This window comes from Athene noctua, chromosome 16 (assembly GCF_965140245.1).
Source record: "Athene noctua chromosome 16, bAthNoc1.hap1.1, whole genome shotgun sequence".
Lineage (NCBI taxonomy): Eukaryota > Metazoa > Chordata > Aves > Strigiformes > Strigidae > Athene > Athene noctua.
Genome location: NC_134052.1, coordinates 8464626 through 8608804, shown reverse-complemented (window position 1 = coordinate 8608804; position 144179 = coordinate 8464626). Strand labels below are relative to the sequence as shown.

At 39.9% G+C, this 144179-nt stretch overlaps 4 protein-coding genes across 13 annotated transcripts in view; 1 reads left to right on the top strand and 3 right to left on the bottom strand.

Moving 5' to 3' along the window:
• BCAS4 (breast carcinoma amplified sequence 4) overlaps window positions 1-9593 on the bottom strand; it is a 42613-nt gene extending 33020 nt beyond the window's left edge. For both annotated transcript variants that reach the window (XM_074920302.1, XM_074920303.1), the window contains exons 1-2: window positions 9388-9593; window positions 2204-2275 (exon numbers count right to left, since the gene is read on the bottom strand). In XM_074920302.1, coding sequence (XP_074776403.1) covers window positions 2204-2275; window positions 9388-9534 — 219 coding nt within the window. In that variant the 5' untranslated portion in view covers window positions 9535-9593. The remainder of the gene's footprint in view (window positions 1-2203; window positions 2276-9387) is intronic.
• Window positions 9594-15311: 5718 nt separating this feature from the next.
• Window positions 15312-33704, bottom strand: PARD6B (par-6 family cell polarity regulator beta). The gene is made up of 3 exons (XM_074920456.1): window positions 33419-33704; window positions 28392-28614; window positions 15312-19830 (listed from the first exon to the last, which is right to left on the bottom strand). The coding sequence occupies exons 1-3, from the start codon at window positions 33482-33484 to the stop codon at window positions 19001-19003; spliced, it is 1119 nt and encodes a 372-aa protein (XP_074776557.1). The 5' UTR covers window positions 33485-33704; the 3' UTR covers window positions 15312-19000.
• Window positions 33705-44383: 10679 nt separating this feature from the next.
• RIPOR3 (RIPOR family member 3) lies at window positions 44384-97547 on the top strand. Of its 8 annotated transcripts, none has more exons than XM_074920056.1 (22): window positions 44384-44425; window positions 66252-66380; window positions 70325-70471; window positions 73705-73783; window positions 74527-74550; window positions 74677-74730; window positions 75456-75605; window positions 76120-76183; window positions 76568-76611; window positions 77295-77420; window positions 79449-79594; window positions 86421-86550; window positions 87213-87797; window positions 88961-89100; window positions 89959-90091; window positions 90857-90965; window positions 92152-92313; window positions 92495-92653; window positions 93768-93970; window positions 94242-94325; window positions 95252-95342; window positions 96466-97547. In XM_074920056.1, the coding sequence occupies exons 2-22, from the start codon at window positions 66280-66282 to the stop codon at window positions 96564-96566; spliced, it is 2832 nt and encodes a 943-aa protein (XP_074776157.1). In that variant the 5' UTR covers window positions 44384-44425; window positions 66252-66279; the 3' UTR covers window positions 96567-97547. The 8 variants fall into 8 exon arrangements, with proteins under 8 accessions (XP_074776157.1, XP_074776156.1, XP_074776152.1 ...); XM_074920055.1 differs by lacking the exon at window positions 44384-44425 and adding an exon at window positions 44689-44730; XM_074920051.1 differs by lacking the exon at window positions 44384-44425 and adding an exon at window positions 45171-45240.
• Window positions 97548-98537: 990 nt separating this feature from the next.
• On the bottom strand, window positions 98538-143821 carry PTPN1 (protein tyrosine phosphatase non-receptor type 1). Of its 2 annotated transcripts, none has more exons than XM_074920255.1 (9): window positions 143659-143821; window positions 115151-115241; window positions 113408-113508; window positions 111334-111432; window positions 108472-108609; window positions 106558-106767; window positions 105701-105862; window positions 104811-105046; window positions 98538-102084 (listed from the first exon to the last, which is right to left on the bottom strand). In XM_074920255.1, the coding sequence occupies exons 1-9, from the start codon at window positions 143818-143820 to the stop codon at window positions 101877-101879; spliced, it is 1407 nt and encodes a 468-aa protein (XP_074776356.1). In that variant the 5' UTR covers window position 143821; the 3' UTR covers window positions 98538-101876. The 2 variants fall into 2 exon arrangements, with proteins under 2 accessions (XP_074776356.1, XP_074776357.1); XM_074920256.1 differs by having other exon boundaries at window positions 104811-105040.
• Between the last annotated feature and the right edge of the window lie 358 nt (window positions 143822-144179).

Below are 144179 nucleotides of genomic sequence, written 5' to 3'. Positions count from 1 at the left end.
TGTAGGTGCTGGATGGAAAGCCACAGATTCAGCACAGACTGCAGTGCTTTGATGTTCTCAGATAAGGTCAATAATCTGCATACTAGGGAATTATTCACAGCCTCAGGTTGTGGAAAAATGTTTTCAGGGGCAATGCAAAGATAGTGTATTGAAACTAGAGTAGTGTTTTTTGTAGAAAAGGTTGGCAAGAGAAGTTGTCTCACAGGAGGTTTAAAAGCTCACTGGATCCATCTGAACAAGCTAACCATCTTCCCTATATTGGAGCCAAAAATGTAAGGTGCATGCCTGACTGATGGGAAAAAGCATAAGGTACATAGAAAATCTTAGCGTATGCTCCCAAACAGAAGAATTGAATGAATGAACTTAATAGTAAATCAGACAGAATACAATCAGCAGTGAAGAGCTATTGATTCAAAGCACTTGCTTTGAGCAGGTGATGTCGTATCACTGAAGCAATCATCACCTTTCAGGAATGAACTCAAAGGATTTTTTTGGCCCAAGAAACTGATCTCTTGTATTCTACATTTTACACAGACTCGAAGTGCCATACTAGAGAATCTAAAGCTGACAAATGTAAGTCAGGATGTATCAAAAAATAGACTGCATGCTCTGAGGTTCACATGCTCCTTTACAGCTATTTTTGTCAAAAGCTGAATGGAAAAAGAACTGCTTAAACAGCTACTAATACTGAACCATTCTTACAAGGCAGCTAGTTCTCCTTTTAAGTCCCCTACTAACGATGTGAGATTCTGATAAGCCAAGCTTTTGTTTGTTTCTACTCTACATCACTTCCTTCTAGAAGCAATGATGCCTCCTTTCCATAAGCAAGGCATGCCAAAGACAAAACCAGAAACCTCTGACAGAAGTTGAAAAAGGATGAATAACTGGCTATACTGCTGACTGGTTTGTGTAGAACAAAGATGATGGCCTCACTTCTCACAAGCAGAATTCACATCCAAGGTGCAAGAAACATGTGTCCCATAACCAAATAATAATAAACATTAGATTATGATATTTGGCATAAACTGTATCAAACATGTTGAGTTTTCAATGTGTTCTTGCAGCCCACACCAGACTGCTTTGGGGCCACCTATGGCTTCTGTCCTTGAGAGTAAGCACATTTCTCCAAACATCATTGGGATACCTGAACAAAAAAGTGGATGCAATTCCTAAGAATCATCCAACAAAATAGCTCATAGGCACCATTTACCATTGGAAGTGCATTCAGTACAATTACCAACCACTGTCATTGCTAATGACACGTGTTATACAAGATGTTTGAAGATGGAAGAAAAACGCTGTGGTAAGTGCTAACTGAAGGTGGGATGGTCTGTGCATCAGTGATTATAAGAGGAAGTCCCTCTAGGTAAACATGGTCCGTGCTATCTGAACTAGCACCCTGCGAAATAATTGGAAAGGGTTAAATGCAATACCAGTTCCTCTACCTAATTTTACATTTTTTAGCCTAAGGAAGGAAAGAAAAGTTGACTGCAAAAATCATGTTCATTATTTTTACATGAACACCATGACCCGCATAGTCTTCAGACAGCACTACTTTATGCAGAAAGCCTGGGGTAAGCTAAACAGCAACATATATCTTTTGCTCTAAATGGTTTATCCCAATTAGGCAGTGACAACGGCAAAGATAATTGGTGTGCTACAAATGTTGCACTGCGCATCAGTCTCAACGCCATCATTAATTAGTGCTCCCCACTCTGTTATTCCACCCGTACGAACTTCTCTCCCCCATCCTGCCTGCAGGCTCTTAGTAGACCCAACTTGTACAGCACCGGGCACAGGCGGCCTCAGTCCGGGGCCGGTGCCCGTACGCGCCCGCCGGCCCACTGCCGCTGTGGCGGGGCGGCCCGGCTCTTGCAGCCCCGGAGCGCTCTTCTCGGAAGGCTTCGCACCACAGCCAGGGTACCGGCCAGGCCCATGGCGAACGCGGACTATTCCGTTACGCCGGCGGCGCGCACCGGGCCGTGCCCCGGGGCTGGGCCCCGCACCCGGGGCTGGCTGGAGGCGGGGGGGTGGCGGGGCCCCCCCACCTGCGCTCGCCCTGGCGCCACCTGGCGGGCGCGGCCCCGCTGCGCGCGCAGCGCCGCAGCCCTTCCCGCGGCGGCCGCGCTATCAAGATGGCCGCCCGGCGCGCGCCGCCCGCCCGCCCTCGGGGCCGAGGCCGACGGGGCCTCGGGGCACGTACCGCGTCCGTTATCCCGCAGAACTCGTCCAGCCGCCCCAACAAGTCTTCAATCGTCTCTTCCATTTCTTTCACCTGAGGGGAGAAAAATGGTCACAGAGGCCAGGGCTGGGGCCCCGGCGGGTGCCTGCCAGCGGCCGGGCACCACACCGCCCCCCCGCCGCCTCGCCTCTCTGCCGACCCCAGCTGCCGAACCCAAGCCGAGCTGGAGAATATTTAGGCAACCACCGTATCATCAAACCCCAAAAGTTCAAAACCCAAATGCACAGAATTCATTATACTGAGAAACGCAAAACTTGGGAGGCTCCAGGAGGCGACCCATACGGCGGTGAGGGGTGTCCCCAACAACTGCCTCCACACGGATTTCAAGTTCTAGATCTCACGACGAGTTTTCTGCCAGCAGGCTTCTAAACCTGTAATGTCAATGCGTATTTCAGCAAAACTTCCTTGCCAAGCATCTCGCTCAAGTTCTGAGGCAGAAAAAGTTTATTCTAACACTTGCACTTGGATGTAACAACAAAGTGGGATTTATGGAAGTCAATTTGAAGTTACAGCCCACATTATTCACTGACAGTAAAATGGTTAACTCCTCAAAAAAACCCTAACCCATTAGCAAATACCTAAAAGGAAAAAAAAAAATAAAAATCCCAGCCAACCACTTTGACTATTCTGAATCAGAGAGAACACTACAAACGGAAACCAAGAGCTGCTCAGGAGGGCAGTTTTGGACAGCCATTGAAATGGTTTTCCCATATCACAAAAGGAGCCCATATTTAAAACTCCAGGAAAAACCCTCAACAGCTACTATTAAAACAATGAACCTGAGGAAAACTTTTTTTTTTTTTTTTTAATAAAGCCAAAGGGAAATTGTCCCATTTGTTGGGGCTACTTCACTTAAATGGTCATCATAAAATCAGAACAAGAGCAAAAAGTTGCCTTAGCAGACCTCTTTATATCATTTTTCATCTGGGCTGTAATGAATTATCTTGTTCCTAAATACAGTTTATTATCCTTTCACCTAAAATGAGGGAAACCTGAGTCACCTCTGAAATTCAAATTGTAGTTATCAATCCCACAGTTGGGCTAACTCTAGGATTTTTTTTGCCATTCTTAAAAGTGCCCAAGGACTTCCCAAAACAGGTACAATCGCTCGTCTGGAACAACATAGCAATGGGAGTTGCTCTCACACAAAGGCATTAGACAGAAGAAAGGGTGCTGGAAGAGGAAGAATAGGTAAGACAAATGCACTGTCAGCAAGGGGTAGAATGGAAAATACTAGCCTCTTGATTTAGTAAATTTAGTTGATTTAGACTGAAGCAAATGTTAAGAGCAGCATACAACATAAGTTCACCCCAGAGGTTGTGCTTTGCATGGACTGAAGATGGTTACTGGCATGTAACTCCTCCTTTATGAAACCTATTCCACATAAATGGAGCAAACAACATTCTCTACAGAGCCTCAGTCAATTTTCCAGCTCAAAGGAGGTGGTGTTAGGCCTCTGGAGACTCATTTGCAGCCAACTTCTGCAACAGAACAGATTTGAGAGTATGATTTCAGCTATGGAGGTATTCCTGGAGGTAGCTTCTGCACCAACACTAAGGCGGCAATAGGGAAGGCCTTTTGCCAGAGAACCCGAGAGAACAAAAGAGAAACACTAGTGGGGCAACAAAATGCTCAGAATATACTTTCAGAATACCTAGAAAGGGTGTTCTGAAAAGGCTGCTAGAAGTCATCCAGGGAGCAATCACATGAACCCAGGAGACCAAATCCACATGTAAAGTGAGGGTGCTACTCTAGGCCAGCAAGCTGGGAAAGACTCAACTCCTATTCACTTCCAGTACAGTGATTCAAAAACTGGAAATAACAGATTATGCTATCATAAAGATGAAAGGAAGAACAACAAAAAAGCCTTAAGCACATAGAAGAAATTGCAGCTGTTTTCACATAGGCAAACATGTACGTGTATATATATATGACATAATGTGGGCTGAAGATAAATACCTGTTCAGTAGACTGCAGAGAAGAGCTCAGGCCCAAAAGCTCTGCAACACTGCTGGAGCAGCACTGAGGTAAGACTGGTATGTATTGTCTCAGGGAAATTGTTACCAGCTGGCATCTTCATCAGTTTAGTGACCACACCTCTCAGCCTATTCAGGTTATTTCCTAAAATGCTTATGTCTCACGAACCCTGTGTGAAGTCTTCATGGTAGCATAAACTATAACACTATATTCACATTGTAACTTCACTTATACAGGATTTAAAACCTACCCACAGTAGTTTTACTGCCTCTTTTTTGTGTACATATCTGGACAGAAGAAACCTCAAGACACATTATAAACCACAGGTTGATCAGAAGAGATCCATAGATGCTGTAAATCAATGCGTGGATTTTAGTGGTGCTAACATGAGTTTACATCTCCTAACAATCTGTTCCATGTCTATCTGAAGTAAAGATTTCTGTGTGGAAAAGCTGTTTTCCTTCTGCTGCTCCTTTGCATGCTTCAGTAAGGAACAGAATGTCCACATCTAATTTTTCCTCAGAAAGAGGGAGCACTCTTCCTCCCCCACTTCATATAGACTAACTCTGGAAAGAGCACTGCTAAAGAACTGAAAGATGCATTCTTTTAAAATAAGAAAGAGGTCTCAGTGATTTCACATTCCTGTAATACATTTAATTTGTGAAGAACTTGTAAGTATTGAGTCTAATTTCTTGAAGTCTTCATAAGGCAGAGAAACAATTGCTAGCTTTTTAAAGTGTTATTTTACAGCAGAGCAATCTCAGTGGGTGGTACATCAGATGGCCTGTAGAACAATTCTATCAAACTCCAGACATCTCTTGGCAAGCCTGTGCAGTCAGCTTCACAGGCCTGGAGCCACTAATGTAGCCACATGTTCAGGACAAGCACAGTTGGCTTAAGGAGACAGTCCAAAACTGATACCAAACTTACAGCTTTGAAAAGGCTGTTTAATGGCAGCAATCATTAAATTCGTGACTGTAAAGCAGGTGTAAATTCCACCCATTTGACAGATGAAGCATTAAGGAAACATCCACTTAAAAGAAGTTGCATTAGGTGTAACCGGCTCTGACGAAGCCTGCAGACATGCTTCGGGCAGGCAGCTTCCTGACATTATTAGCCCTTCTAGTATCTACCATGAGCGTCCTGCATTCATCACGTTCATAAAGATTGAAACATTGGAGTAGAATGTTAGAGGACAGAACCAAAGTTTATTGACACCACCAAGAATAAGTTAATTCAAAACAGATTCACAGTCCTTAATCTTTACTCTGAAGTTACATAGCCTGAAACATAACAGAAGACAACAGTAAGAAACAATAGAAAATAGATGCAAACAAGCCACTTAACACTATTTCTTCAAGGCATACTACTATAAAAGAACACTAGACATAAAAAAAAGCCAAAATGTTTAAAAAGGACTCAACTGCAAATACTTAGCAGATCCATATGAATTGCAAAAGAGAAAACTAACATTCTAAGGGCTCAATGTATTTAAGACACCTTTGGAAATGGTGAAGAGGATCCTGTTGCAACTTGCAGTATCAACAATATATTTACCATCATCTGTAATTAAGTACTTACTAAATACACCATACAAGCTCCTTCCAGGTGACTACAGAACTCACTGTATATTTATCATAAAGATATGAACTAAAACCCACCGAACACGCTTCAAAGTTATGATGTAAACACGGGGTGACAAGTGGTTCTTAGTTAAGACTGTAATTTCACAACCACTTTAAAATTATATAAGCTGGCACTGTCATTGAAAGTAGTCTACCTTTTCCACCAATCACTTATGCCCCTAAAGCCAACCCCTTTGCATGCGAGAGGACAGACATTCACAGTGGAATGAATCAGAAAATTGTTCTGGGTTGAAAACTGTTAATTTCTTTGCCATATCTTTCTAGCTCAGATCAATTTTTGGACTCAATTTATCACACAGCCATGTTAAAGCTAGCACTGACAAAGAAAACTGGTAGCAAGAGAAAGACACACGTTGGATCTTTCAATAGCAGTGTTATCATGAAACTTTAGCCAAAGGCACAACAGCACCACTTCCAGATGGCATTTTAATGTTCCCATATATCCACTGTTGATTCTCCTGTTTATTTATGGAAAGAAAACAAAACAGAACAAAATTAAAACCATTACTTCATTTTTTAACTTGAAGGGAAAAATACACAAGCTAGCTTTGAGGTTAGCTTTCCTTTCAGACTTTCTTTTATGTAGTATATATCGTACCCATAGTAATGTCCTTTTCTCACCACTTCCCTTTAAACGTCTTTGTTTCTCGACAGCAATCTCCTCCCCCTTTACTCCAAGCCTGAGATAAGATAAACTTCTGTAACTACTCCTACCACTACTCCTTTCATTTTGCCTCAGCATTATGCTCCCATTCAACCTTGTAACAATTTACACCCTTTTCCCAAGATTTTTTTTTTTTTTTAATACCAAACTCACTCCTTGATAAAAAGATTTGGGTCAGGTATTTTATATCAACTGTCCAGGCTCACAATATGAATACTGTGTTCTAACTTATCACACTTCATTAAGGAACATGAAAAAAGAAAATTCAGCATGAATCTCTTATGCAAAGTTTTCCAAAAAGCCTTCTACTTTCACACAGAAAGTTAAGCTGCCTTTGTTGGGATTTGAAGTGCTCTCCTACCTAGCATGTCATTAAAATGAAAAGGTAGGCACAGAAAACTTCAAAAATATCGAAACCAGAAAACCACACAACTCTTTATAACATGAGACTCCAGAAGGAACATTTCAATATTGCTGAAAATTAACAGGTTCTTCAGTATGATGTCCTCCTATGCCAGCTTCAGAATACTGAAAAAAAGCCCTACAAAGGGAAAACAATCAGCGTATAAAGGGAAACAAAAATAACAGTGGCAAATGTATTTTAATAGTCAAACTAAAGTATTTCAGAGCTATTTTGAGGATACATTCAAATCAGCCAGAATAATAAAATGTCATGCAGCATAGGCTTGAAAGCTTTCACTTACCAAAATCTTCTACTGGACTATACAAATATCTTATGTTGCATTCCTCATTATCATAGTCTCATGTGCTACAACTGCTACATGAAATTTAAAATCATAATGAAAATTAGGAGTTATAAGCTACAGGAAATTGTTACTGCTAATTACAAAACTTGAAAAATCCAGAACAAAGGCAACTGTTTGTGAAGAGGAACTGAAGGCTCTCTTTCTGATTTCCACAACACTGTGGCAGACCTGAGCTAGCAGTGCAAGGCCCACAGGAAGAGAGACTTAAGAAGATGCTTCCACAAAAGCTGTGATTAATACCCAAGCAGGAAAAGACATAAATTATATTGCTGCTTTGAGCAAGCTACCAATATGTGCAAGAATCAAGAGAGATCAGTAATAAAAATGTTCCTTTAGCTGAAGATGCCTGAAGGAAACAGAATGACTTGCAAGTAGCAAAGAACACAAGTTGTTTCTGTATTCCTTATAAGAACTGGCTTGGCACTCGGTTACAAAAATACATAGCCTACCACACAACGCCATACAGGAAACTTGTTTTATCAATTGGCAGGTCTTTATTTCTTATTTAACACCAGCATGAGTGGCACTTGATAAAACAACGGAATCCAGCTGACATGAACTTTAATCAAATTTATTCCCTACCAAGTAGTTCACTTTGAAAAGTCATCTTAATCAAGCTTGAAAATGCATTTTTGTAATCGTTAATAGCATTAACAATACTTGTTTCTGGCCCAATATAGATGTGTAGATGACTAATAAAGTAGCTCTTAATCCAGAAGGAAGGCAAAAGCTGTCAGCGGTTTAACCACATGAAAATTATGTGGGTATCATGGACTAAGCATTATATCATCTCCTGGAAAATGCTGAACAGAAAAACAAATCAAAGATCCCAAGATCTGGATGTGTGTAGGTGGCCTGACTTACTGCAAATCATAGATAACCACATATGGAGAGATTAAATTGATGGAGTGATGATGTCAAGGGAGAGGCATAGGAAAAAAATTTCTCTGAATAGCGAAACTGAGTAAGTTTCCCATTCTTTTTTTTTCTTGGAGACAAAAATAAATCACATCAACATTTTACTGACAACATGAAGGATGGGGGTGAGGGAAAGCTGTTTTAAAGACTGATTTAGGAGTGTCTTTTATCTTGACAAGAGAAAATTTTCAATAATCTACCCAAAGAGAATGTTGTTCACTTTACATCACCACCAGGCTCAAATGGGATAGGAATTACCTACAGGTCAGAAGGGGGGATACTCCCAAATGCTCTCTACTTCGGTGTTTTAAGTCTTCCTTTTTTTTTTTTTTTTTTTTTTTTTTTTTTTTTAAGGGGGGTGGGGTGTATCTCAGCCTACAAAGTGCAACTTCAAACCCTCCCTCTTTACCTTCTGGGGTCTCAAGTGTCCCTGGTCCATCACCAGGGCAGCGACAGTGCTATGCAGGATCACCGCTGTCACCATCCTGATTGAGCTGAGCAGCTAGACTCTGGTAACTAACCGCACCGAAGAGCCTCGCTCAAATTAAGCATCCTTCCACTTAGTCACATCAGTGCTCTGAGCCTGACTTTACAGTCACCAGCAGACTTGGTTTCCACAAAAAACAAGTAACAGAGCAGCAGCACATAGTCATGGAACACTTATTCAGCTGTTCAGGAGCTCAGCAGTAGCTCAACTTTATCCAACACTGCATCCCAGCCCGGGGAGACCTGAAGAGCAGGCCCTGCTCAGCCGGAGGGAACGCGAACACCCCGCTCTCTCCAAAAATAAGTCACGCATCGCGAGCAGGGGCGAGCCGGAGCCGGGCAGGAGGGGAGCGCCTCGCACGTCCCCGCCCAGGCAGGCGCCGGGACAGGAGGCGCGGGAACCTCCGCGGCTCCCGGGCAGGGCGACCCCGAGGGCAGCCAAGGGGAACCGGGGCCAGGCAGCCTCTGCCCCCACGGCGCGGGGCGGAGCCGCCCCCTTCCCCAGGGACCCCCCGGCCCCTGCCCGGCCGCACCTGCAGCCTCCCCGCCCCTCAACCGTCCCGTCGGGCCGTTACAGCCGGTTCCCCTCGAGGGGCGCCGCCGAGCCCGCCCCTCGCTCCCCAGCTGACGGACCGCCCCCGGGCCGGGGCAGACCCTGCTGGCCCCCCACAACTTCCCCGCGCTTACCTCTTCCCCGGGCGGCGGGGTCAGGCAGCGGCCGAGCCGCCGCGCCCCGCTCTCCTCAGCCGCCGCCGCCGTCCGGGGCTCCGGCGACTCCTCCGGCCGCAGCATCCCGTCGGCGGCAGCTCGCCGCCGGTCCCCGGCTGAGCTCATGGCAGCGGCCGCTCCGCCCCCGCCGCCGCTCCTCCTCCTCCTCCCGGCCCAGCCGGGGCTTCCCGGGGCCGCGACGCCTCAGCGCTCCCCGCCCGCCGCCGCGGGCCGCGCGCGCCACCTAGCGGGGCGGGGCCGGCACCGGGGCGCGGCAACGGCCCCGCCCCCCTGCGGAGGGCCGCCGGCACCCCGCACCCGCGGGAACGCCGGCACCGCGGGAACGCCGGCACCGCGGGAACGCCCGCCCGTCAAGCCTTCCTCAGAGCGTTGTGCTGCGGCCTGGGGGACAGAGGCCGGGGCACGACGTCGAGTTTTTAATCACTAGGAAAGTAAAGACTGCGGGTGAAAATGCAGCTTTAAAGGTGCTCAGAATTTCTCTGTGCCCTCAGCGCAAGGTATTCAAATGACTTGAGGTTCCAGACATCCAATCTCGTATTAAGCAGAGCAGAACTTCTGACACAAGTGCCCTGGTCACAACATCCTGACCTTCTCCCTGAGGGTGGAACTGCCAGACACGGGGGGGAAGCCCACAGTTAGGGACTCCTCTGGGATGCCTCTTCACCACAAAAGATGCTGCTCTTTGCATTGGGCTTCTTCAAAACATACCCTTAAACCAAAGCAATCTTTTAGAGAAGGACAGATGATCAAGACAGCAGCTAGATTTGAGACAAAAATAACCATCTGTTCTCAGCTTGGTAGTTGTTGTTCCTCCTCTAAGCAGGAAACAGGACCCACTTAGTAACTAATGATCAGTCAAGGATTGGTAGACAGAACAGGGGGAGGATTTCTCGAAAAGTGTTCCTTCTCAATAACAGTGCTACTCTGGGTTGGAAGAGGTCAGAAGCAGCCTGCCCTCAGGCACGGCCCATGCATCTTGTATGGAAGATTCATCTAGGGTCGAGCGGACTCTGTAGGAGCAGGGACATCAAGCAATATGCAGTATTTACCACTGATCAGTTTGAGACATTATCTAATTCTAGAATTTTATACTATATAAAACTACTTTTGAGTGCTTGCAAAACAGGCCATAAGAGGTCTGCACTGTCATCCAGAGCTTTTCTTGGCTTTGGATAAGACCAAATTATTGCTGAATAATGGGAGAAATTTAAATTCAGTTTAGCATTCATAGGAAAATACCAAATTTATAGTCTGTAGTTTGCTGAGAAGATCAAAGCAGCCAGGCTTGAAGAGGTACTTGAAGCAACAGAAGAGCGAGCTAATAGGCTGCAGGGTTTCCCCAAATCTTTTCTCAAGAGCAGGGACAGACACAGCGAGCTGAATCTAGTCTACATCACCCTGACAACAGCATCAGAGAGACCCTTTCCTGCTACACTTGTGACCAAAAACCTCTTACCTGAAAAATTGTAAGGTATTTGCAAAACCTGATCCTTCCACTGACTAGCATTGCATAGAGGACAAACACATTGCATCTCTGGGCACTTTATTTCTCATTTCAGTTGAAGCTCTCCTGGTCTGAGCAGCTTTCTTGCTATGTATTTGCAGCGTTAACACTCAGGTACCATTTATGCTGTAGACCCTGAGGGTTTCTTATTCTGTATCTCAGTGTTTCTATCAGGGAAAGATGCACCAGATAAAACTTAGCAAGTAGGTTTTTTGCATTAAACTTTAGCTGATTTGTTCATAAATTTGCAAAATATATTTCCTTTTCTCATTTTATAGCACAGGATAGAAAGAGTATGAAGAACAGACTTAATAACAAAGTTAAGGGATTTAAGCTATTATGATTTTAGATTTCTGAATTAAACGTCCAAGCGTTTTATGTAAACTTATGTAACATTCAGAAAGTTAGAGAAATCTATGTATTCAATACTTTCTCCTCAGCATTTTAAGAATTCCAGATCCTTTGCATCCTCCAACAAAGAGATGAGAACCTCACTTTTTTTACTGAGTCCTCAATAGCAAAGCAGCAAAGAAAAAAAAAGGCCTTGTAGGAATCTGTGTCTCACAACAGAAATACCCCTTTTGTGCCTAGAGGTTATTGTTACAGCTATGAGGGTCTAAGTGAGGCCTGGCTTGCAGATAGAGTATCTTTTAGTTCACCAGCTTACTCAGCTTAATAGACAAACTTTTGGCTATCGCAAAATTAAGTATTCTTTCTGCAATATGCTGGGACTCTTACCTCCTTCATTAGCACATCTATTTGCTTCCTACTTTTCTACTCTTACCTCCATTTTGTCTTGCAGGTGTGAATAACTTAGGCCACTTCATTTCAGAACTGATTTAGACATGCTGGATTATGGTACACATCAGCTTTGTCTGTTGTAATCACACCATTATAAAATGATTTTTATAGCGGCATGGACCCCTGCACAGGATGATGTCCCTACTTTCTCTCTCTCCTTTCACATAATCTGCCATTCTCATCTTGTCCCTCAGACTGTTCCTTGTTTCTGAGCATTGCCATCACATCTGTGACTACAAAAAAAAAAAGCACCGTATCACTAACTAGGTATTATCAAGTGCTCAAAAGAAAGTATTCTTAAGAAGTCATTGCACCACAGAGAAAAAGAACCATGTTCTCCTGTGGAAAGGAAACATGGGGGCAATAAATATGCTCTTATATAATTTTTTAAACATAATAACACAGAGCCCAATACAAGCCTTTCACACTGATGAAATGCAAGGCATTTCCTTATACTCAGGTAATAAAATGGTAGTTCATGCAGAAAGGAATGTTAATTGGAAGGACAGGAAATGATATCTTATTAGCAACACTTCTGAATTGCTGTAATAAGAAACGCCAGTTAAATAGCAGAGCACTTCTTCAAATTGCTTTGTGCTTCATATTTCTAAAGCACTTTTAAAATCAAGCATACTACATTAAGTCTGTAGACACAAATTTATCTCCTATTTGAGAGGGAAAGTACACAAGTGATCTATCATAGCTGCACGAGGAATCTGAATTCTCAGATCTTGGCTACAATCTCACCTCTCCAAGAACCAGCTGTAACATTTCTTGCATACTTCTACACCATCCAAGAAAAATGTTCTTGCTGTCCAACACATTCTTTCCTCATGTTAGTATTTGAAGCCATTGATGAAGCTACCTTGAAGCTGATTATTCCTGTTTAGTGTTACCACATGTAACTATATGTATATTCGTATTGCAAGGAACACATGTTCATCAGAAGTAATTAAAACTAGAATGTCACAGCTAGCTTTAAGATAACAAGAAAACTTCAAAGGGGTATTTAGCACTAGTCTAAATGTTTATCCTGTTGGTATACCAAGAAGAGTAGTTTCAATTGGTTACTTATGAAAATCCCAGAAAGTCTTTGTATCTGCCACCATACCTGAATTTTCAATTTAATAGAATAACTGAAGTCCTAACACCTTGTTAAGAGCTCATCACTCTGAGAAATTAAGTACTGCTGGCATTTAAAGGACAGACGTTACTGTGTGGTACTGAACAGTTACATTCCTTCCTCAAGGAGGCAGCAGTAGGGAAAGTTACAATCTTCCTTTACAATTAATTTATTAGTTTAGGGAAACGACCAGTTTTCCTAATGGGATTACAGGGATTTGTAGAAATAGTGCATCTGACCTGCACGAGTATGCACTTTAGTTTGAGTCCTTTAAAGTGTCCCAGATGAGCTTCTGTACTGTGTCTTCACTGCAGATTCAGTCCAGGTCAATATTAGCATTAGCCTACTCTTTCAGTTCTTGTCCAACCTAAAGCATCAAGCTTATGTTATCCTCAGACACGTGCATTTCTGAGGACAAGTTCCTTAAGTCTTCGGTCCTCCAATAACCCACTCCCTTGATTCTTAAGGGATTTTACTTAGGACAAATTATCTTAAGTAGAAGCTTGCTGGAAGACACAAACATTAATGGATACTAATGGTCCAGCAAAATTGTTTGTGCTCTTGCTGTCAGGAACATGTCCTGCCCCAGTGAGAGTACTCCCCGTGCTCAGCATCAGTCCCCAGCCAAGGAACACTGGAGCAGGAGCAGATGCATCTGCAGAGAGTCTGGGTCAACACCAGACTGATTCTGTAGCAGTATACCTTACATGAAAGCGTCCTCTAGATTCAGTGTGGTTTTGACCTCCTTAAAAATGACTTCTTAGGGAGATAAAGTTGACTGTGAATCAAATAACTCAGGAGTTGGTAAGTGGAAATTATATTCAATTGCACTTTTTCAATCCATCTGTTGATATTTAATTTCCTCATACATAACTGTTTACACACAGCTTTATTGCTTTTTAGAGTCTTCAGGCTGATCAGTCCTCTACTACTCAGTTTTGTTATGCTAAAAATATCCCATAATGCAGATAACATTACTTTTTTCAGTCTTTTTGAAAATAAGTGATTAGAACTGCACATTATATTAAAAACCATTGCTGAACTATGGTTTTATACAGTAACACGTTATAAGTTTTGTCCTTTATTCCTTCCCTAACATAGTTTGTTTTTCATACTAGCAAGTATGGGGCTGATGTTTTCACTGAACTACCATCACCCAGGATGAGAGGCAAGCCTGCCTGGATTCACTGTTATATATGCAGAATTAAGACAAACTCTTTCCCCCCACAGGTACACACTTAACCTACATTGGATTGTTTGCCATTTGGTTGCCTAATCTTGCAGTCCGTCTGCAATCCTTCGAGATTTTGATCCTCCTATTTCTTCATATCTGATTTGTTCAGAGTCCAGTACTTGAGAAACTTCAGCTACAATACTAGAAAGTTACATGCTCCCACAATTCATATGTTAAAGAAGGGTTGGTAACTTGGAAGTCTCTCCCAGTTTCAGAGCTTTATGCATTTGGATAAAAGTTCTGAAGTTGGAAAAATACTACACCTGAATTTTAGTACAGGCAGGATGAATTTTTAAAGCTCACACCATTCCAAGAATACCACACCAATTGCAGCATTCCTTCAGGAAAGGTATGAGCTGTTAGGTTCTGTGCAAAGCAAATAAATTTCTTCCAGCTTCAAGACACACAGACCTGAGTACACAGATGGAGTAGATGTGGCTCTTTCAGTCACATACCAACATGAAGATACTGGAATGCTGTTCTCAGTCTTTTTGTCACCTCCTCATAGCTACACAGGCAAGTATGAAGAGTACTGATCCATACAAATGGAACTAGTCATGCATATGTGAAGTACAGCACAGAAGTCATATGATTGGCCTCAAGACCAGAAGTTACAAAAGCCCTACACAAAAGGGCTAAACAAAACTCAAGTCTTTTGTCACTAGGTAAATGTTTACAAGGGCTGCCAAGGCATCAGATATGGAAGAAAACATTTTCAAGTGGAATGGGTTCAGGTTAAAACTTCAATACAGAGAGTTATACCACACTTAGAGGAATGGTGAAAACCTCCACATCACCAGCACCACTTGACAAAGGTGACGGAGGATGAGGAACCATCTCCCAGGACTCATGACCTAAACGTTACTATGAGTCGTCCCCAAGCAAGCCATACAATGTAAGATTCATTATTTGCAGCTACTGTAGGAATAAGTACATCACAAGTTAGTCAACAGGACTGAAGGACAAATGTTTTGACCCCTTGCATACTTTCCACATGTAGAGATTTGCTACGGAGAAGGGAGCAGAAGCAGCAAGACTGCTATGAAAACAGAGCCCACTTAGCTATCCAAGAGAGGGGAAAAAGAAACAAAGCCCATCTACTTTTACACTTGAGACTAAGAAGATATTTTTTTCCTCATTTTTCCTTATCTGACAAAGTAATTGAGAAAAAAGCATTTTATTTCTATATCCATTTATTATTCCAGTCTGTAAAAATATAAGACTAATATACAACTACATCTAGCTTGATTTTGTAAAATCATTCTTCATTCAGTGAGATACCAATGTACATTATACATTAAAGTTGTAAGAAAAATACTGATATTTGACATTTTAAACAAGTTCATTCATGTAAAAATCACATTGCAAGTAAAATTTAATTAGAAAATACATAATATTCACAAAAATACACATGTTAAAGACAGCTTGTGAGAACATTGTCCTAAATTTAATTCAGCTGTGGAAAACAAAAAGTGATTCACAGTTAGGCTTGACTTATCCAGTACCATAGCAGAACTTCAAAGTAAATGCATCTTAATTCTATTAAGAAATTTTTTTTTTTTCCTATTAAGGTGCACTTAAATCTCCCAGTCACAAGTAAGGAATGAATTGTCCCCCCACTGTGCATGTACACAACATATAACACTAGTCAAAGGAATTTTAGTTCTCCATTCTGAAACAATTTGGATATTTATAAATTAATTTATAAAATCTGGATTGAAAATACAATTTACATATACAGGATACTTAATACACAAAGATTACATTAATAGCAGCGTAATATTGTCAATCATGCATAGCATCCTCACTATGACTTCTGGATTTTTTTCTCTTTTTTTAAACTAAAGATAAAATCTATATAAAACAGTCAAGCCTGTAAGTATTTTCTTCCAGGGAGGAAATTGTAAAGATGTTAAAAATTTAGGAGGTAGTAAATGAAAGGCTAACAATATCAGCATATTTTAGAAAACCTTATACTGAGCCCCAGCATCATTCATATATAAAATTCAGTTTAGCCACTCATAATCAACCATTGATCATCCTGAAGTAACAGTTTTAAAATATTCTGTAATTAACAGTGTATGCATTAGTAAGATACGGAAGAACTTTAGAAACTTTATGGTAACTGCAGGATTAAGCAATTACATGCTGTGCAGTCTGTCATTGTAACTGTAAATACACGCTTTTAAAAACCCATTTTTAGGTTTATTCTTTAATGATTTTATCAAGTCCTAAATGCTTAGTTTACTACATTGTTACCAGATTCCTGTAAAACAGAACATGATGTGTGTCAAAAAGAATATTATCTCACATTTATATTAAGCAATTTGCAGGAAAGGTCCCAAGAAATGAATTCTCATGCAATTTAGAGTAGGACTTTAGTTATATTTCTGTTAAGTCCTTAATACTGGCATATATGGTCAAACTATTCATGCATCTGTTATAAGTACAGATTAGGTAACACAGAGTTTGGCAGCACACTAACCTTGGGTGTTTGTACCTAAGCAGTAAGTTACCTTACAACACTAACATTCTCAGACTCAACTCTCCGGTGTAAATTAATAGCTCAAAGCTATTACCCAAGCTGCAAAACACTAACGTACCACATTAGACCCATAATGCATTTCCACTGAATGAAGACATCACACCTGTATTAAGTGCACTACCAGTTCATTTTCTGTGTCTGTGGACTTCATTTCTCTTCTCATCCAAGTGCCTTTATTCCTTGGATTATTCACAATACATTCAAGTAAACAAAAGGCACAGAAGTGCAAGCTAGCATAATAAATGAGAGTCACCCTCCACTGATTATTTCATACAGGAAGGAAAGTCTTTTGATAAAGGAAAAAAAAAAGACATTTTAAAGTAAACAATCTTCCTTAAATAAAGGAAGTGTAGAGCAGCACTGACAGAAAACATGTATATTTAAAGTCTACACATTGCAAAACAAACATTTTCCTAATTTCACACTAAGTGGATGTAGTTACTTCATTTTTAATAATTAGTAAAATAAGTAACACGCTTCAAAAGTCTTGCTCATGTTGGAAAAGATTCCAGTGCCTCTCCATATGCACACTGAAGAAATCATAAATAAATCCGATGCAGCAGAACTCTAACATGTATTTGCAGAGTACCATTGTCTGATAATGCCGACTCTCCACCAATCAAAACAGGCATAAATACCTTTCTTGACATGTATAAGATCTCAACTCCAACTGTATTGAAGGCTCAAAAATACTACTGCTCATGAGATATGAATTTAAGATTTGCATTTAGTAAAATTAAACAGCAGAATTTCTGAAACAATTTTGTTATATTGTTACAAAAGTTTTAGCCTCTAATTTCCTATAATGACTTTTACACATGCCTTAACGTGAAACTTACAGTTAGTCTCTTGTTACTAAAGTTAACAGAGGTAGATGTTTCCTCAAGATAGAATGAGGGAAAGAGAAAGGGGTTAGTGTCCTCTCCCACACAGCACATCTCCCTAAAGGGCAAAATATACTTCCAAGAACCTGGACTAAGCACAGTACCACAATACAGAACTGGTAGCATTCTACTTCTTTCTTAGAGGTTGACACAGACTACTGGATCCCTGTTGAGAAGCTCCATAATTCCTTCTCCCCAATCCCATTAGTCTCCATCTCATTTTCCTGCAACAACCTATGTTCACAGAGAAGGGTCAGGTTGGGAACTGAGTGCCAAAGTAGTAAAGCAAAGATACTAAAAAGGGAAAAAGGAAGAATAATGCTAGAAACCTCTCCTGCAACTCTCCTCGGAAGTTCACAGCTGATTACATGCATACTTAAGCACTTGCAGTCTCAGGACTTGTCATCAGTATTTCTTTTTACATATAGCAACTTTGTAAAACACCCAGCCAGTGGTACACAAGATCAGCATTTACAGTTTAGTTCTTTATAATGAATAATTAAATATCACATGGATCAAGCAAGTTCTATTAAAGCCTCATTCTGATTTAAGACTTTCTTTTAAATCCAGGGATTTAACTTAAATTGTTCTAACTTAAGGTTTGAAGAAAATCATAATTCAAACCTTTGCTAGTAGAAACCCTTACAGCTTCTACTCAAACTGAGATTTTAACACAGATTGTTATTTTATTTTCATAGCATTAAGTTTACATTTGATTTCTTTGAAATTTACTAGGATTAGCAACTAAATCCAATGATATCCTTAACTACTGCAAACTAAAATAAGAACAGTCTTTGATGCATAAGTTTTAAGACTTTCACATTTGAATTTCAAACTCATAGTCATTAAAAGCAAGCTTACTTTACCATTAAAACCAGTAAAGGTGCATGACTAATGAGCCTGTGGTTGCACATTCACTTACAAAGGAACAGTCAACTTCAGAAGCCCCCAGCCTTCAAATCCTGACTGTTGTTGAACCACTGACACTATCACATACCCCTATTGCTCAACGTGCTAAACGGCAGTCCTGAACGGGAATGAAGGGGCTAAAGCAGCTCCATCTTACGTAAGCAGCATTTCAGATAAACATGGAACCACAGTACATTAGTCAACTTCACAGAGTAATAGTTTACTTCTATGGAACCAGTAGTATTCTGCATTTAAAAAAAAATCAAGTACCTTTAAAAGAAAGCTCACAGCCATCTCTTAGATATCCTTCATTTTCTATTTAAATTTTCCTCATCCAATTTCAGTCATTTATCAATTATCTTTCACCTTTGTGAAGTATTTACACTGAAGTGCAGAATTAGCTGAAGTTAGTCAACTTACATAATTTTGAACTTCTTGTATTTACTTTTTTCCTTCCTTTTAATCTAACTGCAGTGCTTGGTAGATGGAGAGGTATAAAATGTATTACATATTAAGCCGAATTAAAACACGTATGGCATCCTTACTTAGTACAAAGTACACAAATGTAATTTCATAGTGTTATTATAGTTCCATCTTCTTCTAATGATTTATGGTCCGGACCTTGTACTTCATATTCCATGCTAATGCTGCCTGCTGAATGATTCAAGTTCATCTCACTGGAAGGAAGGAATCCATTTTGTGTTGACTCATGAAGAAGTTCAATTTGCGTCAACGATTCTAGGCTTTCGCTGGTAGGCGCGGCTTTTGGAATCTGCTGTGGCTCACCACTATCTTCAATAATAATGTCCTCTTCATCACTCTCCTCCTCTCCTGGCAATAAATTTGCTAAAATATTTGGCGTGCTACTTGGAAGGCTAGATTCAGTAGACTGACCAGAGCTGCCAGAAGTCCTACTGTTCCTCACAATGTTATTTCTCTGGTTTGCTGGTCTTACTGTAATGATCAGGTTACGGCTGTTTGCAATCATCATGTCTGTAACCTGATCAAGGCTTTTTCCTGAAACCTCTATTCCATTCACCTCCAGTACTTCATCATTGACAGCCAGTAAGCCCGTGCTTTGAGCCAGGCCTCCAGGGACAAGCCTAGATATGAAAATGCCTGGAACTTTCTCTAATCCATGTGGTGTTACTCTGACGCTAGAGCCATCTCGTATATAGAATCCAAGGGGTTTGTCGGTTCCATATTTGTAAAGTCGTACCCTACGATGGGTTTCTGGAAGAATATCTACATCTATAATAGAAGACACTGGTCTGAAGTCTTGTGGCATGCTAATGACAATGTGCGGTTTCTTCTTGTGATTATCAGGACGTAACACATTTGATAAGACGTTTTTCTTCCTTGTCATAGTATCTGTACCAAAGGCACTGTAGTCTGCATCTTCTGTAAGACAGAGCACACAGATGATTAGATCACACTATGTACGGTCCGTATCGCATTGCTATTGTGCTTCAGGTGAGCAGAATGAAATATCTATTCTAGAAGGTTTTTGGCTTGCTATAGCAGAAATATTTCTCTCTACACATGAAACAAGAGCTTTAATGTTATGAGATTTGTCAAAGTTTGCAATACTTTTGGTTTCCTTCTACCAAAAGAAAGACAGTACATACAAAAATTAAAGTGAGTTTGCAGTAGCAGAGACATACAAAACTATATTCTAGCTGCTTGAGAAAGGTTAGAATGGAAAGAGTGAGTACATTCCTAGAAATATTTTAATTTTATTCAGAGTAATTCCACTTGTTCGTTTTCTCTCCTCAGGTTTCAGATCATTGGAAAAGAAAGAATGAAAAAGGGAAAGCAGCCAGTGTGCCTATTATTGCCTAGCTCCTGGAAGCTAGCCAAGTGACCTGGATTCAAACTCCAGAAAGCTTATTCCATTCTGCACTCTCTTCCCTGCCCCCATGCAATGTAGGTAAAATGTCTGTGGAGCAGAAACAAAGAGATCTTGCACACAAATACTTCAAGCAAAACTGTTCATACAAGCAATGCTGTAACTGCCACAATTTGATAGAGAAGTATGCAAATGGCATAGAATTTTAGAAAAAGAAAACATATGCAAGTCATACAAATACTTCTAATGGAAGAGAAAACATGTTCTCTGGAAGCAATTCTGATGTCCAAAATGCCTGTTTAGTAAAGGAAGCTTCCATTTTTCTTTTTAATATGCTATAACTCTCCAAAAACAATGAACAAAACCACATTCAGATCTGAGTTTCCTTGGATTTACAGTTGTATTTTTGCAACGTTGCATAGATTTTTTTTTTTCTGCAGTGGATAAAAAAATAAGCAGGATTTGATTGCACTAACCCTGGGACTCAAAAGAAGTTGGGATTTCTTTATATTATCACATTAAGATGCCACTGGCACAGGCAAGAGTAAAAAAATTGCTATACATTTCAATCTGTGAGTTGAAATAACTATGGAAATGCTATCCTAGGGTGAAATTTCAGGAGAGCAGTCAATTGCTGATGAAAAAAGTACACAGTGAGAGTTGGTAAGTAAAAAAAAAATTTTTTTTTCTAGGCCAAGATGAAGATATACAGACATATACCAGTTATATTTCGGCTCTTCAGATGCTTTAAGCAAAGTGGAACAGAGAATGGAGTTCTGAAGCAATAGTCTAACACTATTCCAGCACGTAATACTAAGTCCTCCCTCCCTCAGACATTAGGGCTGCTGAAAACAAGAAGAGTTTTTTAATGAATAAAATTATTAGTCTACTAATGCAGCCTTGAACTTAGTATTCTAAAAGATAAAGGACAACAGGAGAAAAAACAAATACAAATTAGCCCACAAAAAACCCAAAGGGATTTATCAAACTCATACCTTGTGTGTGCACAATACTAATAAAATAGCTCATCAACATGGTTTAAAAAAAGTATCATGATGATGGCCTCATTTGTTTTTTTTAAACAACAAAAAAATGTAATCACACTTAAAGGGAGGCAAAGATGTTTGCTAAAGACAGAACATCTTTTGCATTAGAGTTTACAGATAAAGTTGTTCAACAGTTTGACACAAACAGGAATTATTTCTGAAGACAGTTAAGTCTACGCAGCCATACTGTACTCTTGGAGTCACTTTTGTGACACTCTCAGTTACTTTGGGAGGACACAGATGCCCCTTCAGAATATCACATCCACCTTGCATAGTTAATTTTTACTTCTGCTGTTTCTCAGATTTGGCCATCTTTCACTCCAGACTGGTGTTTCTGCACTAACAGAAATCGTTCCACATTTGTTACTTCAGCAGACACCCCACAGTGCTCTCACTTCATGTGAGAAAGTGCACATTAAGAGCACCCTAGGGACTCTCCTCTCCCACTTCACCCACTGAGACAGCCTCTGCAAAATCCACTCCCCTGCCTTCTTAGGATCAGCGGGTAAAAACGAAGCTAAATCAAGGACTGGGCCAGAAAGAACAGCATGAAGTTCAACAAAGACAAGTGCCAAGTCCTGCACCTGGGATGAGAGAAGCAAAGAGCCCAGCACGTGGCTGGGGAGCAGCCTGCCGAAAGGGACTGGTGGATACACTGGGCACAATTCAGCAGCGCACTGGAATCCAGCAAACTGGATCCTCGTGCTGCATCCACAGGGGTGTTACCAGCAGAGGGAGAGGTGTGATCAACCCGCTCCTTAGTGCTTGTCAGGCTGCACCTGGAGTACCGTGGCCAGTTCTGGTCCTCACAATTCAAGAAAGAGGTAGACAGACTGAAAAGGGTCTAAATGAAGGCCAGGAAGATGATCAAAGGGCTGGAGAACCTGCCCTGTGAAGACAGACTTGAAGGGGTTAGGTCTTTCCTCTCTAGAGGAGAACAGGCTCGGGGGAACCTCACCGCAGTATTTCAGTACTTAAAGGGTGGATGCCCTTGTGAACACAGGAAATAATTTTTCATTTATTTGGGAGTCTAAACAGTTCTCTCAAAAGTATGGCATTACTATTGTTCATCAGCAAAAGAAGTTAAGGAGAAAAAAATTATGAGTTAAGGTTAAATTAAAATAACATTAGATCTCAACAAGCAAGAAGCCTTTTGAAACAGCCTAAAATCTGTCCTGATACCGAAGAGTGTTAAGTCAGCTGTACTGAAGAGCGAGCTGATTAAAAACCAGACCAACCTCCCAAACCAAAGCATCTAACAGGTGGACTATGTCTAAGTGTAACACACATCCAAAAAATGCAAATGTACCATTTCCTCTGAAAAATGCATTCTGGGATATCTAACTGACTGAAGATCAGCCACTAAAAATCCTGTACTCCATTGCTGAAGACTAACATGCTGACTTTTCAGACAAGATGGAGCAATTCTTTTAACGTTTAAAATTTATGATCAAAGAAAAAAGTGTGAGAAGTTTTGCCCTTATCTCTACTGACAACCCATCCAACCAGTTTTAAGTTAGACATCTGGTCATTGCATTGGGAGGACTTTTTTGCAATTCAATGAGTTGCAATAGCTTCTCTTTTTTATTTAGAACTACAATTGCTTACAAAATAACTTGGAAAGGGCAGTTGTGAAATAAGATACTAGACAGAAGGGCCTTGCCTTAAATATCTTTTGCTGTTGAATACAGTGTAACACAATGACAGCAAGAAAGTGATAGTATAGGTGAAGATTTTAGACAAACAGACAATGAATTGACATGCCTTGAATATTAGAATTAAGAATGTTAATGAGTGCAAAGGTTATTTTTTTAGGTCATGGATTTCCCCCTCCCCCACCAGCAGCTGGTATGGATCTTGGTGATCTCAAAAACCAAAGACTTTTTTGTGCATTTCATGTCTAAGTAGTGTAGATCTCTGCTACTTTAGAATTCTGTTTTATGGCTGCACAATGAGTGGTAAATTCAACAAGACTAAATTATTCCAAGGACCAGAGACACATTGCATGGTCAAGAAGCATAATTTTGCCTTATTTCAAAAGCTTCACTTTTTTTGCTTTGTAGCAGTGACTATTTCTAGGCATTTAACACCACACCGCTACAGAAGAGCTTTGTTCTTTAGCAAGTTCTCCAGAGAGCCAATAAGTAAGTTGGAAGCATTTTGACTGATTAGTTCCATATTGTTCAGACCTTAAGCCATATTATGCCTTGGTTTGTTTTGGGGTTTGGTTTTGGTTTTTTTTTTAGAGCAAACTCATCCAAAGAAAATATGAAAATTACACACAATTTATTTGTGCTACAGTGCAAGTTGCTGATAAAAACTCTAGGATATAGGTACTAACATACTGGCACCAGTGAAGCCCTAGGTTTCTACTGCTTTTACTGCAAGAGTGGGTTCAGCAACAGTATACTGGAAAAGAGTGTATCAAAACATTGTCAGTATGGATTTTCTTGTAAGTGCTCTTCCAGATGCAATGCAACACTAAAAAGTATTCAGTTTGGGGGGGGTGGTGGGTGCCTTAACTTCAAAGTGCACAAATTCAAATTCTTGTCAAAGAACGAGAGTATCTGGTATTTTACACCTTCTGTCACATAAAATGTATATCATATTTGACATTGCCAGCTTGCCACAGGTGGCTGTACGGCTTCTTCACCTTCATAGCAGCCCATGTGCCAGGACCCCTCTCCTGGCACTCAGGCCTGCTGTGCCTACACGGTGAGATTGGCATGTACTAGATATACAAACCTATACACGCTTATTACACCCAAGAAGTAGATTTATTGTGTCCTGCAAATGGTCATAGCAAGTTTGTGCTCTTTATTAGATCAGTTAGATCTAGAACTATTCACAACTTCCCTCCCCAACAAGAAATGAGAGTTCACAAAACCCATCACCCAGGCTTGCCTTCCCACAACTATCAGCTGATAAGGCTTAAAACTTTTGCCCGAATCAAATATTTTCACACTCCAAAGAGAAACATGAAGATCTGTTGCAAAAGGACTGGCTTTGAAATAAATATTATTTAAATATTTCAGTATGAGAAATAAGAGATTCAAAAGTGCTTTTTAAACAAAAACTAAGATGAGAAAAGCATTTATTGGAAGAGATATGAACTTTAAAAGACTATTTCAGAAGACAAATACACAACTAGAAATATTAGCACTGTGTTGGTGCTTTTGCTGTTAGAAACTTACTCAAGTTACATGACACACTGTTGAAATAAAAGCATCCCGAAGTTGCAAGCCATATGTCAAAACATTTAAGAAACTATAAAGCACCCAAGGGTAGGGTTTTTTTGCATTGTAGCTAGTCTTAGTAGTCTAATAATTCAAAACTAGCACAAAGCTTAAGATCTACAGTTAAAGTTACATAATTTGTTGGGAAAAAGAAATAGTGAAAGTTGATGAAAACTCATCTTTCCAAATCTCAGCCAAACAGCATGACTCTGTCTAACCTCTCTTCCACTGCTAAACAAATTTTCTAAAGCAATATTCTGGAGTATAAAGGTATCTTTGTTCTGGCACCCAGCTAATCAGTTTAAAGCTACAGCAGAAAATATTTTGGCATAAAGCCAGAGGACAAGGTGTTAACTACAGATAGCGTTAAGGAGAACGTCCACATCCTGCAAGAATTATTCCCCCCCCAGCAGTTTCAAACTCAAGATAGCACCAATCTGTATATACTTAGTGCATGAAATTTAAAACAAAGACCACAAATGCCAAATCTGGTTTCAGTTTAACATTGTTCAAGACAGATATTTAAAATGATCTTTTTGCAAAGTAATGTAAAGTTACCCTTCAAGAATTAAATTTTCAAAACTCCCAATTAGTACATTTGAATGTAATTTAGCATTTTTTAAATAAGCCCAAATATTGTCTATATAGTCAGAAGTTATAACAAAACATAGTTTTAGGAAACTAGCCTATGTTTTTAGGAAGAGGACTCAGAATAGCTAGGATATTCCAGAGAGCTGTTTAAAGAGCCAACTCCTCTTTCTTTTCACAAAATAAAGCGTCTCAGTGAAAAACAGTATACCTCAAGAGGCACAAATGAATTAACCAAAGAATCCACTTTTTACTATATACAGCCATGTACGTGCAGAACTTGTAAGAGTTGTGTATTACAATTTAATATCCTACAAGTGAGTTTTAAGGACATTCTAATGAAATGTATCTTCTGTTGTCATCTCTATTATTCTTATATTTACAATCCCATGTCCCCCATGTTGAATTGCCTTTCAGGGTCTGTGAGGACTATGTTCCATTTCTCCCCCCCCCCTTTTATCTTAGTAAGATTTTTCTCACAGACAGAGTGACTCCCATACATCTGGATTTAATCATGATACATCAGTTTAACCTTTAAATTCCAGATGTCAACAGTACCTGTTAATCTGTTAGACTGCAGAATGAAATTCCAATAAGCAACTGTCTTCCACAAACTGACAGCCATTCTTGACTTGTGCAATATCAAGCCCCACTTTAGATTTAGCACTGGAGCAGTTTAAAATATTTTAATTTAGTTAAATACAATTAGAAGAGTCTAAGGGGAATAACGTGACTTCATTTAATTACAGGATCTCTAGGTTTCTCACCACATTAACCAATATACATAAATACTTAATACAGACAACTTCCTAACTTTCATAAATTAGACATCAAAATTGAACAGAAGAGAAAAGAGTGCTTATTCTGGCATAATAAAATTTCTGAAACTTTGGAGTAATCACAATTACAATTAGTAATATTGCAAAAGCATTTTGTTGCTCTCATTTCAACCCCTTAAAGCATTCCTTGGATGCAACAGACTAAGAATTTAATACTATTCACCCTAGATTTTGTTGTAGTCTGCTCATACCTTATGTTAGCTTTCCACAAATTGCATGTAGCTTCTGAATAGGTAATCTATTTCCTATCTTTTAAGACAGCAAAAACTTTTTCTTCCCCACAGCAGCTTTTTGCCAAAGATCTTAAATCCCCAAATACTATTTTTTATTTTTATATATATATTCAAAAAGGCAAAATTCCATTAGAAAGCCCACAGAAATTCTCCAGATGATTTAAGAGAATGCGTGAAAGCCACAAGCCGCCTTGCAGGTGAAAAAGTAACTTGTGTCACTTCTTATAGTTCTAAAGCAGCACAGATCAAAGCTGCACCATCAATACAGATATTTGTTCAGACACTTGATTTTCAGTTTCAGTGGTACAGCCAATAAAGGTCTGTGCAGATGAATTAATCGCACCTAAACAAATTATGACACATCTCTAACTCCTGCAAGTCGGCTTTCGTTACAAACAAAATACAGAATCAAGTTATTTCCTTGTTTTCCATCAAGCAAACCTCTGTTCTATATGGCAAAGATGCTAAAGGAATCAAAGCCTCAATTTCATCAACAGAAGTGATGAAAGTGCTCACAACTGATTCAGAACAAAGTATGGTGCTGGACGTGCAGGACTCAGATGCCAGCCTGGGTTCTTTATTCCCTAAAACTCTACAGCCAGAAGACTCTAGCCTCAAAGGGAACGTGATGACAACTGACAGTTTCTACATGCTCTAATCGATTCTTGGCATGATAAACTTAAGTGGGTTAACCTTATTTCTAGTTCTGTGCATTATATAAATTCTATTATCTGTTCCTTACACCAGAGTAATAAGAAATAATCCATCGTGCTTTAAATAAAGGCACAATGAAGGTATAAGGTGTTACAACTGTAACACTAGTAACAGTCAACATTAAACATGTAACACTAGTAACAATCTAAAAACATATGGTGTTAAAATATAAACTCAATAATCCCAGTCTGACAAAGGGGCTTATCTGTTCTTGTCACGTGGCTACTGTAGGAGATTAAATGGAATCATAGACCTTTTCTACCTCTAGGTTCTATTAAAGCAAATAGTTCATTCCTTTGGCAATTCAGGACTGAAAACATAGGTCTTATTAGACTACACTTTCCTCAATACAAAACACATTTTGCCAGCAGCACAGCAGCTGGCAAGAAACCACACTCTTTTTGAATATTGTTTTTGTGTCAGGCTGTTGTGGAGGGGTTTTTTTTTGCGGGGTGGATAAAAGTTTCTGATGCCCAAGTATTTCCTAAGGAAAATAAACCCGTCTTAACAACAACCAGAAAGAGTGCACATCTTTATAAAATAGCTAAGCAAGCAGCAGTCTGCTATTCAAAGATTAGTTGACTACCTTAGGATAGGAATTGCACATGCATGTGTTCACATATATATGTATACACACAGTGCATGCACACTTACACCTCTATGCAAGTAAGCAGGAAACCAACAAGTGCAGAAATCAGGTTCTTGACTTCTCTGGATTAAAACAAATTTCAAATCACATCACTCAATTTGTCCCCTTCAGTTCTGTATACCGAATATGTTCTCCTGGATAAGAACAAATGCAACTTCAAATTCGATTTTTTTTTTACTTCATGAACAAAAGCAGACACTACAAAAAGACAACAAGAACTTTGTGCCTAGAAGATATGCTATTTTTAAAGGCAAATCAACAAACTGAGCAGCAATCACATTTGGGGTTTGCTAACTGAAATAAGCTTGTAATTTTGAAAGCTTCAGAATGTTTTATTAGAAAAGTGTCATAAGAGTGGCATATTACAAAGTTAGTCTTTAATTTATACTGACATTTAATACTTCATGTAATAAGACTTCCAAGATTCTTTTCCATCCTGTAATGGCCTCTCCTCATCTGATCAAGATCAGAATTTTAAGTGAAAGGCATCCAACATACAGAGCAGAAAACCCCAGAGGTTTGAAGTTTATTTTCATGTGCTTATACAAACGCCAAAAGAAGCATTTGCTAGATTTGACTTTATCTAACTGAACTAAATACAAGCAAAAACCCACAAAGTATAAATAGGTTGCCTGAGGAAGCTCTTGCAAGAGAGATGAGTTGTGAATACCTTTCATGATCCGTAATTATTATAGAATTCAACATGATGAAATAGGACTGAAAGGTTTTTTCCTCCACATGTCACACTGTTTACTGCAACACAGTATAACCGGATAAGCATGATTCACAGACTCGTAAGTGCACTTACCTTTTCTCTGAATGAAAATCCTGAGTAGAGGATTGGCTGTGGAAACTGCTTTATGGTAATTGTCATCGTTATTGATAGGCAGCAGGTCTCCATGAACGTCCGTATATCCCACTAGAACGTCAACATTTGGTATCTTGTGTACATGTTGCAATAATCCATAGAACTCCTCAAACTTTCCAGGTTTGGATCTCTCCAAAGAAAATCGTCGAAATTCTGCTCCAAACTACAACAAAATACATCTTATATCATTAATATGGAAATCCAGCATCCTCAAGCAATAGAATGATTTGAATGTTAAACCAGGAGTGTTATGAATTCAAAAGTGCACGAAAAACTACGACCACTACAAAGTGGTATAAAAAGGACAGTTTAGACTGGTTTAATTTTTTTTTCCAGAGTTATAATATAATATTTTTTGGTCTTGATAAAACAGTACAACTTTTGAATATGCAAAAGTTGTTTTCATTGTTCTGTTTATGTCAAAGCATTCACTAATGTGGGAGCTTAGCATTAAGGTGACAAACTAGTGCAAGAACAATTGCAGATTCTTACATGCTTATGAAACAGTCGTGCTCTCAGTAACGGACAGAATTCATACCCAGCACTGATGATGGCTCAGAAACAAAATTATGATTAACCTGCTATGGTATGTGACTACCTGGAACTTTCAAAGAAATGCCAGTACACTTTAGAACGGTATGTATAAATTGTTTTACAGGTACGGTTAACCTATGCAAGACTGAGTATTTCAGATTTCCAGCTGTTTGAACAAGTGAAAGTGCCACTTTTACCTGAAAACTACAAAGAATGGCTGCTGTGTTTCAGTACAAACTATGCACAGTAAAGCATTAGTGAGCTGATCTCAAGTCAATTCTGCTGTACCTAAAGAGAGATACAACAGAGACAACCAGCCATTACTCCTTAGGAGCAATCAGAAGATTTCCCTACATGATCAAGACTCAAATCTTGATTGCTTAGTCTTGTAAAATGTGGTTGTATCCAGGGTATATAACAGACAAGATTCAGAAAATAAGCAAAACCACCACTTAATCACTGGCACTGTAATTTCAGGAATAGGATTTCCATTTAGTCAGTATGATCTGAACAAAAAACCCTGCTCCCTCATCCACTTGTCTCCTAAATCACCTGTATAACATACACATTAAAAAACAATGCTAGCAATGATTCAGTGGTGGTAGACATAAGACTAAACTGGATGCAAATAAAAGAGTAAGCATTTGATGGTAGACTAGACAAACTGAAATTTTAGCATGAATGACTGGTAAAATTATAGTGTTCTGCTCAACACAGGCAGGGCCCCAAGCGAACAGAATTTTGGATAAAAATTATTCCAAAACCTCCATACCAGGCACACACAACATATCAAAGACAGTAAAAGGAATTAAGAGCAGCAGCCAGGTTGCTAAAAGCAGACCAAGTCGTATATGAATTAAAAGGTAATAAACTAATGAAAAAATAGAAAACAAAGAACTTGGTGACATTTTTTGTGAATTCTATTGCTGACCTACAGTGAACATAAAGACTTTAAAAGAAACTTGATAAAGAAATGATTTAAGCAGAACAGAAAGGAAGATGGAACAAAATACTCACTGACTGAAAGTTTGAGCCTCAGTATCACATACTTGGGTATATGTTACACACAGTAGCTGTGAAGGTGCACATTACCAAGCCTGCGACCAACCTTTAACTCACATTTGATTACAACCTTTTGGTGAATAAAACCCGTAGAGCTCTCGCATACAAATAAAGGAATGAAAATAAGGAGACAAGGACCCCGTTGTTAGCACATTAACACCATGCTAACTCAAGCACAGCAAAACAAGTTACACCTCCCCGCTCCCCGCCTTCCTCCGAAAATGTTAAATAAAGGCATTATCTGGGAACATTCCTCTTCAAAAAACACTCCAATTACAGTAACATTAACTAACAATAAGGCAGAAGGGATGATTCATACCTGCTTACAAGAAAAGCAAAGAAAAGCCTGCAGGAGGAACTCCCATCACGTCAGAAGCAGCACACTTAATCATGACGTCAGTGAAAGACTTTATCCTGTGTGTCTCAAATACTTCTTCAGCTATGTGAAGTATGAATGCCAGAGCATTGTATCAATTTCAATTGTTTGGCTTCAAAAGACTATGTAGCTTAAACACAATTCAGCAATAAAAGTTTAAAAAGCCAACAACCTCGCTGTCAATTTGGAGTAAATGTTAAATCCTATTGCAGTAAGCATACAAAGGGCCAGATTTTCAAACGTGTGATATTTTTTTAACATGATTTTATACATAGTTGGTGCAAACACCAAGTGACTAATAATCCGGCTATTATTTCCTAACATGGTTTGCTATGATCAATACTCTTATAAAGCAGATAAAGACAAAAGTACAACTGCAATTTCGTAGTTTATTTTACCTCCTAAAATGTTTTCATTTTATATCAAATGCTGCACTCCATTCCATTAAATGGGCTGTGCTTACAATTTATAGGAAGTTTAGAGGAGATGAAAGATTGGAAGAGCCTAACTTAAGTAGACTTCTTGCCACCTGAGCTCTTTACAAATGCATGCTGGCACACTGGCAACTCATCTAGGAAAACACAGTACAAGGGATGTCAGCATACTAGGAAATTACTAGAGATACTTGCTTAAGTAAGACTTACTTACGGGACACATCTTTAGGTCCTCTGTAACACAGCACACTGCTGCTATACTATAAATCTCCAGCAACAATAGAGCACGAACTACAGTAACCATATCTGTCTTATCAGTGTATTAGATTTAATTCGGAAAAAAAAAACATTATTCCATGTCATAAGAATGAGGTGAAAAACATGGTTTTTATATCTAGTGAACTAGGTTTATTTTTCAACTTCCATACCATGACCAGGAACTCTAGTTTGGGGTATAAAACTTGATTTGCTATGATGAGAGAAAGGGCTAAATGGAATTAATACACTCTGGGGACTCCCCAAGGCAAGTTCAGACCAGTTACCCAAATTGAATAAACTAGACTAACAAAAGGATTTTGCTCATATAACTGCAAGTGCAGCTGGGCTATGCTGGCACAGCTTTGTCAGATGGGGCACGATTATTAATTTAGAATATCTAAATAAAGAGCTGTACATTGCTGATAAGCCTTCATAGCCTAGACCACTCCACAGTAATGATCCCCTCCACCTCTCACACAAGCCTTTCTCCTTTCCCTTTAGAATTTATTATTTTCACAAAAGGAAGACGACTCCTATGCTATATTAAATCAAGGTGCTCGTAAATAATGCATTAGCAACAAATGGTTCTAGGAATGCCTTGAAATCTGCTCCATAATATGCACTTCAGAGACAGTCCTTATTCATTAGAACTTCTACGGTTCTCTGTACAAGCACCAACGAACACATCACACAGGTGATCCCCAGATATATTTTAAATCGAGGAAACACACAATGGGGGAACAGTAAGCCTAGAGTTTTGGGCTGAGGCAACAAGGATTTGTTTATAAGCACACTGTACTGATTGTTTTCAATCTTACAAGAGCACAGATTAAAAAGACTTCACCAACCACAGTAACAGCTATGCTTAACTAGTATTTGAAATCATAGCTACCAGCTACTCCTGTACTTTTTGGTTTCGTTCACATGAAAGTTAATTTAACACTTCAAAGAAATCATCGTCATTCAACCTATAGAGACGAAACATTCATTTTCTAGAAGTTTCAGCACTACATTATCCTTAAAAAAAAAAAAACCAACACACAACGTCACAAGCCCTGACTGCTTCTTCACTTATAGTGCTGCTCTAGCACCCGATTAGCAGGAAAGGAAGGTACAGAATACATACAGACTAGAACAATTTTAAAAAGCCTACAAGAGGCATTTTTCTACCAATGGAGGAAGGAAACCATAGGTGTGCTTGCAGTTTGCCTAGACAAAAGAGGGTTTTAACTCGCTACACATTTAACTCATAGGTTGACACTCCACCTAATACTGCACATCCAACACTTTTACAACTGTTAACTACAGACACATCAACAAAATATTACAAGTATAAACCAGTACAAAAAAGTAATTTCTTTCAGAACATTATTTTGTCAGCAAGACTTTGGCTAATCAGCACATGAAAAATTAACAGCAAGAACAGATGCAGATACATCCATGAGAGAATTTACAGAGTTGTGCAAAGCTTTGACAACAAGAACCTGTTGGTATAAACCATAATATACAGGTACGCATTCATAAAAATTGCCAGGGTAAAACCCTCAGGTATCCTCTAAAAGATGGCAAGCCCTGCTTTAAGGTAAGTTAGCCAGGGCTTACCTCTACCAAATAATGCAAGCTATGCTCTACCCCACCAAAAAAAAAAAAATACTGAGAAACAGAGACATTAAGTTAAACAAACAAATAAAAAAGTGCAGAAACAGCCACCAAGTTCAACAAATGTACTCTTTTTCTAATTCAGACGAAGAGCAGGTTTTGGAGTTTGAATCATGGCTCCAAGTATCTCTTTTGGGCCAGATATCCCAAACTTTCCCCAGACATCTATCTACTTCTCTGTATATTTTTTAATCTATGCAGAAACTAAGAGGCCAACTCCACTAACGTGTTTTCGTAAAACACTTCCAAAATGTTCCAAAACACTTCCAGCCCCCTGCAGACAGCGCACCCGGTAAGCGAGACCAGCACCGAACTCCCGCCACCCGAGCCCTGGAGCCGCCGAGCTTCCCGAGGAGACCGGAGGGAGCTGCCTGAAGCAGGGGCAGGCAGGTGGGGAAGGAGCCCGTCGCCTCTCGGAACGCGGCGGCCGCAGGGGCGGCTCAAGCGACGCCGGGGCCGCGCACCGGCGGTCGCCGGCCCCTCGCCCCCGGTGTCCCCTCCGGCAGGTGAGTCAGCAGCTCTCCCTGCCCCCAGTCCCCTCACCGCCCTTCGCCACGGCCACACTACGGCCAGACGCCTCCGCAGGGCAGGGCCGGGCCGGGCCGGCTCCCTCCGGCGCCGCCGCCGCGGTGGCCAGCACCCACCTTACTCTTCACCTCCATGGTGCCCAGGCCCCGGCTGCCCGCAGCCCCGCGGTGAGGCCGGTTCATGCCGCCGGCGGGTCGGTGTCTCGTCTTCTCTCCTCTCGCTCTCCACCGGGTGCCCTCGAGCGCGCCGCGGGAGGGGGAGAGGGGGGAGAGAGGCAGAGGGGAGGGCGAGCGGCGCGGCCCGAAGCCAACTGCCCCCGGCAACCGCGGCTGCTCCGCCGGCTCCTGCCGCCGCGACGCCTCCGCCCTCGGACCGGGGCGCGGGGGCGGGGCCACGGCGGCCCCTGGCACCTGCCGCGCCGCCGAGACAGCGGGCAGCCGCGGGGGCGGGGCCAGGCAGCCGCGCGGCGGCGGCGGCAGAGCGCATGCGCCGAGGGGCGGGGCGCCGGCCAGGGGGGCGAGGCCGCGCACCTGCCGCTGCCGAGCATGCGCAGTCGCCGCTCGGCGGGCGGCGCCGAGCACCTGCGCCTGGCTCGGCGGGGTTCCAAGATGGAGGCGGCCGCCCGGCGGGGTGAGCGGGAGGAGGGGCTGTTGCGTGATAAGGAAGTCTTTTTTTTTTTCCTTTTCTCCTAGGGAGCAGGTGTGGGATGTGCCTCGGCAACCTTTGCCCTGGAGTAGCTGGCTCTAGTGTGTGCACACAGGGCTGCGGTGGCTGAAGCGCGGTTCCCCGCCTTCCCCTCAGGCGCTCAGCGCGTCTGCCCCCGCGCTGGGGCCGGTCTGGCCTCGAACTGTGCCCCTCGCCGCCGGGAGCCCGCACCCCCGCGCCTCCCACAGCGTTAGGGAGGCGGGACCGGCAGCTCGCCGGGCCTTGGCGCCTCGCAGCCTCGGTGCTGGGAACCCCGAGGGCCAGGCTGCCCGGGAGTGGGTGGCATCAGGACGCCTCAGGCATCTTGGCTTCATGCGAGTTTAACACAGAAAGTGCGCCAGTATTAGTTTATGCATTGCCAGATCACGTAAAATAAGTCTAAGTCGGGATGAAAGTTTGAATTCTTTCAGGATGCATCTGTACACCCATCCTGGGGCTAAAGATGTTCGTGGATTTGGTTTTCGTTTTAAAACCACGTATAGTATTGCAGGATCTAGTAACATGTCAGTAGTTGCCTTAGATAACCTTGTTTATTGGTTTAGTTCTTCGATAATTATTTTCATACAAAGCTCTGCTTAGCTACCTTGAGAGAGGTACTGACAAAACTCCTTACAATTGGAAGTAAAATGACTTCTCGCTTAACATAATTTTACATGTGTTGGCAGGAAAAAGCATGTAGATTAATCTAGTTATGTCAACAAACCTTTGAAATACAGGTCTCTCCCTAATCTATAAACGTGATAGAAGAGAACTTAGTGTGAGATATCCTTGTGTAGATATTATGTAGTAGATGGCTGTGAAGGGAGTTCAAACAACTTCTGCAGTTGAGGCAAGGTGTGAGTGTCTAGTCAGTTCTCAAGTCTCAGTTTGTAATCAGTAATTAAAAAAACCCCATCCAGTGCTGAGCAAAGTTAGTGCCGGTTTTTGTATAGTTGATCTTACTCCTATCATGCCAAAGGCAAAGAAATTGCAGCTATCACTCAAGCCAAGACAAGTTGTAATTAGTACAGAGGATATCGTTAATTGTTAGGTATAGTTTGCTGTCAGACTGTACCTAGGCTAATTCAAATCTTCCCATCCTTTGTCTAGTATGTTTTGCAAAAGGATACATAGAGAATTCAGTCTGTAAATTTAGATAAAGTCTGTGATCCTGATGTAATAGTAGATAGGTTACAGCTATGTAAGCAAGACTTGGATAAAACCTCTTATTTTGTCGCTTTGTAATTATAAAATTGAAAAGAGTTTGGACTGCTTTCCATTTCTATCTTCTACAGCATGCTTTGCTTAATGAGATACAGGAAAGCACAGAGAACACAAGTGACAGAAGGGAACAGTGCCTTCTCCAGTTTTTTAAAGCTATTGGTTTGCCTTCTCTTTTGGAGAGAGGGAGAAAGAACATTCGGAAGATAGTTTGTACTTGAAGCTGCTGTGCAGCTAGTTTTATTGCTATAGATTTATGAAGTATCGTCTAAGATAATTTTTTTTCTAATGTGCGTTCCTAGCATGGTTGGAGTGCCATGCAGTGGGTGTGGTAGCATACTTAAGGAGTCAGGGCAAATTCATTTCAAGTCACTGGAACCAACCTAATAAAAAGTATTAATCACTGGCTTGCTTTCATCACAAGGAGCTGATGTATGAGGAAGGAATGTGATAAACAATTTGATTTCAGATAAAGGTAGGGAGAGAGACAGGCTTTTTTTGCCAGTTGTAACACAAGTTTATAGAGCTATTTTAGTCACAAGTTCTGTAAAACCTGTGATTCAGACTTGATCAAACTATTCATGGCACGTTCAGTTTCAGCTTCCGTGAAGTTGAAAGACAGGTTGGGTTTCCTAATCTCTGGATAGTTGGGGAAGTTTTTTGGGAGGGCTTTTTTTTTTTTTTTTTTTCTTGGTGTAGAAATTAGATCACTAAGTCCACCATGGAGTGTGGTGAGATTCTACTGTAATGCTTCTTTCCCATATCGAGACTTCCCACTTTTTAAAGTGGAATGGTATTCCATATAGCCCTCCCGGGAGCTGAAAGAATCCTTCCAAGAATAAAGCATAGAAAATGTCTGCCAGTGTATGTTGACTGTTACTGATGACCCACCTAAGCTTTTATTGTATAGTTCAGGGCTTACGCTCTTTTTATATTTATCTTAAACTGTCAGTGCTAGCTCACAAGAGTGTTAGATTCAGTAGATTTTGTTCTGATCTTGTATTGGTGTTGATGATAGTTTGGGGAAAAGGGGGAAAGAGAGGCTTTATTTAAAAAAGGCGTAATAAGAAAGTCATACCACAGATCCTTCTGCTTTCTGTAAAAAGAAAACCCTCTGTACTTACAGGCTTTCATTTTCATACCTTCTGCAATTTTCATACATTAATCTTGCATACCAGTTATATTTCCCTACAAAGAGGAGAGTTTTCAAGGACAGTGTATACGCTTTTCAGCATATTAGGGACACGTGATCTCAAATTGCTTTTACCTTTCCCTTAATAAGTGCTACAGACAAACTATTTGTGTCGTAAATGCATCTGATGTTCCCAAATCCAAATAATATAGAGCACTATTTATAGGTGCCCATGAAGCCACAGAAGTATATTTCATAGAATTCTGTTAATACTCCTGATGCTGGAACAGGATATGTGAATTTACAAATGTTGCATGAAATAGAAGGACTTTGAGATGGTAGCTTGTTATATTTTATCTCCATGAAATACAGTCCATACCAACAGCACTGTACAAACACAAGAGCAAAGCTCACCAGGTAAATCCCATTGCATGACAGTTTAAATAATGTATTAATAATAGTAATACTTAATACATGGATATAATAAAGACTGAATTTCTTATTCTGAAATTGTGCCGTTTGTGGATTTTAATTTGGGTTTGGGGTTTGGTTTTTTTTTTCTGTTTTTTTTTCAGGGGAACCAATAGTTGGTTTAGTAATGAATGTATTTGCTTTTTAACTATACAGCTATAAAATTACTTTTAGTGTCAAAGTAGTGATATAAAAATTTGTTGCTTTACTTGTGCAGATATCAGCAATACGATACAGTCCTACCAGTAGTATAGTGGCTGTGTAGGTACAAGTATGTGTGTGTAGTTCAAAAGTGCTCTCTAGCTAGGGACTGCTTCTTTTCTGGCTAGATTTTATGAGTGCATTTTTGTACAGGTACCTGGGAAGGCTTGAGAAATATTTCTGTATTAAAAAAACCCAAACAAACTAAGGAACTGCAGCACTTGGTTTTAAATATCTACTGCAGAGAAGCTAGGAGCATACAAGTCCAAAGTAATGTACACTTCAAATCATATTTTTGATCATTAAATAGATATTACAAAATACTTCCATTGTTAACTGAAGAGCTAATGCTACTTCAGCCATTAAAGATAGGATGGACCAGAGGAGCAATCAGAGAGTTAAGACGGAAAAATTTCTGTGTTCTGATTCTGGCTCTGCTTTCTTCTTTGGCTGTCAACAAAACAATTAGCCTTCCCCCCCTCCTCCTCCATGCACATTTAGTTACTTTGATGCAATATTTACTTACCTGTCAGTGACATAATGAACTGATTATTTTTAAAGTTCATATATGAGATATTTTTCAATAAAATATTTCTAGTTTCCTAGGGTTGTGGGGTTTTCTTTCAATTTGCACTTTTGTCTAGCTTGATGGAAAAAGTTCTTTGTATCGTACTGCCTGTCAAATAATTATTTGTTTCTGGTGTGCTATAAAGCTAGATCCAGTTTTGGAAACATTTAAACTTATTAACACAAAATGTTCCCATCAATTGAAGTTAAACATAGGCACCATACCTAGGAGTCTGCCCAAATCTAGAAGAGTTGTGTGAAGGGAGTGCCTAGCAGCAACATACCCCAGTAATCAGGGACACCAACGCTGTCACGCTTCCTGCAGCGGGATGGAGACGATAACAAACATGGGAGCACTGTGAAAGCCAGCTCTGGTCAGGACTCCTGAGATGGGTGTGCTTGGGAGGCTCAGGAACCCACTGCTGAGGAAATCCTCAGAGTGTACTGTGATGGAATTATTTCTTTATTAGGCAAGAGAAACCAGTGAATGGTTCCAGATTTTCTTACCTCTGCAGAAATTTCTGCTTTTCATTCTGAATGGGAATTCTGATTTTCAGCTGGCTCTAACATCAGACCTTCCATGGAGGATGTGTTGCAAGTGCTGTTTAGAAAGTATGCCATTTGCCCCAGCAGTGGATGGTCTGTAGAATATTTCTGTGATTTTTCTTGGTTAGGGCATTTACTTATGATAAACTTCTGAAGTTTTCTGAAAATACTTTCCTAACAAGTCAAAAAATGGTATCTTTATTTGTACTCTCAGGTTTCTAACTAAAATAATCAGAAGCTTTTGAAGCTTTTTCCTCCCATTCATCTAGTAATCCATTTCTGTTCAATGACTCTGGATTACTTTGAAATTCTCCCTTATTTAAACACGGTAGTACTAATCACAGCTGACATCTCACACTTGCACAAATGTGTAGGGTTTAATGATTTAACTCTTCTGGCTAGAGTGTTCAAAAGAAACCATGCTGGTGCTCAAGCTATATAGGTCAATAGATAACACTCCAGTGTTTCTTTCCTCAAAGTAATTTGTAAACATTACTTATTTGTCTTTCCAGTACTCACTGAGCATTCCTGATCTAGCATTTGGAAAAATTGTGGCAGATCAAAGGAATAATTGCTCCGAAATTTTAAACTTAACTTGGTACAGATTAAAATTTTGTCTTATTATTAGAGAATTAAATAAAAATCTCCACCTAATAAACCTTTTGGAATAAAGGCTTTGCTTCAAGGCTTGACTGGAAAGCTTGTTATAGCTATTTGTGAATAAAACAGTGCCCTCTGCTAGCGGTTGTAACCTAGAACGAGTAATACTTTAAGTGCCATCTGCTGAATAATGAGTACTTGTGCCTTTTACTACAAAGGAACGTTTTTATACAGAGTGGTGGTTGATAGATCTTAAAATTATTTATGACTACACACAGTATGCTTATAAAGCAAATTATTAGGCTTTGTCTGTTGTTAAAGGTAATTTCCTGTCAAACAGGGATAGCATTTGAGCTTTAAAGTGAACAAGCTGCTATGGATTCTAACAGTTTAATCTTTTATAAACATCCAGCTCCTGTTACACAGTACCTTGCTTCACAGCTCGATTGGACGGGGTTGTCTGTATGTCCTCTTGTCCTCCAGGGTGTGATGTTTAAACACTGCACCACTCGCCAGTGTGTTATTTGTCATCACTTTGCACTGAGTGTGACTATCGCTCCTGTAAGCAAGTCCCTCCTGCCCCATACTTTCGTAGATACTCTTTCAGAAATTTTGCATTTAACTCCCTTTCCCTGAGCTGGTGTGCTTTTCTACGCCTGCCTTCTTTCAGGACTGCCAGAAACGAGTTTGTGTCCTCTGGGCTCGCCCTGCTGCCAAGACAAACAGTTTTGGGCCCCTCACTACAAAAAGGACATTGAATGACTTGACTGTGTCCAAAGAAGGGCAACGGAGCTGGGGCAGGGTCTGGAGCACAGGTCGTACGAGGAGCGGCTGAGGGAACTGGGGGGGTTTAGTCTGGAGAAGAGGAGGCTGAGGGGAGACCTCATCGCCCTCTACAGCTCCCTGACAGGAGGGTGCAGAGAGGGGGGATGAGTCTCTTTAACAGCGATAGGACAAGAGGGAATGGCCTCAAGTTGTGCCAGGGAAGGTTTACACTGGATATTAGGAAGCATTTATTTACAGAAGGGGTTGCTGCGTGTTGGAATGGGCTGCCCAGGGAGGTGGTGGAGTCCCCATCCCTGGAGGGGTTTAAGAGTCGGGTCAACATAGCGCTGAGGGATCTGGTGTAGTTGGGAACTGTCAGTGTCAGGTTAATGCTTGGACTGGATAATCTTCAAGGTCCTTTCCAACCTAGATGAATCTGTGATTCTGTGACAGAAACGTTGCAAGAAAGGGGCTGATGGCAGGACCTGTTGTGGGTCTGCTATTTGTCTGACTGTGAGAAAATTGATTAATTTTGCAGATGCTGCCTGCATTCAATTGCAAAAATAATGACAGATCTGTATAAAATAATGCATTAATACCCATGATTTGAATTATTATTGGGTAATGTGTGAGGTGTCTGAGATCGCTCACACATGCTCAAAAGGAGGTGCCAGGGCGCCCGCGCCACTAGTGATGTGCTGCAGCTCGGCCCGTGCCCTGGTGGGGTGGAGTATGTGAGTATCTGTGTGTGTGTGTGTGTGTGTGTGTGTGTGTGTGTGTGTGTGTCTGTATGTGTGTGTGTGAGTATCTGTGTGTGTGTGTGTGTCTGTGTGTGTGTGTGTGTGTCTGTATGTGTGTGTGTGTATCTGTATGTGTGTGTGTGTCTGTATGTGTGTGTGTATCTGTATGTGTGTGTGTGTGTGTGTGAGTGTCTGTATGTGTGTGTGTGTGAGAGTGTACGTGTGTGAGAGAGTGTGTGTGTGTGAGAGTGTGTGTGTGTGAGTGTCTGTATGTGTGTGTGTGTGACTGTGGGGGGGTGGGGGTGTCTGTGTGTGTGTGAGAATGTCTGTGTGTGAGACTGTGTGTCTGTGTGTGAGTGTGTGTCTATTTCGGGGGGGGGTGTGTGTGAGAGAATGTCTGTGTGTGAGACTCTGTGTGTGTCTGTGTGTGTGAGTGTGTGTATTTCGGGGGGTGTGTGTGTGAGAGAGAATGTGTGTGAGACTGTGTGTGTGTGTGAGAGAATGTCTGTGTGTGAGACTGTGTGTGTGTGTGAGAGAATGTGTGTGAGACTCTGTGTGTGTGTCTGTGTGTGTGTGAGTGTGTGTCTATTTCGGGGGATGTGTGTGTCTGTGTGTGAGGCTCTGTGTGTGTCTGTGTGTGAGGCTCTGTGTGTGTCTGTGTGTGAGGCTCTGTGTGTGTCCGTCCCGACCCCAGGCGGGGGCCGCCGTGCCCTTCCCCCGCCCGCGCCGGCTGCCGCTGTGGCGGCGGGTCCCGGCAGGGGGCGCTGTGTGCTGGGAGCGGCGGGGCCCGGCCGGTCCTGGCGCCGCCTCCCGCCGCCTGCCCCCTGCGTACGGAGCGCGCCGAGAGCGGCGGGCGAGGGCATCGCCTTAGTGCTGAGGTCCGACGAGGAGGTTGGCGACATTTTAGGAAAAGGTGAAACAGTCCTCAGGAACATATTTTAGGAACATAGAAAGCAATTATCCTATTTAGACGATTCAAATTAACTTGGGCTTTTTCTCCTCAGTATTTTTCTGCATTAGGCTTTTCCTCCTCAGTATTTTTCTCCATGCGTACAAGAGCAGGTAAAACCCACTGTGAAACTACAGAGCTTAAACAAGCAGACATTTACACACTAACATAATAGAACTGTCACTGTTTATTAACCAAATAGTACTGATGCGTGATAATAAGTAAAAATAGAAAAGTCCAAGCTAAGGAGAATAGAAAAATTCAATTTTTCCATCTGTGTCACATTTGGAAATACTGAATCCATGTGAGGTCAGCCACTGTCCAGTTCCATTCAGCTTTTAGAAGATAATCTTTGCTTCTGCCAGCTCATCTCTTAGTTTCCCTTCTGAGTTACAATGCCATGAACTATAAACTCCATTGCAGATACATGCACAAAGCAAAAATAATCATGTGCAGAGAATTCTGGATGTGTGTAATTACAGTTTAATCTTCCTATAACACACGCTCAGAAACTCTTGAACTCTTTGCATAAGGATGATTTGTTATAACATGATCTGAAGTTTGTTGTTACAGTAATGAAAGTCCTACTCAATATCAATAGATTGATAATCTCCTTCTATGCAAATTACTTTATAACATTTAAGTAGCATCCTGAAATTAAAAGAATACAAAATAAGAAAGGGTGGGGTGGAAACACAAACAAGTGTTTGCATACATACTGCTTACATTAAAAACAGCAAGAAAAATGATTGGTTTTTTCCAAGTGATCCTGGTGTAAAGGATCATATTAATAGACCTAACTACTGAGTAATTAGCTATTGCCATTATAAACAGTTATGGTTTATAGCACCCTTTCTAAAATTCAGTTTAGCCTGGATCTTCCTGAGAAACCTGGTCTGCTCACAGAGTTGGCTGTCTATAGTTCAGTTGGTTAAGAAAACAAAAATTACTTAATTCAATACGTAAATGATAAAACTGTAGTTAATCTGTTTATGCCAGGCACTGGTGAGGCTGAAACACTAAATGTATAATGTTACTGCAACCACCCTGAATATTTTGTTGTAAAGTGATCTTGTATATCATTGGCATACTCCTTGATAGATGTTGAGTGGCTGAATTTGTGAAGTGGGTTTGTGAAGTGCTTTGAGATCCTTGGAAGAACTGTACTAGCATTTTTTTAATGTTCCTTTACGTCTGAGAGACATCAGAGTGTGTTTTATTTTTTCATTGTAAATATTACAATAGTGCCAGCAATGGAGTATTTACTGCTTTTCATATGTGTGAGAATACTAAACATATGTATTTTTAAAGGAAATTCCAGAAGAATGTGAAACTAGCTTGTAACAATAATTTGTAGGTTTGTGTCTATTGTTTTCAAGAATATGTAAATTGTTACATTATAGAACTCGCTTTGAACCCTGCTACATAATTAGCTGCACTAAACATCAGTATTCAATTTGGAAAATCTGTAGCCAAGTGTTTTATTAGAATTTCATGGAAAAGGAGAATGTGAACAAAACCATAGAGCAAATAATCTGAAATGCAGTTAAAAATAATGAAAACCAAGCACCAGCCACATAAACACACCAGATGAAGACACAGCAAATGAAGATCATAAAAAATAAACTGGAGTAAAAACACGTAAGGCCAATCCTCAGCTGAAGTAAACAGGGACATCTGCACCGGGACCGATGGAACCTTGGTCATTGGCGTTAGCTGAGGGTCTGGTCTGTGAAATTTATTAGAAGTCTCATGTTTAGGAGGAAATGACAGTAACAGTAAAGGTTTTTTGGTCAACTGGTTGCATAGGGCTCCTGCAGAGATTTGGTGTTCTGACAGATGTCCTCCTGCAAATCCAGTTAAGTTGATTTAAAATAGCCCCTCCGTGCTCCACCCTGCTGTGGGGCTGGCACGCCAAGACGTGAGTCTGTGCTTAAACTGCTGCAGCTCACAGTCCATGTTGTAGCGTAGTCCTGTGCTGCATGAGTTGGTGTGGTAGCGCTCGCTCTGAGGGGCCTGAGGCTGGAGCACACATCCAGCTTCACTGACTGTCCCCTAAGATTGCAAAACCTGAGCAGAGAGGCAGGACACGCGGCTGGCTGCATCCTGAACTGCTGCAGCTATGCTTGCTGGGGGGGATTCTTCAAGCAGTCAGTGTGATTGATCATAAAACCCCATTATACTAGGAAAATCAAGAGAACAGTTAGTAGAGTTACAATTATTGGAATATGCCATGTACTTACCTGTGCAAAGCCACGCGTTTGCATCTCTTGCTTTGTCTTGCTGGCTACACCAGCTCTGACACTAGTCTTTCCCATGGTGTATCACTGTTGCCTTTTTCAGCGCTCCAAGCCCCAACCAGTTTCAAGATCTGGTATAAAACCCACTTTTACTTGTATCTCAGCACCGTTCTTTCTAATATATATAAACCCCAAAGTGCTTGAGTTGTTTGCTCAGCCAGCTCCATCAGCCCATCTGTTTTTGTCTCTTATTGCTCTCACTTTCATGTGTGTCAGTTCCCTCGTGCATCTTCTTAAAAACATATTCAGCTGTGCAAGAGATCTTCCCTTGCCTGTTTCAAGGCATGGGAAACATGCTCACAGAAAAAGACAAATCTTAATCAACTTCATAAAGTACTGCAAAAGAAAACAGTGACTCTGCCCTAACAGGTTCTTGTATGGGGATCTCTGGTCATCTGGTGCCTTGAGAATTTTACTTAGTGTTTCATCCTCCTGAAACAGGATGGAAGAGTCTGGTATGTGTCCTCGATGTTGCTGAATATGGTCAAAAGGGGAGCAAACACTACTAGTAGTAAAGTTATTGTAAAAGCATGTCCAAATTCCATACAGTCAGCTCATTTTCCTCGTGGGGAGTGTCTAGCTTCCTGTGCTGTCAGTCAGCCAGCGTGCTGTCAGTCAGTCAGCATGCTGACCTCATGGGGAAGCGGTGCTAAAAAACACTGGGGAAAACAGGGGAGGGATGAGACAGACCGTAACCCAAGGTGCTCTGCCAAGGCAGGAAGTTTGTGTGTTGGTGTTTACAAAAGGCCTGGTGAGGCATTGTTCAGAAGAGAAGAGGTGTGATTGTGTGGGTTCATACGGTGAGGCAAGGAACTGGGGAGGATTTCAGCCTGCTTTCTACATCACAGTTTCACATCTTTTTGCCAGGATTGTCTGGAAGGTGTCTAGAAAGTCAGCGGGAGGGAGCTCATTCTCGAGGAACAGTACCTGCCTGAAGGAGCAACAAGGTCAGTTGTGGGGTCAGAAGGGGCTCGGGGTGGACTCTGGTTGACGAAGGACCAAAGACAGAGGAAATGACACGTCTCTCCAATAATAGAAAACCTATGGGAGGGCAGGGTGGAAAAAGGGAGGAGGCAGTCGGAGAAAGAAAGATGATCATTAGGGAAAGACTGAGGGTTCTAAGAGGAGGGAGGCTTGAAAGGGATAGTGAGAGAGAGAGCGGGGTAAGGGCAGAGGGGGAGTGAGCAGTGACGGGGAAGATGGGAGGGGAGAAAAATCTAGGCACGGGAGAAAATGCCTGAGAAGTGAAGGGGTAAGAGTTGGCGGCTCAGGGGAACGGAGGAATAACCGGGAGCGGGGGGGGGAGCAGGCGCGGGTGTCCCCGCGTGGGTACCCGGTTTGTCACTGCCCGCGGCGCGGCCTGCAGGAGGAGAGCCGGGGCGGGCGGGGGGGGACGCCTGGGGTGATGCTCCCGGGCGAGTGCGGAGGGTCCGGGCCGTGGCCGCGGGCTCGGCGTGTGCTGGAGCCGCGCTGCGCGCTGCCAGCCCCCCTGCCGGGATGGGGGGGTCGGAGGGAGGGAAGGAGGGAGGGAAGGAGGGAGGGAGGCAGCGAGCGGGACGGGGCCATCGGCGTCCAGCAGCCAAGCCCGCTCCGGAGCCGCGGCTTCCTGGAAACGGAGCCCAGCTGGGTGACAGGCGGCGGCGATAAGCGGCGGCTATCGGGGCCCTCCCGCCGGGCCCGGCCTCGCCGCCAGCCGCCACGGGAGCGGGAGCGGTGCGGGTCGCCCTCCGCGCCCCTCCGCGCCCCGCCGCCGGGAGGGCAGGTAGGAAACACCTGGCCGCGGAGGACCGCGGAGCGAGTCCCGCCGGGGACTCCCGGGAACGGGCAGGGTAGGGGGGTAAGCGCGGGGTGACGGCCCCGGCCCCGGCTCCGGGCGCGGAGAGGCGGCGGGCCGCGACCCCCGGCCTGCCCGGCGGCGGGAGGTGCGGGGCCGGGGCGCGTCGGTGACGGCGCTTCGGGCACCGGCAGAGAGACGGTGTCCCAGCCGTGCGGGGCAGCGGGGAGGCACCGGCACCGCATCGGTAGGTGAGAGCTGCAGGGCACCGGTGGCGGGCATGTCACCTGTGGGGGGGCAGGCTCCTTAGGAGTCCGCGGGCATCTGTCAGCTTACAAGCTTCGAAGGATGCTGATATTCCCACAGAGGCTGGACCGGCAGCTTGTTATCCAGGGGTGAACGCATTCCCGCCGGGAAACACCCAGGAAGCCCCTGGGAGGTGAACGCCTGGCTGGAGCAGGTGGAAAAGTAAGAGGAGCAGGACAAGGCTTATGCCATCCTGCAGGGTTTGCGTTTTGGAGGTGTCGTTGTGTAGGCTGGTTCTGTTTTAGTTAACTGTTTGTCTGTGCAGAGATTACGTTGTATTTGCTCATAAATACGAATTGAGGTTTTGGGTCATAGCCCAGTTACATTTTGCTTTAGACAGAGTTTAATTTCCCCTTTTAAAAAGTGTTTTAAATACGTTGGGCCATATGGAAATTGAGTTGTTCATCAACCAAAGAAACTTGAAGGAATTTGAAAAATAAGGTTACATATTTCTTGAGCCATTTCTTGAGTATTGAACCAGAGTCATAGTACAGCACCAGTACTCAAAACTCCTGATTCAGTCATTTCCTTTGTTGGGATCAAGACTTAATCTGCCTCTACCTGTGTTTTCACAGCTGTAAAATGGAACTACACCTCTTAATGAGGGGCATTACATATTCTTTTTGGAAAGATGTTAATTAAAACAAAAGCAGAGGAAGATCATTTGTAAGGGTAGTAAACAATGCAAAATGTATCTGAGGGAACATTTCATGTTGGATGGAGAGATACATCTGAGAAAAATGTGTCTAAGGGATTCTGCATATTAGAAGCTTCTCTGCTGTATTCATTTCTCATGCAGTTGATCACTTACATGCTGCTGCTCTAAATTCTGCTGAGCGAATGACATAAGCACCACATGTAGTAGTGGAGAAAAAGCTGCACAAAACCTGCCAAAATGGGACGGAGCTGCTATTGAATGACAGGCCAAGCCTGCTTTATGCCCCAGGTCTAGGGAGAAACTTGTATGAGATACAACACATGCGATATGGTAGTGAACAACTAGCTTGGTAATTTTTTCCTCTGATTAGTCTGGATACTGTTTAGAAGAATTAAAGGGCTCCCCTGCGATGACAAGTCCTGCTTCCCTATCTAGTGCTCGGTCCTCAAGTCAGTCAGCAACTGCAGTGAAGCAGTGGTGTTTCTGTTAACAGCATGGAGCCAAGAATGGGGAAATTTAGGCCAAACAGTGAGTTATGTAATGGTATTCCCTAAGGGGTAGTATAAAGATGAGATGATTTCCTTCTGTCAAGACAAAGAGCAGCCATACAGTTGCTCTTCCCTCTAGCCCTGGGTTCCTTAGGAGCAATTCAGGCAGGGAGTTGAGCCCCTGTAGTATCAGTTTATTCTGATCATTTTATTTCTTCACAAATATTCCTTTGCAATATCCTCATAAAGAACCTGAGAAGTGGTATAGAGCCACTGTGGCTAGGAAGGGAAACTAGACTCAGTCTACAGGGAAGGGAATGTTATGATTTTAATTTGTCTTTTTTTGGGCTTTGAGGAGTGATAATGTGGAGTCATAGTGCATGAGGATAAAATGGAGTTCTGTGTATAGAAAACTATACAAAATAAAGCAAGGGAGTGAGAACTGTCTCAGAAGGTTTGTTAATTATGCCATTTGGATGAAATAAATGGAAAGGCTAGATTGGAAGTGAAGGAGATATTTTATGTAAAATAGTAGGTTTAATATTAGTTAAATATACACAATCTTAGCCAAAAGGCTGAGAAAAAGGGAACTGACAGAGTTGAATTACCAAAACTGTTACTGGCCAGAACTGGAATTTGGAAGGTGACTGGCTGGTGGCAATCCAAAATTATACAGACAGCAAGTCTTGCAAAGGACATCAGCCAGCCTTTAATGACTACAGGTGCTCAGGGTCCTGGGTTTAATTCTGATCATAAGATGGTGCCTCCAGAAGTACAAAAGGGACATACATATTTATGAAATACCAGTTTCATCCACTTTTTTCAACTTTTCCATTTCTGTTGCCAGCTTATTCTCCCTCAGCACAGATTGTTTTAAACCAGTATGTCTTCAAAGACAGAATGCCCGAAAAACATAATTTTTATTCAGGTCAACATTTTAGGGAAAAAAATTGATTTTCAGCCAATCTACATTTAATCCATTAGTAATTTAGAGAGGGTCAAAACACCAAGATGATCTTGGCTTCTTTGCCACTAATACAGAAAATACTGTGAGTGCAGTTATCAAACCGATTTATATGTAACTGATCTAGATTTGAATTTAGCTGTCTCAAATTAATAAAATTTGTTTCATGAGGAACTTAAAATGCAATTATTATTGGAAAAGTAACTGTTTCAGTCATATTTTGTTATTCATCGGATGCGTTATTTCCATGAATTCATCCCTGCTCTGCTTGACAGAGTGGCAAAAATCCACTTTCATTATTTTTTTCATTCTTGCTCCTCCAGGCTGAGTTAAGTGGATGCAGTAGCCTTTGCAAATTGCTCTGGCCCTTGTATCATGAGTAGAGATCCATAGTAGAGTTTGTATCTTGGGGTGTCAATCTCAGTTGCACAGTAAAATACCCATAATAACTTTCATTGGATTATAGTCATATAGTATGACTTTAAGATTTCAGACTGACTTGTCAAGATTATTGGTGATTAAAAAAACTGTTCACTTGTTGACTTAGCAAACTGAATTGGGCCAGAAAGCTTTTATTCTTGTTTTTCTTTCCTTTCTCTACGACTAAATTGTTCAGACTACAAATTGTGAGAATGCTGGCATGCTCAAGCTGGATTGTCCAAGACTTACATTAAACATCAATAGGTTACTATAATTTCAAGTAAGACCAGTAAAATCTATTGGTCCTCAAGCACTCAGAGAGCCAAGGGCTGCGTGTTTCGGTCTGGGTAACTAATAATAGGGGCATCTGAATTTAACAGACACTTCAGACATCTTGGCCTAATGTGCTCCTGACATATTTCATCTATAAAATGGTGATAATACAGTGATGTTTACATAGTACTGGGGACATGATAAGAAATCAATATCAATCTTTCTCCATTATGTAGGAGGAGTTCTATTTATGACTAGGGAACGAACCTTGTTCCTCTTACCTGAATACTTTCCTCACTTATTTCAGATGTTAGAAACAGTGGTAACAAAGTACTCATCATTTTGTTTAAAGAAAGCTGGTTCATAGAATGTGTGCTCACCACAGGAGTTTTCTCTAATAGAAACACTTTTAAACTTGTAATTCTAAGCTATGCTTAAATATTGGTAGCTAATACTCTGTCCGCCCATGAAGGCGAAAAGGGTTATCTGATTGCATGTATTTGCAGATCTGATTGCATGTATTTGCAGATCTCTCTCTGCTTCACATTCTTGCAGACCAGAACAACAACATAACTTTCTTCTTTCAGGATAGTTAATGTTCTGGCCCAGAATTATAGCACCAGATGTGTTGCCACAGAAACAATTTAAGGGGAGAAGGAGTTGCGAGCAAATTGTCTTTCTAGTGGAAAATGTTCTAGAGCCTCTCATTGGTTTCTCTGTGTGTTGTATGTGTGCACAGCAGAGAATAAGGGACAATTTTGCTTTTTTGTTTCATACATCTGTTAGCATTTTAAAATTCTCTATACAGGGTTGAAAATTGAAAAATATTCTATTATGGGCATGAGTTACATACCTCAGAGACATTTTTTATTAAATCCTGACTCATTTTTAGAAACCTTTTCCTTGAAAAATGTGCAATATCCTAGCTGATTTACTTAGCTCCACTTGCAACATGCTTTGGAAAATACTTCCAGTAATACTTGTTTCTGTGAAAGTAAGGAAACATTTGACTATATAAAATTATCCCAGATTTTGATGCTGAGAATTAGTAGCACATTCTTACTTCAATTGACATGCTGATGAAAAGAGGGAATGTATATAGGAAATATTTTGATTTAATCTTGCCTTGGAAGCCTTAAAGCAGCCAAAGCCCTTGATTTTAGCTAGAATTTCTTTTTCTCAGAACAGTTGCCACAGGATACTCTATTCAACATACCCTTTTCTCAACTATTATGAAAATAATTGTCTGAACAAAATGCAACATATATTACCTTAATATCCCCTTTTCACTTTTTTGGCCACAGAAGGGCATCTTTATCGTACAGTTTTGCATACTGTTTGGGGTAGAATAACAAGAAAAACATCCAGGAAGGCCACAGCTACAACAGAACAGGTTGGTTCATGTAATTATTGTGTCAGAAACTCACCAGATGTGGATATATCTAGTATTTGCAAAAAGAGATTTTGCTTGTGCAATTTATGCTCATTTTTGACCAAATTAATTTAAACTAACAAAAATCCCGATAGAATTGTGTCTGCACTAGGATTTCATCTTAGACATACCATAAAATACAGCATCAGTATCTTACATTGGTGGGCATTTCTTGTATAAACTTGACTGCAAAACCTGGGATAATTTAAAAAAGGCCAAGATCCACCCACAAAGAGACTTGTTTCACAGTTCTTTGTCATTCATGCATTTGGAAGGTCTTTCTCCGTGCAAACTTTGAAATACTGCTGGCTGGGTAGCTGAAGAAAACATAATTGCATTTATCTTATCAAAAGCCAGGGTGAAGTTCGTGTCTCTTTGGAGTGATGGAAGTATTTTGCCATATGCATAATGCTACTGTGTTATTTTGGAAGATAGTGGTCATACAATGTTAGAAGCCTTCTTTTATTATTTGCTTGTTTGTTTATCTGTTTAGTATTTTCCCTCTGTGAATTTTTTAAAAATCTTTCTTCACATAGCCATGATATTAAATGCCCCTCAGTTTGGAAAGATATACTTTATTCCCTTTGTCACTCATTTTTTGTACAAATCTGGGATCTTTACTTTTCTATTGATGAAAACTGTAGAAGTATCAGAATATATCCAGGTATTCTAGAGTTAGGAGCAGTTACTTATACTTACGAAAATAGTTTTACCTTATTTTAAGTGTCCTACAAGAGTAATCTTTTGAAATCTATCAGTTTCAGGACTAGACTGCATACCATGTCACACATTTGAGTTTTGACAGGTTCATGGGCATGTACATCACCAAACAAGATCTGCCATAAAGATAAGAAATTAATTTCTCTCTTGCATTCCTTATTCAGGCAGAACTCCAAATCTGGGTGTGGAAAGAATGCAGAGCTGGGCCTAGAGCTTGTGTCTGCACAGGTTAGAAATGAACTTTCAGTGTAAAATTTGAATCTGAATCTGCATCCATATTTCGCTAGAAGGCCACAGGAATTTGAATCCAGGTTTCAGGTTTGGGTGCTCTTCGGGGCTGAATCAGTCCTTATGTTTGCAAGCTGATCCAAACATCCCCTTAATTAGTTCACATCCCTTTTGTTTGATCCCATGAGAAGATAGGTTAGTCTTTCTTTAGGCAGTAGAGCTTTCCCAGACAGACATTGTAAACTAGAAATATAGGTACTTATAATTTTCATAAAAATGTCCTTTGGGCCTGAAATTTCTTGTGCTTGGTTTCAATCCAGTATTGAATAAGACTGGAAAGTCTGAATAATGTCAGTTTAGCTGCATTTGAGTTATTCAAGTGCATTTTAAAAATACGTACTTTCCACTTAGATTTTTTCCATAATTCTCTGCACTTAAATAACCTCTGTTTTATTATTTAAATAGCCACAGACTTGAAGAGGGAAAAATCATTCTCCAATACTGGGACTCAACAGATAAACAGGGAGGCAATTCAAAGAATTCAGCGTGTTTTAGAATCTGAATGTTTACTGCTTTAGTGTTAGCATGAATAGGTTTATATTTCTACTAGTGCAGACATAATACAATGTAAATAACCTGCAGTTTACCTATGTGCTGAATTTCTGCAATTTTGGCATTATGTAATTGAAATTTTACAAGAAGAGTTTAGAACGTTTCTTCAGATTATAAGGAAGGATTTTGTTTGATGAGATCTGTAAAGTTAAAATAGCAGGCCAGGGTTTTCAGAAAGATTTGACACACAGAGATATTCCAAATGCATATGCAGCTGTTTGAGCAATTATTGCAATAGAGTGTACACACTGGGTAACTGTGTGTGAAAATGTGGCTAATACTTGATCTGTACACAGAATTTTCTAAACTTTTGAAGATAACTAATCTGTAGCAAGTTACCTGTTTTTTACAATAGAAGACAAAACAGAAGAGCAATTAAAATGGATGGATCACGTCTAAAAATGCATCGGTTTAATTCCATCAGTAACATCACAGCTTCAGCACGCTGAACTGTGTGTCTTTTTTCATGCCTTTAGTACAATAGCATATGCCCAAACTTTATGAAAGTCTGTCACTAGACTTTTGTTATTCATTGTCTGAAATGGAAGCCCACACAGTGATCTCGAAGGTGATGCCACCTTTGAAGAGAGTCCTGCATGTAGAAAGTTGACGGGAAATACTACTTTGATTAACCACAACTCCCACTGAAACAATAGAGCTGTCCTTTGTATAACTCCGCTGAAGTCATTGGATCTTGTTCCTAATTCCACTGAGGCTGAGTTGTGCCCCTCCCTTTTTCTGAAGTGTTCACATGCCAATGTGTTGTGCAACCAACGTAATTTGTTAACAAATAAAAAAGAATTTAAATAACCTTAAAAAATCAGTGTAGGCATCCCAGCTGCTTGCAAACAAACATCAGAACTGCAAAACAAGTAAGTAGCAGTGTGATACATCTCAAAATTGCTTGAGCTTGGGTTCTTCAAGAACAAAAACACAAGTCAAAGGAGTATGTGGTTTGCAGGAGAAGGCCTTGGATGAGAATATACACTGCATCTTCTGGTAAGATCTCCAGTTCAGACATAATTTCTGTCTGCCCAGCCTAGCTTGTTTTCTTCACAGCTGTGGTAATACCTGATGAATTTTTCCCCCATATGTGTATGAATTTGACTGCTTTTAGTTTCATTTAAAGCAATAAGCAAGTATATTTTGGCCTGTAATTGTCAGATTATCTTTACAATACAGTAAAACTGCAGTTTATTGTAAAATATTTCACTTGAGTAAGCCAAGTCATATGGAGCAAAACACCATTTTTCTATTACAACATTAAATACATTGTCTGCCATTGCTGCTGTAACTGTGTCAGGATCTGGATTTAATTCTGGATCTGAATTAGTATATTGTTGGAATCACTTGTCAACATGTATATTTTGTATCTGAATGGCCATTTCTGAATTTTGAAGATCACCCAAGAGTGATTTTCTGCCAGTACGTTCTCTGAGCTGTACATTCTCTATGGCAGTTCTGTAGAGGCTCACAAATGTGAGTTCGTAAGATCAATGATCCATGCACTGGTGTTTGGAGGATCATATTGCAAGTGTGGGAAAACTGCCAGGGGACACAGAACATCACAAGGACATACTGTTCTGCCTCTCCAGCCAGGCATGGTTCCTCATTAACGGGAAGGCGTATCACTGTTGTGCTTATAGCACCTTTCAGCATTCTGGACACTGCTGCCATCTCAGGCTCATCTGGCAAGATGCGTGATGATTATGTCTTTCACAAATCGTGCCTGATGCCAAAAAAGCAGATCAGTACACACACAGTGCCTTTGATACCACTGGAGTCATCATAATGCTGTGATACTTAACTGTTTTGCCTATGTGTTGTCCTGAAATTTAAAGTTCTTTGCTGGTGATCTCATCCATTACCAGAAATCCTCAAATTACCAATCAAGCAACACCTGTGGGAATATGGACTATGCATTTGGCCATCCATTTTCGTGTTAGGTCTCTCTGCAGCTCTGGTATCTATAACTTAATGAAAACCTGCCTGACATGTCCCTACATACCACATTCTGAAGGTGACTGTTGTTTGTGGGAGCTGATGAACTAAGGATCAGTCTGTATGGTGAGCTGATTGATACCTTAAGTCTTTTGCTCATTCATCTTGGGGAAGAGGTCTTCACACTCTTGAGTCAGTGTGCATGTTAGCATTACAATTCACTGGTTCCGTGTTGAAAGGGAACTAAGAGAACTTCCTTACAGGGGACCCAGTTTTGTCAAGTGGCACGATCCTATTCTGCAAGAGTGGTCTCAATTATAATTGGCTCAGAGGTAAGTAATAGAGTCTGGGTAATGTAGACTAAGTCAATTTCCATCACAAAAATAAATCTGGTTTTATGAGGCAGGAAGGACTTACCCACAGATTTTTTTATAAACTGAGAATTGTAGTTGTTCTACACTTGCCATGTAGCCATACTAGCCTTTTGTCTGTGCTTAAATGTAGTACTGCTGTAATTTTGTCTCAGTTGAGGGTTTTTTTTAATGATGTAGACATATGACATTTATTGCAGAAGCAATTAAAAGCTTCAGCAGCTATATCGATATGGCAGTTGTATGCTAATATAATTTATTCTTTTTCCTGATGCTTTATAGCAGTACATCTGTATTAGCAAAGCCCTTGTAGTATCTACAGACACACATAATAAGCCCCTCTCTGCAGCTATTAAGTCCCTGTCTATATTACAGATTCCTGCCCTCAGCTAAAATGGGTAAGGACTGTGAAAAATTGTTTCTTTTACCAACATGGCTGAATTAGCAAAAGATGCAAGTATAGAAGCAGTTATAGTGCACAGTAATCTTGTGCATGTGTTAGTACTAATTGTTTTAGGTCTGAGTGACGGTTTTAACTAGGCTGATAGAAAGCACAGGCTTGTCAAGTTGCTCCATTCATTCTAGGAGAACTTTTGTATAAATAATACCAATATTCTGGCAGCAGTGAGGTACTGGTAGTATAGATACACAGACAGTGTTCACATTGAAGGATTTTTTTACATTATCTGCAGACTACTAATACCTTTCAAAACTCTACTAGATGTATTAAAACAACAAAGCTTTCTTGTAGCTGTATAGCTGTGTAGTTCTATGTTACAAAGTTTCTGGCGTAGCTGTGAGTGCTAAGAGGAATGTTAAAAAATGAAACCTATAAAGATTTAGCTATGCTGGCAAAATACTCATATAAGAATACTCTTTTTGCCAGGGTTGCCTGTGTCTTTTGGGGAGGGAGGTAGAAACAAACTGGCAGAAGACCTCAGTTATCTCTTCTGTTGGAGTTTTGTACTTACACATAGATGCTAAGTAAACCAGTCCAAGGTCTAAGAAAAACTCCTTGTGATGGTGAAAAATATGAAACACTAAGCAGATGTGACTGCTAGTTGAAGTAAAAGCTTTGAGTCCTCAGGGAACAAACAGTTGGGTTCACAGTCTTTGAAGAAGTTTAAGACAGAGAGCTGACTGATTTAGCCGATTGATTTTTTTGTGCACAAAACTGAAACGCATTTTCATGAGCGACTCTTGCCATGTTTGTTCATGATATTCATAACATTTCAAGGGACCTTAAAATTAGATTAGATTTTGGCCTAAACGTTGAAGTGGTTTGAGCTCAACTGATCCTGCTTAGCGCTTCCATTTATGTCTGCCTTTTTTTTTTTTCCAATGAGTAGCTCTCTTGTGCTTGGGCTGGGTGATGTAGAAGAGCCTGCCATTTCCAGGAATTTATTATCTCTGTCAGAAGTCTTGTTAATGTCAGTTATTGATAAGTGGGAAAGTAAACATGTGGCTGATTAGACAGTGCACTTTCAATGGCTTACCACTAGTCTGATTTCATGTCACAGCACACAGTGGTCCTCCAAAGAAAAATTATTCTACCACTAATTGTTTAAAATTATTTTTACTGTATGATTTTGGTTATAACTTATCTACTTCTTGTGCCTTTCTAATGTAGAAATTTTTTTCTTGTTTGCAAATTTCAGTCACATTAGAGAGATAATTTTCTAGTCTTGCTAGAAATACTTCTGATTTAAGAAGTATGGCAACTGTATTAACCTTTAATGAATATAAAAAGGAAGTTTTCACATGCCCAAACAGATTCTTTCTATTTGCTGACTGTGAAATATTCGAATTAAATAGCAGTAACAATAACATAGGGCTGAAAGTTTATAAAGGCCAAGACAGATCTGCAATCAGTTATTCTGATGGAAGGCATCACCACTATCCTTCAGAGATGTGTTGTCAGAACTGTTTATGTGAGCTCTCCCTACCCAACTTCCAGGAGGATAACTGCTTTAGAAAAAACACTTCAAACAGTAGTTTTTGCTAAGCTATCTTTTTTTAGGCTGAAATAGGTTTAAGGGGCACTCCATGGGGTAATGATCATTGTAGATTTTATAGTCTTTCCTGGGCAAACTGCATCCAGAAGTCAGTACACAAGTTTGACTCTTCCGATTTTATAATTTTCAAAAGACTATTGCTATGATTCTGTTTAGGCTTGAAATAATCCAAAGCTGTCTTCTAGGCAGAACCAGACTGCCAAAACTTGAATCTCTGGTTTAAAAGTGAATGTTGTCCAGTTTAGACTGCATTTTGCTTAACTGCTTGATTCACCATATATATCCTGCTATACATTAGTCCTTCAGCTGTTTCCAAAGCCATCTTGTTTTGAATGTTTAGTATTGAACAACCAATTAGTTCCATTTTGTTTTATTTGGATAGTTTGCAATTAAGCGTTCTTTCAAGTGGGCTTTATTTAGCTAATTCCGTCACAAAAATAAGCTGTAAGGAAATGAAGAGAAGTTCAAGCTAGCCAATGTTTATTTTTATTATTAATAATTTATATTATGGTAGTCCCCAGGGTAACTAGGGCCTCACTAAACCCAGTTTCCTCTGCATGTAATGACTGTGTCTCACAAAGCCTTGTACAGCAGAAGGGTTTTTTTGCTGCTGTGGCTTAGTGCAAGGGACCCGCTCTGTACTGCAAGGGAGTGTACTGATGAAGAGCATATAAAGACAAATCAAGAATAATTTTTTAAAAAGCTTAAGCTAGGAACAAGAGGGAAAACCTGATGAATCTTTTCTACAGAAAGCCATCACTAATGCATTTTTCCAGTGTGTGCGCCAAATCAAGACTACAAAGGTCTTGTTCATTCTCTCTCTGAAGTTATGGCAACGCTCCCAGTGACTTTGATGGGATCAAGATTGGGCAGAGAAGATGGTCCTAAAAACCTTATCTATTTCTGAATTAGTAGCAGAATACACTTTATATTTTAAGAACACACTGATGGGCAAAATTAATTTTAAAAAATTTCATATTTAGTCAGATTTCTATCATAAGTTATAGTTTTAACAGCACCTGATCCTAAATAATTGGTCTATTTTAAGTTTTACAGAAGTCTTGAAATAAGTGATTTAGAGTCACACCTGCTAAATGCGAAGGAGGCACAGAGCCAAATCCTGGACTTCTGTAAATAGATTGGTTTGAATAGAGTTAGGGCAGCTCATATAAACTGAGGATCTGGCCTGCTCTCTATGGGATACTTGTGTGAGTTAGGTGGATAGAATTGCCATTGGGATGATCAGGGCTGTGAAGTGGAAGTGCCTTGAAGCTAGTGTAGCAGTGCAAATTTTCATCATCAGTGGAATTATCATCCTTCTCCCCTGCCCTTCTGTGGAAGCACAGGTCTTAACTCTTTCCATAATTCCAAATTCAAAATCTAGACAGAAGTTTTCCTGACCTATCTGTTCCATATTCCTGTCCTCATTAGTTCAGTTTAAAGGGGGTAAAACATCTGTTTCCAAGTACAGCTGTGTGGTTAGTATGTAGGCCTTTTTTTTTTTTTTTCCATACAAAAATCACTAAATCTGGCCATTTAAGACACAGATTTTATAGGAGCTAGAGTTGGGCTGTGCAAAGTTCACCTCATTAAAAACAAACCCAAACCAAATAAAAGCAGAGAATAACAGCATAAAAAATGTGGGTCATGAATGTCAGAGCTTATGCATTAGGAATTGGTAAGAAATGGAGGGGGGAGTACAGATATATCCACATATATTCAAAGATTCTTGGTTTTTTCCACAAGTAAAGTTTACATGTTTGTGGAGTGTCTACAGAAAGGCAACATTAGTACAGAACACACTGTTAGGATGGCTATGACAGCTACCCTAATTTGTTAGAAAATATGAGTTCAAGCCTGTGTTAGATGATACAGAGCAAATTCAGCCTAGATAAAAAGTTTGAACACATCAAATAATTCTTTTGATGCTTTGACTGTTACCTGGCCAGTGAGAGACATTCTCAGTTGTCTTGATTTTGGTATCTCTTTCTGAAAAATAGACCCTTTTTCATTATCTTAAATAGGTACCAAGATTTACTGATCAGTGGTGGAAATATTGACTGGGAAAAAAAACTGTCTGCGTCTACTCAGCATTAAAGAAAATACATTACTTTAAAACATATACCTTTTCTCTCTCCTATTTCCCTCTTTTATGACATTTTGTATACTTTTCCTCTTTTTCCAGTGTTCTTTGGGATACTGATCCTAACTTAGCAACTTCTGTGGCACAAGATTGTCTTGGTAACCTTTATGGGAATAAAACATGGTTGCCATACAAAGTTGACTTAATGGTTTAATACTTAATGAAGACACAATTTTCTTGATCAGACAGCTAAATGCCAGATAGTGTCTCCCACTTCAGAAGCATTCCCCAGGACATATTCCGGTATATTGAGATTCATAGACTTCAGTTTCTGAAGATATCAAAATACATCTGACATACTGTTGAATATAAAATTTCACTATTACGGGAAGTTTGTAATCTGTTTTGGTTTTATATTCTTCTCAGTAATCAAAACATATATCTGTTCATCATGGTAGTTTCTATTGAAGCTTAGACTTGGGACTTTCCACAACCCTAACGCTGAGATAAAATACTTTCCTTATTTCATAATTGACCTGGAAATGGGCTTTTAGGAGGCTCCTGCTGTAGCCGATGGATGGATGCATGATCACACCTGATAAGTCTATCTGTAACATACATTCAGGCATAGATTGGGGGAAACAAGGCAAATGAGATATGTATTACAGAAGAATGTTCCTTGGGGTTCCTAATGAAGAAGGTGGAACCTCTCAAGGACAGAATTGGCAGAGTTCAGTGCCTTGCTGCTAGGCAAATTTTCCTTTGTCAGAAATGGAAGAGCCTGTTCATCACTTGTAAATTGCTCTCCCTCAACGCCATCTGCTTCTTCTCTTGTTAGGAATTTGTTTTTAAGTATTCATTATAGTGTAGCTAACTGCAGACTCAAATTCTGCCAAAGCTGAAAAAGCTGCAAGTCAGGCTAGCATGTGGAGCCTGCCACATTCCTGAATCTCTGATTCAGGCTTGCAAGTTTGTCATCAACTTTGAAATTGAAACCAGAGGAGCTAGCAGCAAGCCCTGTGCTCATAAATCAGCTGATAATGGGTGAATTGTTCTGTGCCTTCCCCTGAGGAGGAAAGCAAAACTCAGTGCAAAAGTACTCACAGCAACTAGAAGAGCTACAATGTAGGCAAGCATGGAGAAGCTACATGTGGCTATATGGATATGCCACATACTGGCCAAGGAAGCAAACGAGGATTTTGGTTATGTGCAATCACTGATTCTCTTCATATTACAACATTACCAAGAAGTTACGGTGGGATTTACAGCCAGCCTTGATTCTGAGTAATAAATTTCCATGCAAGAAATAGGCACAATACATCAGTGTGTGATCTGTGACAAGGTCTCCTTTGTGCTTCATTTGTTTGATATCTGCTGCCACTAGAGGGAAGTACAAAATTGACCACAAAATTATGTCTTGAAAAATAGTTTCCAGGTCATTAACTAAGTGCAGGCCAACATTCGCTGCTGCAATTCTACTGGAAATCTGGAATAAATGACTGATTAATTTCCTCTGGATGTGCACCAGTGTCACTGAGAATAGAACTTGGATCTGTATTCTTAGATGAAAACTAATTAGAAATACAGTAACATTTTGAATTGCAGGCTTGAAAAACAGGTCATCTTGGACTTGAAAGTTGAGTCCTGTGTTCAAAGAACTGCACTAGAAATGATTACATCAGAGACACTACCTCCAGCAGAGAAGCTCTCTGAGGGGACTGCTTATGATATTTAAATTTATTGCTGCATAGGAAACCTGAACTCCAAAACTTCATTTCCAGAAGCTGGCATAAAGCTATAGAAGGGCCTAATGACTAAAGCAATAACTTGGATCAAAGCCCTTTATCTGATTTTCTTTTTATCGCTTGAATATGGCTAGGAGGAAAGTATGTCAGATACGCAGTGTTTAAATGTATACTTAAGAGTTGAATCTGCCTAGATAAAATTTGCAAAAGTACTGAAATGTCTTACACACTGAAGCCCCATCTTTCTAAATAATATAAGCTATGAATGTAATTCTTACTAAAAATCAATTGAACTAGCTCCAAAGAGCCTAAATTACTTTTGAGAATGGGATTATATTCCTGAATCCTTTGAGATTTTAAAAATAAAACCCATCAGATATAAGTTTGGTGCAAAGTAAAGGACCCATCTAATAGTCTGAATTAAACACGTTTAGGCCAAAGAGTTCTGTGGAACACCTGTGCAGCTATGTAGAGAAGAAAAAGCTTCCACTTGCAGCAAAATTGCTGTGTAATCACTCACATTGCTCAGTCTTAAAGCAGCAGATATGGCTGGTGAATGTGAGTGGAAGAATGATTGTCCATGGCTCTAAACAGCTATCTCCAGTGGACCCTACAGCACGGTAGTTAAACATACCTCTCTGGTAGGAGATGCTTTCCTGCATGGATTGCATTTTTCTGCAGAGAAGGCTGAACAGCTTCAGCTGTCTACATTGTTTTATTCCCACTATAGGAACAAGGTGCGAGAAAGAGAGGAGTAGGGGTGAGGTGGGACAGCAGGAAAAATGTAAGGGAGAAGCAGAATTTACCTCTTAGTGCTTCACAGATAAATGATAGCGGTGTTAAGGGGAAATTTTTCAAAAGCTCATGACAGGCAGCTATTTGTCTCCATTACCTCCATTTTTGCAAATCTGTTTTGCCATATGAAAACAAAATATCAAACATATATTTTCCATATCTGTAACTGCAGTGGTTCATCCCCTGTCTGTGTGGTGGACTACTTATGGGTTATGTGTGTTGGTGTGAGACACCAGGTCTAGACAAATGATATCTGCAGGTCAGAATTCCTATGTTAAAGTGAATTACATATTAAACTTTTCCGCTGTGAATCCTTTCCACAGAAAGGATTTATCTGAAGTTTAAACAGCTATACTGAGATGTAGCGTCAAGGGCACTTTCTGTCTCCCTAATTTAAATGACTTTTCACCTCTAGAAAAATAACCAGAAAAATTTTTCTTAGTTCTGCCAATAATTGTATAAATAGAATGTTTGTCTAACAATTGAACAAAAATGCTTAAAATTTAAGGGGTTTTAATCATAAATTTGGAATGTTTATCTAGCAAAGTAGACATTGCTACTGAGGTCAATGGTCTTTCCAAAGAATGCTCAAGAGCAAAGATTAAATATAGTGTGTATTTTCTCAGTGGATTCAACACTGTGCTGTACACAAGATGGACACTTAATTCGTTGTTCAGTCAGCCTTCATTACGTCTACCTTTAGAGTAATTAGGGCTGAGTCATGATGTTATCACATCTCAGGAGTTTCATTAATTTTAATGGTCTGGATTCTTTAGATGTCCAATGCTGCAAAGTAAGTGCCAAGGTCTAGACATTTCCAGCCTGTTCCACTACACTGAAATCACAAAAAGCTTCAGTCGTTCAGGCCCAGATCAGCCCTAAGACTTTGTTCAAAATGTTTGGCAGTATTGTAATACATTGTGGCAGTCTGGTTTTTTTTCTTTATCAGTGTCATGAAAGATTCAAATGCCATTGTCTGCCACAAGTGTTTTGAAATGGATACCACCCATCATAAGCATTCAGAAGTGTTAATTAATTCCATTGTTCCTCAGTTTTCAAATAAATAAGAGGAAGAAAAATAATTGTGATTCCATCACTGTGATGATAGACAAATGTAGCCCAGTTTTCAAAATCAGTCTTAAATTTGACTTATGCTAGAAATTTTGTGGTGTGATTATGTTAGGGTTGTCTTTTCACCTATTAAGTGTTTGCTATATATATTTCTATCAGCTAAAACCCTAACACAGATGCAATTATAGCAGCAAACCAGTTATTGTGGTGTAGTTTATAATTAATTCAGGAAAGTATAATGAGTAACTTAGTACCTTTAAACATTTTTTTAAACATCAGATGATTAGTTGGAATCACAGATCATTTTGAAAGTAAGACCAGAGAATGTGTCTAAAGTCCCTAAATGCTCATCTACTTAATCACTACTGATTTTGGTTACGTATGGTGAAAATTGAGTTTCAATAGAAATGGTATAAAACTAATACACATTAATAGCAAATTTGGCTGTCACGGAGCTGAAGTGAATTTTATAAACCCATGCTCTAAAAAACATAGATTCTAGGTGGCAACCCTACAATAAAATCCATGTGCTGTGCAGAAATCCACTTACTAAGAGGATTCTCCCTATAGGCATGAATATAAGCCACATATTTGAGGGTCAAGGCTCCAGTCCCTCCAGTGAAATGTTGAGCTCCTCTAATACTGAGAAAAGGATTATGTTGTGATAATACAAAATGCAATCAACTCTGTTCAGTTTCCACAACTAGGAGATAAAATGGCTCTATTGTCCTTCAAAGTAAAGCTAATGCAATATTTGCAAATAAAGTTGTGTATAAAAATAACAGCAGTAGACTAAAAATGTAAGGAGAAAGTTAGCATCAGGCAGCGTAAGACAAATTGCCTAGATCACATAACGTATCCAGAATCACAAACATGATCCTTAGACACCGAAGTGATTGACATTTGGTAGTTTGTGTTCAGTCGCTGTGTTTATTTTCTATAGTGACTAATAATTTACTTGATTTCAAACTGGCTTTTATTTTGTTAGGCAGCCACTGCTTGCTGAGGCCAGTGAACAGCGGGTGCTGCCGTATTAGTGAGATATGTAGCCACTTGTTGCCTAGGCTATCAACTCGATGTGTGTGTCCACAACCAGCCAAAGGGAACAGAGTGGTACAGTTTTTGCAGACACGTAACTAGGGGCAAGCGTGTGTCTCTTAACCAGCTAGTCATTCACAATTGGAACATTACGAATTTTAAGTAAACATGAATACCTTACAGTTCACCAAGTTCAAGTGAAGCTCTTGGAGATACTAAAAGAAAAACATGGCTACTAATTTAAAGTACAAAACACAAGCAGAAATATTTTGCAAGAAGTCAGTGAGTCATATTTCCCTCATAAAATTGTTGAAACCATTGTGCCCAGAAACAATTAAATATGTGACTAGGGCTGGAAAAGTTTAGCCATAAACACAAACAGACACCAGTTTTTTGTTTGTAGAGGATGAAGGTCATTTGGCTTGAGGAATATCCTAATACTAACAGAGACAAAGCAGAACATTCAGTTTGAGTGTACTCACTGCTGCATAGAAGCTTAAATGTTTTGCCCTATGTGCCTGGATACTTGGTAACACTGAAGGTTAAATGCTAATAATCTATTATGGAAAATTATTGAAACAGGGACAAACATACTCCTTTAATTAAACAAAAAAACAAAAAAACAAAAAACAAACCTCTTTGATGTTAAAAATACATTTTTGAGACCTGAAGTCTCAGTCTTACAAAATCGCATGTATTAAAATGTTTGGTTCAACTAGTGCCTGGCAGTTTGGAGGTCTGCTTAAGACTCACAAGCTTTATAAAACTTTTTCAGCACTGTTGTTTTTTTCCAGTAGTTCAGTGTTTCTATTGCCCCTGGCAATAGACTCCTTCAGTTTGACCTGATGTTTTTGTACTCTGCATATGCCAGCCCCTAGCTAGCTACCATATTCACATTCTGTGCTTTTTGGGAAGATTAAAAGAGAGGAAGTTCCTCTGCTCCCCAGGGTATAATCCCTGTATTTATGAGATTTGGAGCCATTGGCCTACACAGCAGAGGTTACAGGTTTGAAGACAGATTTGAACTTAGCTTTGTCGGGGGTCCTTATCTGATTTATTTCTAGCCTAGAGGAAGAGTTGAATTTGAGATGTGTCCAAATGCTTTTTCTCAGGGGCAGTTGTAACGTAGCTCAGCACTTTCATACAGACACTCTGGCTAGAAAAACCCTCTGTTTAAACAACTGTATTTATAAATCTTTCTTACAAATAAAATGTTGTCTTGACATCCTACTTACAGTCTTCTACTCAGAAGTGTGAAATGAGCTGTAAGATTTCTAGTTTGCTACAAAAATACATATGCATGTGTGTACCAAGCGGTATTTTACTTTGTTGACATTATTTCGAAATAAGAAAGATAACCCTTTTAATGGTTCTTTCATGACATTATTTAAATTCTCTTCATTCTTATAAGGGGGAACTGTGAAAATGTGCTTGTGAATTGCTTTTGAACATAGCTATGCGTTACAGTGGAACATGACACGGTCAGTGGCCTTGAGGACTGAGCTTTGTGCAGTTAAAAAAAACAACCCATGAGAATTTTTAAATGCTTACAGTTATGCTCAAGTGAGGTCCGATTCATCTCTCATTTCTACTAATTTGCAACAGTGTATATTCTTGAAGTCCAGAGTTATGTTTAATTTATAAAAACAAGTGTGGCAACAGAATCAAATCTAGGCAATTTAAGAAATTTATTTCTTTCACCAACTCAGTTTTGGGGGTCTGTACATTTCCAACTTAATTCTTCACATCTAGAGTTCAGCACCACAGATTTTTACTTCAGGAGTCTTATCATTTTCCACTTTCTATTCCCTGCCAAGGGTCTCCCTGGTTTTGTTTTTTTCATATCTATATGCTTCAAAGGTTTTCAGTCTCATGCTATGCAGGCTTTAGGAGTCCTATAAAATTAGACGAGCTTTCTTGCACTTTCTTCCTCCCTTTTACTCATGAACTAACTTTCCCAGGTTAGAGAGTTGAAGAATAGATCCTGGGAATCTGGCTTAGCCTTGATGAGGGATGTGGTCAATAACCATGAGGCAATTCCTTTTATTTATTCCTTTAACAGCTTGTTATGCAATTACATTTTTCAGTAAGTTGCATGTTTTTTTCAGTTTAATGATCCTTTTGATGGGGTGACTGTTCACAGACTTACAAGCATCTGAAAACTAGAAGAATGGAAAATATTTTGAAACTTCAGCTGTGATATGATGCAAGCACAATCTCTGATTAAGGGTGTTAAGGAGGCATCCTTTCAAAGGAAGAATGTACAGCTGGTTAAAGCTGTACAGTTTGATTAAAAGGTGATTAAGATGCACCTAAATTTTTCCATGTGACAGATTTCTATTGATACTGCTGAAGCTATGGAGTCATGTGGACTTCGATGCACTGAGTTACAAAATACCTAGCCATGCCCAGTACCTCTTTTGACAAACTAGTTAGCTTGCAAAGCTGTTTGGCTCAAATTTATCATTTTCACATCTTGCTCTAAAATCTTTAGCCTGTTTTTCACAAATGTATTCATGGGCTTGGCACAGCCTGTAGAACAGGCAAAGAAATGGGGTCTTAGACCTCAGCCCAGGGAACTGGGCTTCTAATGAAACAGTCGGGTCTCACTGCAGGATCTCTGCCTGTGGAAATCCATGACAGCTTTTGTTACTGCTTTGGTAGGTAATGATACCTAAAGTACAGTCACTTACAGTAATCCCCTGCACTTGTAGACTAGTCCAGAATTAGCAAAACACTTCTCAGGAATTATACTTAACCATTCAGTTCTTTATATATAGTCTTGAAGAGCACTGAGTTAGGTCGCTCTCCAAGTTAGTGGCAGAGCCAGGAAAGTCTTATCTTGACATTTCTGGCCTTCTAGTCTGACTAATTGTAGCCAGGCTGGTGGGATAATGTCAGGCATAAGGGTTGAGTGTGGATGTTTCTTTCCAGTATCTACCCCAATAGATTAAGAGCTCACTGTTCTTAGAGCACTTTTTGTAACATAGGACAAAATTTTGCATGGAGCATGTAGAGCTCTTTATTGGAGTTTGTACTTCTCTCTACAAATAGATACTCCAGCTTTTTGTTTTACTCAGTTGTGGTGTTTACATTACACCAGCTTGAGGGGGGAAGGAAGGGAATTTTTCTGTATATTAACTGTCTGGGTGATTTTCTACAGCTGCTTTGAAGGATATGTCTGTTACTTATATCGTAACTTGGATTCTATAGACATATGGCAGAGAACACAGTTCTCCAGAAAGCAAAAGAGTTTGACTGATGGAAAACAGAAGAGAGCAATCCAAGAGAAATCCTGCCAGAGGAGGAGCATGAACCTGAAGTTTACTGTTGAAACCAGACTTCTGCCTCGGGCTTAAGTACCACACTCAGCCAATTCTACCATTGACTTCAGTGTGGCTCTGCACAGATGCAGGGAACTGCTTTTTGGACCTGACTAAGTCTGGAGCTTAAGTATTGTTCTGGCATCCATACTGATTTGGAAATACACTGGTTGGCTTGAACTCATTAAGCAGTGGGACAATTACAGGGTTTTTAAAACATCAGAAATGTAGAGAGCCTGTGAACTGAGGCTCTTCTGGGTTTTACATAGTGAGTTTGTAAAATCAATCAGAAATTGAAGAGGGCATGAGAGATTTCATTTTAGACTATTCAGTCCCTTATTAATTGTATTGTGAATGGCAACGGAGGAAACATGTATAACAGACAAGTCTTTTTTTTCTATTTAATCTACTGTCTGTTGTTCTGACTTTCCACTTCCAAGCAGCTCAGCACTTGCAGCAGCACAAGCCTGAATTGCCAAGAAAGTTTTGACTCATCTGTTTTTCTGTTTATTTCAGAAGCCAATAGACTTACTGGCTGGCAATCATGTCGGTCAAACTCACATTTGTCTCTCCTGGTGATGGGAGTGGTATCAGCAGGAGTTGTTCCTTCACTGGATTCAGCAGTGTGCAAAGCAGAAAATTAGCGTAAGTAATACAAAAAGTAAAGCACTTGATTGTTTGGGCAACAGACATTAGGTACTGTGAATATGTTTTCTAACCTAAGGCACCTATGTGTAGAAGTTGTTTCATAATTTTTATCTTAAAACTATTGAGTGTTGTCATGGTTTGCTGATATAAAGCTGAACACTGTACTATCTTACTGCTATACATGTACTTCAGAGATGGCTGGATTTCAGAGGTTATGTATCAGGCTGTTAATAGAGATATATATATAATAATTTCTTCTAGAAAAATGAAGGGCTGAAACCAACCCTTCCTGCTAGCAGCCTGGTGTAACTGATTTTTTCTGACTAAAACCTGAGTAGTTACGGTAATTAAAAATCCCATAGATCTTCAAAAAGATGGGGATGTTAATGGTGAGTCCTGGGAAAATATGTAACTGAAGCCAACTCAAGTTCTCCTGTAGTTATTTAAGCAGAGCAGCATTACGTGAGAGGAGGGGCTGCTAACTGGCAATGCCACAAATGTGAGGAAGGGAGGAATACAAACAGGCCAAGAAGGCCACTGCAAACTTGCTGCTGTCAGTAACAGGTCTATAGTACAGCCAAGGTTGCAGTCCAGTCTTCCAAGCTTTAGTCGAGCTCTGTAATTGCTAATCCATCCTGCACTGTTTTCCCCTTTCTGTTTATCACAAATTGTTGTGTAGCATTGCTCTATGTAGATAACTGTGAAGCTTTTTCACTAGAAGTGCTCTTGTTCTTTTTCTGAATTTAATGATCCCTGTATAGCCTGTTGAGTGCTTTTACAAGATATGATATATAAATGGAAAATTAATATAATCCCAGACTGCCAATGCATGCTAGAATAATAACAGAGTGAATCATTTAGCAGTATCATATAGAAGTATTGGAAAGTATACATCTAAAAGTATTGTACTCATAAAATCCTATTGTGTGTCAGTAAAATACCTGACCTATATCATAAAATCTTTTCAAAGAACCAGATGACTGAATTAACCTTTCAGATGAACGCAGCATGGGCAAAAATGAAATTCCAGCATGATTGTGATGTAATCAAGAAATCTTCACATTTGAATAAATTAATTTGTCATGGAAGCAGAAAATTAATATTACACCTATCAAAGATCAGACATCTAAAATCACACCAATCACTAAGATCTTGAGAAAAACACTGTCAGTAAATTGTATGAACAGACTTGAGCTCAGGTACATAGTGGGAGTTCTAGCAGGGAAAGGATCTACCAGGAAAACTGTTGAATTGCTGTTTCTCCAACAAAGGCACAGTCCAGCAGGATAAGAGTATTCCAAACAGAATAGTTCATATATCCCTTAAGGTTATTCTCTTACTGTTTGCTGCATAGGTTTTCTAACCAAATGCCTCTTTTTATGCATTTTTTATGATGTTGCTTTTTATTATTTAAGTGTTTAGACAGAAAGTTTTGTTCAGGAATCATTGCAATAAGGAAAATTTGTGCACTAGATACTCAGTCACAGCCCAGTGAACACTCGTGAGCCTTCCACAGCATAGTGAAGAAATTTTTTAATCACCCTTTCCTAACTTACCTCTCCCTCAGGCACTGTTGCAAAACACAGCAGGAGATTGCAAGGGCCCTATGCAAGGTCTGTCCAAAGGATGACACACAAATCAGGTCCACATGGGGATTCTTAAGCAGATGCTAAATATACTTTAGCATTTCTTTAGCAACTTCCTTTTGAGGCTCTTAAGTCAGTCAGACAAACTATTTCATTTTTCCTTACAATGGTCTCCACAGGAAGTAAATATTATTACTGTTAACTATAAAGTGAGAAATCTGATACTTAAATTATCAAGTTCACAAGGGAAAGCAGCATCATAGCATCTAGCTTTTAGCTCCTGTCCCTAAAGGCCTACGTCAGCCTTTTCTATGAAATATATGAAAATGGGATTCTTAACATCAGTGCACTGAGTATGTGTGGGGTATATCAGTCAGAAGGAGATACTGAGGGAAACGGTGAGTTTTAAATCTCAGCCTATCCGTATGCAGTGCTTAGATGCTATACTTTCAACTGAAGGGAAATTATTTCCTGAGTTTAGCATTTGCAGTCCAAAACTCTGAAGGTAAATATCAAAGTCCTTTCTTTTCCAAAAATAAAACAAAACCCAGCAGTAATTTGGGCTTTTTAATTTCGAAAGTTAGAATTATCTTATATCTTCCATATGGTAGCTTGGTAATTAGAGTGCTCATCTAAAGCATGGAACTGGATGCAATTTCCCTCTTTGCATGAAAGAATTTTAAGTGATGATCCTTCTAGGAGACTCTTTCAACTGCTGTTATTGGCTAGATTGTCCCTTCCAGTGTTATTCCTGTTGAAACCCTCTCATTTTGCATGGAATACTCAATGATTCATTATCTTATGAAAGAAAACAGTATTAATGTAAGTTCCTAATTTAACAGTTGTGTTCCTCATTACAGGTAACCTGAGCTCCAGATGGTTTGGTTGGTTAATAGTTTAAGCCATCATAAAAAACTAAGATAATAATTGGGGTGAAGTTAGTAAATATGTAGTAATGTTTGGTAACGCCTAAGTTTATCAGATTTTTTGCAGATTATATGTTAAAAAATGGAGTTAAGTGGAAATTTAGCACCAGGATAATTAAAGTAGCTACTCAAAGGTTTTTGTAAGAGGGCTGGAGAGAGCTCTCAGGTGTGCTGAGCCTGGGATTTAGTCACCAAGCTCAATAATGTCTTTAGGCCTTCAGTCACATGCTTAGAATTTAAAAGAGCCAGTGGCTAAGTATTAAGCTTGGTGAAGTTCATTGTTTCTCCAGGTGAGCTGAATTTAGGGTAGAGATTGTAGAGAAGATGGAAAACTTCTCTGAGAGCAACAGTTTGGCTTGGTGGAATTGGAAACATTTAGATAATGTTATTTTTAGAGGCTTGATTTACAGGGAATGTTAACAAAACTATATAAAAATAACTAAGACTTAGAGGAGATAGAGGTAAGCCATGTAGGAATCTGACAAAGTGAAAGAACTATTTGCAGAGAGCTCATTTTCTGGTTTAAATGTAGATATATGTAACTAATGGTTTGGGGTGTTTTAACTCTTTAGGTTGGCACAGATAATTCTGTGTGTGGGACTCCTGTTACAAACAATATTTAAGTTTGGTTTTGCAGTTGCTTTTAAAAGTAAGGTGTTAAACTCTGAAAAAACACCTTGCTAATTATATCTTGTATGCAATCTGGGCTTGGGCACTTGCTTTTCTAAAATGTGGTAAGGCTCTGAGCTAACGTAAATGGATGATGAATGCAGGCAAAGAAATTAGCTATTTCTAAATGCTTTTTATGTTAGCTTTATCAGTTAAACCTTGAGCAGATCAAAAGCTTGTTGCTTCATTTTTCTGTATTGCAGGTGAGAGTCAGAATGGGAATGTCCTTGTCCTGCAGTGTGGCTGACTTAACTAGTTCTGAGATTGACCCAACAACTGGTGTAAATGTGCACCCAGAAACAGGGCCTTAGCTAGCTGCCATGCATGTCTGTTGAGACAATTGATAGATTAACATTAACTTGCTATAAATCCTGTAATAAAAATGAGCTTTTTTTTCTTGCTCAGTGCTCCCCCACCTTCCCAAAGAAATGGAGACCTGCACAATTTTTCTGTATTTAAAAAGGCTTCTCAGAGTCTGTGTCAAGCTTAGAGAAGGAGGTGCTGCTTATTGAAATTATTATTGTTGGAGTCATAAAAAACTTGCAGCTTTTCTGCACTAGGTATTCAGGTTTGGGCATCAGCTTTTCTAATGTTATCTGTGAAAGTATTCTCAGTGTGTCCGAGAGCTTTGTTCTTTTGGGTCAAAATATATGGGATTGGACATAGAGCTTGTACCCTGGAAGCTTTGTGGGTTAGGCATTGCTTTTCTCCCAGGTGATGGGGTTTGCATCTTTCTCATATTTCTTTTCTCTTTCTACAGAAAGTCACTCAGCAGAGGTTCAGTGAGATCAAGAATGTCACTGAAACCCCCCAAGGTTTATAATTCCCTGCAGAAAGGGGCAGTCATCTGGGATCCAAAGCCACTGCAGGTGAAGAAAATTTTTGAAGCTTTGAAGAAAGGACTTAAGTAAGGACTTTTTAAGTATTGTAATTTGCCTTACCTAGTCATGCTGCTTAAGTCTGTGTATCACTGTTCACTGTCTCTATCTGGCATCTCTAAACACATGAGGTGACTTTCTCAGACCCTGGGACCTTGTAAAACAAGTTTCATTTGCTGTCAGACAATCTGCTTACAAAGTGCTCTGATGTTTATGTTCCTCGTTTGTTACACTTCTCTAAAAAGTCAGTGACAGGTAGAACTCTGTGGGGAGATTCCCCATCTCCTGGGGAGCTCCCTTGAGGAAGGAGGCTTTTGGAGCACAAAGGGTGTCAGGCAGGGAGTCTGCAGATCAAGGAGAGACTTGGATAGGGATGGAACAGTCAGACCTGGGGAGTGATTGGCAGAAAGTTTCTGGAGAGGGAGCTGTGTGGAGTTTGCTTTGACTCAAAAAGCTGACTTTTCAGACCAAGTCTGAAAGCAAGGGTGTGGCCTGCAAGGACACAGTGGGGAGGCTGGTTCATAAACCGTTTCTATTCTCCCTATGCTAATTAGAGAACACTTAAAAGTTGGATGTTCTAGAGGGATTTTTCCTTTTTTTTTTTCTTTTTTTTTCTCTTTTAATAGAATTAAACTCTGGAGTTCAAAAGTACTTTTTCATCTCTAGGTGCTTGTTGTAAGGGAAAGGTCTAAGTAGATCCACCTGAAAACTTCAGCTGACTTGAGATGATGAAAAGGAGCTATAGTACAACTCCATCTTTTTATGGCAATGCAAATAACATTATCTTGCTTTAAATGTAGCACCATTTCAGAGTCTTTATCATGATTGACTGCACAGTCAATGTTGCATGAGTATAGGCTTGGGTGAAAAGGCTAAAGACCGGTTTTGTGCATTGTCTCCATCTGGCAGATGTGGGATGTATGCAGCAGACATAATAGAGATCAAATGATGGGCTGGCAATCTGAATTTAGAGTATTCTGGTTTTGAGGAAGCTGTTAGTTATCTCGTAGAAATGTTGATGATATTCAATGCTGAAATGGCAAATAAACCATGGATGAGCTTTCTCTCATGGTATAGACCAGAAAGGGCATGGTGGTAAGTGCTGTTTGCCTCCATCAGTAATTGAAACTGGTCAACCTTTAACTGAGTCCTCTAATCTTATTATATAAAAATACACATCTTAAATCATTACAGTTGATGTTGATGAGTTTAGTCTAATATCACAAGAACTTCATTTATACCCTGAAGCTACTATCAGATGATAAAATACCATTCCTTGGATTCGTAAACCCTGTAGCTCTTTCTGTTGGTGTTCTACTAGCAGTTCCTTCATATATGTTGCTGCTGCCTCAGAATTTTGCTACTGTATTAATTCTGATCATAGTTTGTTAAGCAAAGAATGCAAAGCACACTGTAATAATAATTGTAAACTCAGATGTGTCACATTTTTATTCCAGTAAAAGACTATAAAGTCTTAGCCCTAAAAATATCAGTCAATGTCTTATTAGTGGATTTAGATTTAAAACAAATAACAAAACCAAATGTTTTTGCAGAGTTTAGAATTTATCTGAGCTTAGGGAGGAGAAACCATAAAGTGGATCAGAATTTGTTCCCAGTTCTGCAGGGAATGCCATATGATCAGACTTCTGCCAAAACTGAGTAGCTAACTAATTGACTAAAGTAACCTACAGAAAACAACTGTATCAAATAGCAATGCAAAGTCCAAATTTTAAGTAGATGCAGACTAAGTCCAGTTGGTGCTGGAGTGACTTGAATTTTTAGTACAGAACATGTTTTACGTGCCTGTTTCTTTATAGCTGTAGCAAATAACTTTGTTAAGCATCTGGGTATCATTCCAATAACTCTTTATTCTGTTAACCATCTGGGTACCATTCCATCAAGCTGGCAATTCCAACATACTTAAATCTAAAAGTGTTGAAGCTCTTCTAAAAGGAAAGTGAACTCTTTTCTGCCACCAGCCTTGGCTACTTCTGCACTAAGCTGTTAATTGGCAAGTGTAGAGAGCAGACAGCTAGAATGCTGGAGCCACTGTGTGTCTTGGGGGAACTGGTTTTCTAAAAGTAAGAAAATTAAATGCATCAAAGCAAATGTGAAAAGTGTAGCTGTCTAAAATGAAGTTATTCTGACTGCTCAGAGACTGTGTCTTATAATGTAGTATTTACCAGGTGACTCCTGTTCCCTTTTAAGCATAAGAGGAAAAAGTTACCCAAGAGTACTTGTATTAAAAGCAAAGTTGGAAGAAGATGGTCTCAGCAGAAATAGTCCAAGGCCCTGTTGGAACTCCTAAGGGATAACCCTTACATGCAAGCAACTCTATAGAAGCCAACTGGCACCAAGTGCTTCACACCTTGCAAAATAGTTTCCATTCTGGAAGAAGTAACGGTTAAATTAAGAAATTGTCTAGCATACTAAAAGGTGATATTCAGCTCTGGTCACGAAAGACTACCTCACGTGTGGAGTACTTCTATGAGCTTTGTGATGTAGTGCAAGTGTTTCATGTTGCAACTCTTTGACTTTGTAAGATGGAGTTAGTTGATGAATTCTTACTCCTTGGTAACTGTAACAAAAGACTTTCTCAACAAATGAACTGATCTTACAGAAGAGGTTCCAGAAGGCCAAACAGGAATAGTTAGAGAAATCTGCAAAGGATATCTGTGAGCTGGGTTATGTATGGGTTAGAATGTACTGTTCTCCTACTACATTCCTCCTTTCCTCTTGCCTTTAGTAGTACTTCCAGCTCTGCTGTCTTGTTTTGTTTTGCCTCCCATTCCCAGAATAAAGCCTATCTTTGACTTGAATGATCCATTTTAGATGAAGGGAAACAAGAAATAGTGAATGAGTGCAGTGTGTACTTGTGTACACGTATAGTTGTTATGTGGGAGTGGTGGCTTTCTTGAATTGCACTGTAGTATTCCATATCTTAGAGGAGTAAAAAGGATTCGGATACAGCATCTTTAAATGTTAGGTAACAGTAATCACCACTTGCTGGCACTCATTCTACACAGATGCTCCTCTAGGAGTGACTCTTGCATTTAGGACAAATATTTGTCGATGGAAACTATGTTTTCTCATCAATTGGCCCATATCTCTCTCTATAGCCATTCGCATCTTTAGAGAGTAAAACAAGAGACGTCTTCTAGAGAGGGAAATTGCTTTGTAACATTCTGATGAAAAAATCTTTGCGGAGATGTTAATATGAATGTACTAGAGGTATGTAACACTGGGTTTTCTTTGTCTCCAGTGAATACTTGGAAGCACATCAAGCTGAACTGGATTATCTTTCTGGTAGACACAAAGATACAAAAAGGAACTCCAGATTGGTAAGATAATTTTAATATTAAATGCTTATATGGCTTTAAAAATGTCACAAAAGTAGATGCTGTCTCACATCTGGAAGTCCTAGGGCTTTTCCAGTTAAAGCACTGAGGTGAGATCCATCAAGACATCACAATCAGAAATTTACCAAGCAAGTTAGCTGTAGATGTGAGAAATAAACTTGGGATTTCACATTTTCAACACCCAGCAGTGTTCTTCAGATCATGTTCCTTTTTTTACTGGGTTGTTATCTGTATCTGTTCAGTGATCAGTGTTCATTTCTGTATGGACAGGAATGGAGATAAAGATTGGGCTTCGTTTTCCATAGTTGGTGAATGTGTCCTAGCAACTTAGATTCTGTTGTGTTCACAGCTCCCTACAAGTAACTTCAGTAACAGTGCTAATGAAAAGACAACTCACAGATCCAACTTTGCCCTTCATTTGGGAAATAATAGCTAGATTAAAAAAAAATAAAAAAATCAGAAACTCCCATGTACCATGACCAGTGTCCAAGCCCTTGCTGTAGCTGATAGACTATCTCATTTCAAGCATCTGTGAAAACCAGCCAACCATGAACAGAAAATGACTACATCTAAAGATGTTGGACTGTCTTTTTGTAGTAAATAATGCATCTTCATTTAGTGTAACTTAAGATATGCATAGTGGGTTCTGCAGTACATATGAAAATATCATTAATGTGTACAAATAAGCATGCTCTCCTGTTCAGCCTGTGCTATTTCTCTTTCAGGCTTTCTACTATGACCTGGATAAGGTAAGATGATTGAGATGAGGTGAAATGTTGCAACTAGAGAAAAATTGATGATGTGTCTACTGTGTTACTTAAGACATATTTAGGAAATAATTTCTCAAGTCCTCCTCTCTCTCCCCTCTTCAAAAGCAAATCCGCTCTGTGGAGAGATACATTAGAAAACTGGAGTTTCACATAAGCAAGGTAAGGGGTTTTCTATCTTGTATGTGTAAGGCTTACACTGCTGTATAAGCAAACTAAAGAAAAGATACTTTGCTTATAGTTAATCTGAAGGGGAGTAATGCTGGGTACTTTTTGAAAGCTGTAACCACTCTTTTTTACAGAAGGAGGTGACTTTTATTTATTTATTTTCTTGAATGGTTCTATTCAGGCTGAATGTTGGGCACAACCCAACCTGAGTTTGTCTGTGAAACCGGTTTGCATACTCTGCCAGTTTATTCAGAAAATGCTGCTGTGGGAACAGTTACATGTTCTCTCCCCCCTCCCACAAGGGCCAGTTCTGTAGTGTGCATGTCTACTGTCTGCCATCTGCTTCCAGAGGAATCAGACCTCTCCTCTGACATAGCTAAAGGTGTAGGTGTGTTAAGCTGTACTGAAGGAATCAGTTTCCTGTTCTCCAAGTCACCTTGCCCTGAACAAAGTGTTACTCTGCTCCTTGACTTCTAGTCTGATAATAGCAGAGTGGGTTGTTTCTTAATATCCCATGCTTTTTTGCAGGAATGTCTAAAAACTGTTGCACTCAAATCAGTCTGTAAAATGCAGGAGTTGCAGCATGCTGCAATACTATGGTAATGGGGTTTGGTTGGGGTTTTTTCCAGGAAAGTCTGCTGATATTCCTTCCCAAAACTTATTAAAACTATGCTGGGGTAATTCTTGTTCATTCTTCCCCCATCTCCCTAATATTAAAGGTAGAAGAACTCTATGAAGCTTACTGTATCCAGTGCAGACTACGAGATGGAGCCACTAACATGAAACATGCCTTTTCCTTGTCTCCTTCCACCAAAGCCTCCAGAGAGAGCCTAGTGGAGCTTTACAAGAACTTCCAAGAGTGCACAGAGGTAGGAAATACTACACACATGTGTAGTGAAGACCTGACTGTTCCTTAGCAAAAAATGTACCGGAACTTGCTGCTGGCCTTTGTTTTTAATGATGCAGATTAAAAGCTTTAAGGTGTGAATGAAATACAGGTACATAAGGTGAACTGAAGCTTGTGAGATAAATAGCTTGCAGGCAAAGCTCTTGAATTCTATGGCGCTTTTTTTGCCCCTACTTAGCTTGGCTTCATGCATTCGTGAAGACAAGTGACAAATCCTCTGAGTTTCTGCTTTAATACTGGGGTCCATTATGACTTGCACCAGAAATAATGGGATAAGAACTCAATAATGAATAAGCTATGCTATTTTTACAAAACAAGTAGTAGAAGGTAACTGACAGTGAATTGCTCAAGCAGTGGAGTGGAAAAAAAAAAAGCCAAACTCCTTTAAAGATGAGATAAGAAAATAGCATGTGTGGGAGAAGGTAGCAACTGCGCACTGGTTTTCAGTCATAGTGACTGTTTGGTCTTTCTTCTAGGACATGTGTTTTATAGAAGGGGCGTTGGAGGTCCATTTGGGAGAGTTTCACTTGAAAATGAAAGGTATGTCCTTTCTGGTTTCCTTCAAGACTCATCAATTTATTTGGGGTTTCCTGTGCAGCAGTCTGATCTTTTGAGTGTCCATTTATTCAGTGTCAGTTGCTTCCACTGGCTTTCTGGATCAGACCCTGAACAGAATTTTGGCAAGCTTCTGTTCACTTCAGCACTGTAAACCAGATCTGCAATGGTGTTTTATATTTGAGTACAAAAGCTGACAAGCTTTCTTTCCTCAGCTCAGTTAGTTTGTCCCAAGAGTGTTTTGGGCTAGTAGCATAGCTTCTGCACGGAGTTGAGCACAAGGGGGTGTTAGTCTCTTTATTGCAAGCTGAGGCTTTGGGGGATATTGTACAACTCTACAAGTATTAGGAGTTTTCCTTTTCTTTTCAGGGTTGGTGGGCTTTGCACGTCTCTGCCCGGGGGACCAGTATGAGGTGCAGTATACAGCAATTCATTTTGTCCTTTATTTTACTGCTGTGCGTTTGCAGTAGAGGAACAGGAGAGCAAGGATGCAACATGTAGAAGGGGAGCAGGAAACAGACTATGATAAAACCGTGCACGGTTCTGATGAGAACAGTGCTTTGGCATGTTCAGCAGTTACTGTTCCCTCAGACTGAAGAGGGAAAGATGTGATTCCAGTGTTATGGGAGGGTTTAAAAGATGGCAGTGATTGCCTATCAAAACCAACCTGTCAGGTCTTTGTCTTCAAAGTTGCCCTCCAAATCAAGTAACAGTTGCTGCCTGTTTCTTGGAAGATTGCCCTTGGCATGATCTGAATGCGTCTTAGTATCTTACTGCGTTGCTTTTCTACTTCTAACAGTTCCAAATGAATTCCAGTGTGCCTTGTATTTCAGTACCGCTACACTCGCTATGCAACATAGTTCTGCAGTTCTTCTAGAATGGGTGGCACATGTCATTTGACACTGAGTTAGTGTTAAAACCTGCAACCTCAATTTCTGCCTCCAATCTTCTAGCTTTATCCAAGTTCCTAAATGTATAGTGATCAAAGGAATGGCTTTGCTTCCACAGTACTGGAATAGTGTGAGGCCTATGGACTGAAGGGAATATTCTGGGATATGTTGACCCAACATTTTTTTTTTTTCTTTGTGGTTTCTAGGTGTTTGTACGACTGGGGCGCCAAAAATGGAGATTGAAAGGCAAGATTGAGACCGATGACAGCCAAACATGGGATGAGGAAGAAAAGATTTTTATACCCAATCTCCACGAGAAGTTTGAAATCAAGGTGTGGTGTATAATGGTTGGATTGGAATAAGTGGGTTAACAAGTCTTCTGCCATACTACTTACCTGTTAGGCTACCAAGTGTTTGTCAAAATTCTCGAGTAGTTTTCTTTTCCTGGCCATGTAAAAGTGACAGTTAATCAGTTTTCTGCTTACTGAACAGACATCTACTGTTTTTCCTTTGCTCCTGACACTTGTAACTGTATTAATGCATCTGCTTTCCCATGTCCTGGAGTCTGATATATATGGTTGTTTTGTGTGTTGTTTGGGTTTGTTTGTTTGTTTTAAAGAAAACCCCAAGTCCTAGATCAATATCTGAGATTTTCTAGGGTGGAGACAAAAAGATTATATGTATGTATTATTTAAATCACCCATGTGGAATATTAAGTACCTGGAGTTCCATTTTCTATTGAAAAAGATAAATATGTATATGGAAAACATCATTGCATATATGTATGTTTTGAATGTGTTGTTCAAATGTCCCTTTATCTGGATGCATTGCAGATTCTTTTGTCATATTTTACTCCAGAGATGCTCCATTATCTGCAAAGAGCCAATGGCATTTCTATGCTGGTACAGACTGTACTTTATATCTTTATTTAGAGTTCTGACACTTAAAAAAAAAAAAGTGCCTTGGAAGAGGTCATATCTTTAACAGTAAGGGACCGGTGTTAGTGGCCTGTGGTATGTAGATGACACTGTGGGTACCCCTTGGGGGAAGCTTGTAGTTCTCTCAGACCCCTGTGCAGCTGCCGCTGGCATTAGTTCTGGCACTTACCTAGCAGGTGGAGTTAATCCTGAAACAGCACTTCCACTGTTGTCTGGCATCTTTCGTGGGCTGGGCTCTGCAGCATGACTCCTGTCAGCCTAAAAGGAGCTGAGATCGAAGGCTATGCTGGATTCTATTCTACTAGGAAACTGTGCCAGTGCAGGGTTTCAAGTTCTGGCAGCTGTGTTAAAGCAGCTATTGCAGTGTTCCCCTCCTATCTGGCAGAAAGAACTGGGTTACATAGGAGAGACTTTTTGGCATCTTGCCAGCACAGCCTTTGGAAATGTGCTTATAATGTGTTTTTTTTTTTTTTTCTGCCACTGCACCACAATGAAGATCAGGTGAGAGGCTAATTCAGACCCCTGTTTTCCCATAATAGTTGTTAAAACTTGTATTACTTTATATGACAATGATGGTTTTACTCTTTTTGTCAGTTTATGAAAGTCTACTGACTAATGTTCTCCACACCCTCCTGTTCTTTCCACTTTGTACTTAATAATCTTCACCCAGTACAAATACATAGCAGGTTTAAAAAAAAATTTTCAAAAAAGTTGAGGAGTGCCAAAGAGTGTTCCAAGAGAAGCCTAGCAACAAAACTTTTCCTAGCTCTTAAAGGAGATGTAGACATGTAACTAATTCCTGAAGTGGACTTCAGACACTTGTGCTAAAATTCTTTGCTGGGTCTGATGCTTTATGTGCTTCTAGAATAACTTGATCTTCAATGGGAAGTATGTTTTTATAGCAAATATTTGATTATTGTTTATTTTTTTTAAAGTAGCTGAAGAAGCAAGGTGCCAGGCTGGAAAAAATGTGGAGCTATGACTGCATTGATAATAAACTCACAGCTACCTGTGGAGCTAAAGGAAAGAACCAACACTTAGAAGTTCTGATTTTGGCCCAAAGCTGAGCTTGGGACATTAGGAAGGTCACAGTGGATGCAGAGTTGTGCTTACAGATCCTTTAGGCAATTGGTTGAAATAGTCTAATGTAGGTAGGTAGGCAGGCAAATGTACTTCCCTGTAATATATATTTCTAGGACAGCGTTATTCTAATAGGTAGACAGACTCTGTACTATAAATGACAACTATTTATATGTACACCAGAGCTAGAATTTCCAAATTTCAGGCTAATTATTCTTAAAGTATTAAGGTTTTAAGTTTGTTGTGGCTTCAGAGCAGATCTGAGCCTGGGGTGGTGTTCTTTCCATGCACATGACTTAAGATTGTCTGGTAAGATGAAAATGGATATGTTTGTCCCTGCAGGTGACAGAGCTGCGAGGACTGGCCACTATTCTAGTTGGTGTCGTGACATGTGACAGCATAAACTTCTTTACAACTAAGCCTCAGGCAATCATTGTGGATATAACTGAGCTGGGCACCATCAAGCTACAGCTGGAGGTCCTCTGGAAGTAAGTACAGCTTCAAATGAAAAAAGCTGGAGCTAAACATTTGAAACAAATCAAAGTCTACTGAATAGGTCAATTAGTAGCATTCAACATGGTAGTCCTCTTTCTTTTTGCAGAGCAGGTGCAGGATAGATAGCAGCCACACGCTTCCTCACAACAAGCCCAGCTACTGTGCCTGACCTCTGACTGTGGGACCTGCCCCCAAGGAAGGGAGGGGGAAAGGGACAGAAGCTACTTCTGTGACCCTTCAGTTCTTCTGGTGTTATCAGAGCCATGGCTAGTCACAGGAACTGACTAGTGGGGTTTTAGTTAGTTTACTACTCTTCAGAATGAGTGTTCAAGTCCAGCTCTATAAAACATGAACAATAATCTTAAAGATGTTGAAATGAAATTGGAAACAGCAGCTTTTAGGTACAGTGAAAAAATATATAGTTGAAATTTTAGGACAATCACTATTATCGGGTCACGGTTTGTTAAAAATGAAGCTTTCCCAAAGCTTTAGCACATTCATATTTACACTGTGATTACAGTTATTGATAGGAGGCCCCTTTGTGCACTATAGGGAAGCTTCGTTACAAACTCACTTTTAAAATAGTATTTTTGTGGTGTCTGTGATTTGTTAAATTGTTTTATAATTTAAATGTGTAAATTGACTTTTGTGGTGGATGACTGATGTTATTAAAAGCAAATTCTCACTTTTATGGATGCTGCACTGGAACTTCTTCCTCATTCTAGACACACCACCATAGATTTTTGAGGTAGTACCTTCTATTTCTGGTTTATGGGACTTTTGGTCCATACTGAGAGTCTTGTCTGCAAAAAAAATCAAAACTCTTTAATGTGTTTCCATTTATTATTGTCCAAGGGTTAAATCTAGCCATCTAAGTGAAGTATCCAATTAAAAAATGGGCACTCTTCAGCTGTACTTTTGTATACGGCTTACTGCAGTCCTCCGTTCTTCCCAACCCAACATGACAAACGCCTCCATGATGAGGACCTTTGTGATGACTTGTGGATCTAAGCTCTCTCCAGGAAAAGCAGAAACTGAATGATGTTCAGATCAGGAAGAGCAGGCAGCTATGCCTTGCAGGCCAGACTCAGCTATGACTTGGCCTTATACAACTCTTCTTCTCTGGCCATGCTGGTTTCTTGTCTTGTTAAAAATTAACCCAAAATAAAAAAAGCTTGTTGAATGTGTAGTCTGCCAAATGTGCCCAAAAGCCAAACATCTTTTTGTAAGAGAAAAGTTCCCCTGCCCTTTGGGTAAAGTAACCAAATGTATTTTATGATCAGACTTGATTTTTCAAGTCTTAATACCCTGTTTCTACTTTTAATTACATTTGGAAGCATCATTTGACTTAAACCTTATCACAGCCTTTTAAGACACCAACAGGAGAAATGCCACAAAGGTTTTCTGTTGCAATTCCTGTTCAAGTGTTGATAAACACTCTTCAGGTTACATTTCTAAGGTTGGGGAAAGAAAAGCTTTATTGATCAACATGCTATTTCCTGAAAGTCTCTTGTGTATGCTGTGTTTCTTGAAACTTACTGTTGACTTGTACATGCAGTTGGGCTGAAAACTGAATCTTGGTGCCAGCATCTGAAAACTTTTTTCAAACATACATGTTGATTTAAGTCAATGAGAAATAAACTCACACAGCAGAGTTTTGCCTGCACCTCTAGTTTAGGACACTTTTTCCTCCTGAGGTCTAACAATGGCCATCAGTATATGTTTTGTTTTGAGGTGTTGCTGCTCTGAGACTTTTGAGGCCTCTGTTCCTTGTTTGAGAATCTGAGCCACTAATTAGTTGGGTAACAAAGCCTCATTCCAGAAGTTTGCTGTGGTCTTCCATTATGTGTCATATGAAACTCCCTCTTACTTGTGCCAAGTGATGTGTGTATTCCCATCTGAATCTGAAAGCAGACAGATTCATGGTACAGTTATTGAAAACTGTGTGGAGTGGGGATGGGGCAAGTTGCATTATTATTTTTTTTAAATGACAGCCCTTTTAAATGAAGGTCAATTAAAATAGTCTGTTGTTTTGACATTAGCATTCCTTAGTATTGGAGAAGGAAAGGGAGGAGAGGAACATGGAACATCCCCAGCAAAGTCTAATACCTTTATTTGTCATCTCTCACCCTGCCACAAACACACACCACCAAAACTTGCCTTGGGTTTAATGTGGCTGTAAAATGATCCAAAGCTGTATATGCAGTTTCAGAGCGGAAAGGACTGCAGACAGAACCCTCTGCTTACAGAAATGCTTTTCTTATAAGGGAAGTCCCTTTTTCCCTGACTTCAAGTCTGGCATCTTAAGAAGCTTCACCTGTGTAGTGAAGGAGATGTACCTTCTTTATTGAACTGGGTATAAAATCTGTTTATGGGAAGTGTTGTACCAAGAGATGGCACATTTGTAGTGGAGCTTGGAATAAATCACTTCTACTCTCTTCTTGTTAACCCACACAAATGGCATCTAACAGGTTGACTTAATTTATTTTTGCTGGACCTACTTGATTGCCTTTCCTCACTGTCAATATCTTGCATAAATAATTATGCACATAAGTTGTTTTTACAAAAGGACTGTATGAAGAAACCCCCTTCCTGTTCTGGAATATTGCATAGTTTCTCCAATAATAGCCTAAATCACCAAAGCAAATTATATTTGTGAACTAAATTTTCTAGAAAAATGCAATTCAAATTATATTGCTGATTGTTTCAGTAGCTCAAAGCTCAGAGTGCAGGTTTTGATTGGCAAGATGAGCACTTCTGTGGCATTCAGGACAACCATCACCCAGCTTTTTGAGCTGGCAAGAGCAGAGCTGAGAGTAGGGTTAGTGGTGATGCATTTTCTTTGAGAGTTAATCCCCACTTGGATGCTTTTCTTTTTCAGCATATAAGAAAACTCCGGCTGCGTGTCTCGGCTGTGTTTAAGTTTTGTGCAATGCGTTGGTATCCTACCAAGTGGATTCTCCAGAACACTTCTGCACAGAACTGGCAGGCTCTCATCTTTGACAGCCTGTTTGCTGAAGTTGTTTACAGAAAAGAGAAGTTGTGTGGTGATAACTCAGGGTGTTTCTATTTTCAAAGATGAAGCACTCAGAATAACAGCTGCTTTTTTCTTTGATTTAAGAATAACTAAACAAATCCAGCTGATTTGCCCAAACTTCCCTGAGAGGCAAGCTTTCAGTCTAGACCTGCTTTGTGAGAAATCCAAATGTAGATCACTCTTCTACTTCTAAATGTATATTTTCTTTGAATAGGCCACTAGTCTTCTGGGCTCCTTCCTTCAACTCCTTTATAGATTACACTATGAGGAGCGTGAATGAGCTTGGGCCTGTTGCAGAACAGCTTTGTTGACCAGTTTGGCAGAAGACTTCATTTTTTTTGCCAACCTAAACAGCAGTCTGAATTATGTCTCTCACATGAAGGACAAAGAGAAAGCCTGTATTCTCTTTTCAGAACTTCAGTTAGCACCTCGTACTGGGATCTAAGGGTACCATCCAGCCAGAACCTCTCTCGTGATTTCTGCCCACTCTGAAAGTGTGCTGGCCTGACTCACGAGGGTTCGTGAAGTAGGAGAAAAAAAGCCTTAATGGAGAGTGAAAAAGAAAAGTCTGTTTTTTTCTGGATACATACCTACTGACAGTCTTGCTGTTATAGATGAAAACTTGTGTGAATAGGTAGTTACTCACACAGGTACCTTTAGGCAGTAGACCATCAATGCATCTCATGCTTTTGATGAAAGTGATGTTTCATATCTTAGTCTTGTGATAAACTGTACTAACCTTGAAACTAGTGCTTATTTATGCTTTGATGGGTAGAAGAAACCCAACAACAATCACAGTGTTAAAATTGCATGGGCATTTTCACCTGTCTTCAGTAGGGGGGAAAAAAAATCTCATGATTAACAGTGAGTCCGGCTGACCAGAATTGTTTTTTTATATTAATGCAAGTCTGGATTCCCAGGTCTAGTAGTGGGATTCGGACAGACTGTCCACCAGGAGCCCTTCCGGCCCGCTGATGTTTAATACATGGAGCAATTGGACAGGAGGGCAGTGATTAGGGCACAGTCTTGGTAGTGAGAGAAAGGAATGCAGATCCTCTGGGGCTGGAGACTGGATTGAGTTCAGCTCTTATGTGCTCTGTTTTATTACTTATGTTTCTCTGAGAACATAAATGAGGAAGTGCCCTCCTTACATACCCAAGAGAGAAATGCAACAGGGTGAAGGAAATGGTAGAAATTTCAATTATTTCATCCCTCCACAGATTTGGTGATTATAACAAAATAGTATCTTGCTGGGAATCCATGCTCAGTGCTGGCAAGGCTGAGGTACCTCTGAATGTGTGTGGATGCAAAGCTTCTGATGATGTAGAAGGCTCAATCTAGGAAACATGAGCTCTGATGAATTGTAAACCCCTTCAAGGTCAGGCTGGACATTTGTGTTTTGGTCCTGAATGCTGAAATCCTTCAATGGTGCTAAGGCAAGAGCTAAAGGAGAGTTTATGTGCTGCATTTACTTTGGCTTAACGATGATGGCTTTGTAGTGTTGTACACTTAATGCCAATACTGTGATTAGTCATAGCCAAAGGCCAATATGTTTAGCAATCTAGAAATATAATGGAGACAACAAAGATGATTAGACATGTGGAGACGCTTTCATTTTTTTAATAGAATTTTTCAGTCTTGAAGAGGTGTTGATGAATAATACTGTACAGGTGTATAGATGTTTGCTGTGGGGAATGTGGAAAGGAAATGATTAGGCACTGTTTCAGTACAGCCATAGAGACCTGCCCATGTCAAAGTACTTGTTCTACGATGTAAAGTTAAAACAAATTTTCTGCACACTTTTGACCTACGCAGAGATTTTGTCAGTGATTTTGGGAAGCAACTAGATAAACTAAGGAAAAGTGTGTGACACTTAAAGGCGATAGTCTGCTTGCAAAGTCTGGTGCCTGACAGATCTAAGCTATAGGTTGCCTCAAATTTGCGTATGTGTCTTGGGAAAGCCTACTATATTTATTTCCTATGCTTTTCCCCTGAATATCCCCTACTGGTTTCTGTCAGTGTCAAGATGCTTGGAGAGATGGATTCATAGATCTGTTCCATGATGATGCTTTGTTTGCTGTACAAATGTGGATCATGCCCAAAGAGCTTACAACCAAGAGAAAATACATGCTTCAGGGCAGACTTCATTCTTTCTTTCACCCTTCACTTTGCTCTCTCTCAACTTGTTATCTTGCAGTAACAGGGAGCGTGTGCGTGCCTGGAGGACAGCTGAAGAGCTGTATTTTGCTAGAGGATTGTCAAAGGGGCAAACCAGGTTTAGTGTGTTATTCCTGTCCCTTTCCTCTAAAGTGTCATTTTGCATTAATGCATTGCTGTATTAAAAGCTAAAAATGAAAAATCTGAGGAATGGATCCCGGTGACTCTGAAATACCACGGATAGGAGTAATTTGCTTCCTTCAGTAAACATTGGAGGCTTTGGCTAAAAGGCTCTTACTGTCAGAAACCCAGTTTATTTTCTGCATAGTGAGACAATGCAGATGGTTGTTAATGTGACTCCGTGGAACTGGCCTGTTTGAGGAACCCCAGCTGGGTGACACTGGTTAATTTAGCCAATTAACCTGTATTAGGCAAGCTCACAGAGCGTTACCTCCATGCTGAGGAAGACAGTGATGTGTTGCCCTGCAGGATGCTGTTGAGAATTGTCCCTGGGCAGCATGAGAAGCTAGAGAGAATTTGAGCTCTGTTTTTCAACTTTTGCTAGAGAGCAGAAGTTCATTTCCCTGTAACTGATTAGTCCTCATTATTGTTTGGATCTTTTCAGACTTCTAGTGGTTCTATATTGTACAGCTAAACGCAGCTGACTTTATCTGACTCTTTGGTCATTGTATTCATATGTACAAGATTACAGATTTGTTATAAAAAATTCAGTTTTTTTCAAAATGCCAGTACTTAAGTGGAAAAAGAAAGTTTCTTTTGGTGTCACAAGGCATATCAGTAGGGAACAAAAGTAACTTGTAGAAAAAATGAACTTGCTTTACTTAAAATATGGTTTCCTTGTCCTGGTTAGCTGAGTTGCATTTTGGGAGACAGTTTGTCCAAGTTTCCTTAGACTGCTTTGCAAAGGAGTTAGGAAATTAATAACTGTGATGTAGTAGGTAATTGGGAAGTCTTAGAGCAGGACTGGTCAAACTCTTGTAGACCATAACCAGTATCCTCTGGGGCTGTAACTGGACTCATCCATGACTGTATGAACCACATAACTTGCCATATTCCACTGCCCAAGCTTCCTCTGCCAGCCAAAGGAATTGTTTATTAATACTTGAAAGATAATGAAGGGTTTTTTTGGTGGCTTTTCCAGGTAGTGTGTGCTCTGCAGGAGGGAAATTAATGACAGTTTTCCTTTATTACGTGTGTTACATTTCCTTCCTATCTGGTATGGCTTGTATCTCAGTGTCTGTCCAGTGGGCATCAGTGGGCAGCCTGTGCCGTACTCGCCAGCACTGGTGCCTGTGGAGGACGCTGCAGAAGGACTGAGAGCACTTCAGACGTTTGGCCTGTTGGATTCTTCTGCCAAAGACTGTGGCACAGGCCTGTCTAAAGGGTGCTGAGAATTCTGTGGAAAATACACAACCTTTTTGCCTACCTCTTTTTCTGGTGGTGTGATCAAAGATACTGGTCGGAGAGGCAGTTTCTCTTTCCTTTTGTTCCCTGTGTTGTTTACTGAATGTCACAGTTTAAGTCCTAACAGCTGTTTCTGCTGCTAAACATTTCTATGCTTTCTGGTCTTACTGATGCTTAGGCCTTTGTATCTTCTGCTACAGCCCCTTTGACACAGAGAGCCTGTTCTTGTCACCTGGAACCACTGCCAAGTTTTCTGTGGGTAGCAGGAAGAGCTCCTTATACAACTGGACCCCACCAAATACTCCCAGCTTCAGGGAGAAATACTATCTGGTGAGTATGCTGAGGAAAGCAAAATGCAAAGCACAGACCTAGAACCTGATTTTTTGCTTAGATTAGGCTATTGAAGAGCACACTCAGAAATGTAAAAACATAGCATTCCAGGGCCTTTGTGGTTTATTTAGGGGCTTCATTATATTTTTCTTTTAACCCTTATTCTTTTGAGTTCCATTTTAGATTTTGTGAAAGAAGACAGAAAAACCCCCTGCCAAATATTCCTCTTGGCCTCCAGAATGGTCAGGTTGTGGGCATCTGCTCTGATAGTCTATGGTGGGAATCAAACTAGGAACCAGTCTGCCTCAGTGCTGTGGAGCAGAATGGCATCTTAGACGTGCTATGTGAGACAAGCCTTCCTCTTCCTCAACCCCACTTCTTGCCAAGTGTAGCCCAGGGGAATAGAAAACCCTGTTCTCTTTCTCACTCATTCAAGAGGGCTTTGTTTTAATGGTTGTTTTATATGATCCTGTTGAGCCATAGATCTCAAATACTAGTAACAGCATATATATGTTCCCCTAACTTTGAGTCTAGAGCCCTGTGGTTTTGACCAGTTCAGGTGTGTATGTTACCAAGAAGAGGAAACCACAGTTCTCCATCTTAGGTGGTATCTCATGCTTTTCGACTGCATATGTGCTCACTTATGAATTTATGTGCTACAGTCTGTTTTGCAGCAAAGGCAGAACCAAGGGGATGTGAGTGATGAAGCTCAGCCTCCCAGCATATTGAGCTACTTGGCTGCCTGCGATTTTGATGTACATGGGAGGAGCAAGCCTCATAATCCTGCAGAGACAAGTGAGGCAGACTCGTTCAGCTCTGAGGATCAGAGAGGGACAGAATCCAGAAATACAACTCCAGCTCTAGACCATAGGACGTTGCCTTTGGTGATTATTCAAGAGACTTGTGCAGAAGAGCGACAGCATCCTCTTCCAAATCACACAACTCTAGATATCCTGAAGAAGACTCCATGTGTGGATGGATTTCCAAATAACCCACCTAGTTTTCTGAATCGTCACAAAGGTAGTAGAGATTCTTTCAACCAGACCAGAAGTTGCCATCTGACAGAGCAAGAAGACATTAGCCAGAAAAGCTTGAATACTGCAAATGACCTAAAAGGAGATGGATGTACAAAGTCAATTGATAAGGCTCTCCAGGAAGTGTTAAATTTGCTGAAATTACATGACGTAGGGCAAGCCCAGCTGGAGAAACTGAAATACCAGGTTTCATCTCTGAGGGACAAATTAAAGGTATGGTAGTGTTTTACTCTTGCTCGATGGTGTAGCTTCTGCTGTTACTCCTAAAACTGTGGAAGCTCCATGTCCCGGTGGTGAAATTTGATTTAATGACGTGTGGATGGCACGTTCCCACACAGTGAGCTTGGCCACCAGAGGTCGGGCACTGCTCGGAAAAGGCAGCCTGGAGCGAAACGGCACAGGAGCCCTGTGCTGCACAGCACCTCCGAGACAGCCTTCAAACGCTGTGCACAGATCAATCATCTGGAAAAAGAAATTAAGAAACTGCCTGCAGGCGAAGTGGAGACTAGGCTGGGCTAAGCAGAATCTGAACTGTATGTCAGAGCCTCTGCATCTTGGTTTCTTTCTAATTTTTTTTGATGTTTCTCAGATTTAGTATAGTTTGAGATGACTACATTGGTTCATCAAAACTAATGTTTCTCCAGGATCCCCTAGCTTTTGCAGGCAGTCCAGTCTGTCTGATAGACCATGTGATGCTAAAAACATTTCCTTCTTTAGAGGAAAGATCGTGGAGAAGAGCTTTCTGCAAGCAGTGGGTTATATTGCAAATTTGGTAGCACTGCAGTACATGAGGCCAGTGTACAGACTGGGGAGATATGATACTGTAATACTTCATCTAAGGTCTGGAATATTAAATGATGGTAACAAAACTGCATTGACTTCCTATTCCAGTGAAACCACTCTAAAAATAGAAATTAAAAAAAACTAAACTAAGTGCTCTCAAAGCAGCCCTTCCAAAGGGGAGAAAGTTAGTGCTCCCGTGAAATCCACTACTGCTCTCAGAGTTCTTGGATACTATGCTGGAATGCAACAGATCCCTAAGACTACTACTTCTAGATCTGAAACAGGGAATCAGTGAAAATTGCACTAATGGCATAAGAAGCAGAGAAAATCAGCCCTCATACCAGCCTTAAAAGTCATGGAAATCCAGAGAGGAGTACAGACAGATTAAAACATTGAAGCATATTTTGAATTTAATTAGCAACATTATTTTGGGATCAGTGTGCTGTACCAAGACCTAACTTTCCTGATGTGTTAAGAATGAAATCAGAAAAGCAAATTGATTTGTTATTAAGAGTGATTTGAAAAACAGCAAAGAACTCATGTAAAAATGGCTTGATAACTACAAATAACAATATTTTTCCTTCCATCAACAGCTAAAGACACTTCATCACAAACATTCATCTATGGAAAGTTTAATGGTGGAGACAGTACTGGAAAGTTTTGACTTTTTAAATGCTGACTGTAGTGCTGATGAGCTTTCGTTATTTGGAAGCATAAGAACAGCCAGTATCAGGTCCGTATCTGCAGCACTTTGTTACAGGGGACAAGGGAGAGGGGTAAGGAGGGCTCATCCCCGGAACTCTTACCAGTACACTGTACTTGGTGAGGTAATGGTTGTGCAGAGCTGCTCCTGATATAAACATCCAGGACAGAAACGAGTTTTTTGGAATACTCTGATATTCATAATTCAGAATACCGACCAGATGGAAATGGCAGGAAACTGAAACTGAATGTACAGAAAACACTGCAGAAGGACGCTGCAGGGTATGATGGCAGGGCTAAGGGGTGGGCTTGGCTGCCAGGAGCAGACTGCAGGAAACTGCCTTATCCAGGCAGTGCCGAACAGCTCTGTGCTAGAGAGGGAGAGCCACGGGCACCTTACACAGCTCTTCTAACCTGTTCTTGCTTTTGAATTTAGTTTTGCATTTTGCAAGTTGCAGAGCATTGGAATTTATGTTCCAGAGCTACGAGCCTGATCCTGGGAGACTTATTACACTCCCAGTATCATCGAGCTGGGAGAACACTGGGGGGGGATTTGTCCTGCGTGCTGCTTTTGCAGGTCACCTGCAGCAAATGAGTCAGCAACTCGATTCATGTTACATGGAAGCATCTACAAGTATTGATTCTTCAAAATGGGATTTTGTGGGGTCAACTGATCTGGTATTACTGTTCTGGAACGAGTTTTAGAAATTAAGTCTTTGTGCTTTTAAGAGGGGTTATAAATGCAATAAAAATGCTTTTATCTGTTAAATGCCACCTGGTTTGTACCTTTGCAACTTGCTTGAAGGCTACTATTGAGACTGCACATCTTCATATTTATTTAGTGATGATAGTTTTAACTTTTTTCTTTTTTTCCCCCTCATCTCAACAGTACATACAATGACAACACACTTCAGTCCGTGAACTGTGACATGAGAACAGAAGCAAGAGATGTGACTACTGGTGATGACAACTTAGACACACTTTTGATAACTCATCTGAAGCTGTGCAAAGGTCTTTTGCAGGTAGGGAATAGCCTATGGGTCTCCAGGGCACTGCTGGTAATTGTTGATTCTGATAATGGACAAAAGTGAGTATGTAGCTGGTTCTTTTATAAAAGCAGAAATACTCAGAAAAGAAATTGAGTCCAAAAAATGTAGTGTATACATGTGTACATACAGAACATGTCATACAAAGCTCTGCTGCATTTTTTTTTCAGCCTCTGGGTTTTGCTGAAGCTCTAAGAAATGCCTTTGTGCCCAAAGCAGGCTGCTAATGCAGTAGGACAGATCTGGGCTGAATTGTGTATTGATAATGGGGATCAATATTTTAATGAATGAAAAACTGCTACTGCTAGAATGAAACTGGTAGCATGTGTAGAGCAAGAAAGAACTGTTACCTCCCCTTGAGACCTTATTCTCAATTTCAGTTACAGTGCCCAAGCCCATTATCATCCTCAAAGTATTCCCTCTAAGGATGGGCAGCAGAGGACAGCGTGACTGTTAGCATTGATCTGCTACACAGTCATCACTGGACAGGGGCAGGGAGGAATGTCAGATGCTGGACAGCCTGTCCCAGCATAATGTGGCTTACTCATCCTGTTCTGCTGAGCAGATTTGCACTCAGAAGTGACCTGTCCATGCTGTGACGGGAAAAGAGGCCTTTCGGGGGCAGCTGGTGTGTTTTTCTCACAGATTTTAGCTGTTTGACTCTAAGAAACAAATCCTCATTCATCTTGACTTTGATACTGCCTTTGTTTCAGCTACTAAGATAAGCATGTTGCATTTCAGAAACTGAGGTCACCAAATGTAGCCCAGGTTGTCCAGGAGAACATTCTGGAAGAAGTATCAGAGCAGACGCGAGTGCTGGGGGATGTTTTGGATATGTCTGTTGAAGAAAGTGAGTAGTATCTGTGTTATTCCAAGGCATGCCAGAGATGTGAGAGGTTCAGGTACCTCTGCTTGAGTTTCCCCAGACACATCAGTGTTTCATTCTAATTCCTTAGAAACATTCACATAATTAAAATAACTCTTATATCTAGATTCTTAGAAGAAACAGGGTTCATCGTTTACTTGTTTTTTTTCCCCTGTGAGGAGGGAAAAGGTTTGAAGAAGTTGTCTTAAAGAAATAGTAACTGAACTGATACGTATTAGAGACAGGGATGTTATGATGGAGTTTGCAGTCAAAGAACAGCAGAATAGCTTTATAAAATCTTCTTTTATATCTGTGCTTTTACTTGGTAAGCCCAAATTCTGTAGGCATTTGCAAGAGAAGTTTGGTGTGCAATTTTTCCCATCTCGAGCCTTCCCACTACTAAATTCTTCCACTGACTGTTGGATATGACAAAATGATAAAGGCACAATGGGAGACTTTGAAGGCTTTTGTTCTCTTCTTGGTAAATATAGCGGCAATATTGCAAATTTTAGTTGGAAGCATTTGCTGACAGATTTTATCCTGAAGGATGTGAGAATAAACTGTTCCCTGGAGCAAAGCTCTAAAGGGCCTTTGGTACAATGTGATGAGGAAAGTGTAGGAGTCTTAAATGCAGAACACAAGTTCCACATCTTTGTAGGTAAGAGGGTTGATGGGGTTTAAATGATAGCAAGAAACCACAGGGTATTCCTTCAAGTTCTTTTCTGAAGTGTTTGATGAAAGAAAGCCTGCCTCAGCCTCTGCACTGAGGCTCAGAGTTCTCCACTTGTGCAGGTTTGTACAACAGGATCTCTGAAACGCTTGGAACTGGCACGTCTCCAGCTGACAGAAGTGGAAACAGTTAAACACAGAACTTCTGAAACTTGACTCAGATGCTGGGATAAAATGAATAATAAGAGGCAGAAGAGCTGTTAGGTGTCTCATTTGGGTCTCGTAATCACAGTTTAGGAGCTCAGTCCAAGCCTGGTGAAATCAATGCTTGCAGATGTTAAAATACTGGCAGCAAATCTCCAGCTTTGAACAAAACCATCCGTATAACACAAATACAAGTTAATGCTGACACATCTCTAGATGTGCCATCTGGTGCCTAATTTCTCATGTAAAATCCAAAATCTGCTAGAGCTCACTAACTGTTTAAAATGTGATTTTTCAGTTATTCAGAAGACTAAAAAGAAGAAGCACTATCTGAAAATCTGGAGTGATCTTGCAGAGCCTGGCAGCATCTTGTTTGCTTCAGCAGAAAGATTCCGGCAGGCACTAAAATACACAACAATGCTCAAAGTGAAGGAAAAATACCCTGGTCAATTAGAAGCAGGTACCAATCTGTTCCTTGCACACAAGGCCACTCGTTTCATTTTATTGTGTGGCTGAAAATTGTCCTGTATTTTTAAAATTGTGCATTTTAAAAATAAGCTAAAACTCTTTACTTGTTTTGAGCATCTTACATCTCACCAACCTTTCATTTTCCCATTTGTTCTTTTCTGTGTTATTTTCAGTATTGCAGAAGTTACTAGAGCAGATCATCACCTGTGATGGGTTACTCCTCTCTCTGTACCTCCAAACAGAACTGGTTACTTTATTCCAATTTTATAGCTACCTGGAGAAACACCACATCACCAGCCTGGAGAAACACTTGGGAAAACTTGCTAAAGAAGGTAATGGCAGTGCTTGGCTCCTTTGCTTGAACTGACAAGCCCAGTAGCTGGCTGTTTCTCTGGGGGTTACAACTGGAGCTACACTTCCAAAACAGTAAACAGCCCAACCATTGCATTGACAATTTGTTGCCGTTTTAATTCCCTTTATGACTGTGTAATTTTAATTAGAACAGGAAAGACATGCTTGACTGCCATATCTAACCGGGTAGAAAGAAGAGAGGTGTGAAGGATGGGTTTATCTTAAGTGCCCTAGAAAGTAAGTTCTGTGTTATTCTGAAGTTAAAGCAGAAAAAAAGTTGGCAGCCATCTACAGCTGGATTCTAGGGCTGGGTAAATGTCTGTACCTTTGTGTGACTCTTGAAGCTGTAGTCAGACACAGATAATAGCAATAACATTTCAGAGATTACTAATGTGCATTTTCTAGCATGAGGTAGCCAGTGTCTTGCTGAAGCCTAGTCCAACATGTGAAAGTACTTAGTCTGTATCAGAAAAGTTATTTAAAAAATAATCCTGATATTAGCTACGTCTTTAGTCTTATTTTAATGCAGATGACTCATCTGGTGGGGACTAAGACCTTGTGCATTGCTAGTCAGTGAAAAGACCTGGAATATTCTTTTCACTGAAACTGTAAATCCACTGCCTCTTTTTTTTTTTTTTTTTTTTTTAAGAGTAAGGGTTTTCTCTTTGACCAGCACAGCAAGATCTTCCAGGGATGTTTAAAAGTATTTTGCTTGATTGTGTTTCCCTTACTATAAGACTAGACTGTTTGTCCTACTGGTCAAGGGGGCAGGAGTTCTTTTGCACTGTATGTTGTGCTCAGTGCACCTGGGTCCTAAAAGGACCAGGGCGCTGCTGCGCCCTGTGAGCTCTATTGTGAAACAACAATTCCTGCTCCGTTTGTCAGCCAGTCCTGGCATAGGAGGAAATGAAACAGATGGGGAAAGAAGACAGGATGGTCAAAGGGGCAGTCGTCCTTGTTCGCTTCCTGCCGTGCCTGGCTTGCTCATAAGCCCTGCGAGTAACTGCTTGTGCCCAAAGGAATTAAGAGGAATTTGTCTTTTCTCCATAATGTTGTCTTTTGTCAGTTAGTGAAGTTGAGTCCTTTCATTTGCAGTAATGCTAATTGAGGAGCTGCAGTGCCCTGGACGGCTGAAGACTCTTAAAAAATTGAAAGGAAAGCGACTGAACAAACTCCAACCTCTACCACAGACTTTACGGCTACTTGGGATTTTACAGCTAGATGACAATCACCGCGTCAGCAAAGCAGCCACATCCTGCCTCTCCCGTGCAGCCACAAACAAGAACTTCAGGGAAAAGGTAAAGACTGCAGTGCTTACTGGCTCTTCTAAATAGATGCTGAAATACATGGAACTTGTTTTATCCCAGAATAGCACTACTGTCCTCTCCCCACACTTCATTAATCTATTTACTAGAACCTAAACTACATCAGTGCTCAAGTGGTTTGTCTATGTCCTTTATTCAAGTCGAGGGGAAAACCTGTGCTAATGTCGGTCTGAATTTGAGTGCTTGATTATGCTCAAGTTTACAAAGCCTTTCTTCTACTTTTTTTTCTCTTTTTTTCATTTAGGCTCTCTTTTTTTACACGGATGTTTTAGCTGGCTGTGATGCAAGACTTCAGCAAGCTGCATGTTTGGCTCTTAAAAACCTCAGAGTAAGTATTTACAGCTCTACTTCTGCTGTGCATGTCTGGCCAAAATTGCTAGATGCAAAAGTGTATCTAGCTTTTTTTTTTTTTTCCAAAGCCGGTAGGGTTACTTTTTCAGCTTCCTTCTATTGGGCAGCCAAAGAATTCATGAGTTCCAAAGTATTAACGTTATTGTTCAAAAGGCAGCAGGCAGAGGGAGCTACAGGCATCTTGGAGTTCGTCTGATCTGCTAGGCACAGTACAGTGGCAGGAAGGATGTTTTCTGACTTCTGCAATATTATCAGTCAGTGTCTGTTGTCCTTCACCACTGACATGCATGTATTTAAATCAGCAGTAGTCAGTTATATATGGAGTCAGCTTTAACTATAGAAATTTAAAGTTAAGTCAGTTCATCTTTGCTTAACAAAAGCTGATTATAGTCAGAAAAGTAATATTTTGCATTGCTGTTGTAAGAAACTGTCAGAACAGATTTAAAGCTTTCCAACAGCCACAAGTCTGTAGTAAGTTAGTTTGCACACAAGGGATTATTGTGAGCACTGTTTCTACAAACATGTCACAAGATAGGCCCAACAAATCGGTCTTGTTCTCAAAGTCAGATTTGCAAAGCAACTGTTGCCCTTGTACAACCTGCATTAACTCTGAGTGAAGGTCCTGGTTGGTCTATGCTAATCTAATGGTAGAGCAGCAGCAACCTGTACCCTAGAACTTTCACACTCCTTCATGCCCTAAAACAGCTGAGAAAGTAGCAGAGGTGAGATCATGTTGAGAAAAATCAACTGCAAGCTGGTATGTTGGGGGAGAAAAGAAAGGTCACAGCAGAATTCAGATGCAAGAAGAGATGGGAGTTAGTATGGATGTGTTTACCTTGCAAAAAATGTTCATCGAAATACTTCTGAAAAGCTACTGTTGCAAATTTTTCTTTTCCCAAACAGGGTGTTGAGAGTATTGAGCAGGTCGCCCACCTGTGCCAATCTGAAACAGAGGAAGTTAGGAATGCAGCCAGAGAAACAATGCTGTCCTTTGGTAAGCCCTTTGTACAACCTTGAAATGGGGATTCTGAAAACATAATGTGAAATAGTGCAGAATCAGAACAGGCCTGAAGTGCAGCCTGAACACATCTAGGACAACAGAAATGCTTCATGAACAGCTATTTCATACCATTAAGATAAGCCTTGTATCACATATAAAAACCAAAGGCTTCCATTAAAGTTTGTGTAACGAGACCAAGGAGATTGCTGTAGATAAGTGCTTTAAGAACCACTAAACTTTTCAGAAAGGTGGCAGATAAGTACTGAAAGTGCTGACAGTGCTGCTAGAGTACTTCTTCATAGTAGTACTGGCATCAGCAATTTTCTCCTCCTAGATTTTGCAAAAAGGATATTTAAACCTGGCAGATCATAATAAAGCCTCTTCTAGCTCTGAGATCAGCTAAACTGATTGAAAGATCTTTTATATATCAGAACAACAACAGACTCTTTGGGCAGATAATCTCTTCTAGCCACCTACAAACTGACCAGTTATTTCTAATATTGATGTTCCTGTTATTCAGAGGGGAACCTTCTGAAGAATGGACGGGAGGGGTAAAGAGTACAAACAGAATGGGTTTATTCTGGTTCATTACCTGTTACTTCACTGTTGAGCTACTGAATTCAGGTGGAGTTGAGCTGCTAATGAGATGTCAGTGTTTCCAATTTGCTCCTGTCCAGGATCTGTACTGCTGCAGAAGGCACAGAAGTGCCCAGGCTCAATGCACGGCTGCTATAGCATAGTCCAGTTTAGCTGGGAGACAGTAATTTCCCTGTTCTGTTCTTCCTAAAAACACTTCGGTTCATGCTTAGTTCTGGGGGTCTCCAGACTTACTTCATGGAAGCACTCAAATTCACATGTATTACAAAACAAGTTTTCCAACTGTGATGCTCCAAACCATTACTCATGTGGAAATGTTTACAGAGGTCTGATTTTCCACGGTGGCTTCTAGCAGTTTTTGGAAAATTATTCCCTTAGAGATGTGTTTGTCACTATTGAGAGTTCTTGTTAGTTCCAGACAAGGTCGCAACAGAAGTATTTCTAGAGTATCATGTTTCTCAGGGTGTTTCTGACTGCTTTCTCTTCCTCAGCATGGGATGTATTTTCTCATTCTCCACAGGTGAAAAAGGACGACAAGCCTTTGAGAGAATGGACAGGATTTGCTGTGAATTAAGAGAAACTGTACAGCAAGAGGCTGAAATTGAAATCACAGTATTTTAGTAGTGGAATAGGAGGAGCTGAATAATTGCGTCCTCACAGCCACAAATGGGTGCCTGAGGATTTTGTTTTGTTGTTGGTAGTGTCTGGTTTACTTACGCCCTGCTCTATAAATGCTGCATACTGACAGAGTACAGGTGTGTTTCCAAAGCAGGGAGCGTTTGCAGTCTGCACCAAGGAGACTGGAATACATTTCCTCCCAGTCTCTCTGCACATGACGGAGAGTCCAGCGCTGGACAAATGAAAACCAGGATCTCTTAGAATATGTGACCAGGCTGTCACGTCATTTGAGTTAAAATCCCCATCTCACTGGAATTAGCTGCCCCTGCTCAAACTGTAAATCAAATAGGATCAATTTTCCTATAAAGTTATTTTATTAACTTGGCCCTCCTCGAAGAGGAGAGGAATGATCTCTCCACCAGTCCATCTAGAAACTGCCACACAACGGATCATTTCCATCAACTGCCATATGTGTTAGAAAAACTCCAGTGGCATTGCTTGGTGCTTTCTTTTCCTTGTACAGTTTAGTTGCAGAAGGAAAGCTTGTTACTTCAAAAGTTTCTTCATAATTGTTGCAACTTAGGACAGGTTCAAGCAAGGACTGACAAGGAGGGTACTGAGTCTGTCTTCAGCAGTTTACAACAGGAAGGTATGTCTTGCATTTGCCATGTGCAGCTCTGACTGAGGTATGGACAGACCTGTGTATGTTGGGTTTTTTTAAAGTATTTTTAAAAAATTTTTTCATTTAGTCATAGATCAAGACCTCTCATAATCATACACCCACTGTCAGGCTCCTTACTCAACACCTGGGTAACTTAGTGGAGGGTAGCCCTAGAGATGCCTGGCTTCAGGTAAAATACTTGAAAGGGTTTAGATTGTGTGTATATATATTTTTTTATATATATATTACTTTTCTATTCAGTATTTATTTGTTGGATTTCATACTGTTTTCTAAAATTCTAATAAAACATTTGAGACAATCTCCTCCAAGTGCTTCATGCTGCTGTGCTTGTAGCATCGGGGGCAGGTACAAGGCAACAACCCCCCCAGAGAATTAAGATCCATAACTGACCCACCTCTCGGCCCGATCCACAGCGTGTCGCCCACCCGCTGCTCTGCCCTCCCTGGAAGGCTCAGGCTGTGCCACCCAAACAGGCCGGGCTGCTGCTGGGGGTCAGTTTGGAAACAGGCACCTTGCTCAGAAAGCTGAAGTCAGGGCCGTGGTGCTTAGGTCATGCTGTTCTCTAGCAAAGCAAAACTTAATGGGCTGCTTATCTGAGCTGTAACTGCTTTTAATTTACAGATTTATTTAAAAGCAGAGTTTCCCAGAAGGGGGAAACAGCTGGTGACTGGGCTGCCCTCTCTTACACGTCAGCTTTGTGCCTGAGCCAGGCTTTAGCTCCTAACAGTGCTGACAGTTTGAGGGGCAGCGCATGAAAACTCCCCACAGAGGTTCTAAGACCACTTTATGAAACTACTGAAAATTCTCCTTTCAAGCACCTCTTCTCCATTTGTAGCTTTCATTAAAAATGTAAGCAAAAGGTAAATACTTCAAACAACACGGGAATGGGATGGCTGCAGCCCTCTAGCGCAAACAGGTACGTGACCATCGCCCTCCCAACCACAGCCTCGTGTTAAGGCACAACTGAAACTCTTGCAGAAAACCATCTGTGCTTGAGTTACTACACTTTTTATATTACACTGATTCGTGAGCCAAGGTAGTTAAAAAAATTAACTGTTTAACATGAAAGACTAAAGGAGAGAGAGGTATGTGTCAGGGAGAGATAAGGATACTAATTTCATTTATTCTCTATTGCTGGAGCTCTGACCTACAATTAAGTTCTTACAGTAACACTTAAATAGCTTTCCTCTACAAAAAAACCCCACTGAATGTTGCCCTGATGTGCATGTGGTTCAAAGCAGGAGCCAGGGCTCTGCCCTGGGAAGACAGGAAGCAGTGAGACTCACATGTACGTTCTTTAAAAAAAGAATTTTATTGTTACAACTAAAATGAGAACTGAAAACTTGTATGGGAAATTGAAAAACTGTACAATTTTACTATAACCTGTGAGGTCTTTGCAGCGGCTTACACAAAAGACAAGATACCTGAAAATGTATTATACCAAAACATTTAGCTTTTTTGGTTTTTTTTAATTTTTTTTAAAAAAAGTTTATTCTATGGCAATCTGTAAAAAAGAAAGACCTGATGAGTAAATATTTGCTTAAGGCATATAGCAGAGCAGCTCACTAACTTTCTAACAAGTTTAACATGGATGTTTGTCCATTTTCCAAGAATAGGTTACCCAATATTACCCAATACACCCACTTTGAAACGCTACTGTATATACACACCCAAACTACTACATACATATACAGGACATCAAAACAAAAATGTTTACAGTTCAGTATCATAAGCCTTATACACACCTCACTGGGCTTGTGGGATAGGCCACTGTCTATCCCAGGACAGTGTAAGTTCTGGCTTTGGAACAGATGAAAGAGAGGGGCAGAAAGGGAGATGTTCAAAACCTTATCTCTGTAGAAACTTTCTCGTTAGAATAATTTGCAAGTGAATTATTGTGGATTTAATGGAAGGATGCTTTGCTTTCCCGTCAAGCCTAAAATTTAAAACAGTCCCTCTTGGGAACGGTATGGAGGTGGTTTCTGTTTCTTTGTTCTTAAATGGCCACCACTTCTGGAGCCTGTGTTTCTGCAGATCAAAGCATCATCTTGAGATCTTGCCGAAGAGGCTTTTTCTCTCGCTGCTCCAGCGCAGCTGCCTGCAGTGACCAGAGGTGAGGTGTGAATAGGGCTTACTAAACTCTCTGGAATGTCTGTACTACACTTACTCAGCTGAAATGAACCATGCTCAACAACCGGGTTACACTGAGTACGCAGAAATTCAATAGGAAGTCATGCCAAGTATTAGGCGAGTACATGTTATCTGATAAACACCAAATCAGTCCATCGCTGAACGAAGATACTTTCAGCAACACCCTTGGAACCACAGCCACTTAATGATCAGTTCATGCAAATATAATTTGGGCACATCAGGAAGCAGAAATATAAGTTCTTTCACCTTTCAAGCACATGGTATTTAATCAGGACACTAGAAGACTTTACATGCATTTTAATACAAATGGGGTACAAATGTTGCCTTAGCACTATTCTACCAGGTGATGGAGAGAATAGTGGGGACAAAGCAATCACATACTGTATCTTAAATACACAGATGAGCCATTATATATTACCATTTTTCTATACTCATTTTTCATGTTTCCAATAATATAACTAAATATTGACTGATTACAACATTCCTCCTTTCAAGTACTGGTCTGACCAACAGTCTCACAGGTAAAGTATTGATTCCCAGTACTACCTGAGGATTTATTATTGTACTTTTGAAAAGCCCTTGATGCAAGCTTAACAAAACACGAAATAGAAATCTAACTCCCACCCCCACCCCCTTAACCAACTTATTCACTGAAGGAGAAGAGCTACACCTACAGACAGCTTTGCAAAAATAAATATGGAGTGGAGAGAGACTTACATCAGATACTCCATAGCGATATCTGCACTGAGAATGGTGGTTAAGTGCTATAAATCTAGAAAAACTTTAAAAATAAAAAAACTGATTAGTAACACTGTTGCAAATCTGCTGTCATGGTTTAGTTTCAATCACTACAACTTTCCGCAGTGTTTACTCCCATTGTCTGTGCCATGACATGAGCAAAGAAATCTTTGCTATTATTGTTTCAGCTATTAGTAATTTGGTACTAACAAGAGGAACAGCATTGCCTAAGAGTGGTTAGTGCAACGCCGACTTCCAGTCACAGTTCTACCAATGCACCCAAATCCTTATTTACAAGCACTTTACATTATTCAAGCCCCGGGCCCTGCAGGACAGGCCCCGACTGAGCAAAACAAGGTAGACACAGCATGGCACAGGACAACCCCCATCTCGCTTCGCTTGCCTTGGGACAGCAACAACCCTGTCTGCAGAGGTGCAAGACTTACCCTCTCGCACCACCATGTCTGCTAATTAAGGAAGAGCGTATCTTCAAGCCAAACTAAAGCCAGTATTTTAAATCTTTGCTTTTAAAAAAGCAGAACACACAAATGCTTGCATCATAAGCCAACTGATACGTTCACAGACCAACATGTCTTCTGTTGAACTTTTTACACCTTAAGGAAGCTGCCACAGCTTTAATTGCTCTGGATTTATTGAAATGCTTTCCTGTTCATGGCCTGCAATGCCTCCAAGCGCGTTACCTCTCCAGCCCTTGCAGGAAGCATGCTATTCCTTCTGGAGCAGGTGTAGAGTGAAACTGCATTTTACATTCCAAATGATGAGGTTTAAGAACTGGTCCTTCTGAATGCCAACTGCACAGCTGCAAAATGCTGGTGGACATGTTTTGGTTGAATTTCCCTTCCTGCTTCTCTCCCTACCCTCAACCTCTCCTAACCCAGAATATAAAAGTAAAAACAGCTTTACAAAGGATGGTGCAATGTAAATAGGCATATGTGCAAGTAGAGTGCAACAAAAGTCAATGAGGAGATACACTTATTAAAAAAAAAAAAAAAAAAAAAGAGCTTGACATGTTGGGATACCCTGAGCAAATGCAGAAGCCTGTTTCTATAAACACATGTAAAACAATAAGCTCTTTAAGAACAGTTATGCCAAGATTAAATATATCAATACCACAGGCACTGCCCACAACTCAGTCTTTAATGATGAAGCAAGTTAAAAAAAAACCAACACAACAAAACAACCCAACCACAAACACCCCTCCCCCAACACCCTCCCTTCCAAAAAGTTTACATTCTTCAGGTATGTGGGTTTCTTTCTCTTTTTTTGGGAACTCGTCAATATAAGTCATGTATTTGGTTACAACACTTGGAGAGTACAAGCAAGTTTCACTTGTGCCTAGTTTTTCTGAAACACAAAAGAAAAAGAACTGGCTTTTTAAAAAAGGCTAAAAACAACAATGTGTTGTAATTCTATTATTTAGTTTAAAAAAAAAAGAAAAAAAAAAAGGAAAACAGACTATTTGGCATTTTTTCTGCTTACTCCTGAATATTTTAAGGCCCTGAGATTAGAATATTATGTTCTTGGGACCACAGGGCTAGATAAAACCCTAGTGCATCAATTCTCTCTTTAAGCCCTAACCAAAGTTCTGGCCTTTCAACCTAAGATCTACCTCCACTGAGACAAGGCTCACACGCCTCCACTAGCTTGCTTTCAGAGAAGTTTATTACAAACTGATCGAATCGTTGGTGTTTTCTGCAGGGTCAATCTTGCTGGCATGTCCATCAGTGAAAACACACCCTGTAACAGAGATAAGCTCCTGCCGTGAGGAAAGTGAACATGCATATATTCACTAGAAATGGCTTCCAAGTTGTCATCATGTTCTCATCATCCTCTTCTGAGTTTTCTGACTTCATCGACTCTTCTTTGTGGGGCGAGAGACGCAGATTTTCACCAACAGTTCTCCTTCGAATTTCAGTGTCTTGACTAGTGCTTAAGGACAAAGAAATAAATATTCAGTACTGGATTCTCCGTCTCGGAGAGAAGCCACGCGGCCTCTCCAGGGGCATGGCCTCACCCACTGAACACCATGGGCAAAGTCGGACATCTCTTGCTATCAGGAGCTGCAGCAGATGACAAACCAAAGCTTATCACTAATTATTACAGTTCTGGCTATTAAATTACAGGTTTAGAACAGGTCTTGTCATCAAAAGCCATGCTTGGGAGTATTTTGTGCCCTTCAAAGGATAAGCTGACTTAGTCTTAAACACCACCCTACTCCTACTGCTTATCACAGATCTGCTACCTGCACCGAGACAAGGAGTGAACCTGCACAACTCAAACCTACACCCAGGACAGGAAAACATTAAGGTTCTAAAATCAAGCACCCACCCAAAAAGTCAGAAAAGGAAGGAACTGTGGTTGCTCTTGCAGCCATAACTTAGAAGGAATGGCTAGATGCACTGCAATAGCTTTTAATGATGGAACTGAAGATCTCACCTTTAAAGCTCTCTAAACATGTTTTTGTTTGCAGATACTAGACCTCCACCCTGTTGGCAGTGTAGTGAAACCTAAAGAGGCTTCTTAAGCAAGCAGGAACTTTTATATCTACTGTACAACTTCTTCCAGCTGAATTTAGAAAGCAGAGCATCACCACGCTGTGAGAACCAGAAGGGTAGTAACCAGCAGGGAGATTTCCTGGACATCTGCTGACAGTCTAAGTGTAGAAGAACTCAGGAACCTTCCACCCCAGACACTAGAATATCTGGGCAGGAAAATAAATGTGCTTCAGACTTTTTTCCCCGCACCCCTGCCAGCACAATGTCCATTTCCTACCCCTCCATCTCCTCCAGTCTCACACTGTCCCCCATCCTTTCACATCAGACTGCTTCTCTACTCTATTCCTTCCCCTCCTGCCTAGCAAGTTGCACTTTCTCCCCTTCTAGACTCACTGTCCCAGACGTGAGGACAAGAGCAATGATCACAAAGGAGGCCTGATCCTGCAGCAGCAGTACTGGTACAGAATGAGGGAGCTCAGGATTCAAATCCTGGCCTTCCCTAGTATGCCTGAAACATCGCAGGAAGTCAGATTTAACTTTAGCCAAGTAAAAGGTAGATGTCTAGTCAGCCTCTACAATCAATGAAGACAGGCAGTTCCAGAGGATGACTCACCTCCAACCCCAGACAAGGGACTATAATAAATGAAATTAATTGAGTCTCTGAGCTCTTTAGAGCTGGACATGTTTTACGCTTATTTAAACTACACTGTGTAAAGTATTTCCAGGAAATCATTTATTCACTGAGAAACTCAGATTTATATAGCTAATAAGACATCAGCTTTAAATTCATGCTCTTCATTAGGTGTGGAAAGCATTAGCTGGCATCTCACATCCCAGGCAAACATTCTGGTAACAGAACTATATTGTCATGGAGGGAAGAAAGAGGGAGGTGCTACCATTGCAACATTTCCTTCTTTTGTAGCTAAGCCTCCATTTGTGTCCATTTCTGTTTCCAAGATTTCCTTTCTTTTTATAAAGATATTTAGAATTTCAGTATCACATTTCCAGAATCTCCCCAACGAACTAAGAAAAGTCCTGATCCAAACATTGTTTCACACTGAACAGGGACACATTTGTGTTTTATCTCCCTGCCTCCAGCAGAATTTGGAGGGAAACAACAGGTTCAGCTCATGGTCTCAGCCTCTCTGCTATGTGAAATTAAGAGGAGGTTTATTCTGAAGAAAGACTACTGGAAACACATCTCACTAATCTCCAGTTCCTAGAGTTACACACACTCTCCCACTGGTTTAGTTAAATTAAATACATCAAGCCTGCCAGCTGCATCTTTTGAAAAAGCTCTAGAGTTCTATAGACAATACTAAAAAAAAAAAAACCAACTGGTATTTTATTCCAGTATTCCTATGGGAAGCTGAAGATGTCGTGTTAGGAGACCATTTACTGGGAGAACGTTATACTTTCCCTTGATAGTCCCTGGAGGGTGTAGCGTTTTTTATTTTTAAAATTTTGATTTTTGTTGTTGTTGTTGTTCTGTGTGGCATTCATTTGGTTGTTCCGAATAAAATTAGTTCACACGCAGGATGCCAGCAACACCAAGGCGTGTGGGTTTCAACCAGCTCCAGTAAATCAGGAGGGACATCTAGTGGTTACACAGGCAGGAACCTCGGCCTCCCCCTCTTCCACCGCCCTGCACGCAGCACTGCTGCGCCTTTATTAGCCTTTACAGTTTAGGTTACAAAGACAGGTAGAAGAGTCCTCTGTTCGTGAGCCCCCTCTACTCCTTTCATCAGAAGTAGCTTAGCTTGCAGTGAATTTCAGATGTCTCGGTGTGGCCAAAGCCAGCCAGGCTACTACTCTTAAACTACATGACTAATAGCGCCTCTGAGTAGTGAAAGAGCTCCTCTGTAACTTAACATATACTGCATGTAAATCAAGACTAAATCAACTCATTACTGTCACTTTTTCTTCTATTCTAGCAGGATCCCGGAGAGGCCCTAGCTTATGCATGAAGTTAACACAGGCATAATTCTGTTACTGAAAGGACTTGGGGTTGGAACTACTACAACACTAACTCGACCAAGGTCTGTCAGGCCCTTCTGCATGAAATGCCATTTATGAGCAAACGTCCTGCAACCTCTCAATGCCATAAGCCCACTGCACACTCTTCTTGGGACAGTCAAAAGTGGGAAACTAAATGGTTACCTGTCTGTGATCAGTGGCACAGATGAACAAGCTCTGCCATCTGGAACCATCTCTTCCACAGTGCTGACCGAACATCTAACCTCTTCCTCTACTACTTGATGTTTAGGAAAGAATTCTGTGTGTTCATGCATCCTTCCGTTGTGCATTTCTGAGGTTCGCTTTGGTGGTCTGGGAGGTGGTGGGGTATGTTCAGGTGGTGGGTCCAGGTCTTCATTGGAGAGCTCTTTCCACTGCTCCTTCAGGGAAGGAAAAGCCTGATTAAATTTTCCTCTACTTCTTTTATATAAGCTACTATAACTTTTAAATTTAACATAGCAGGGTCTTTATACTCTACCTTTTCATTCATTCTTAGAGTGGCTGTTCACTTGTGTTGAAGAAAAAAAAAATTTAAAAAAGAAGAGACAAGAATTCCAAACCTAAGCTACACCCAGTACACAGAAGACATCTGCGACAAATACAGGAAATTTTTATCTACTTCTGGAAAATTTAAATAGCCCAAAATAGAATCTGTGTTGCTAGAGTTCTGCTTACCATAGAACAAACTTAGAGGAATTAATCATAATACTTAAAGTTCTGTCATATTAGAAGTTTTTTATTATCTGAAATGAAAGACACGGCCAATGCAGCCAGTCTACACCTCAATTACAGTGTTGAAAAGTACACAAGGCCACCTGTTATACTACAGGTATCTTTTTGAAGGATGTTACATACAACACTTCAGGTCGTGACAGATCATAAAGCACTGTATTTGAGAACCCCATAATATAAAATTATACTGAAGCCAAAGCAAGCGTGAAATGTAAAGTTTCTTTCTGTCCCGCTCATCCCACATATTTGCTACACTTAGAACAGAGCTCCCCACATTAAGCTGTATGGTCAAAGGTACTCACTTGCACTGAAGCATCTCCCATAATGAATTTTGCCCCTTCAATAACAGCCAAGTAGGAGAAACGGAGCTGATCTGCTGTCTGTATGAGTCCCATTCTGTACTTCCTCATTTCTAGGAGAACCTGTTTAACGTCCACAGAAGAAGGATCTTTCCGTTTGTCCATCTGAAGATAAAAATTTGAAACAAAGCTTTATGCTCTGGTAAGATTCACATCAATCACACATTTTGTAGTAGGACCTTCAGACTATTCTCCATAAAATAATGGTATCAGCAGCTATTTACTGGGTCTCTAAAAAGACATGGAGGAGAAAACACTGGGCCTCCAACATGCTGTACGTTTTCCCGTTTTTGTCTTTCTTGCTTTGAAAATATGATTAGGAAAAAATAAAAGGACCTTTTAATCTAGGCCTGACTTCTGTGTGTTAGTTGCTCTCACACAGGGACAGCATAAAGCCAAGGGAACTACAGTTTTAAAGTCAGGACCATTTCCCCCTACCTGTATGTGAAGCTGACTGTAAAAGGAAACACATTAGATTTATTCTGCATTGGTTCAGGGTAGTTCACACTATTACTTAGCAGACATCTAGTATTTTTTTTCCCTTAACCACAAGGGCAAGGCCTCTCTTTGCAAATCACTCTAAAAACTAGAGACTTTTCTTTCACACACTCAAAATGGTCAGTTAAGAATGAGATCTGCCTTGGAATATGCTCCTAACCCAGAGTATGAGTAAGATAACGGGAAATAGCATGCAACAATACTTCACAGAAGGTACCACGGCTCTTTGTGATCCTACAAACAGCCATTCCTCAAAACAACTCTACAGAAATATCGTATCATCTGGAATAAGTAGTTCTTACCAGTAGAAGACATGTATCAACCAAACAAAAAGTTCCTGATCTCCCGATTCCTGCACTGCAGTGCACCACGACGGGACCGTGCTCAGGGTTAAGGGAGCCAGACTCCCTCACTTTGAACAGGAAATTGAGGAATGAAGCAGGTGACTCTGGGACACCGAAGTCAGGCCACGTAGTATAATGGAAGTGCAGAATCTCCCTAGTTTCCTGTGTCTGTAAAAACAGCGTTTAGGGAGTCTTTCAGCTTGGATACAGGAGTCAGAAGTATTCAAAGCACAGTTGCCTACAACATTCTAATCAGCAAATACAATTCCTTGTTCATTTTCCTAGCAGGTGGTCACTTCAAAATTTAGACATACAGCTTTAGACATCAGACATTTTTTACCTTTAGGTCATTTTAAAATTTGCACCTTTGGAAATATTTCAGCTACTTCCTTTGAAAATAACTTTCACATGGAGTGGAGGCATGTGTCTGCTCAGCTTTGTATGCTACCCAGACTATGCTGCTTACACTCCATCTTTAGAATGCCAGACTTAAATTCAAATGACAAAGTTCCACCAGTCTGAGGGAGATTTTATAGCTGCACAGCTAAGAAACTAATTACAAATAATTATCTCCTGTTGTGAAGGTCGCCATTTTGAGGAAAGGAAATCAGATAAGTAAATTTACTTATTTATAACATGGTTTAGTTTTTTCAGTACAGTTCAAATGCTTGTATCACCACAAAATAGACACTGTCTTCCAATTTCTGCTGGCAGAACATCATTTGAAGATTTCTCAAAATGAATACCTCAAGTTATAGAAGCCTTTACACTTTCTGCAGACAAAGCCCTTACGCTATCACAGCTATTCCTTTACAGGTTTGTTCCCAACCTCACAACTTTCTTCGAAGACTGCTAAACCACTAGTGCTCAATCCTCCTAGAATAGCGAGCTACAACCATCAAATATGTCTACAGCAGACGTCATAGGTCACACACACCACAAACTACATCAACTAAATTCTTACTCAGGCATAATTTAGTCAAATTTGCATCCGCTGCCTCACGCTTCCTGGCAGGATGAAGCATGCAAGATGCTAAGAGATGAGCAAAGGAATAACTGTGTCTTCCAGGAGTGAGCAGTACCAGGGCAGAACAGAACTCAGGCTAGCACGTCTCAACATACACACCTAGCTCAGCACCACCGAGGACCTCAGACATTGTCTTCATTGACCTGCATTTAGTGAAAGTTACTGGTGTTATTCCTTAGCCAGTCTTCCCAAGAAGCTTTAGATTAGCTCTCACTGCTTTAATACAGGGCAATGCTGAAGAGGAGAGGAAGGGTGGGAAATGGCATGTCTACTTTTATTTTGGTATTGTGCAAAAGCGGGAAAGAGAAAGAAAAAGAAAAGAAGTTATTTCTTTTAAAGGTAGTGGCCTGATCCTTGTACCGAGCTCCACAGAGCTCACTGCAGGACCAGTGCTAAAACAGTTCCTCCTTTCTGATGAAAGCCATCAATGTAAAACCTGAAGATTTAAGCCAAAACCTAAAAATAAACCTTAGACACAGGCAAACAGGTAGCTTAAGTGACAGGAAGAGCAATTATTTCAGCTGTAACACAAAAGCACTAGAACAGCTGCTAAGTGATTTTATATAAGATTCTTTGAAAGGTAGTGACAAACTAACCTCACTCAGTGTACAGCTGAGACATGAAAATGATTGTTGTTTCCCCAGATATGTTTCACAAATATTTAAGAATTTCATTTCCACAACACACAAACTAGAGGCCAAAAAATACTTTCATGCAGAACCACCAATTTCAGAACAAAATCTGCTGTAATTTTTGAACACCTTTTTCAAGACCTTGCTGATGAGGAGGCAAATCTCACCTCAGAGAGACTGAAGAATCTGACTGGTACTAGTTTCTGTACTTACTGTAAGGTTTTCCAATTCTAGTTGTCGTACTGTGTAATATGATTTTATATCTTCAGATATCAATGTTAGTTTCAAGTTTGTATCTTCAAAAAACATTTCTTTCTCCTCCTTCCGTGGCCAGTACTGTGCACACTTTATCTAAAAACAAATAAGAGACGTTTATATGTCGTTTATGTTTGTGTAAAAGATATGGAATAAACATCCTTAAATACAGCATTTTCTCATGAGACAATCTCTTCATCTTCTTTTATTATAAGGTGGACCAACTGTAGTGTGAGGAATGTCAATCTTTATGTTGCAGAACCACATCTTCTGTATGGGTCAAATTATTTTGACTCTGAACTCATGAAAATACCTAAGGACTGAGGATATCTTTGTTTAGCTAGAGCTCTCTCTCTTCTACATGTAAGCTGAAAGAGTGTGAAACTATGGAATCTGATCTCCAAAGCCATTATTTATTTTAGCTTGTGTCAGAACAAACAAACAAAACCATCTAATAACTAAGGACAAAAGCTCTCAACACTCTGCCAAAGCCTGAATTTTGGTCTACTCTGCATTTTATTTATTACCCTTATGTCAAATATTTGAATTTCAAAAGAAGAGATAGATGTTAATGAGACCAGAACATACTGTGAAAAAGCATTATGAATTCCACGAATAAGCTACATATAGAGAATTACAACATTGCTAATTTGCAAGTGTAACATCAGAAGAGATTTTGGGTTACTCCACTCACCACACAAATAAAAATAGCAGTGAGATCATTTTGATTTTACATGGCACAGTTTAAAAGTAAAGTGCCAAAAAAACCCCAACTGCATTCAGCAAACATTCCCATTACCTACTTATGCCTGAATCTCAATTTTCTCGGTAAAATCTCCCAGAGAGCTTAGTTTTTGCAAAGACTGCCACATGCTAGGACCTTAAATGAGTCAACCAAATAGAAAAGTAGCACATTTTGCAGTGTGCAGGAAAAAACGGAAATTAAAGAAACTCATCAGCAACACGAATAGGAAAGCCTGCAACCACCACATTTCTGACTTGAATCTTGTGACAGGGAGAACTGGCCTGCTACTTCTGTCACTAAGCACTGCTCCTCTGAAACAGGATTAGGGCCACCATTTGCCCATACCTAGACATGCAGTAAGAATGGACTGTTAGACATGGCTAATGCCTCTTTTATTAAAGGGCAAATTATATGGCTTTAAAGTTGAAGTGGAAGAACAAAGAACAGCATTCTCAAGACTAAGATGATTTCTGACAGCATTTTATGAATGTGATAATCCTTCAGTATTTTATTCATAGGTAGACTAACACTAGTTTTGCTCAGACTAATTCTACAGTAATACATCCTCTAGTTTATCAGGGTGTAGAATGAAGTTGTAACTCTGCACTTTTTTTTTTTCCTGAATTAACATTAAAGAGACAGCAACTGGCTTTGTGTCTAATTTCTCCACCAAATGTGTCTGCAAACAATATTTTGTTGTGCTCCACTGTAGGTCCCCCACTGCTGCTCACTGAGAAGTGTAAGCAGCCTGCCCTAAGGGAGCAGAGTAATTCATTTTGTTCAAAACTATTGGCAGTGCAGAGAATGAGTGGGAATGATGGAAAGGAAGAAACTATTGAAAAATATGGTTACTGCATCTCTCAAATATTAAATTTCACTTGCACTACAAAAAAGCCAAAACAGTAAAAAATCAGGACTGCAGTTTATTAAAACACAACTCATTGCACAAGAATTTTCCTGTTTATTAGGAATTATTTTCTGATTATCCAAAAGCCTGTACCACCCAGTTATCTCTGGCAGATACCCAACATACCCACTACCCCTCCTCCAAAGTGTCTTTATACTGATGGCACTGTAACATTCAACTTCAAATTGTGCATTTCTATCAGTCTTTAAAATTGCTTTTGTCTCAAACTTGCACAGCTGCCAAGTGCACTTTAAGGATGATGGCAGCTGTGGAATTAGCAGAGGCAGAACTGTGACCCATGGATGAAAACCATGCCTGATGGTTCCTGTCTTCACCATCAGGAAGGCTGAGGCATTTCCTCTCAAGACAGCAGCTACTCCACATGCCAGAGAAACCAAAACTTTTTATCTGAAGGTAAATTACTTAAAATAACCACAAGTGTTTGTTCATCTATTGTTTCCCTTCATCTTCTGCCTGTCTTGTCTAATGTAAACTTCCTAAAAGGTCTGGACAGAACTTAACCCACCGCACTTGTCCTAGCAAGTAAAGCACTGGCTTAACAGCTGGTTCCCCATCACCCAGAACATCACTGCTTACGACAGATACCGGGTGAAGGACCTTCAATCACATCTCCGTTCTCCTCAGACCTCTGTGGAATTTTGTAAAACAGTGACACTGGTGGAGAAACCCTGTGCCTTGGTAGTATATTTAATAATCAGAGCTCTTACTGCATGAAGGAAATCTGGAGTCAAAGTGCCTCTCTAACTACTTCAACACCATTTTCTAACGCTTGTCAACAAACACTGCGTGGAAACGGCCTTGGAGAGATGCAATCTGTGTACACTGAAAACAACTACATTCAGATATCTAGGCTAGCAGTAGAGACCAAATATTCATTTGTGTGGGGAGTCATGTCATGTTCATGCCTTATTTCAGCCAAATTCAGAAGAAACCAGGACCTACAATTACAAACTGAATAATTTTCTGACTGCACTAAGATTGGTTCACCGGGTATTCAATTCTAGGCACAATTTCAGAGATAAAATTAGTTATGGTCATCTCTCCCCCTGCTCCCCATTCTTTGGGTCGGTTTGTTAGGGTTTTTTTTAAAAAAAGAAAAACCATAAACATGCAATGAACACAGAGCTAGAACCGGGTAAGTACTTACGGATCCCTTTTCCATCACTCTGTTCAACATGACAACACCACGGCTTTTCTGTTCCCAAACCATCTCCCAAAAGTGACCACAAGTATTTGGCAGAGGTCCCTGCAGAGACAGAATCCCCAGAAATAAGCATTATTTTCTGTTAATGTCAGTGCAATGTTCCCCAGTAAAAGTTACTGCACTAGGCAATAATTTTAGGTAAGTAACAAGCAACTTCTCATTTCAAACTGTAAAAAACTGCAGTGACACAGCTTTAAGTTCTATTTTCCCACTACAAATTTACCCACGAAAGCACGGTTAATCTTTTCCCTCCATACATAACAGGAAGAGAGAAGTGGTCTGACTTGTGAGAAGAGAACTGGGAATGAAAAATGCTGAGAGAATTTTTTTAGGAAAGGTATGCCAAAGTGATGGGGAAATAAACCCTCATTGACTAAGAGCAGAATTAAAATCTATGTTAAACTATTCTGCAATACAACGCTGATATTCATAATACTTGAAAATTACTAGATTGAACAAAGATTCAAAAGACTGAAACAATGCCAGATCAGTAACAAATTATATGTTTTTCTAGAATCTTCATGGATCTGCTTTGGAACTGAACATAACGATAACTCATTTTAAAGACTACTATCTAGTCACAAAGTAGATGTCCTTATAACTTTGTTTGTGTCATGTTCCTTTGCTACTTTTCACTCCAAAACCATTGCTCTGAATTTTGGGCAACACAAACCAGCATCATTGTGCCTCTTGTATTTGCTATCCATCACTTTGCTCAAACAGAACAGCAGGCCAGGGTCCTCAGAAAGAATGACTGGATTTAAATAAAGCCATTTGAATCCATTATGTTCTGGATCAGAACAGATAACTAGTACCAGTTAGCTGCACATCTGACTATTCCACATACCAACTCAACTCTCTGATCAACCTCCCCTGTCCTGAATAAGCAGAATAAGAACTGTGTGCACAGAATCATTTTCATATTGAACACTGTACTGTAGATTTCTTCCTCCTTAGAAGATTTATCTTTATTCTCTAGAAACAGGAAGGAAGAGCTGCCACTTGAAAAGACTAATCCCAGTGTACCTTTATCTAAAGTGTGGGAGGAAGGGGTAAAAAAATAAGTCAAGATTAGAGACCAGGACAATATCCAGGGAATTGAAAATTTAGAACAAAAATCCTGGCACAGCTGCTAGATCTCAGAATAAGACAACAGTGTATCCGGGTGTTTTTAAATTTGTTGTATAGGTGTGGAATACACAGATTAGGTGAATTAGAAAGGAATCCCCTCCCACCTCCCAAATTCCTATCACTAAAGTCTGTATTCATAGCTTTCCTCTCTCACATTAATGGTAGAAACATCAGCCTTGCCCAACTCAGAGCTTTTGGAAGTTGTGTTATTAGGAGGTACATTATCTGTAAATACTACAATAACATCACTTTCAGAAGGATGTTTAACAAGAAATATGGGGTGGAGCATACTGCTTATGTGAAACAGAAGATCAGGTGTAAGAAGTTCCCTAATATATTTCAGTTAACTTCTGCTCCACTCAACATAAGAGGTAAGTACCCATTATACTGAAAGTAATTATTTCAAATACATTTTGAACATTGTGAAGTTCATACATACAGTTCTGTAAATGTAAAGCCCTCCCATTAAGTGAGGTTCACCTCTGCTCAGAGAATTTATCAGGCAGTTTAAGACTAGTGGTCTGAAACCTTTGTGCTCACTTTCCATGTAGAAGTGTGATTCCTTTAAGCATCTAAATGTTGCTTGTTGTAAGTCAACAAGGAGACTTCTGGAAGTATGTTAGCTTCTAGCCTAGATGGGTCTAAAGTCAAATATACAAAGTGGCCAAAATACTCTACAAAAAGTCAGACAGTGCTGATAGGAAGCAGGAAGAAATGTGTAGCATTTCTGTAAAATTGTTCTATGTGTATGTTTATATATACACAGAGATGTTTATATATACTTATAATTACAATAAAGTAAACAAACATAATAAGGCTAAAGAAAACCCATTTAAAAAAAACTCTAATCACCATATGATTTTTATTATCCACTGCCAGCAATTACCTGGGTAAGGATGTAGCTCCTTTGGGCCTCTTCCATTTTTATCAAACTAGCATTGATATAGTCATTGTCACCTTGGTTTAGCTTAATTCGACTGTGATCAACTGCAGCATAATTAGAAAACACTGGTTAATGTATGCAACACAGCACAATCCATGCACAACCTCATCAGCTGTTAGGATCACAAAAGCTGCGTTGTCCTGAAGAATGAAAAGAGCTTAATCACAGGTAGCGCAGAAGTGATCGCTGGTGCTTGGAACTCTGGAAATACAATACAGGTGCTGCAAGAACAGCATTACAGCACAGCAGAGAACAAAAGTTGCACTCTGTCTTCCAAGAATACATTGCAAGAATGGAAGTATTTGCATCTGGAGTAATCACAATGGTAATCGGCAAACCAGATCACACTGACCTGTTCGTACAGTTATCGAGTTACTGTTTTAAAATAAATCTAATTACACAACTGCTTATCTTTTGCAGCTTCAATGTTCAAACCCAGCTTGTTCAAGGTTGTTAAAGGTTTGCCTAAACATGTGTTGGACAAACAGAACAGAGACTTCTTGTAGACATTTAGCTACTGTTCCCAACCCAACCACACCTTAATGCACAGAAAGAATGATCAAAATTCAAGAAATACGGCAAATGTAATTTCATTGCTGTTTTGTTAGTCTCAGCTTGCTCCACTTGGGATTAAAAAAACAAACCACCAGCAGAAAAAACACATACAAGAGTTCCCAAATTTTGCAAGAAAGCCAAACAGATGGGAAGCAGTATTATCTAAAGGCAAAAAGGAACTATCTGCTATTCACAACCCCAAATATTAGAACTGCTTAGTAAAGAAAACCATGTGCAAACTTATTATTCCTAGTCCACTGCCCCTAAGACTTCAGTAACTTTTAACCACTAATTATAGAAGTTTTCTGATATACTTTATTAAATATTTATAATATTTAATCTTTGAACAGTAGACATTTGCCCAGTGACAGAGCCTATAGAAACTGCATTTAAAGCAGGTGGCAGTGCTGTGCCCTTGAAGAGCATAAGAAGTCCCAGAACAGGCATTGTCCTTTAGTGCAGAGAAGGGAGTTTAGCAAACCAGCTGTGACCTTCCTTTAGTGTCCGATACATGAAGTATTCTTTGCTGACTGTTTAACTACAGACCTGTACTTCTCTGCACTCTGTGCGTTTTTGTCGTTGCAGTCTCTCTTGCACCCCAAAAGCACAGCATGGCAGGCAGAGGCAAGTTTTTGTACGTGGGATCACGGAGGGAAAGATGGGCTGTAACACCAAACTGAGCTGTGCCTTGTAGAGGACATGTGCTCTGACATGCACTTCCCACCAGAATTCACCAGAATATGTAATGATAATAATTCCAGAAACACAGGTCTCACACTAGTAGTACCACCTTCGCAAAGGTCTTTTTCTCTGTTGCAATTAGCTTAGATTTATTTCTAGCTATTTTATGTTTTATGCAAGACTCTTCCCCATCTCCCAGTCGGGGCAGTTATGCTATATTGACTAGAAGGATGCTCTGGTAAGGAATACTGCAGTAGAAAGAATACTTGCAATTTTATTAATGCTACTTCAGCCACCATTCTACTCTAGCATAAGATTCAGAGGTAAAGCAGGTCTTGGATGCATATTCATCTAACAGAAACCTTGCTCTTACGACATTTAGCTGTTAGAAGTTGTCATTACAGGTCCAACAGTGTTGCAAACAATGGATGGAAAAGAAAGCGTACTTACAGGGGCTGACATCTCTGTACCTATTTCTATTTTTGTTTCTGGGATGTTTGGCCACTTTACATGGAAAATCACTGGCTTCATGCCTGATGTCCTGAAACAAACAAAAAAATAGTCTTAGATATGAACCCATTCAATATCATCATACCATTAGCTATTTTAAGACAAATACCCATTTGACTTTGCATCTTCACGTGTGGGAATTCTAGACAGAAAGCACTTTGGGTTTCAATTTAAGAATTGAGTTTAAATTTATCAGAATACTACATTAACATTATATGTGTGTTAAAATAGTATTAGCTTGCATAATAAAGTAGCAGAACATTTACCAGATATTCTGCCTTCATGGTCCTGAAGGAACAGGGTCTCTGCTCCAAAGCATTTGCATATAAACCATTTTAAGCCATTGTTTGCACTATCAGTGAAACTATCAATTGTTCTTCTGACAAAGAAGCAATTAGAAAATGTTCATTGTGATATGACAAAACTTGTCTACTTCCCTTAGCATCAAACATGCACAAGGAGTGGTGACTTGTCCAAGACCACCTACATCCTATCAGCAAGATGTCACAAAGCTAGAAATGGCAAAAATTATTTGTATCCAATTAACATGCTGAACTAAAACATATATATCACCTCAAGCATATAATTAGGGTTTCTTTCAGGGTTTTTTTCAGATGCATGTAATAGCTCAACTATCTAAGTTCAAAAATTACAATTAAAAAAATTCTGCTGTTCTTGGACATTAGTCCCAATTTGTCGAAACAGAACTTCACATTATAAATAAATACTGTGGAAATACGCAATTCTTAAAAATGATAGTATTAGGAACTTCAGAGTGAAGCTGTTAGATCTAACTTAAGTTAATGAAAACTGAAGGAATGGATTTACTGTAGAACTGATACTTCAATAGCATAATAAGTTTAAGAAATCATAAGATAGACACTGTGCACAGATGTGAAATGAATAAATGAACCTAGCTCAGAGGCCACGAAAATCATCATTAAAAACAAATTATTGAGCTAAATTCATCCTCTTTCATTGGATGAAATTAATTTTGTTACATATAGTCAACCAAACAAAGCAGAGTTTAATATTAAAGTTCTCAAATATATTTCAAATACATATAATAGTAAAGTGCTCAAATATATCTGTCCAGATACAGATATATTTGAGCATGGTGTTGATCCACACCCAGTGTGACAGAGAACAGGTTTCTGTGCACATAAAGTTAGTGCATTTGGAGGGCTGCTTGTGACACACAGATCACTTGCACAGAAAGGCTGGGCACTCTTCTATTAATAGTTTCAAATCAGTTCAGGCTCTGGTTCAAACCGTGGTAGCTTTCCAACATCAGAACAGAAGCATTTTATACCAGCAAATCTAATCCCTAAAATGCAGGCCAAAATGAACCGTTATTCGGTTCCTCTCAGTTTTGCATAGATAATCATGCAAAATGCTGAAGAATTTTTTTTTTTAAGCTATCTACTGCAGCTTATTCCTTGATCATCTTTTTCTACCCCATTATTCAGATATGTATCAATTTACACTGAACACGACATGTCAAGGGAAGGTTTCTAGTTTACGTATACCTGCTCAAAATTAGTACAGTATTCTGAAATGGCTCCTCACTGAAATAAGCCCTGACATCAGCTGCTTTCTTTTTATAACTTAACACATGGCTGCCAGTATTTCTGCTTATGAAGAATGCAGTCTGGAGAACATGATCTTGACTGTCACAGTCTAATACCTCAAACATGAGGCAGCTAAAACGGGTGTTTTCATAAATTTGTCTCTGACACTAGGTTGGTGACTTTGTATTTTGCAGGGTTTTATTTTTCTTCTGTACTGCTTGTACAGGATTAACAAGAGAAAAAAAACAGGGAACTATGGAAAATGGTTTCTAGATCTCTAAGCACATTTCCCACACAACCTACATATGTTATTTTTTTTAAGTGTTAAAAAAAACCAAACAAAAAACTCAACCACCCCACCATTTTGGATTATAAAAACAGCAAAATGCAAATCAAACCAAAAGACCCTTAGGCATTTTTGCTGTAAATACTGGGTTAAACTAGCAGCAGCATTAATCTACACTGTTTCCTTTCACAGCACTAAGAAATTTGAAAAGAACTGTCCCCTCTTTTTAAAAAGGAAATGGATTAAATGCTTCATTACAGAAATGGATTGATACAAAGGCATTCTAATATAAAAAATATTATACTTAAGCATTTATGTGTATGTGCACATATACACTACTCCCAGCCTCAGAGAGTTCCACAGGTTCAGATACCAACATCATGTATTTAAGGATCTGAAACTGGTAATTTATTGTCCAGGGAACAGGGAGCTGGCTATTGCCTTGCTACCAAATAATAAATCTTTTCAAAGATGCCTCAATGCCTAAAGGTACTGAAAGAGTTCTAGGAGATGCCTAACTCCCACAGGCACAGAGAAAATTAAAAGTAGTTACCCATGTACCTTCCAGAAACACAGACAATTTTAAAAGCTCAATATATTTCTGAAGCATGTTTCAACAAATGGAAAAAAACAGGGTGAGGTGGTAATAAAATGAGGGACCTAGATACGGCAACAGGCAAGCTGCTGCCTCATATAAAAATCCAACCAGCATATAGCACTTAATTTCTGAATGCAATGAACACCAATAAAATAGAAAATCCTGGAGGGCACGCATGCTTGGATCTCAGTGGTCAAATCCATGCCTGAAAAATTGGGGCATATTCTTCTCAGCAATACTGGATAAAAGCGGATTGGGTTTTTGAGTTTTGTTGGTTGGGGTTTTTTTTGGCTACAGCAGTTGCTAGAACATGTAAAATGAGAAGAAATCCAAGATGACTTCCAGGATACAAAGCTGACTTTAGCACAAATTGGATGGCCTTCAACAGATAAAATTATTGGAGACAATCTAGTGACGTTACGTAAAATGGCCATGTTATAGGCTTTCTTGTTCATTCCTCAAAAACTTCTCTTACTGGTTATTGCAGGAGACACATAACTACTGATGCTTACTGGTGTTAGGGTGGTTTCAGAACATGTCAATAATAGTACTACAGGTTCTCCATGCTGGAGAAAGCAGATTCATTCAAAGCATGGAATTAGTATGCTATGATGAACTTGAAGTCCCGTGATGTCATGAGAACTGAAGTCAGTGGATGAACACAGGGACTGATAAAGTTACAAACCACCTTCTTGAATCAGACTCATAGTCACACTGCAGAGATCCTGTCATTTAAAAAGGAAGCTCGACATTTCATTTGAAAGGTCATCCAATATAAAACTTTAAAGAGGAAGGGCTAGAACTGAAGTCAGTTTTCCCAAGTCAAATGCTTCTGGTTTTGAGCATGAGTCATTCCACGCCACCCATCTCCTGGTTTTAACTCCTGTACCCTGTGCAAATACCCCCAAAACTTCAAGGGTGGAAAGAGGAAGTCTGCTGAAGCACTGTTCTTCAAATGGAAAGTTCTTGTAGCTGTTAATCTGCAGTAGTGACTAGAACAAGAAGTTCATTAGTGCTTTACAGGAGTAGGTTGCTCTCAGTTGCATGAATGGGCTCCAACTTGGCCTGATGGCTTCCCATTTCCTGCTACAAAGAAAGGATACAGAATGCAAAAGCAGATGACTGTTCAGACAAAAGGGATCAGTCCCACGAACACAGCCCTACCTTCCAGAGTCCTACAGATGTTCATCAGGAAGAAGGGCTCAGGGTGTGTCTCAGCCCCTTTTCCCAAAGCCTTCTGCACCAGAACGTCTGACCCTTCCTTCCTTCCTTCCTTCCCCCTGCCAGAAACCTAACATTAGTGATCCACTCCATAGCCCACAGCCCCTTCTTTCCATTCGTCTCAGCCTTCAAAAAATTGCCCTCAATTCAGCCTCCCAACCTGTAGCTACTCTGGAGTTGTAGCTGTGTCAATTGCCCTTTTGCTCAATAAATATTTTCTGCAAACTTTCTTACTTCTGCTAGCCAGTGCTGCTCTTCACCACACTACAGTTGCCGTATGTAAACTCGCTAATTAGCACAACATCACATTTCACTATACTTTCCCCGTCTTGTTCACACACCAACAGGAGATTAAGAAAGAGAAGATATACCCCCAAAATCTTCAAGTAAGATCACATAAAGATCATGTGATCTTACCTAGTAAGATCAGTCATTCAAGCACACCCCAACGCTGCTTAGATTTGCACGTCAAAATTTCCAGACAAGAAACTAAATGTCCGGTCTAAAGACCTTCAGATGCAACAGAAAGGCTTCTGGGGAACTTTGCAGCAGGCCTCAATTTGATCACACTATTTTATTACACCATAAACTCTGGAGTAGCTCAGACTAAGAGGTAAAGATATATTGTCATTTTAACAGTTCTGTTCCTACGGGAAGCAGCAATTGCCAAGATCTTATCATGGGCTACAGCAGTGCACAGTAATCTATCTACTGAGGCAGTCACACTAAAGAAAGCAATTCACAACAAGTATATAAAGGCTTAAATAAAAAAGTAATTTTAGCTTAAGAGAATAAAAAAAAAAGAGAACATTTCCTCTTAAAGCTAGCACTGAAAAAATGATGACACTGCTGTAAAAGGTGGAATACAAAAAAAAGTTACCGTAAAGTCAAATGAAAGCTGCTGTTTTCTGAGATATCATTACAGGCTGATTTTAGAATGGAAATAACCCTACAGTTACATGAGGTGGCAAAGACCTGTACAGAAGACTGCAAGGAAAATGGGTTGTACTAAGGGATCCACAATAAACTGCTACTTTAGAGAAATGGAAAAATGTCTTCAGATTCAGTATGTAAGGGAGCAAACGGAGTCATTGAGAAGCAGTGAACTGACAACTCAACAAAAAAACCTTGCTAAGATATAAAGCATACATAAATCAACGGATCATTCAACCCACTTCACAAGGAAGATTAGATTTCTTACCCTATACTAAACTTTACATCAGGATATTTGGACAGGGACAAGAAACAAGGATGTAACTTACAGGTAACAAGAAGGTCACCTAAAGATCAGACAAATGAACAGATAATTGCATCATGTAACATTAAAAACAAGCTGCAGAATTGTAGCCAGATAAATAAATGTACATTTTAATACCTTTTAAAATATTTTATCTCAGCTCTTAGTTTTGCTTTCAAGTACAATATGGCAGTACTGATTTGCTTATTAATCTCCCTCAAAAAAAGCCAGTTGGCTGGTAAGTCAAGCTTCTTCCTGAGGTTACGTAGCATGGAGAGAGAGAAAGGGACAGGATTGTTTAAAGTTCAACACCACTATTACGTGAGTTTCAAAAAAAATAGAACCACAAATCACACACTTGCAACATGGTTTTCCTAGAAAGCCCCTTGCTAATTCAGCACTACATGGGCAGTCTGGAACAGGTTGTAGCAACACAGCGTAAGCAGTGTTTCTGACACTACTCAGCTGGTTGGAGGCACGGAAATAACCCCCCAGGAGAATGTAAACCAGGCGTGATTGTATTATTAAATCATATCAGCACATGGGAAAGCATACTCAATTTTTTTCTGGGCCCACGTTTACTGCAGCTAGCAAATACTATAGATTGTTTCTCACCAGTGACTAGTCTCAACATGCCTAACACTAGAAATTTAAGAATTATGTAAGTAAATCCTGCAGCACTTTACTGTACTCACTTCATCATGGTAGGTAACTGAACACTGTAAATGCTCTAGTTAAACACTCGCACTTGAACAGTTCTTACAACTTGGGTATGTACTTCCAGAAGGAAGAAAGCCATAAACTTGTGTCATTTCCAAATTCTAACAATATATTTATTTTGCATGTTGTCAAAAGACATTGCTGTAGAATACATCTTTGCAATTCTGCAGAACTCAGCTGTTCAGATTCTTGTATTGCTTTGACGTCATTACCTGCTATGAGTAAAACCTGATTTTTCAATTCTAATTTTTTTGAGGGTTGCAACAAAGCCAGGGCAATCAAAGATCTACACTAATGTTAGGTTAAAGAATTACATGAGACTTCTCAAATTTCAGCAAGTTCAAAATACAGTTTGTCCTTGAAATCTGTGACCCATAACAGAAGAAGTTCAGAGTAGCTGGCAGGAACACTCTACTTCTGCTGTAGCCATGTACTCACTGCCAAAACAGGAAACAACTGAATGGAGGGTCAGTATAAGAAAACAACAATTTCCCTTCTTCTTCGTGTCCATCTCTAGTTTTCCTCACAGATATTCAATCTGCTCCAGAAGTGCATCTTAGACACTTTTGAGAAGATGAAATGGCTTTTTCTTGACAGCTGTTGTGCAAAAGAAAAGCTTTGCTATCTGTGTCATCAAACAAAGTCAGTGCCAGGAAATAAACCACAGTCTCATTAAAGTGTCAAGAGGTTCTAACTCAGTTACTCTTCTCCTGTAAGAAAAATAATCACAGAGATGAGATCTGGATCCTGACTTGCCCAAACATTAGGGGTCTCCAGACAGAGAGTTTTGGTTTAACCTCATCTCAAACAGACCAGTGCATCTGACAGCCTGGATATCCACATAACTTCTGAAGGAATTTAGTCTGTGTAGCAAATCCAGACTTTAATATAGTTTGCAGTATGAGTTTTGTATGAGTTTAAAAATGTGTAATTCCTGGCCTGTAGGGTATTCTAGGCTTCATAAACTGACAATTGTAGGTATAAATAGAGCCCTCCTTTCCTAGTTACCTAATGTTTTCATTGACAGATCACAAACCACCTAAGAGCATTATAGCTTTTACAGTGCTTCCACCACACAAAAAAATCCCAACCCAGCCAGGTAAAGACTTTGTAGGCTTCAGGGAGGGGAGGAAAAAAGGACATAAAAACTGTTAAGTATTAGAAGGTCAGGGAAGGATGAGAAAAGCTTCTTTTCACACCTTTTCCCAGCAAAACCAAACCACTATGCTGCATCACCAAGATATTTTCTAGAATTTAGACAAGCTGCAAATTGGAAACAAAAGGACAAGAGCTGCCCTTGGAACCACTGCAGATAGTTTACAACTTCCCAAGGGGATCTCTGACTTCATGAAACAGGAATCATGGAATGGTTTTTTATTTATGCTCACTCAGAATCCTCCACTGTCTTTCAGAGATACTACATACAGCGCTAATTACCTCAGTTAATGTTAAGAAAGCAAGACTGTACTACTGCTCCACATTCCTATGTAATCCATTATTGGCACTTAATCTTAAAATAAATGAATTTATCTGATTAAAAATAAATAATAAAACATAAGACTTGCTTTTGAGTGTCCCTTTTTCAGCAAGGTTTACAACGTAACACAGTGAGTTTCAAGCTATCTGCATCAACATCACTCCATGCTCACTGTGTCATCATTTGTGTAGGTATACTGTTCACTTTCATGGCCATTAGTCACCAATACTTTAAAGTTTTACTGCTTTTTTAATAAGTTAGGTCTGGTTTGGGGGTTTTTTGTTTGTTTGTGTTTTAAATCATCAAGCAGACAGATATTCCCCAACTGCCTCAAAATCACGCAAACTTTTCCAAACACTTTCTAGACTTTCAAGTATTTAAATTCACGGCCTTTAAATTCATGGCCTCACATTTAAAAACATGGGCCTCAGAAAGCAGCTGAGGTTAATATACCAAGTTGAACATTGCTGTATTAACACTTGATGTTCAGTGCTAGAAATTCTATGTATAAATCCAGAAAGCCTGACTGATTTGTAAGTTCAGTGTTCTGCACAGAAAAAAAAATAAAATCCAGTCTTTCTAAAAGGTTTGAGATCATCTTTTGTTTAAATAGTTTCAAGGATTGTGCTAGAGTAAGGGCAGAAGACTTCAGAATAAAGCTAATTAGCCTGGTTTGCACAGTTAATACACTAGTAACAGCTGGCATTGGTATGAATTTCCAGCTTTAAAAAAAAATTAATATCTGGCTTATAGAAATAATTTCTTTTGTAAAAATACACAGTGAAACTGAGATAAAAAACTTCCTAATACTGTCTAACAACAACGAATTGACACTATATCTCTCAGTAACCAGACTCCTATTTACTAAAAGATAGTAGAAGGGAATGCCATGTTGACATTGTTTAATCTGTAACAGTTTTATCCAAAAACCCTTTGGCAGAAGGATAAAGTATTTTTTATGTAATAGGCATTTGATCAAGCTATGAAAACCCATTTAATCTTCAGTTACAATCAATAGAATGAAATCTAGATGAAAATCCTTATAGAGCGCATGCGTACTCTGCACATGAAAAGGATAAACCTACTTCTGCTTAAGTTTTTAAGATGACAGGGCAACTACAAGTACCTACAAAATCATCATCAATCCATGATTATTTATTTTTAAAAATAATCTCAAAATGGGATTTTCCATAAAACCCAAAAGGAGCAGTGACAAGAAAAAAAAGGAAAAGTCTTGTTCAACCTTAAATCTTAACAGAGAATCAAAGAGGGAATAAACTAAAGTATCATCCTTTATGTCTTTCACTCTGTTTCAGGACCTATCATTAGGCGGTGGTTCTTTATCTGTCATGATTGACCTATGGATAGCCTCGTTTTGGAGCCCTGAGAACAGGTTATTTTACCAGGCAGTAGCTAATTTATGTTCAGAAGATCAAGAAAAGGTACTGAAATAAAGGCAGGAAAACAGTGAGAATTCTTATTCTATACAAGCACTAACCAGCTGTAAACTTCATCAGTATTACAGGAATTACCCAGACCATTCTTATTCAGATTTAAATCTCACCTTTACAAGACCACAACCTTCATGAAAAAAGTGTTTATTATTTTCAGTCATTTCAAGAGATGTCTTAAAAAAAAAAAAATCACTTATGCGTTGTTAATATCAGAAGTTTCACTTTGGGCAGAAATCAATATGCAGAAAGTGAATCAGTCGAGCCCGGCTTCCTGTAAATTGATTTCAGTACACTGAAACAAGCACATTTAAAATCCTGAAGCAGAAGAATGTTCCTGTAAACGAACACAGGCACAGTTCCATTTCATAACTTACCATTCTCTCCCTTCACACAGAAGGCAAGTGAATTTGATCTGTACAGGGCATCAGAGCATTTGCAGAGACAAAAACTTGCTAATAATTATACTCCTAATTCCTGCCAGCTGTATGACAACAGCAGTAGGCAATTAAAATCATTATCAGATCTTGTCTGAAGTTGTCTTTTCCCCCCTCCTCCAGGTGTCCACTCTGACTTTAATAAATACAACAGAAAGTCGCCTGTGGGTTTATGGGCTGTAGGCTCATTTGCTGGGGCTGAGTGTTTTTAAATCATGTCTTTACTAATAAAAGTACAGTTGCTAGCTTCTTCTCATGTATTTAAGACTTACATGTTTTAAAAGAGAAGAAAAAGATACACAAGAGGTCCTTTAACTGAAGGATTGTTTCAGAATTTAAACTTGGCCTGGCACCTGAATGACACCAATGAAATATTTTGGGTCTAACTGACATCCTGCAATCAGACCCACTTCCATCACCATCACCACCACCACCTGAATGCCCTCGTCAGGCAACAGATTCAAAGTCTTATCAATTAAAGGCTGAAGAGATCTTTAATGATTATTTTTCCTTATCTCCCATTTTTAACCCCATGGGCATGCTGCCCACTAAAAAGAAGGTAAAATTTCAGAATATCTGTCATTTTTATTACTACTATTAACAAGGAATTTGAGAGGCTCCTAAGGTACTAGGTATTGTACCAATATAGAAGGACAACATAATCTGCCTAAAGGGAGACTCCAGGCAGTTGTTTAGTATTGGATCTACTGTCACTGTTTAAGACACTCTGAATCAGTTGGGGAGACTATTATCATGCTCATCTAATGCACTGTACCAGAATTACTACAATTACCAAAGGACCCAGAGCATTCAAACACAGAACAAGCTCTGTGGTTTTGATGAGTAATATCACACTTTCCAAGTCTGAAAACAAGCAGTCCTACATATTTGAGGAGCTGAAGTTTGAGTCTTTCTACTAAGGCTTGATTAAGTTTTTTTAAAAAGAGACCTCATTTTAGATTAAAACATATACTTCACATTCACTGAGCTACAAACGAAACTTGTCTGTGGTATTTGTGTCCTTTCACCTTTTCCTGGAAAGTATGTTGACTAAAAGCCAAACAAACAGCACAGCACTTTAGCTGCTTAATAGACAAACACCACAGTCATTTTGCTCAGGACATTTAAAGAAACAAAATAAGATTACAAATGTTAGATTTTTTTTAAAAAAAATGTCAACATTTGTGCATATCTTATCAGTTTAAACATATACCATTGCAGAACTACCACTGCATAATTTTTAATTATTTTGTAGATGACATGAGTTAAAACACATCTAGATTACTAACTAGTATCTTAAAAATATTGGTCACATTAACAGAAGACTAGTCAAGTCCAGTATTCCCTATCTGCAGTGATATATGCTTATCAGTAACAAGCAGAACTTTTTAAAATAACAGAACTGTCCAAGAGAAAAGGGGAGGCTACAATTCCCAAGTGATCTTAATTTTGTCAAGGTTATTTTCAAATAAAGATATCATATGTAAGATAGAGATCTAATTGTCTAGCATACACCACAACTAGAAATCACCAAAGAAAAACAAAGTCAGCATTAGAGCAGTATTTCAGTAAGCCACTGCTCCAACTTTAAAAGATACAGTTCAGGCACACAGTGTGTTTCCACAACACAGCTCATACAAGAAGCTCACAGTCATTTTCCTGATGTGTTTATGAAATTATCCACAAAAGCATAACACAAATCAGAGCTTCCAAACACTGGGTGATTCCCCAGACATTCTAACTGGTATGAGACATGTATCATGTCCTCCAGGGAAAGACAATTTTGCCATGAAGCCAGAGTGCAGAATTGACAGCACAGACTATGAGCCCAGTACTAAACCAGAGGCCTGTCCTGGAAAAGGATCTTAGGGAAAACAACAAGGTGTTTATACAGCAGTCCCAAAACACCAACCACAAATAAGCTGGGAACACAACCTCACCAACTAATTAACTTCCCATTTTCTCCCTAATTGAAACTAATTAGGTAGCATCCATGAAGCACCAGGGATTTTAGTTAGGAGTAAGACCATGAAGTGGCCCTAAGGGACAGGTAAAGGATCTACACAGCACACAAGACCCTAGCAACACTTGTGATGTGGGTAAAATTGCCATCTACTACAAAGTCATCGTCTCTCCTAAATCCATCATTTTGCCTATCTAGTAAAGATAAATAAAAAATTACTTGCCAAGTTTTGGGGTATTTTATAGTTCTAATCCTCAATGGAATCCTAACAAGTCAGAGAAAGAAAAGTTGTTTTCTTAAACAGTCTCTAGCAGTTGTTTGGTTTTTTTTCCCCAGAGTGTTTGATTTTACAGCCATACATGTAGCACAAGGACAATTCCCTGGAAGGCATCTGATTCCTTGAATAAGATCACAAGGATTTTTAACCCTGGATTTGGCTTGTTCTGCAGCACCACTTTCTGTTGCAAATGGACAATGAACCATACATCTCTCTCTTGAATGGTGCCATATCTACATTCTAGTGGTGGTCACCCAGTTACTAGTAACAAAGACCACTGACAGTTTACAAACACTACTTTAAAACAGGAAATAAGATGACCACAGAAGTTTGGGTGGGTGCTCAAAATGAGTATTAAAGAATGAGAGGTGGCTACACAAAGACAATTTGATCAAAAGTTGAAAATTCACCAATCTCAGAGAAGACAGCACTAGATGTGCCTGAAAACAGAAAATCTGAGTTTTGAAAGGGCTCCAGAGTTCTTCTCATGTTTACTTATCAAGCTCTTTACAAATTCAACCACTTGATTTGGCACCTTACAACACAATAAATAATAAGGAAAGTAGGAGACTTCGTACACACTGAGATTTATCATCAATTCATTTTTGTTATGCTGTTAACATTAGAATTTGCATGCAAAGGGAAAAGATAGGCTGTATGTAAGAATATGCACACACATAATCCTTTGCAAGTTCATTAGAGATACAAAGCTACAAAAATATCCTTCCAGGACTTACAAAGGAAAATATCATACATTTTTTCACATCACTGCTATTGTCCTTTGGATGCCCTCATGTCAAGTTTGTTGTCATTGCTGGCATTACATTCCAAAATAAACATTTATGTCAACTTGGACTGCTAAACATTAAAGGGTTTCAATGAGAAAGAGGCCTTTATGCTAGACTAGTGATTTTCATCTACCCTATCTCTTCAGAATATTCAGTTGTAGTGCAAATGCACCAATTACGGAAGTCAACCATTGAAGACAGCCAGAAGACACCTCTTGGTTGCTATTAAGGATGCTACATGTTTTCTCCAAGCAGATTAGTTTTCATCCGCAATGCCCAAACTCATTAGGTTTCTAACTTAGGAGTCAATGTTTCTCACTACCATTTTAGGAATCCAATCACTTCGCTGTAATGCTCTCGGGTTGACAGCTGTGTTGGAACAACTATATATTTCTCCTTTCAGAAGGGAGGCTATTTCTCTGGGCAATTTTTTTAGACTCTTGTAGGAATGCTTTTGTCTTCCCTGGTCCCTAGAGGCAAGGGAAGAAAGTTTTAGATTAGCTCCCTTACCCCATCATTAGCACTATAGAAAAAAGAATTGTCATTGGAAGCGGACATCATTCAGAGCCATGGGACCCAGGCCTGGAAATCATGCATTTCCTTTACGTTTTTGCTGGGAAAGTCTTTCTAAATATAAAAGCACTTCTAGATTAATTGTCAGTGTCCTATTTTCCATGGTGACACAAAACCAGAAACAAAAGGATTATTACTTAGGAATCAGAACTTCTGGAGTTTGCCTAGTTTTTATTTTCTCGATTTGAGTTGGTCTGAAAGTCTCTTACCATCATGAAAAACAGAAGTGAAAACAGGGTTTTATGAAAACAGGATTAACTTGCAAGCATCATTTTCTACACCCAACACTGACTAAAACTAAACTCAGATCTTATCTACTGTAATTCAGAGGACAGAGTAAACAAGCTACTGGTGTTAACAGAAGCAAACGGGAATTAAAATAGTTTTTCTAAGACTTAATTCTTATCTGAAGTTAAACTAGTTATGTATGCCTTTAGAAAGCAGTCAGCTAAAGCAGTTTTAGGCACCAGCTTGCCATATGTTATGTTAAAATTAGACTGATTTTTTTTTTTTTTAAACAAGAAAATTTATGCATGAAGTATGTCTATTCCGTACACAGATTTTGAGGAATGCTTCTGCTCATCCAGTTATCTTTGCAGAAAGCACCAAATAAAGCTTACCAGAAAAAATAAACTAGATCAGAAGATAATTTTGAAGTTAATCTTGACAGTATCTCATAGAACTGTACACACTTTAGAGGAAGTAAGCTCCACCAGCATTGTTTTCCAAATTTTTATTAGTGCAGTTATTTCATAGTCTACAGAAGTACAGTTCACTGCAATGATTTTTAGATTTCAGAATAGATTTTATGGTAATTTTTACAGGACCTGTACAATGAACATACATCAAGGATCAACAGAAAAACATTTTGAATGCAAACAGCAGCATGCAAGAAATTCTTGTATAATGGAGAAAGACAACTTTCTTGGAGGGCAAGAAAATGGGGAATATGTACGCTAGACAGACTATATGTAAACAGCTTACAGAAAACAGTTACTTCATTCCAGGGCTCATGTCTCTTCCTCTGAGAATGCTTTTAGTTTGAATTCATACAAGTCACAGACATGATTTTAGCATAACACAGCCCAAAAAGACAACTGAGGTGTTTTGTTGTGTCTGTATATTCACAATTTGTTCAATTTTAAAAGTAATGTACCAGTTGCACTAAAATTGTTTATTGTACCTAGTTTGTCAGTGTGATAAACACACATTAATAATATAATTTTTTAAAGTAATAACATGGGTTCCATTGAGAACTGGAGACATTATAAACTGGCTAAAAATAGTAATTTGAATTCCTAGCTTAGTCAGCTTGGCAGAAACAGCTGTGTTCACTGTACCCTCTAATTAGTTTGCATATTATAAGAGTTCCAAAGGTTATTTCCCTCTCAGAAATCTACTAAATCAGCCTTCACAGCACAATACTGTTACCATATCAAATGCAACAGCAACAAATTTATTCAGACTTTAGAGACTTACCACTATTTTTTCTGTAATGTTTCATTTATAAAGGCATATATTCTTATTTGATAAGGTAAAGGCAATCTCCTCTCTATCTGGAGCATTCAGAAGAGCCTGTCTTGAAAGGAAAAGAAAAGGTCCAGTTCATAGCTGCTTGCTTATGAACATGTACTCCTTGTTTAAAGAGCTCTGAACTCTAGTTTCAGTAATCAATTCACAAAAGTGTTCACAGAGCTCCTGTATCTATCCAGCAGCAAAAGCATGAAACAGATAGACTTGAACACACTTCTCAAACACAACACACCAAACTGCCATGAAGGTTTTTTGCGAGTCCTCTGTGTTTTAGAAATAGTGACCTGGAGGTTGCTATTTCAGAGACATTTTTGTTTAGATGATGGAAGAAATGCATTAGAAAGCAAAGTCTTTTTTTTTTTTTTTTTTTTTTTTTAAGCCAAACTGTACATTTAATACTGTATCTTGGCAACACAGCCCAAGTTTCTGCTACTTAATCTTCTTGGATACATAACATTGCACAGGTGAGACTTTCAAAATGCTGACTGTCCCACCAACAGCCAAAAGATCATTGGATTTACATGGCAGAAGTTGTGGCAAGCCAATGTGGAACATGCTTGAATATAAACTAACAGTCAGATTTTAAAATTAAAACATGGGTGGATCTACATGTACCAGATTCTTACTCTGCATAAACAAGTATATCAGTGATGAAGAATGAAAGAGGAGGAGAAGCAACATGCCTTATCACAGTGCAGTTAAAATTGGCATTCACAAATAAGTCATATTTAAGACATCACATTTTCGGTTTAAATATGTAAGTTATTTTATTAGTATTTTTATAAACAGAACAGGTAAAAGAATAATTTATTGAAATATATTTCAAGTGGTGAAAGCATATTTTAAAATCTACTTTTTTCAGAGTCAGCTATGAAAAACTACCACAACATAAAAATCTGTGATAAACCTTTAAAAGAACAAGCAAAGTAATACCAGTAAATGTTTAATATGAAAAAGAAAGGACTCAGTTCTAATGCAAGTAGACTCTGTCCATTACTTTGAAACACTAGCAACTGCAGTCATTTAAATGTTTTTTTCCTCTCACAGCTAAGGGGTGTCACTCTGCATAAATTTCATTCACATTGGGTACTCCAGTAATCTAAAAACTAAATATATTCCAATATATTTGCAAATGTGAAGGGAATAAAGTCACATCATGTCTACAATGTGGCACATAGTCAGACCATGTCAGTATTACTTTTGTTTTTAGAATACTATGGGATGGGCAACAGCCATATTTCCAACTTTCTACCAATTCCATCAAAATTCTCCAAGTTATGAGTTCGTATGTAGAGGAAGTACTAAAACACACAAGAAAGGAAGTGGCAGGAATTGTTAAATAGGAAGTTGTGAACTCTGCGTTACCTATTTAAAAAAAAAAAGAAAAAAAGAAAAAAGGTATCTACATCTTATTTAGTGGTAAACTTCGTTTCCTTAAAGATGTTTGTACCACATGTTGCTTTACCAGCTTTCTTGAGATGCAATTTTTAAGTTAAAAATGTGAGGGTGATTACTAGATTTATTTCCACCAAGAAACCCTGTTCATTTAGAATGATGAACCAAAAGTTACAACAGGTACTTGCTTCATAATGTTAGTTTCCCTCCTGCATTCTGTTTCTTCGCTACAAATTAGGGTATAATACAAAATCCCAGCAAATTCTATGGTGTAAGAATGCTTTGCCCTCTTGACCACTAGTAAGAACGCAGGTAAAGGAACTAAAGATTCATTCTGCCAAAGCATACTCATTACACTATTACTAAAAGCTTTTTACCATTTCTAACACAAAGAGATTCAAGTGTAAAGAGAATGTACAATTACCAGGATTGCACAAACCACATTCATGCCTCTGCGTGCAGAGAATGGCCAAACTCGAGCTTTGCTCCTACAACAACACCAGCAAACAGTCATGCTTTTAGTAGTTATATTTTTCAGCATACTGCCCAAATCTGTATTTGGGAACTTTAAGTAGCTGTAACTGCTTAACTACCATCCCCAGAAATTAGTTTAAGAAAGGATACTTGTAGCTTAAGACTTTTGGACTGAAATCTGAAGAAACACACTGGATTACAAATTCACACGAACAGTTGGGATCTGTTTAATATGGCTGTTGCTGTTATAATCACAGATGCCCACTTCACTGTACTTATAATATTCAAATTTGGAAAGGAAAATTTTAGAGATGATTAAAAGCATACTGAATTCACTGAATGGTGCAACCTACAGGTTGCCAAGCTACTGCAATGCACACAAAAACCTGATGAGAACAAACAGTACTGCTGAAAACAGATGTTAGATAAAGCAGAATTAGGATAATCCTGTTTTCTCTCATGACTGTCTAATATGTGTTTAGAAACCAATCTAAGCTAAACTAGTTTAATATTGAAGTTTACAGCTTTCTAAACCTCAGCTCAGAGTCTATGGACCAAATACAGTTTTGGGGCTAAGTCAAACACTGAAGCCATTTCCCCCATCCCCACAGACAGAAGCTTACACATTTGTTTACCTGACTATATGACTGTCAGGTCACGTAAGGGCTGAACAGCCACGTGACAGATGCACAAGCATGTTGTCTGATGATGGGGACAGAACAGACTGTTCAGCCTTCACATGGCTCCAGGACAGAATGGTTGGGCACCTCTGTTCTACACCAAGGTTTAACAGAAGAAGTTGCACTTAAAGCTGAATGTTTACGCAACTACTTCCAGAGTAGTAAACCATTCTAAGAAAAAAAAAAAAAAACAAAACAAAACAGAGAAAAATCAATACTTTTGGGGGGAAGAGAAACTTAACCCTTAAACGCTGACAGCAGTGATGTACATTTACTGAACTGACATTTGGGGAAGGTCAGTTACTTAGATCTGGGGCAGGTTTCTGAGTACTTTGCTTTACTAGCTGACCTTCACACACAAATAACAACAAACATTGTCTTTAGTCACAGTGGGTATCAATATTGCATTTTACTTATCATAAGCAGTTCCCAGTGTGTGTTAGCATTTAGTTCTCACATAGCAAAGGTGAATAAAAGTACATCTTCAGAAAAGACAATGTGTAAGAAAATCTACCTATGCCCAATGAGCTTGAGAACTTCCCGTGGAAAGATACAATCCATCCCTCAACTCAAAAGCAGCCATATCTTAAGTGGTAACAATTATTGTATATTATTTCTGCACATTGCAAACCAATACTTCAAGACACTTACAGAACCAATCCTGTGTTACTAAAGATTGTTTTAACTGTCACTGCAGTGAGAGTTTTCACGTCCAGCTGTGCAGGTCATCTCCCCATCTGAAAGCAACTGAGGCTTTGAAAAACAAATGTCAGTGTTAAACAGGCACATCACATAACCAAGATAAGCTTTCACAGACGTCTTAATGCAGGATAGATTAGCACTCTGCACACCAGTACATGAAAAAGACTGCAAAACTTGACAAGGTAGGCCTTCAAAGTACTATTTAACCCTCCCCACGCTAATGAAAGAGATTTGTAAGTTGCATGGATCAGATGAGCTAAAGAATTTTGCCACTTCATGCATCTAGTAATAATGCTAGTTTAAAATAACTCACTCTGAGAACACCAATTGGTTTAGCAAAGACAAGCAAACATTTTGACTTCTGCCTCTATACTGACAGCATCCTCTGCAAATGCTCGACTCCTATCACTTCCTATTCTCCTCTTTCAGAGCCCAGACACAGGGCTGGACCTCACGCACCACACCCACAGCACCACTAGACCCTTTGCTCATCATGTTCCACTTCCTGGCAGCCAGAGCCGGTTATCAGTCTTGACTAAACATGCTTTATAATTTGGTGGCTATCTCAAACCCTCATTTGCAGTCTTAGCACATATCTGGAAGAGCTACAGGGTGGGGGGGAAGTATAGAATGCAGTAACTTCCAAACATCTTTAAATAACTCTTCACCCCTATCACAACCCTTTCCATTCCCCTGCCCCCAAGACCGTTAGACTGAAGGCTTCTGAGCACTGATCCGACAAATAAAGGCTATTGACTATTAGAATCACACACAAGTGCCTCCTCTTAACAGTGCTGAGGGCAAAGCATTTTTACTAGAAGATTGGATTATTTTTCTCTAAGTATTCCAGAATAGAATTTGGCATATAGAGAGGCAGTTCTATATGGGGAACACACTGTTAGCAAAGACTTTAGTACAAGAAAACCCTAAAGATGTAGACATTACATGAAAACAATAAATGTTTGAGTGCTTGCTCCTAAATAGGTAGCAATATTAACTTATTTAGCTACTCTTAAAAAGATAACAAGCCTCTAACAGTTACCCCAAATCCCCACTTCGTGTGGTAAAGAACTTAGCAGACACAACAACAAATAAGGAATTTCCTGCTGTCAATCAGTCACAGAAAAATAGTCTGTATGCTGGACTGCATAAAGCAATTCAGTAAAGCCTGGCACAATGGACTCGCTCCTAACAGAGTTTCTGAATGGTAAGCTTTACACAAACTACAAACAAGAAATCCATGAAGTCTTTCTGCTGTGCCTGCTTCTTGACAAGCTTTAAAAAGACTTGTAAGATTAGACCTCTTCACTAATGCTCTCATGTTGGCTAATAAATCCAGTAACTTAGCAGCTGTAAAGATTTTACATATTTTCAACCTCCTGTTCCAGTCTTTCACCTCTACTGAAAAGAAGACGAGTCTGGTGGACACAGAACAAGCTCCAGCACCTGAGGGTATCCCCCTAAAACCAGCCCTGTCCAGAGAGGACAGCTGACTGCCTCGAGGTTTTGAACCTCAGGCCGCTTAGATGGTCCCTTTGACTCACCAAAAACTACCTGTGTTCACCACCCAGCTTTGCCTCTGCGTGCCTCTGCCAACCAAAGCCAGACTGCCACAAGCTCCTTCACAGTTTAGCTGTCTGTTCATAGGTGTCAGTTAGAGTGATTATTATAGAAGAATTAAAAGCAATTGCTATCAAAAGGGAATTTATTAATGAGCCACCTATGTAATACCGCTCACTGGCAAATCAAACAATTGACACCCCCAACTCAATACTGCATTTTTCAGCACACTACCAATTCAACCACAGCTAATGTTATAACATGCAAGGATAAAAAGGGTGGGTTTGTTGGTTCACAACATGTTGTCCTTCACATATTTACTATACTAGTTTTGAAACAGTACAAGGGCAGATCTGCTCTGGTCACGAAACACTTCAGGCCAATTCTGAGAAGATATCAATACTGGGAATGAAAACACTGTACAAGTTGAAACCAGATTCTTGCCCATGTCATCCTACAGACACTGCCAAGCACTGTGCACTTCTAGGTAGCAAACTGAGAGTTAATTTTGAAAATCCTCTGTTGTCAAGTTTAAGATACAAGTGACAATGTTGCTTTCCAATTTAATTAAATTGTAAAGGGAATAAACAAAAACATTTTCTGGAGTTGGATAGCTGTCCACTCCCCCATCTTTTGGTGGTTAAAACACTCCCCATTTTTCTTCCATTTCTGGAACTATTCAGAAAATTTCTAAAATGTGTGTATATATATTTTGGCTATTTAATAATCTATGTAGTATTTTTCCAGTTCTTGCTCCAATGACCCATCCTCTCCTCTCCAGAAGAAGTTCCTCTTACTAAAACCTTACTAAAAACTGTCACAGTTCTGTTTTTCCAGTAGCCCCCATCTTTAGCCATTTATGCCTGCACAACACAGAACAAGGATGTACAATTCTACACAAGGATGGCAGAGTTTTATTCCTATTTCAAGCAGCTGCAATGACTGTACAGAAACAGTGGAAAAAACAGGCCCTACACAGTATAATGGAATCAAGATCTTCTGAACTAGTATGGGTTATTTTTCCTGTCAGAAAAAGGAAGTATACTCTTCCTTAGTCGAAAATGCATTTTTAAAATAGATTTCACATTTTACTTCCTGTGATCACATTATAAGGTCACACTGTTTATGCTACTGTAACCTGTTACTCTGGGATTAGAAATGATATAAACAAGCAATTCTCATTCAAATGTGCACAAGGGAAGAAGGTTATGAGAACATTCCTCTTTATGTGTAGACTACTTGTTCTTGTTCCAAATAAATATAAAAAAATCTGAGAAACAGAGTGTCTTTTGTAGAACGGCTCACAGCATCAAGTACTTGATGAATCAAGCACTTCACAGAAGCAGCATAAAATTCTGGGAACTTGAGATAGAAGAAAAAGCACCTGAAAGATCACAAATAGAACAGCTACTTTAAACTCAAAATACTGCTATTTAGTAACAGTTTTAACAAGCAACTATTTTAGTCCAAAAAGTATAGCAAGCTTTCTTCCCAGAGGGGAGAGTTTCCTCTCTGCCTGCAGCAAGATCTGCATAGTTCCACACTTGCCACTGGAAGAGCATGGCAGTTTTTCTATAACTGTCAATACTGCCAGAATGCAAAACTTGCTTTGTTGTTGCTTTATTTCCTATTTTTACTAGTGTCGAAACTGTTTTAACCTTATTCTAAGTACAGGAAAGAGACTGCACCACACGATTCAAATCTGATTCAACAATCTCTTTAACAGTTGGTGAGACAAGTAACTTTTCCTCGTCACTGATGTCTTCAAGATCAGTGCTGAAGGTGACTTTTTACCCCTTGAACCACATGTTCCCAAAGCATCCACAAACAACCAAGAGCTGAGACAACTATGAAACTACTTAAAGGCCTGGATCCTAACACAGTAGGAAACAAGATGTCCTATATACAAAATAGAAGCTTCAGTCCCCAACAATGGAAACAGGCCTCTAATGTATCAGTATGCTACTTAACTAAATCCAGTATGAGATTAATGCTGAATTCAGTGGAAAGGTTTTTTTATATCGCTACTTTCTTTCGTGAAAGATATGCCCAACTAGGAAACAGGACTGTCCAAATATTTTTCATCCAGTGGTTAATAAATCAGCAGCTAAATAAGGTACATGTTCAGTATCAGCGATACAAAAAAAAAAAAAATCTGCTTTATAGTATAATTTATTATGCCAACAAGGACAGGTAGGAGACAGCAAGACAGTATAGGTTGAAAACAAATACCACCCGAAAAAAAAAAAAAAAAAGCACACACACAGTTTGGGAGGAATCACATCTGACTTAGTGTCGATGATAAATATTTTGAGTTGAAAAATATAGAGACTCTAGCTGCAACTGTTAAAAACACAGATATCTCAAGTAAGCTGGCTGTATTTATGCTGCTTTCACAAGTAGTTGCCCTTTACCGACTTGTTACTCCACTACTTATGAATGCAAAACCAGTAATTTATGGAAATTATGTGTTTATCAGTCCATATTGTAGGATAAAGTATTGTGCAAGGTGAAAACATATGGAAACAGAATCTACAGAATTAGAAAGAAGAAAAAAATTAATTAAAAACCTTTCCAAAAGTTTTATATTGTGCTGGCTCATTTTCCTTCCCAACAAGGATGTTACATTTTTACTACTGTCCTACGAACCTTTTTTCTTAAATGTAAAAAGCACAAACCCAACTTGAAAGTAGATCAGCTATCACTATTAGCAGAATCACATGAATTTCCAAGAATCACTTTTATCACTTTTTCTTAGTATAATATGACAGGCAAGCTGTTGAATGCTAGCTGTGTTTTGCGTGGGTGAGAGAAAAAGCACATCTAAATTCACAGGGTTGGGTAGAAAATGAATTGGCATTTGTACTACATGATCTACAAAGTGAACACACAAAGGCATTCTGATGCTGTATCATAGTGCCTCTCCCAGCCAAACCAGCAAGGGCATGTCTACTGGCACCAGAAAGATAAACAAAAAAATGTTTCTTGTGCAAATCAACATGAAACAAGTTGACCAATGACTAAAAAAAATAAATCTCTCAATGGTAAGTGCTGTAAACATCAAAGCTTACAGATCGGATCAAGTTCATGTTATTAATTATGAACACTGCAGAGACTCAGTTTCTACATTTTCATAAATTTGCTTTTAGAAAAAAATGCACACATTGTTCACTAGGGCTGCTTTCCTCTGACAGTGATGCTGTACACACTTTTGGAGAGGTGCAGATACACATGCCCCAGTCTAATAGTTATAGTCTAGTCTAATATTTTAAAAATAACAAAGTTTTAAATTTATGTAAATCTGTAAAATGTCTGAACACTGACAGCACTTCAGATCAGCACTGAAGATGATGCAAAACCTTAGGCAATCCCCTAATGTTTGTCTTGTATCTCAGTTTATACTCTTCTTTTTCCAAATCCAGAAATAAGCAGAATTAAGTAAACTTTAATATGAAATCCTGCACTCAGGAATATTAAGGGACTGGGATGGTTTTGTTTGTTTTGTTAATGTGTTAGGTTTATGGCACACTATTCAAGTTTTTAATCAATTCACTGTTAATAAACCTGCTACTCGACTCACATTTTGAAAAACTTTCAGTCTATGGAGAGAACTTCCTTCCACTGCTCGACAACAGGCCTCTGTTTTAAGAGAACAAAATTACATGACGGACTATGGTCACAGGAGAAAATCCTCCTATGGTGCTGAACTGCCTCAAACATGACAGGAGCTGAGCTTCTTGTCACACAGTGCTAACCTAATTTGCAGGCACTTAAAAAACCCCAAGCACACAAAACCTAAAGCCATACTAGAAAACTTCTTAATTTTATCAGTAACAGAATATTGATACTGCATGTCTGGATTTGGTTCCTTCCTTCTGTGTTACAAAAGGCATGAAAGTAATTTTCTTTTTTTTTTAAAAAAGCTCTCTAACACGTTACTGAATATAAATCTCATTTTGCATATGGTGAGACTAAAGAGAAAAATAGTTTATATGACTATGGGAAAACAAATTCAGTGGCATATCTGGTGACTGAAACAACCCACCCAATTCTCACATTCACTGGAGCACAAGCAATAGCATGACTTCAAGCTTTTAGCCCTTTTTATAGATTTTTTCTTTTGTTTGTAAACTCTCTTTCCTCCTCCATTTTCTTTCAATTAAAAGATGTACACTTTGATTCATACATGAATTGTGAATTTTAAGAAATCGGTTAGTATCCTCAGATATTTAATAAGGCTAAATTCACAATCCAAATAGATTATTATGTCATGCTAGTGACACTGATCTAAAACCTGAGAACTCATACATTTACAAGAAAGCAGCAGTGATATTTCAGTGTAAATCACAGCTTAGAAAGTCTCAGGTAAGGAGAACCCTTGGAGAAAGCCCATTTGCAAAGCAAGTATTACAAGAGATTTCATTTTAATGTTTAGTTAACTGTAGAAATGAACTGTTAATTCAAACCTACTCAGAATATTTAGAAAGTTATTTTAGTTTCAAAAATACTTGGTCGTCTACTAACACATTTTATTCTCTACTTACAAGGGCTATTTCTATTTGAATTTAACATCATTTGGCATGTGGCCAACACTGCATTCTCCTTAACTGTCCATTTCCTTCTATATATGTACCCTTACAGCAGACAGAGAGAATAAATAACATGTGGAAGAACACACTAAAACCATAAAAACCTTCTGAAGCACTGAGAAGCAGGTGTAGTACTGTCTGCATGTTGTATGATTTCTAGATATTTAGCAATTGATGTCCCCTCAGCCATATCAGGCTCCATTTTTCAGTGTTCTACTTATAGCAATACTACCACAGAAGATTCAAGTACTTCAATTTTAAACTCTGAAACCCAAGCAAAATAAGCAAAACTAAGCAGCTTAGTAGCTCCATATAATGGGACTTGCACAATCTCACATTTGCCATCAGCAGACACGATCAGTCTTGATCCGGAAAATTGAGTATAACTAACTGGTGCAGCAGAGTACCCTGAAACATTCTCAGTAGCACAAAACATACTGTCACTTGCAATTAACTGTAAACTCTGTTTTTCATGGAGAGGATACTGACTTTGCAAGCCACAGAGACTTAGCTACTTCACTGTTGTTAGCCTCTCCCACACTTGCATCAAGATTCAGTGGCTGTATATAGCTCTGGAAAACATGCAATATCTTTAGCTGTACTGAAGGAAAAAAGAGACTCCCTGCAACTATCAGTTCTAAACTAGCTTTCCATAATCAGAGCCAATTAAGCTAAGCCTCGAATGAATCAACATAGCATGAATTAAGAAGTGGCAACGCATGCATGCAGAGACCTGCACTTTCAAGTAGCAAGAACTGGCAGAATAAAGCTCAAAGATGAATTTATCATAAGTCATGCTCATGCAACAATTTATCTGCTGCAAAGAAGTTTAAAGTTTTTTAGCACCAGAGCAAAAGAGTAACCCAAATGCTTGCAGACTGCAGCAGCACAACGTCTGAACTCTCACTGCAGTTTATAAACCGAAAACACTAGTAGAACTTCCTGTTCATTGACTTTAAATACACAACACAACCACACCATTCTAAGTCTACAGGGTCAACCATTTCGCAGTTTACTTTCAACATTAAAATCTACATATTCTAGAAATACTCTTCCAGAGACAATGAATACATAAAAAACTTCCCATGCCTTTTCTCTCTTGACAGATACACAAAATGCCCACGATAGCTTTCTACCTTCCTCCCCAAATCTGAGTAAAGCTTAATAACTTTCATATTTGTAGTATTTTAGTTTAGCTTACAGAGGTTTGGGGGAAAAAAAAAGTAATATTCACATTAATGTTAGTTTAAAATACCCTCAAAAATTAATAAACTGAGAACAGTTGCATGTCTCTTACAGGCCTCAAACCAAACTGTAACTACACTTCAGCTTTCCAGGGCACACACAGCAGTGTAGTGAGTTGTGTTTTCAGTATACTTACTTCCAAACATACTTGAAAATCTAGCCTCTATCCAGTTCTTATTTTATATTCTACTGACTGTAACAATTAGAAGAGAGTACACAGTTTAATTTGACTACCTTCACATGGAAAACTCTGTATAAGCTGTCCCCATAGATGTTTCTGTAAAACCAGTGTCATCTCTGCCTCCACCCATATCACAGGGGATCCCTAGTCAAATGGTAGATCAGTAAATAATTCAGAGGTATCTTTACTGTAACTGATAAGCACATCAAAGTTAGTAACATTAGCCAAGATACTAAAGTCAGCATATCTAGTTTATACAAACACAAGAAGCAACTCTACCTGTGTTTGTGGGTTGTGTTTTTAAGATATCTCATTTTATCACCATGTGTAAGAAGTCAGAAACTAAAATACCTCCCAAAATTCTGAAAGACTTTAGCATATAAAATTTCTATGAAAATCTGATATTGCACTCACTGTGAGCAAATGCACATTCAATGTTCCTTTGATACTCTGGACAAGTACCTGTATCATCTTCTCCCCTGCACTCACAGCAAGCCTAAACTGTGCTTTTCTTAGCTTTGGGCTATTGCTTTTTTGTTGTGACATCTCCGCAGTGAATGCTTTTCATTCCCATTGATACTTTGAATGATATTTATGCAGGGTGCGTATCATTCACTTACCCTTAAGAGTTTGTTTTCTGCTGCATACATTTACCACAGTTCTTGCATTGCAAAGCTCACACTTATGCTGTCCATTTCCCTTTAACTTAGCGTTTTATGGCAGAGGACTTCAATTCGAATGGGCATTTCTTATGCTTAGATCAGGTCTCATTTTATTAGTCATCTTCTAAGTGTGTTTCTCTACAATACAAGTAACAGCCAGAACCAGACCAGTCCTTTTTATCTATTGGGTCTCTGAACAGCCTTTACAAGATCTCATGGCTCATCATTCCTGTAGCAAGTACATCTTCATGAAAGTAAGGGACAGTGATGGGCATTAAAAAAAACCAAAACCAACAAAAACCCCAACAAAGGATGGAGAACTTCAAGTGCTCACCCTGTTTTGACCAGCTGCAGCAGAGAATAGTTATACTACACATGCTGTGCCCAGGACATGATAGTCAAAAAATCACCTTCATGAGGTCTTCTTTTTGAAGTGCCTTTGTTCCCATTCTGTGATTACTTAGTTAAAAAAAAAAAAAAAACTAAATTTTATTCTTTCACAACTGTACTATTATCATAGTTGAACATAGCTTCCCCTTGTCCAAAAAAAAAAGAAACTCAGACAATTTTAACCCTTCGAAGTCATGTGGCACCCAGACAAGTCTCCTTGTAGCCATCCTTCTGATTAGCTTCACCTCCCTGTAGCATTCATAATTCTTCCCCTAGATGCCCTGCAGTTCTGTATCTCTAGATAATAGATTTAGCCAAGAAACAAGAGGAAGTGACCATTAGTAAACTGCATTATGTTTCACCAGGAATACCTGTGGACAATTTTGAATTTTAGCAGTTATAATCATAACACCTAGGTACTAGAAGACTAGTACTTGTACCTAGTAATTGTACTAGGTACAATTAACTTGGAGGAAAACATTCTTCTGCACCAATAACATATATTATTCTACTTATTCCAGTCTTCAGGCAAAGATTGGTATTTGTAGAAAAAATGCGTTGTTAATGTCACAGGCCAGACATCAAAAGCACAGATTATAGTGAAGTACATTGTTCTTCCAGATGTGTCATTTTCAACAGCTGATATTTAAAAGCAGGATGCAGTTGAGAAATTGAGTTACATGACATAAATGCACATGCTTACTAATCAACCTTAAGGAAAAAAAAAAAAGAAAAAGCTCACATCTCGTGCCTGTCAATAGTTGGATGCAAATCAAAGAATCACTTTATGCGTTTGATGTTTTCGGTGGCTTTTTTTTTTGAGTTGAATTTTAGTCCTCAATCAAATGTCGTGCTGTGCCAGTCTGAGCAGGCTACTGAGTCACATCATTCAAAGAAAGTAGGACAAAAATATCACTGAATGCTGATCCCCCATTGAAAATATGCCACAGTCCCTCATTCTCCTTATACATTCTCCTTATACATTTCACTTCTGTAATTAAATAGTACCAGTAGAAATATACCACCTCCATCACAGAGCTACATTACTCGAAATCATTTCCTGAGCACTAAGCCTGCAACATACCAAATCGTCAAGAACGGTTTAGCAAAAACATAACGTCATATACGCACATGACTTTCAACTGATACAGTCAGAAAGCACTGAAACTCTGCAGGAAATTAAATACTCTAACAAAAAATGGACCCTCTGAAAACCACACTCCAAATTTCATGCTTATGCTCTAATTACCAAACAACTGGAGATGTTTGCAAGCTACTACTTTTAAAACCTGCCTGCTGTGATTCTGAAACCGGAGTTTATTTATTTCACTTTTGTAAACCTCCACTCCTCCTTTTAAATGTCTATTGCCAGAGAGTTTCATAGTGAAAGGGGAGCAAAGCCCAGCTTCTCTGTTGCAAATATGAACTCATTAGTTTATGCAATATACCTGCTTAAACATTCAAATGGATTTTACAGTAACGCTGCCTGAGCTGACTGAACACATCCGCCCAACCATTCATGTACCTCATCTTCTCTTAAGCTTCATTTTGGATAAGTGTGCAAAGAACTTTTTCAAGAGAAAATCCCTAATTTCTGTTCCTTGTAGGTGTGAGGCTGGGTCCAGTCGGCCAAGATTCTTACAAGCATTCATATTTGCCACGCAGGTTTTTTAAAATGTCACAAGAAATCTAAATGCAGTAAACGAAATAAAAAAAAATAGTACCAGAGAACTGCACAAGCGTTACTAACAAGCTGTTTTCAGGCTTGGTTCTAATATTAAAGTGACCGAAAAGCTAGGTGCATGCAGTGCTGCCCATCACTGTTTCTCTGTAAGAAAATAAAAAAAAAAAACACGAAACAAAAGACAAAGAAGAGACTTAGATTTACTCCCTGAAGGTTAGGAAGGGGCCAGTTCTAATCAGTCACTGAGAGTTCGGGTCCCCGTCGGCTCCCGGGGGAGCTGGCAGAGGAAGCTCCTTCCAGGCGCGGGGCAGCGGCGCGGGGCCGGGCAGCGCGGCGGGAGGCCCCGGCCCGCCGGAGCCCCGCGGCACAGCCGTGCCGCTGCGGGGGGTAGCGGCGCCCCGCGCTCCCCGCCCCCGAGGGGCGAAGGAGGTGAGGGGGGCTTTGCTGCGGAGGGAAGGGGTGCTCCCGCTGCCTCCCAGCGCCGGGGGAAAGGAGAAGGCGGGCAGAGCGGAGCGGCCGGGCAGCCCGCAGCTTGTTGCGGGAGGGGAGCGCGGAGCGGGAAGCTCCGACCCCGGGAGAGGGGAGGCGGAGGGCAGCGCTCCCCCCGCAGGGCCCTGGGCAGCTGGGGCGCACACACGCCGCGGGGCTGGGAGCGGGGGGGAGCAGAATCAGGCGGCAGCGGAGAGGGGGTGAGGGAAGGAGCGCTCAGCGCCGGGGCTGGCGGGGCAGAGCCGAGCCGAGCCGTGCCCCTCACCTGGTAGATGGCGGCCCAGCTGGCGGCCTGGTCGAGCCGGTGGAACTCCTTCTCGATCTCCATGGTGGGGGCGCCGCGCCCGGCCTGGCCCCCCGGCGCCGCTCCCGCCCGCCGCTCCGGCAGCTCCGGCTGCTCCCGAGGCCGCGGCTCCCCGCTCTGCATGTCACCCCTCCCTCCACCCCGCCGGAACTACGCACCCGCCCCGGCGACGCGACGTCCGGGGCGGCCGCGGGGCCTGCGGGGCGGCGGAGAGGCGGCGGCCTGCGGCGGGGCTGTGCCGGGCGCTGCCCGCTCGCCTCAGGCCGGGGAGGCAGCGCCGTCCTCCCGCCGGGGCGCGGCTGCCCCTCGGCCCGCTCAGCCGGCAGAGAGCCGCCGTGGGCCGCAAACGGGGCGGGCTCGGGGGCCGCCAGCCCCGCCGTCCCGGCCGGGGCCGCGCTGACAGGTAGGGCGGCCCCGGCAGGGCGAGGGGCCGCAGGCGGCAGCGGGGGGTCCCGGCACACAGAGACCGAGCCCCTGGTTGT

Bases quoted from the DNA above. Each gene is read 5' to 3' on its own strand.
- PARD6B (XM_074920456.1), bottom strand. From the start codon at position 33,484: ATGAACCGGCCTCACCGCGGGGCTGCGGGCAGCCGGGGCCTGGGCACC. The intron at 28,615-33,418 runs GTGGGTGCTGGC...ATTTTGTTGTAG, and splicing joins CCATGGAGGTGAAGAGTAAG to TTTGGAGCAGAATTTCGACG. The intron at 19,831-28,391 runs GTAAGTGCACTT...TCTGTCTTACAG, and splicing joins GATTTTCATTCAGAGAAAAG to AAGATGCAGACTACAGTGCC.
- RIPOR3 (XM_074920056.1), top strand. From the start codon at position 66,280: ATGTCGGTCAAACTCACATTTGTCTCTCCTGGTGATGGGAGTGGTATC. The intron at 75,606-76,119 runs GTAGGAAATACT...TCTTTCTTCTAG, and splicing joins ACTTCCAAGAGTGCACAGAG to GACATGTGTTTTATAGAAGG. The intron at 90,966-92,151 runs GTGAGTAGTATC...GTGATTTTTCAG, and splicing joins GGATATGTCTGTTGAAGAAA to TTATTCAGAAGACTAAAAAG.
- PTPN1 (XM_074920255.1), bottom strand. From the start codon at position 143,820: ATGCAGAGCGGGGAGCCGCGGCCTCGGGAGCAGCCGGAGCTGCCGGAG. The intron at 115,242-143,658 runs GTGAGGGGCACG...TGTTTGTTTCAG, and splicing joins GCTGGGCCGCCATCTACCAG to GACATCAGGCATGAAGCCAG. The intron at 102,085-104,810 runs GTAACCATTTAG...TTTGTCCTTAAG, and splicing joins GTGCCACTGATCACAGACAG to CACTAGTCAAGACACTGAAA.